Source organism: Phaethon aethereus (assembly GCF_964289735.1).
Source record: "Phaethon aethereus genome assembly, chromosome: 3".
Classification (NCBI taxonomy): domain Eukaryota; kingdom Metazoa; phylum Chordata; class Aves; order Phaethontiformes; family Phaethontidae; genus Phaethon; species Phaethon aethereus.
In genome coordinates, this window is record NC_138576.1 from 6,454,049 (window position 1) to 6,565,227 (window position 111,179).

The 111,179-nt window shown below is 42.0% G+C and overlaps 1 protein-coding gene across 2 annotated transcripts; it reads right to left on the reverse strand.

Annotated features, from left to right (window-relative positions):
* Positions 1-24,746: 24,746 nt before the first annotated feature.
* CLIC5 (chloride intracellular channel 5) lies at positions 24,747-104,020 on the reverse strand (the record flags this gene model as incomplete). 2 transcript variants are annotated; one of them, XM_081998079.1, is made up of 6 exons in its annotated part: positions 24,747-24,914; positions 27,225-27,406; positions 48,293-48,399; positions 49,723-49,848; positions 50,175-50,284; positions 103,535-104,020. In XM_081998079.1, the coding sequence occupies 6 exons, from the start codon at positions 104,018-104,020 to the stop codon at positions 24,747-24,749; spliced, it is 1,179 nt and encodes a 392-aa protein (XP_081854205.1). The 2 variants fall into 2 exon arrangements, with proteins under 2 accessions (XP_081854205.1, XP_081854206.1); XM_081998080.1 differs by lacking the exon at positions 103,535-104,020 and adding an exon at positions 80,612-80,674.
* Positions 104,021-111,179: the final 7,159 nt, after the last annotated feature.

Sequence of the window (111,179 nt, forward strand, 5' to 3'; positions counted from 1 at the left end):
CAGAAAAATTTTCCATTATTAATTCTAAAGTAAAATCTTTGTATTTTGCTCTATTGAATATCATCCTATTTCTACTTTTCTCACTCTCAGGGCATCAGTTCTCCCTGTACAATACCCCAGCCTTTCTCTTTGTGTCATCAGCAAATCTCAACAGCCTTTTGTGCTAAAGTGACTAATATTAACCATATTAAATATGCTCATTCTTAAGAAATGGTTAACGACAAGCATAATTCTTGAAAAAACTGGTCTAGTAACCTCCTTCTAGCCAAATACATAATTTCTTTCATCACATGCTTTGTGTTTTCTATTGAGCTGATTTCTTACACATCTTCCATCTAATTCATATTTGATCACTGATGGGCTACCACATGTATTCTGATATCTTGTGGGCGTTTTGGAGGGCAGAGCAATATATAAATACACTATGACAACAGAGCAATGCCACTTAGTGTAGAACATACTGCTGACCATACCCTTCTCAGTTTATACATGAAAGTCTTTATTGTACTAGTGTCCCAGGCTGGGTTGTCAGCTTCTGCACAAGTTTATAGGTAATGTCTTTAGCAAGAAAAGTACTTTTTAATATTTGTGCCCATGTCTGAACCTAAAAAAAAAAAAAGGTTTTAAAAACCTACCAAAAAAAAAACCCAACAGGCAAAATGGCATTGTCTTTTAATAAAGACTCAGCAGTATAATTTTCAGAACTTGCCAGTGACGCAACCCGTTATTGGTTTGTCCATATTAAAAACTTCCTGGCTTTATTTTTAATTAAAAATAGCTCTGACTGGCAGAAGTGCTGAAGGCTGTAACCTTCTGGTTATCCACAAAACTAGAATAACAAGGGCAACTGGGCAACCTCTCCTCACCCTGCCTCTTCACGCTGTCTCTGTTCTCCCAGAGGGTCTAACTCTTCCCGCTCAGTCTAGGGCTGTTTTGCTGAGTCTGACACCAAAACTGTGGAGCTAGATTTCCTGTAGGGATGCCAGGGACAAAACCAGAGTCAATGAGTAGCCACAAAAAATCCCTTCAAACTTAAGACTCGAAAAATGACTCAGACTGGCTGAGGAAGCCAATTCATACAGATAACTACTCTCTAGCATTCAGGCTTGGGTGAAAGAGGTGGGTGAAAACTCCTGCCCTGTTATTAAAAAAGCAATTTCCCTGAATTGTCCCTGAATTGAATTCTCCATTGCCTTGAGTGATCCTCTGGTGAAAGTGCAGGAGTCAGCTCTGCTGGTGCCAGAACCACAGGCACTAGGCATTTCTAGAGCATTGCGCGTTCTCTCTGAAGGCAACACACCTCCCAAAATTTTTAGTTCCCCAGATTTTTGAGGGGTGTAAACATGGAACCACTGAGAGCAGAGTGGGTGGGGACGGTACACGTCCCTGCTGCGCCTGATCCATCAAGGACCTGAGCCAAATTGTTATGGCATATATGTAGACACTCCATTTAATGGCCAAGAGGCAATTCGCACATTTGCATGTAGCGTGGCTACGTCCTCCTGAGCTGAATGAATGATTCAGGCATGATTTGACTCTTTTCACTGGTGCAAGTGGGCAAGGCAGGTAGAAAGAGCTGGAAAACTAGGGTTCCAAGAATCATGCCAGTGGGAATGTCACCTCCTGTGGTCTGTATCACCTCCACCTTAGCCTCCACCTAACAGCTAGAATCCAATGAACTTTCTGCCTCCTCAGCTCTATCACATCCCTGTGTACGAACTGATGCTGCTGACGTTTGCATGAAGACACCAGACTATGAGTAGAAGGGCATGGTAGTGACTCCCAACAGTGAGGCAGGGTGGGCAGCTGGGAATGATCATGCCTGGACCTATCACTGCCAGTTCCACCAGTGCTATTTGTCGAACTCCTGCCTCCCCGTGCTGACCCTTTTTTCATGTGGTTTGGCTTTCAAGGCAGAACATGTTTATTCAAATCAATTCCCCGGTACAAAGAGCCTGAAAAAAACATACCTTTTAACTCAGCCCTTGCCAATAAAATGTTTCCTTTCTACAAGAAAGCCGTCCTTGAAAGAACTGCTCCCAGCAAAGACGTACCCTGAAGAGAAAGTTCTGCAGATACAACACACAAAGGAAACTGGAAAGCCCTTAAGATTGTATATCAAGAAGGGATTTCTAAAGGACAATTCAAAATCAGGGCTTATCTTATCCAAACCAATCCAAGAAGCATTACCGTACCTGCCAAAGTAAGTGACCACATACGGGAACAGCAGCAGGAGCAGAGGCAGGGGAGATGAGGTAGCATGTGGGATTGGGGCATTTGTTCCCATCAATTCATGGTTCTTGTTTCCCTCAAAACACACAGAGAAAATCAAGATGTACAACCTTCCTTTGGAGAGTCCATGGTGTAAAGGCACTAAGTTCATGAAAAACATTTATTTCATAAAAAACAGGCAAGCCTGCCTGATGTAGTAGGAACTATCAACCTGTGTAGAGTAAGATCTATCAAGTGACAGTGAAAGACTCTGAATGACGTTTTGGGCTTCCTAAGCCACCAAGTCCCCATAAGCTTTTTCTACACCTTTGGACTGGCTGACACCTTTGACATTGTCCACACTTCAGATTTTAAAAATTTTCTAGAAGAACATTAATTTTCCTTTAAATCTTGGGCAAAGAAAAATACCTCTTTTTCAGCTGAATCCATAAGTGACAACACCACACAGGTTATGGAAACAAATTAACTGCTCTGCTGTTCCCACTGTGCACAGTTGTACTAGTTTATTTAAACTTGTTCAGCTTCTGCCGGTAGTCAAATCCTTAACACCAGTGCACAACAGGAGACCAGTGACTTTCGATCTACTTCCATTTACAAGATGTATCTTTAAACACAGTCTAAATTTAAGTAGGTGGTGTTGTCCCATGGATAACTCATTAGTGAAGAAGCTGGAGATATACTCTAGACATTTTGTATTCTAGAACTTGTCTGATTAATGCCTCTCTGTGCCCCAGTTCCCTTGCCCTTAAACGAGCATTAATATATCCTGAAGTACTATTGATACAAGGTAGTAGAGTAAAACTAACCAGTCCTCTTTAATTAGGAAATTCTAAACCAGAAGTGATACACAATATTAGTAAATATGCATGTAAGTAATTTTAGTTCTCAAGAGTAAAGCTATGCAAAATTGTTGACTGGGGCTTGCTTGAAAGGGACTTAAAGAAAACTGTTTTCTTCTTTTTCCTTTGAATTTTTACCATCTTTTTTCAGCCTTTTTTAGTTTTGTAGTAATTTTCCTGATTTTGTTTATTCCTTTTTTTGTGTGTTGAATAATGCCTATGTCTTGGGTTAACTTCTTTTGTTTTGTTTTGCCTTTTCTAGTTTTTTTTTTTTAATTGGTCACTTCTCATAGGAAGTGCTGATCTTTCCCAGGTCCTCATTGTGATAAGAAATGGCTACAAAACTACTGAAAATAGTTTCTTTTTCATAATTGGACTTTTGGAACAGAAAATCCCTTAAAATAAATAGGACGTAACCGCAGAATAGGTTTTTGTATTGTACTAAAATTTGATTTCTTCATGTGGGCTAGTCTGAGGCTGTTGCAATGAATTATATGTTCTCAGCATCCAAAGATTTAGAATGCTCACTGCCAAATGCCAGGACTTACTATTAATAGTAAAGTTTTGACTACTCCCTGCCCCATAAATGACTGTTTCTGATACAGGATGGGCTCATACTTGGCATGAGCCACATGTGCAAGACTGCACATTCATGAAATACATGTGTTCCCTACGAAAACACAGGATTAAGACAGAACAGAGAGGAGAAAGGGGAGATGGGAATACTCATGAGAGGAAAGAGAAAAGGCAATGCACAACAAAATGAACCGGCTGAATGGGGAGTCCCAGGTGAGGAAGGTGTGTAAGCCTGTGGGGGGGATGTCACCAATGTCAGTGGGATATCCATGGCCCAGGCTCAAGTCCCACTGAGACCCGTGGAGACCCCTCCTATTACCTGTTGTGGTGTTGGATTCCCGGTCCCTCTCCTTCTGCCCCAGCCTTGCAGCTCCTGCCTCAGGCCACCTTCGTTGACCCTTTGCTGAGCTACTTCAGCTCATTAAGATGACAAAAGATGTATCCAACAAAAAAAAGTGTAGAAGTGCACCATTTCCTGCTGTTTTACAGAGGTGACTCAGCTCACATAGGGGTTGGGCACGCAGTAGAGCCAGCCCAGTGGAGGGGCAGGACTGCAGGACCTTGGTGCTCAGCTGTCCAATGAATTCCCATGCCAAGACCTTCCAGAAATCTGCCTCAAGTTGTTTATGATGGGTATGTATTTAAATATTTTACTTTGTTTTGAACATAAACACACAGACTACATCTATACTAGTACATTAAACATGAGAGGAACTCTTCACTGGATATCCATGTCCACACTCTTAAATACTCTCCCAAAAGTGGGCAGCTGCATCCAAACTGCTACTGGGAATGTTTCCTGTTCTCTGCTAGCTCCCAGCTCACAAATGGGCCCTGCTGGGATCAGGCCAGAAGCATGCCTGGAAAATTTCAGGCAATTTAACAGCAGAAGCAACCAAGGGGCTGCACCTGAAAATGCTCCTTGGCACTGTTTAATCTATCAGCACAGATGAAGACATGGTGTCTCCAGTAAAAAAAAAAAAAATCAGCAGCAGCTGCAGCAACATAAAGACATGGATCAACTGAAGTAGTCAAACCCACCACTGTTCTCCCAAGACACTGCATTCTCCATTCACATTTTGCTTTCAGAGCCCCTCCTAACAAGATGCTTTGAGTCAACAAGGTATTTACTTACTTATTTATTCTAAATTTTCCAGGGTTGAGTAACCAGTCTTTTATTGATTTCCTTCCTTTCCTGAGAGTTTTGCTCCTTCCCCCCACCTCCTCTTCTCTGTCTCAGATGATGACCCTGTCATATAAACGTTTCACAAACACCCCCAGGATGTGGACCTCAGGTTGTCACTTCACCACAACAGGGCTCAGGACTCATTTTTAATACATATGCAGAAGGTGGGGGAAGGAGAGAGGAGGGAAAATGTACAGAGTAAATTTATTAATTTTTTTGCACAAGAACAAATCCAGATTAATTCCAGTTGTGCTGATGAAAGGGAAATTTGTCTTTGTCCTGCCCAGCAGGGATCTTGTAGGCTTCAGAATATTCCCCTCCTTGGTTGTGGACCAAGAAAACTTTACAGCACACACAGCTTTCTCTTCACAGCCCTCGTCTGGCCCTAGTTTGCAGAGATGTCAATAAGAGCTTTTCTCCTGTCTCCAGTGGGGAATGTCTACGGCTCTTGCTTGGTTTGCTTCCTACTCATCACATTTTGCTGGCAGCTACCTCTACCATTGGAGGGACAAATATGTTCTCAGTTATATATCTCCTAATTGCTGACCTATGGCACTGCAATGAGAAGAGCATCTCTGGGTCTGGAGCAGAGTTTTCCCATTTCAGAGGGGTGATTCAGTGAATGTAACCGCAGATAATTTGGGGGGTTGGTTATAGCAGCTGCTGACTGCCCCATCCATCAATTCAGTGCTAGAAAATAGTAAATAAAGAAACATAGAGAATTGCAAAAAGAACACCAGCAAGCCTGATTTCCAGAGCTCATCTTCACAGGTACTACAGACATGGGATGAATTTGTAGCTCTCTGGGACCCAAAACTTGCTATTCAACCACCTGTTCCCCACAACCACTCCATGTGTGTAACCTACATGGAGGTTTTTACTATAAACTGCGATAACTCCTGGTTTGTACAACTGCAGGCTGTCCTCCTGTGAGAAGCCACACAACTCCTCACGATGTTTCTGAGGCAGTGATGGCACAGACCAGGAAGGGCTGACCCCCCGGGTACCCCCACCAAGCCATGGCTCAGCTGCGGAGGCAGCTGCAGAAAACCAGCTTCAACTCAGGTGGGGTTGGACATGTGAGGTCAGATGTCTGGTCTGAACCAGGACCTTGGTTTCTCTCTGCCTAGAGAGCATGTGGGCATGGTACCGCATTTGAGTGACTGAGCAGATGCTTAAAATGAGGAGAAAACGTTTTGAAAATGTCATCTCCTCCACTGCCTTTGGTGCCCACAACTATGTTTGCACAAATATATCAGGGGTATCAAGAATTTTATAATGATACTCCCTCACCCATGGTTCCAGTTAAAACCACTGTAATAAACAAAACATACAGAGCACATCACTGGCACCAGAGGCTATAATTTTCTCTGAGCAGAAATATTACCCAAAAAAAGGAAAAAAAAGAAAAAAGGCAGGACTTCATCCAATTTAGGAAGAAATCTATGCAGATCTTTCCTTTCATTAAACTTCTCAACTATTATTAAAGGAAAGTCAGTAGCCAAAAATTCTTTGATGATGACATTGGATCATTTGATGATAGAGTGTTTTGGGAAAAGCTGCAGATGCAGATCACTGGTAAAAACCTGGAGTCCCAGGAAGAATAATCTTTCAAATGTCACAATACTTTCCCTTTCGCAGGGGAACACTTTTAACCTTCTTTTTCAAGTGAGCTCTACATTTTCTCTTAAATACTTTGGTTCTGCAGCTACAAGGAAAATAATATACGATGCCTTTTCTTCTGAAGCTGCAGAAGACCTTGATTGATGGCAAAGAAAAAGCAAGTACCAATGCAAGAAATCTTGGTACCGCAGAACATGAAACATGCAATGCTCAAGCATAGTGGGAGCAAAGGTGTTTATTTTCTTATTTTCCTGCTTAAGACAGTCCATAAAATGACAAAGAAAACGTGGGCTACACAGTGAACAACTCATCACTGCATAACTCCCCATTTTTTCAAATTTTATTGTCTCCATATCTTTATGTTTCAGACATCCCTAGTGGTTTATTTTTCACTAGTTTTTGGTGCCCAGCTATGAACAACTTAAAGAACCGACTTTTAAAGGTGTCAATGAATGCTGTTCAGAGGATGGAGCTATCTGAACGTGCTTCTCTTGCTGTGTCACCCCCATCCATTGACCTTATCCCTTATCTTGGCTTTTTTTTTTCATCAATCATTCTCTCTTTAAACTCAGTGGAAATGCTCCCATTCAGTAAAGCAAATGAACATGCCTTCAAGCACATATTAAACTCTATTCCAGATCAACAGACCATATAATCCCCTTGACTTCAACCCTGGACTTAAGGATAAGTATGTGACCATGCATTTTTTGAAGTGGGAGTCAAAGAAATAAAAGATCCCATCCAAGCTGCATCTGGTCAGCTTTGAACAAAAAGAAGCTGGAGGCTGCCTGCACCCACCCCTCTGAGACCGAGGCAGAGATCGTTTATTCCTTCTCCTCATTCATGGTTCATCAGTAGGAAATTGTCTGTCCCCTGTATTATGTGCCGCAGTACACACAAATGAAGATGTTCACCAAGCCCAAGTGTCAGAGGACAGCAAATGAGTAAAGCAACCAGGGGAAACACAAGGTGACAATGACTGTTAGCCAAAAATCATCCATTTTCATGCACTGGAAGGAACAATTTCTTTTGAGCTGCCATCTTACTTAAAAATGTAGTCTCATTTCCAAATATTGACTTCAGATGAGATGTTTAACTTTGGTACCCTGGTTAGTAAATGAAGATTAATTGTTTTGGTGGGGATTTGAGTGTGTGTCCAAATCAGCAATTTTATATGGAAAATTTTGACAAGATTACATTTTCTAATGACAATTTCCTTTTGGCTGAAAAATGTTTTTCATCTGGGACAGACGTTGGTCAGAAGAGCCCCTAACTGAGGAGTCACATGGAGAAGATCTATGAGCTGTGCATTCAAATTTTCCAAAATTCATGATAAAAATGAGCTGTGCCCTGGGATCCCAAGTCACCACTGTAGCAAGAAGTTCCTGGCCGGGTCTCTAGAGGTGACGAGCCACCCTTGCAGCTCTCAGGGTACTCCTGGGAGACATCAGGATTTCACTGGCCTCACTACGGAGTGGGTAAAGGCAGGAGAGGAGCAGATCTGTGATGTCCATTCGTTTGGCTACTATAGTGGTGGCGGCACTGAGGAGATAATGGTTTGTTGGTCAGTATTATTTATCAATTGCATTATTTAGCCCCAATGCTGAGCATGGCGGACCTCAACCCTCCACATGAGACGGGAGGTCAAGAGCTAACATGGAGCATGGCACCAGATGGATGTGGCAAAGAGAAAAAGGAGGAAGAAATGGGAATGAGATTGTCATGGTTATTCAGTGCCTGCTGTCCTATATGGTCCCAGAAATAAGTGAACACAGGGACACCTGGGGACTCAGAGAGGAGCTTTTCAGAGCATGGTCTGGCTATAGTTTTCTGTAGAACTAGCAGATGGCAAAAAGGCCCTAAGGAAACACCATTCCTTCTTGGCCTCTGGCTTTCTCTCCCTAACCCACTGTCTCCAGGTTTCTTTTGCAACTCACCACCCCCCTTTTCCTCTCCCTTTCCATGGAGGAGAAAACCCTCCTGCAAGGCCCTCTCTTTATGCCAGAAACGGGAAGGCACTGATGATCTTGTGCGTCATACATAAATGTGAGGAGATGAGGGCTGAACTATTAACCTGGCCACCTGAATGATGAGTGAACATCTCTGGACAATCCTCTCTCTGCAAATGGAGGCTCCAGTAGAACAACTTTATCCCACTTTAATTACAAATTCATGGGAATAGCACAGTCACTTCAACAACTTATTTTATTATTGACATAGAGTGTCATATATCTTCTTTATTATATTGCTACATTACTATAATAGGATGTCGGGCTGTGTCGAAAAGCTCTTTCAAAGCTTGCTGTGCCAAACTATGCCGGTGTTACCCATTCCCTACTTGTCACCAGCCCTTATGCTTCCTTGCAGTTTTTCTACAGGAAGGGATTAACCAAGAGCTCTGCCATCACCTCCTGACAGAGCCAGGCAGGCTTGGGTACAACCATCCTCACTGCTCATTCAGACTGCTCCAGATAGACACCATCATTGACTTAGGGAGTACTCAGGCAACCCCTTGCCCATGGACAGAGCTGTGGAGGTTGTAGCAAACACAAGGGCCAACGACATTTTTTCAGCAGCTCAGTAGTTTGCTTAGCAAGCTACCTTGCATGGCCTTAGTTACAGCACCCAGGAGCTGTGTAGATAAAACAAGTCTGGTGCACTGGGCAGAAGAAGGAGGATCTCAGCCCTCTGCACTGGCCAAGGTGATTGGTGCCACCAAGGTCCCACTTGGCCACTGGGGCTTGTGGCTACTGGGAGATGCAGTCAATTTAAATCAGGTTGTGTCTCTCCCCGAAAAGCGATTGGTAAATGTGTGGTAAAATGTGGTTTGTTGAATGGCAACCAACAGAACAAAACTCCCCAGACAGCTGCTTTTCCCCAAGAGTTCCCTTTCCAACAGGCAGCTGGAAGTGATAAAGCCATAATTCCCCCTTCCACTTCAGAGAGCATCATGGGGAGGCATGCACAGAAAGCAGCCTCTGTCCTACCTGGTGGGGACAAGAGTCTCATGAAAAGCGGACCTTTGAGTGGAACCGATGCAAGGATGTAGAGAAAACATTTTCCTTCCTTTATTTTTTTTTTTTACCAACAGCAAATATCACATCAACTGAGTCCCTTGGTCCCTCTGCATCTTCCCAGCCCTGGTCCTGCTGGTCATGCCTGTCGGACCCTGGTGCAGAGGAGGAAGCAGAGCCCCGTGTTGCTCCTCCACGCATGGCACAGATGCTCAGCAGCCCGTGGTTTGGCTGCCAGAGGAGCCCCGGAATCAGGCTGGTCTCGTAGGAAACAATGGCATTGTTGCCACTGGAATAAGCATCCTGGTGGCCCATTTGTGTTTATCTGGTATTTCCATTCTCTGCTGATTAACCCAGCCAAGCGAGGTCTTCATGTGGTAATTACAGCACAGCTCATTTGTGTGTGTTTTACAATGGTGTTGATATAATCCCACTAGAGCACCCCAAGCATGTGCAAGGAGTTCCCACCAGAAATCTAAATAACGCCCCAGTGCTGCTGACAGCTTAATAACATGACAAAGTTCAGTCTCGCTGGATGTCAGGGACAGGAATGCGGCTCAGGCTGCTCTGACCTGGAGCTTTCAAAATACCGTACAGTTGAGGCTGAGCGTTTGACAAATAACCTTTTCTTTGCCTGCTCAAATCCATCAGACGTTACCAGGTGCCATGGAGAGGCCACATGCCACTGTTAAAATGTTAAATTGAGTGGCACGGCCATCGAAAGCTCTGGGGAGGGACATTTATCTTTATTATTATTGTTATTAATAATGCAGATATTGCTATGCGTTGCATTCCAAGGTATTTTTGCGGCACTAAATCATCCAAACGCCCATCGACGGCCCTGATAAATCACACAATAAACCGAAATTCAATACAGCTGTCAGCCCAAACCCCAAGCAAAATCTCGGTGAGCTTAATTACAAAGTTCAGGCGGGGACTGAGCCTGTGCGTGAGGGGACGGGCAGCAGCGTGGCACTGCCATTTCAGGCGCTCGGGAGAGGCTGCGTCCGTCCTCTCCTCCCGCTCCTCAGTATCTCAGCGCTGCCGCAAGCAGCGGGGTGCGGACGGCTGCTTATGACAACATTCTCATTGTTTTCCTCTTTCGGCTTTTTCCATGCTGTTTCTTTACTTCTTCCTATTTATTTCAAGCTGTTTCTCTCCGTTTGCACTATTTCTATTTTCCCTTTTGCTCCTCTCTTTTCCTCCCATTCTTTCCCTCTCCTCCATCACTTGCCTTCTATCTCACCATCCTTTTCTTGCTCTTTCCCTCTTCTTCCCCTCCCGATCCCCCCATCAAAGCAAGGAAACCGTAACCCAAAGGAAGAACAAGAATTGAACCTGTGCCAACACAATGGGCCAAGAGGCTACATATGGAACCAGCAAATCACAGAGCCATGAAGGATGTTAGTGATTTAAAGTTATGTATATTGAAGTCGGGATCTTAAAATGAATCCATAATGGTAGAGGTAACTAATGGAGAGACTTAACTGACAGCAAGCAGAGTTTTTTCTTTAACATTGTTATGTTCCCACAAACTCCTCTTTTCCGGTCCCCACCCTTCCCCTGCTCCGCTTTCTGATTAGTTCAACATCCATGTTGACAATGAAAAGCTAAAGCTGCTGCTTTATGAATAAAGATTTAAGCCTATACACCATAAATATATGCGCTACTCTGGCTGGATGCAGAGCAAAGCATCCAACTGGCTCTGACAGCCATGGGGCTCTCCTTGGGGAATTGTGCCCCGTGGCAAGGCGTAGTGAATTCTCCTGGCCGAACAGGCACGGCGGCATGGCTCTCGCTGCCGTGTGATAAATAACCTCCCTAGGACTCAAGCTTCAGCAGAGACGCGGTGCGAAAGCCAGCCAGACCCCTGTGGCGGCTCAAATGGCAACTGCACCGATTTTCTGTGATCATTACAGATACCCAGAATTAAAACGCTGCTTGGAGGGAAGGATGCCAGCACACATGTGTACACACACGTGTATAAATAGATATGTGTGTATATGCGCACATACGCACACACATACAAAACATTATAAAAAGTACACTAAGGCATCGCTATACCTGCAAAGTCAAACACTCTGAACTTAGGAAAGACCAAATACTGGTCATCTGAGCCAAATTTGCTGCTTTTTATGGTGGCACTGAGACCTGAGGTGGAAACAGCTGAGGTACAGGAGCTCTGAGCACTCCCAGCTGCGCTTGAAAGCAGTGGGAACGTAACGCAAATACCCGCCTTTTATTACTTAGTGTATATATGTAAACATACACCATATATCTATATGTATGTTTGTATGTATGTCTAGACTGTGAGAGCCCTCTTGTCTCAGGCCACCTAGCACCCTCCCAAACTAATCTGTTCCCAGCATCATTTGGAAGTTCATTTGTCCAGTGCCTGTTTCTAATAAGCAGTTTGCAAACAGCCATCCAGTTTAGGAGGGTAAAACCAGTATGGACAGGAGCCATTTTGTGCCATTTTGTCCCAGAGACTGGGTGTTTTCCCAGCACATTGAAATTACTGGTACAGCAGTACCCTGAAATTGTTGTGCAGTGCAACGTACTATGAAAAATCATGTCTTAAATAGGTGAAAGCGAGCATCCAAAGTGAAAAGAAAACTCGTATCTGAAGTCCTCAGTCTTGGTTCCCACGCTGTGAAACATCATCCTTTCCCCCTTGGGGATACATGGAGTGATCTCATGAGCGTTTGTGAAGCGGTTACGAGCGACACTGCAGTAGAAAGCACATGATACCACGACTATTTTAAAGAGCTTCCTAACAGCCTGAGTAATAAGGAATAAAGAAGGCCCAGAGCCAAACATTGATGAGAAAACAAGTTGCATCACCCATTTAGGGCGCCGAACGGGGCAGGACCTGCGCAGGTCGTGGTACATGAGCTGATGAAAGCTGGTACCACAACCCGTCTGCAGGAGGAGGTGAATGAGGATTACATGGGTGACCTGAACTCCAGCAGGTTCTTGAAAGTCCTTCCCTTGGCACCGATAATGTTCTTATCTTTTTGTGTTAACACATGTTTACAGAAGGCTGAGGGAAGGAGGACTTCTTGCAAGAAATTCTTTCTGACACTTCTCAATGAATATAATTCCACCCAGCTTTTCCCAAAACCTCTGCCTTTCAGTGCAAGGGAACTAGAAGAACCCCCTGCCATTATTTCTGCCCTAGAAATCAGGAGCATAAGGGTTACTTAAGCACTAAGGAAAACACCCTTTCTTTTTGTTTTTGGCAGTTTAGGCTTTTCAGACTGCTGCACCTTCTTCCCTATGGCATGAAATTCCCCTTCGCATTCCGCAATGCTTATTTAAGGAGAAACTTAAATAGATTAAAGCTCCTAAAGCGTACACACAACACACGAGAGAGAAGGGCTGTGTTCCCCTCTACTTGGTGAACAACAGGGCAGACTGGAGACTGGCCACCAGCTCCCGCCACTGCCACGTTCAGCCCTGGGGTGATGGTGCTGGAGGAGCCAGTTGCAGTCCTGCTGCAGAGTGACTAGACTGCGGGTTTTTCCTTTTTCACCAGGCTTCACCAGAGAAAGGCTAGATACTGTTAGTGGTGGCTGAACATTGGCCAGATTATGGGGCATGTGGGTATAGCCTATATTTATTTTTTTAAGTATATATTTGTTTGATGTTTTGCAAGCATCTGCTTAAGATTTCTGTGCTTATCTAAGGGGAGGAAAGAGCCCATTCTTCCCAAAGCCAATTCAGTGCAAGAAAATGTCATAACACTAGTGGGCCCCTTTGTTTCATCCTTCGCCAGAGGGACTCCATAGTTCCTCTGCTACTTCTTGGAAAGCCAAGAACAGTGGCTGGCAATTAAAGGCATCTGCTGGGCTCATGAAAGGAAAGGCATGCACGAGATATGAAGGATGGATGACACCTGAAATGTCTAAACTCTTGCCTGGCGCAGACTGGACTGATTGCAGCGTGTCTAGCAGGATGTGTAGAGTGTTACAGCAGGTATTGAGATAAAAAATAAAAGCCAAACTAAACCCTCCTTGACAAAGCTTCCCCCCACACCATCCCTGAAGGAAGAGGTGCCAGCAGCTCCGTGGAGCCCACTAAGGACTCTATTTTTCACATGGCAAGCAGGGAGAGACAGCAGTACAAATCCCCGTCAGATAGAGAGATTAGCTGGGTAGAAGCGATCCTTCAGAGACCGAATGACCAAAAAAATGACCAGCAGCATAGAAACACAGCTGTGGAAAGGGGAAAGCTTTGGCTTGTTCAGAGCAGACGCATAAGGAATGATAAAATAAAGGCAGCAAAAATGATAAGTGGTGCAGGTTGTTACTCCATTTTTCATCATTCAGGTCAGCAATCACAATCAGTCATGCACAGAAACCTCTTTTTTTACACAGTGCCTAATGGATCTGATGCACTCACTACCATAAAATATCACCTAGGTCAGCATCTGGAGAGCTTGAGACCAGTGTCAGGTTTGATTGTACAATGAGAGGAGCCAGAGCTATAGGTAACTATTTTTAATGAAATAAACACTAAAAAAAATACCACCAGTGTGGAACAGTATGTTAAACAGGATGTTAACATACTGACCAGTGTGGTCAGTATGTTAAACCCCAAGGGCTGTGGCTCCTGGCACCACCCTTTGAAGCCTTCAGTACTGGCCACTCTCAGAGATGCTCGCCAGGATGGTGCAGTCTCATGCGTGTGGTTCTGGCAACGCAGTGACATGATGGGGCTGTGCAAGGTGTGGGTTTTCTACTAGAAAATGTGTGGCAGTGTTACCAATCAGCCATAGCAGCGCTGGCCATGGTCAACCTTCATGCAGTTGAGTGACGGAACAGCAAAGCTGTAGTTCCATTCACGACTGGTTACAAATTAGGTGAAAAAGGGATCGCATTACCTTACTTATTCATTCTTTGATATGTCCGATGGTGAGTTTTGCAGATGCCCTGGCTTTCCTCCATGCTGCCACAACCAGAGAAAAAGGGAAAGACCACGTCTACTACGAAGGTGCACCTAGGTGCTTGCACATTGAGAGCTCAGACCAAAGCTTCTACAGTTCTGGACAACTGAACAGCTATTTCAGTAATAGTTAAAGCAGAAACATTAGGCTGATACTTACTAGGTTGGGTTTGAAGAATTTGAAACAAATTCTCATTTTTATATCACACATCACATCAAGAAAGTTGTGGTACTAGAGTGATGTGGCCCAAAGGGAAGGGCACAGTCTTTGGTGACCAGAAAAAAAAGTTGACATGTAAACTGGGAGAAATCCTACTTGCTCCTCTCCAGTTGTGGCTATTGGATGATGAAATCTTGTTATTTCAGATGGATGGTGATTCCCTGACATTTGCTGTGAGAGGGACTCTGAGCCTCTGCCTCTAATGCCTCTCTGGAAGTGGTTTGCTTTGGGGAAGCTAAATTCAAAGTTTTGTGCTAGAATAAAATTTACAATACTTCACATTTGTGTATCACAATATCAGAAAGGCCATCCTGGAGCCAAGTCACCCAGCCCTACCTCGTCTGTGTCCAACCTCTCACAGCAGAGGAAATATAAGAAATAAGTCACGTGGAAACCTATTTCTTTCTGGACCCTCTCACAGCTCTGGTATTTAGGGACTTCTTGACCTGGAAATTGCATCCAAACCTTCATGTTTAACGACATTAATGGATCTGTTCTTCAGGAAGTTATCATATCCATATTTGAGCCCCATATTCATTTTGATCTGCGCAGCATGCTCCGGTAAAGAGGTCCAAAGTTTAATTATACACTGTGTAAAAAGGCACTTCTTTCTGTTTGTTTTAAACTTGCTGCTTGATTATTTCATCAGAAACACGTAACCTGTGATATGAGAAATACTGAATAATCATTCCCCGTTTCACTCCATCCATTATTTTATAGACCTGTATTATAACCCCACCAGTTCTCACATCCTGTGAGCTGCGCTTGGACATTGCCTTGGTCCAGGCCAACACGGTACCACCAGCTGCACTAACCATATGGCAACAACATCTGGGGGACAGGGCAGGAGTTATACCCTGGCCATGTTTCTTCTTCAAGCACAGATGTAGCTTACTTGTCCTTGCTGCCTGTCCCTTTATTTCTATTAAATCGATTTTTAGATCCAGTGATGAATAGAGCTGTATTCAAGCTATGAGTGCACTTTTTTCCTGCAGCCAAGGGAATGTTGCCTGTTTAAAAAAACAAATACAAATAAAAAACTAAACAGAAGTTCAGGAATAACCCAATGAGAAAATAAAGCACTTTTATTCAAATTATCAGGTGTTAATCACTCTTGGAATATAAGATTATAAACATCTCCAACTCAGGAAGGTGGGTTTCTTCGTTTAACACATACTCATTTGAAGGATACAAAAGAAATGTTTGCTTATTTATCCAAAAGCTTAAAATGAAACGACGAGCAGATACTGTTTTGCTTTTAAAAAGTAAATTTAACCGTTTCTTCAATAATAAAATATACTACTTATTATACAAAAAGGACATTAATTTTATTCACAGGTGACAGAGTACAGCCGCACAATCATAATACTAAAGGTGAACTGCAATGACATTTTAATCGTATTATTCCTATTATTATAAGCTACAAGGATTAGAGCAGCACACAAAGGCTCTGATCAGGCTCCTGTTGTGTTAGGAGATGCACATACAGAGAAGAAATACATAGTTCCTACCCAAAAAAGTTACAGTCTAATCTAAAATTACCCATTAACAGAGGATGAACCTCAACTGAAAATCACAAGTATGCGAAGGGAATGATCCTGTCTTTCTCTTTTATCTGATGGAGACCCCTAGGCACACGGTTACTTTTCACTGTCAAACACTATAAAATAGTTGTTTACAAAGAAATGATTTTTCTTTGAAGCTTACCAAGTCTGAGTTTAAAGGTTATTTCTGCTTTCTCTTTGAGTTCCTGATTTTGCTTTTACCCAGCAGTTCAGGTGGTGACAATCCCAACAGCCATTAGGTATTTCTGAGATTAATGACATTTCGGTGGAGAAAATCCAGTCCTGAACTTGGGTCTGGGCCAGTACCTAAAAATTTGAGTGTCCTTTCAAATGAGATATTTTTTGCATGTATAATGCCCTGAAGAGGTACCGTGCCTGATCGTCATGTCATTGTTCACATCCCAAATTTTGCTTTTTAATGTCATTGCAATTTTTAAGCAACTGTGGGCCAGCTTAGGGCCATTCAGGTCTCTGCACCGGTTGCTTTCACACCAAAAATGAGAAACTTGTCCATATACCTCTTAGGACTTCCAGACTGGCTCCTGCTATCCTCTCTCAGTGGAAGGACAGTAGCACGTACAGTGGGCTCCCCTTCCTCTCTTTCAACCTCAGACTCCCATCTCAGTAACAAGGATTGTGTCCCAAATGAGACAGGATTTGAAAACGAGTGGGTTTTGAGGGGCAAAAAGCACTTACGTTCACCCTCAAATCGCACTATGCAACTTGGTTTTGATTTTCAGGCTTTAGAACTTAAAACAGTCAGACTACAAAAATAAATATATCGATTGCTAGATCATAAATTTCTAAGCCATACAGAGCAGGACCCATAATTTCAAAAAAAAAAAAAAAAGGAAAAATAGGGGACAGGCACCATCGTAGCTCCAAGGATTTGCAGAGATGAGGACCTGTTCTCCAGAAACCAAACCAAGCAGTTATTGGGAATTGATCCACAGCCTCTGAAAATACAGTTGCAAGCATAAGCAGTCGGTTTTGCACTAGGAAAGAGGGTTGAATTGGGGTTTGGGGTTTTTCACCCCAATTTCTTCTGGTTAATAACGCCCAGAAGTTACTAAACAGTGCGATATACTCCCGGCTTATTTGAAACATAAGGCTTAGACACAAAATGGGGTCGGAAACGAGAAGTGAGGCAGGGTGGCAGCTCAGCACACTTAAGGGAACGTTTTTAAGCCGTTTAACAGGAGTTTATTGCTTCAGCGCAGGAGACTTTGAGCATTCAAGCACGACAGGGCGTGCATTGTTGTGCCGGAATTGCCCGCCTTGGGTGTGTGTGGTGTGCGGCGAGGGGCCAAAGGCTGCGTTTAAATGCACCCGCACGAGAAATGCGATTTAGGCAGAACAAAGCACACTCCTGTTGTGCCTCCCCGTGATTATAAAATAGATCTGTGTCGTTATAAATAGAAAATGACTGGTGACAAAGATGCTGCTTTGACTCACTTCTGAGGCCAAGCTCTTGCGCTGCGGTTGCTGATGTCAGACCAATTTAGCGGCTGCGCTGCAGGCGAACGCGGCTGGTTGAGCCAGTCCACGTCTCATGATGGCTTAATCTCATTTCATAGCAGCGGGGGATTCACTGTGGTCCTTTGCAAGCAACGCTATCCGTTCGCCCAAGGACGATCCTGTATGCCTTCCGAAATGCGCCGTGCCCACCGCAAGACTCAGATTGCTAAACAGCAAATTACCCCGTCCTCCGCAGAGGCTGCCGAACTACCTGGATCCGTGAAGTTGCGATCCTGCTTCTACACAACTCAACGGTGCGGCTTTTGTTTATTCCAGCGGGAACAAAATCAAAGACTCAGCAATAACAGTGCTGTTTCAAGGGTGTAAGTTTTCCTCTTTACGCCACCTTCCATCCCAACACACTTCACAGCATTATTGAATTAAATAATGCATTTAAATAAAGCGAATATATATATCTATATAGTTTCTGTGATGTACAATCAGTAATTAAAAAAAAAAACCCGACAGAGATTGGAACTGAGTCTTAAATCCCTATTGCGATATCTGGAATGTTCTTTTTGTTTAGTCCTAAGTGTGGTCCTTAAAACAAACTGTAATCTTCCTTAAATTATTTAATCAGAATCACACTTCTATTTATATTTTACACCACAGTTTATTCCCAAAGCTGGGGATAACCTCACATTTCCAGAAAGCTCTTAAAAACTTCCTTAATGAAAAAGCAGAAAAATTTGCTCTTTGCAAATTGTATTTACTTGTCACTTACTTCCAAACTAAAGTAGTTAATTTAATGAAGGGGGAAAAAAAGTGAAAAAGAAAAAGATTAATGTGGTGCCCGTAGCCGCTTCCCAAATTCTTCAGAGTTTATAGACCTAGGGAGACAGGGAAAGAGCAACTTCTCAGCAGTGCAGCAGAATAGGCTGTGAAACCCAAGTGATTCTGGGAATTAAAGGATGTTCACTCCTGCTGCAGTTCTACACTGGAAACTGCTTTTAGGGCTCCCAGTAGTACCCATTAGCAATAGCCAAGCTTTTCTGTTTTAATTTAATTTAATTTAATTTCCACCAACAAATTCCACCCCGTGGTGAGAATTGACAGTATCATGTTGAGAACCATTAAAGCATATTTGGATTGTTTTTACTCCATGTATATATAAAAAAAATTAAAAAAAATCCCCCACCCTTCTTAGTTTTCTTTAGACAAGCCACTTCATAATAAGAGTGAGGCAGACGCAGTGGAGGCATCGTTATACTGTGGGGTACCACCATAGGGAGTGTGGTTGGAGATACAGCAGAACATGGCGGTACACTGCCAGTGTGGCCTGGTCCCAGCTCCGCTCTGAACCTCCCCACGATAAACCAGAATGCAGCCTGGCAGCACTGGTGGTGTCCCTCCAGTTACCACTGGGACGGAGCTGGGACCCCGTCCTGCTTGTGTAGGAAGACTCTATATATCACTGCTGCTTCTTTTTCTCCTGGAGTGTTTTCTGTTCTCTCAGGACATCTTTACGCTCGAAACATCGTCGTGCTTATGTAGCCTTGGGGTCTACTGGGAATTCCTATTGGGAATTCCCCCACTGGGAATTCTGCCACCGGATTTCAAAGGAAAGCAAATAATGATGCTCTTCATTAATATAGGCTTTTCTGTCATGACTTTTAGGCCCCTATCCAGGCAAGCAGGCAAGCACATGTTTAACATTAAACACATGAGTAGCCTCTATTCACATGCTGCAAGCTAGAACTGCTCATTAGCGCTGGATCATGGCCCCAGCTGAGCAGCTAACGCACTTCAGCTAGAGAGCCGGGCGGGAGACAAGGTGGCTCTGAAGCCTTTCATCGTGGTTGCACCATCGCTGGCTGAGCAGCTCTGGCGTTCCCCACCCGAGCGCTGCCACTCCAACGCGCCATGGGTTGTCCATTTGGCAGCAGAGGCACGACCTGCTGAGCTGCGACAATGCCGTCATTCAGAGCTGGTTAGCTGATGAGCACAGCTCAAAATACACCACATTCAAGCGCCTCCTCTGGAGTATTTTCAGCTTTTGCATCTCTCCAATAAATGGTGAAAGGGGAACGATTTGGGGCAACAGGGGAATAACGTGATTGCTGCGGTCTCTGGGACGCTGCTGAGTCCCGTAACGCCACGTGGTGAGTGCCTGAGGAGCTACACGGAGCTCTTCAGACCTTTATATGTCACACACTAAAACACGGACTGATCAAGCTTTGAAAACCAGCCTTGGACAGGGTTCCTGTGCTTTCCTAGAGTTGCAGTGTTGCTTGGGACATGGGGCAAGGAAATAAAACAGATTAATTCTTTCTGCTTTCTCTGCACATGAGCTAGAGGGGAAGAGAACAGGACTCCTCTTTGCACTGCCTAGCACCGAGTCAGCGGGCTGTCATAGCTCAGTACCGATACCAACCAGCAAATCCCTCCCAACCAAGCAAATGGGAAATTTTGTGACTCAGAGGGAACATCTGTATGTATCCTGGGGAAATCGCTAGGCATAGCCACCTTACACATGTGGCTTGCTCAGGTCCGTGCTGAAAATCATAGTCCTGAATAAAGAGTCTATCACTCTTGGTTAAAGTATCCCAGATGAAAAGACACATTTTTTAAAAATGTTTTTAATACAGCTTTCTCAAAAAAAAAAATCATTACTTCCTTCAACTTCTCAACAAGTATGAGCCTCACAGCTTTCCTGCCTCCTCTGGAATTGCTAGGTCACTGCAGACATCAAAATTAATGAAGAGATGAAAGATTCAGCAGAACGGCAAAATCTTACTGGAAAAATACTTCTTAATATCAAAAGCGATTCAAGAGTAATGAATATATCTAGCAGAATAATAAAAAAATGCAAATTTCCTAATGCTTAAAAGAATACTTATGAAGGAGGACACAAGACTTTGGGTTGTTTTTTTTTTCTTTAAAACACTAATTCATTTTAAAAAGTGAATGTTTCCATGTGCTTTTGGGGCTTTACATAAGTGGGATTTCCACTGCCTAAATTTTTGCAACACCTTAAACTCAGCTAACCAGCCAAACTCAGTCAATGCAGAAAGGGGACTCTCTTTGCTTCTCACCTTTGCTGCTGGAACTTTGGACTTCATCCCACAAGACAGAGGGGTTACCCTAAAACACGTTTTCCCATTTGCCCATCCACAAGCAAGCCTGCTCCTTAGTACTAAGGAAATGGCAGAATGGGTACAGCTACCTCGGAGTTGACGTTGAGTGGGATGAGAGAGGAGGAAAAGTGTCTGGGGGTTAAAATAAAATAAACATATATTCAAAATAAATTGCTCTGTGCAATTCAGTTGAACTTTATTGTAGGAAACAAAGATGTCTAGTTTCTCTGTGATGTAGTCTCTCATTCCTCCATGGCAGTGGCTTTTCAGCTGAGGCAAACGTAGAATAAGAGCTGGTAACCTGTAGCTCTACAGTCCATGCTCATCCTGATAAAGCAACATCATTATATGATTCTTTCTATTGGAAAAGAATGTTTGTCAGAAGCTCTCTTTTATGTAGTCTTGAAACAGATACTTCCTTAGCCCTACCTGTACAGCAACATGACCTCTTGGCAATTCAAATAGTCTAACAGAAAATAAGAGTAACTAATATACAGGATCCTCTAGCACTCCCATACCACTGCTAATAGAAGAAAAATCAATATTAGCTCCAATATGAATGGAGTGTTGGATTGGCTGAACAGGAAGCTTTGAAATAAATATCTAAGAAATGTTTGGATGAAATGGACATCTTTACAGACATTTGGTCTGCATTTCTGAAATGTAGATGATTAAATCCACATTGTTGGCTTCTTCCCCCTCTGCACTATGTCTTTCTTTACATCTTGCAAAAAATTTATGAACAAAGTTATTGTAAATCTGCAATGTCTGTCTTGTCACTTAGATTCTTTTCAGAAATGTTGCCTTGCCAATGTAGATATACAATCCTGTATGATTAATATTTATTATTTATAATTCTAAATACAATGGAAGGTCACCAAAAATACCCTGCCTAAAGGAGTCTGGAGCCCTTTAAAATCTCACTGGTGATGGATCCTGAGTCTTGAGAAGAGAGCTCAAAATCTTAGCAAAACACTTTTCTATGTAGGATTTCCAGTATTTCCTGCTTCTGACTATGGCTAAAGCTAAAAAGCACAAAGGTGAGCGAAAGTTACAGATCTGAAAACATGAGCTTGAATTTCAAACCCAAACAAAGGTCAGGGACTGCCTGAACCTGTCCGTAATCTTGGATCAGCTTATAATAGAGCTATGTAGGATGCAGAGTGAGACTTGAATTCACACAGAATGGGCACTGTAGCTGGAAAGTGTTTCACTTTCCTCTTATTCTTTCTCACAGATTTTTGGGAGGTATTAGAAAAATGAAGATATTTAAGGATTTTTTTAATTCTTAATTAAAAGGAAGGTAGCTTGGGGATTTTCGGATTTCCTAAAAGAATTTAATAAGAGCATGAAAATCGTCTTGGAAAAAGCTCATTGCACTAACAGCTCATTTTATTTTGTGATGTAAGCCCAACCATTTTTAAATATAATTTTTAAAAAACGGATGCAATTTGAAGTCATTGAGATCCACTGTGTTTTGGCCCTCTTCCAGAAAAACTAAAATAAGATATAGTCAGGATTCAGCAAATTGGTGAAGATTCACAGAGAAGGAAATCAGGTCAGACCCTGAACTGGTTCTCTTACCCTGCCTGAGATCTGCTGCGTGTTTGGACAATCTTCTTTAAGGAGCTAAATACAAAGAGCACAGAGCAAGAATTGGCATCTGCCTCTGTGTCTTCATTCAAAGAGTCACTGCAACTGTGATTAAGCAAAGCCACTAACTGAAGTGCAAACCTGGAAAAAGAAAACTGAGAAAAATGTAGATTCTGTTGATTGGCATGCTCCTAGCTAAATCATACCAAAAGAAAAAAATCCCAGCGACCATTAATCAGACAGAAGACTTTTCACTAGAAACGAATTTGCAGAGCATTGCTAATAACACTTTTCTAAACAGACAGAGCCATCTTGACCAGTGTGCGGAGTGAAAACAAAACCAGAAAGACAGACGGAAAGGACTGAGTCAATTAAAATAAATAAATAAATAATTGCCATAATTAAAAAGAAAAAAATCACAAATAATTCCAATCTCATGAAGAAATGTTTTTAACAAGCCACATGTGCTTGCGCAGACACTTCTAATCTCATTAGATTTTTCTGGCTGCTATTAGTGTTCTCTGAGCCAGCTGATTTCTCAGCAATATTTTAAAGAGTGCGAGCCTTTGCCCTCCAGTCTAGCCGTTGTTAAAATAGCCTATTCTAGGGGAAGACTTGGGATTTCATGGATTTTCTTCCAAGGTTTTGGAAAGTTCAGAACAAATTGACCATTGCATGTAAAACAATAGTCAACCACAAACTATCTTCACAGTCAATGAGCAACATTCTGCTCCCAGCTGGGTGAGTATGAAAAGTGGAATTATCCCACCAAAGCAACAGGATGGCTTCAGATTGTCATCAGCATCGCACGGCAGAGGCTGGATTTTGACGCTGTCTCCAGTCCTCCAGCCCTCTGGCTGCAAACAAACCTGCTGACCCTCGGTCACAGCTCACCAGCTTGGGGTTCCCCTCAGATCAGCGCAGCTCTAACAGCTCTGATCAGAAGGGGAGCCAGGTTACAGCTCAGCTTTATTTCAGCTTTGGAAACAACAATCAATCCCCACAAACTAAAAATCGAGTGCCATGTGCACTGTTGTACATATCAGGGCACATGAGTTTCATGCAAAAGAGCTGTCATTCTGAGTTTGCTAAATTCACATGCAAATAATCACCAGTGTAAAGCAGATTGTGTCGGGAAGATGCTACAGATTGAATAAAATAATCAGTTTTAGAAAACAATCTTAATTCAGAATCATGTAACCTGGATTGGTAAACCCTAGAGGACTGGGACTAAGGCATCATGCATGGGTTTCTGCTAGCATACTTGCTGAATTTCTGGCTGGAAATGTGCCTCTCTCTGTTTTAGCCTGCCCTCTTTGAGGCTCTCACAGCAAACTTCTCCTGGGATGAGATGAGGAGGGCTTGAAAGTGACCCATCTGGAGCCCAACATGAAGAAAGCGCTTCCTCTGCCTGGAATTCCTGTGCAGCGACAGCTTTCTTCTGCCTATCCAGGTTTCCCAAGATAGCAATTATAAAGGAACTGGCAACTATACAGTCAAGATGACAATATCCTACATGGTTTGGTTAGCTGTGCCAATTCCCTCTATTTGCTGGAGACGATGCGCTGCCCCCATTACTGCTGTGTCTGTGTGTCTCTACCAACGAGCTGACCCACTGGGCGTTTTGGCATGAGCCCCACTCTTCCAAGGGCTGTCTGCTCGATTGCGTATTCACTCTCTTTCACTTTAAACATTCAGGTCCAACAGCATCATGCAAATTTTATGCAAAGTAGCATCTGCAAGTCTGACATATTCACTCAAGCTTCCCCCTCTTGCGCCAAGTTAAAAATAAATACCCTGTGAACTCTTGGGCCTGCTAAGACAGAATATGCATTCAGACAGGTTTTTTAACTATAGCTGCTAAAAGCATTTCTCCTTTAGGGTCAAACTCCTTTTTTCCTCCTCTGTCTCTCTCTTATTTTGCTCCTGCCTCAAGGATCTCAATAACACTGGGAGAAAAAGCATCCTTGAAATAACCTGCAGAAGAACCAGTTCTATGTGTTCCTAACTCTCTTACTTGAAATTTCAGCTGATAACCTATTTTTAAAACTCCAGAGAATTCAGGTGGTGATATACCCCCAGCATGAAACAAGAAACTAGTAAGGTGGACCTATTTCCAATACTGATTGTGAATAATACTAGTTGAACTAGATCTTAGATTCAAATTTCAAAGGGCCTCCCACACTAGAGCTGCCTTCTTTCTTCTCCAGGGAGAAGCAGATTTGTCCCTGACCAATACACTTGAACAGATCAAAGTCATAGGGATGCCCACCAGATAGCATAATGATAAAGTATATCTTAAGGCAACAAGGAGAAGAGTCTGTAAAAGGAGATATTGAGCCACCGCTGAGGTCAGTTAGGACTTGCTGAGCCGCTTGGCCACGTCTGCGTAGGCTTGCTCGATTTCTTTATCTGCCGCACAGGTGTTGGTGAATTCATCTCTGGCATACGCGTTCTTCAGGTACCGCCACAGCCCCGTCATCTCTGTTGGGAACTCAAAGTTGCGGTATTTCTTTGCAACAATCTAAACCAAAGATAAAAGAGGGGAAAAAAGCATTCTGCTGCTGATATATCTCCAGATGTCTTTTTGGAGAGCATCTTGCTCTTTCTTGTCACATAATTAATAGCAAAGGAGAGAAACACTTGGAGAATCAGGATCGTATAATATACAAGCCTGAAAAGTGACCGTTGGTCGTCCCCTGTCTTGCAAGTATGCTACTTGGCCTAAGGACACTCTAATGCAATGGTCTGGCAACTATCGCCAAATTAAGACTTTTATAACACCTGGAGCTCATTAATTTTACCATAGTGGTCTTTAGTGTTTATTACTGGTCTTATGTACATCACTTCTTAAAGCTCAAATGGCAAATAAGAAAGAGTTGATTAGCTGAATTATAAAAAGGAAGCTAGATTGAAGGGAAAGTCATTCGTAACAATTACTATATAACATACTTTAATATTAATTATTATATTTTGTTTAACGTATTTATTTATTATATTAATGTTTAAAATTATATATATTTAACATATATTTTATATATACTATGTTACTATTTATAATATAAGTAATATATTTTGCCTGGCCAATGATGTCAGAGGATGTAACCACCTACAGCTGTTGAAAGGCTGTATCTGTGTTCATGCAAAGGAAAAATTCAGGGTGGTACCATGATTGAGAAACCAAGCTGATTTGGCAGACATTAGAAACAGGACTATTAGGATAAACTGGGGGAGAAAATGGTTATTTCAAGACTTGTTAGCCTAGGAAATTGTCTATCAAGGGAAATTTTCGATTTCTAAAAACACTTAGGCCTTTATTCAGGAAAATAGTTAAGTGCATACTTAATTTTAAGCACCTGTATAGTCCCATTGAAGTCAATGGGACTAATCTGTGTTTAAAGCTAGTTGGTTGGTTAAGTAGCTTGCTGGATTGGAATATTTCAGTTTTCGTGTAAGAATATACCATATAGAATAATCCTGTGGTGACAGAATGAACTAGCTGATAGGAAAGGATGGATTAGCTGATTTAATGAGTGCTTCCAATCTCTAATTTTTCTGACAGTATAAAATTGTTCCTGGGCATAAATTACATACATATGTGCCACAGAGTTCCCCTTTATTTTTTAAAGCACATGGTAGAGCTGTTTTCCATCTCAGATTTCTTAGGACAGTCATGTTCTCAGAAATGACTGTGATTTGTTTTTATTACCAGGATCCACTTGGTATATGCAAGTCCAAATTCTGTCCTATATTGCATTTAAATAAGCATTCTTGTCTTCAGTGATGCTTCACACACGTATGGGGAAGATAAAACCTGCGGGGCAACTTAATTCAAGATTTTCACAATTTCCAGCACACATCTTCTATCATATGAAAAAGTCTTCATAATTTACCCTTTTCTTCCATCCATAAAATGCTTTTCAGGCAATATCCTATGGCTATGCTTTCAGAGAAAGATTTTAATTCTCTTTTGACATCTTTCATTTCATCCCAAGGAGACAGGAACCAGTAAGGGGCCACACATTCATTTTGCATTGTCTGACTCTAACGTCAACAATGAAGATGAGCTAAAGAAAGAGTTAAACTTGTGGGGATATTATCACATTTCTTACCTGGTGACTTATGCACTTTTTTTTTTTCTATTTTTTTCTAATTTTTGCATGTGTGCAGTCAGCTTCCAGGCTCAGTTTATGTTTTGGTTCATGGAGCCAAATTAGACGCATGACTTGGCCTTAATTCTAGCTTTCTTGCTTGCCAAGGTCTGCCAGGTATTTGCTTTGTTCTAAAGAAACATGTAATATGATAGATTAAATAAATGCAACATTTAGAATTCAAGATGATGTACACCATTTGCACTATACCAGTGATCACTGTACATCTTAAATCCTGGACCTTGGCAGTGACTTTGATTTGTTAACTTCCCTGTGTGAAATACCAGCTGGAACAAATAATCCTGAAAAAGATGGACTGCTGCTCTTAAGTTACAAATGAGTGGGAACTGACTAAAGTTTTGACATCTCTCTTAAGAATAATGGAAACTAATTAATATGAAATAAGCTGTTACTTGCAGCAGGGTAAAAATAAAGAGAAAGGATACCTTAATATTGTCTTTGCCACTAATTAGCGATGAGACAGTTTCCCCATGTACTAAATACAGAGTTGCTTAAGTTAACCTATAGGAAATACTGAGGAGCAAAAGTGTATTTCAAACTCTGCTCTTCTAGGACTTAAGATGTCTCTGCTGAAATACACGTTGGCTTTAGCTCACGGCTGTCGGAGCAGGGCACATCATTCTCAGATAAGGCTGCTTTGACCATCGCATGACATCTTTTACCTTCACAACGTGGAGTTTGGGCAGAAGGTTGCAGTCAGCAAGAGTCAAGTCATCTCCATCCAGAAACTTGCGTTTAGACACTTTCTCCTTTTCAGTGCTGTCTGCGTCAATCTCCTCTGGCAGAGGGGTTCTCAGATAGTCATCCAGTTTCTTCAGAGCCTTCACCAAGCCTTTTTCAAGGGCTTTGCCAAAAGCAATAAATAAGTGATTAGGGCAGAGTAAGAATTATTTAGAAACACTTGTTGTCAATGGCTATGGTAATATCTAGGAAAAAAAGCCAAAAACCATTTCTTTGTTGCTAATTTGTGCTCCAACGCCTGCACAATCGGATGACAAAGTAGCCCAGCAAGGTCTACCTGAGGGTAAAGCTCATCCTGCAATGGGAAAGGGGACGCAGGAAACTGTTGTGCCATGTCTTCTCCTGACTAGCACAAAAAAAAAAAAAAGTGAAAGGGGTCATCAAAGGAAAGAACAGCTTATCAGTATATATACCAATAAAACACCTACACTCTATGATATTATTCTGGTCTGTTGAGGCCATCCTCAAATTGGAGATCCGTATGCCATTACCTTATTTTTCCAAGCAGGCAGGTAGGACTGTAATGAAGGGGAATTTTCTAGCATTACTTCAACCCTGAAAAGTTATAGTTTTACTACTTTTAAACCCTTTCCAGAGTAATTAAAGGCAATAGCAATAATTCCAGAGATGTTAACCCGAGCTTTATGGAGGTGGAAGATACACTACAACTGAAATGAAAGTAATATAACAATATTTAAATACAACACCACACAAAAGAGGTGAGACATTCAGACACTGTTAAGATACCTCTCACTTCAACTTAGACGCAAATTCTCTTTTTGATGTGTTTCAAATTGAGTATCACAAAGGAGAAGAGACTTTGGACCTCTTACTTCAATTACAAAAGACCATGTCCCACACTGTAGCTGGCTCCAACAAATTCCAGGCTTAAAATGCCACTTAGACATAATATACAGCAGAGTGCAAATTTTTACTTAAAAATATCAACCCGGGCACAGAATTTGTGTTCTTACGTGTTACCAGCAGGATAATAGAAAAACTTGATCACAATAATGGACTTAAAGAAAGCTGAATGACTGTACGCAGGTTTGCATTTTATTTAAACTGTAAACACTCTGGGGCAAGAAGGGTCTTTTCCATCTCTGAAGGGTGACAAGCACGATGGGGTCCTGGCCCCTGACAAGTGCCCCAAAGTGCTAAAGCAATATAAATAAGAAACAGCAAGAATTTACAATGTGAAAAAATAACAACATGACTCATGGGCTTAGGGCCAGAATTTCAGCTGGTGAAAATTACCTGTAGTGATTTATACCTGCTGCAGATCTGGCCTGGAGTCAGCATTTAAGGCCTAATCCTGTAAAATCTTATATCTCTGAGTAACTTACTGCCATTTAACTCAGGGGAGACTACTCAATGCATCAAGTTACTCAGAGGGTGTAGCACTACGAGGCCTACGGAGATAAATTTACTTATGGAGCACAACACAAGCTTCAAAAGGCTGCAGCGATTGCCCTGCGTAGAGCCGCTTGCTGGCACAGGTAGCTCCGCCGGCTCTGCTGCCAGCTGCCCCGTGCTTTTGGCAGGGAGAGAAAGGCGGCGCGTACAGGGCCGTTGAGAGAGCAGGAGCTGAACACCACGCAACATGATTGTTCTGCTGCCCTAACATCTATTAAATCTTGTGCCAGTGGTGGAAGTCAGATTCAACTGCCTGATGTCTCGCTCCCACTGAAGCCTCCTGGCCAAGCGCCAGGGAACCGTACCAGCTCCTTTGTGGCTGACTCTTAGACACAGTGGCAAATCCCGGCTTAATTGATTGACTGGAGAAATGACTGCGATCCAACTGAAAACACCCCAACAAACATAGCAGGGAGGGAAAGAATTTTATTTCTGAAAGCAGAACATCTAAAGCGACTGAAGTGCTGCCATCCATAAAACAAAAGTGTTGCCATCCCTTATTTAATCAATTCAAATTGAATTTTGACACTGACATTCTGCTGTCAGATGCTGGCAGTGGTGTCTTTAATCGTCTGCAGCTGTGCTCCGCCGCACAACTTCTGCTGAAGGGTAATAACTGCATAGCATGTAATATACCCCCATGTGGCAACACTCAAAAGATTTAGCAATCCCTTTTTGGTTTGACCCATAACACCTGTTGAATAGACAGTTCTCCTTCTCTTGGTCAGCCTCAGACTATGTCCTCTTACAATGAATTCATTTAGAGACAATGGAATCGAATTACTGTGATATAATTCAATTTTGCACATTCAGATTTTAGAGAACTGGCTTAATGCTGAGCATTTTCCAGTATCCTCTTCACCCTGTAGGATCATTGGTTCTCTGAGTCATCTCCGTGGTGTTTCCAGCATCAGCACGACGTCGGACGCTTCGCGCTAGCCCATGGGGTCAGTTAGGTGTGCGTTCGAAGACGGGAGCAGCAGGTGAGGTGTGTTTATGTAAGTTTTCTGGAACTGATTAGGGTTGGGGTTTTTTTTTTGCTCTCATTGATATATCAAAGTGCGTCATGGCTGTCTCAAAGACAATGCCTGGAGTGAAGCCTATTTGTGACAGTGGGAAAAACATCTATCTGAATTCATACTTGGCGCTTGCATACGGCAGCTTTAGGCCAGAAATAAGCGTATGTTCGGGGTTCAACACATCTGTGACCTAATTCACAGGCTCTGCTGGAACCCACAGGACCCTGCGATCTCCCAGTGAAATCACCACAAGGTCAGGGCCATCTTATATCCTGAAAGTCAAGAACTGGACCACTACTTGTGACTCCAATGACCCCATCTAATTAATCAATACTCTTCTGATCCTAGTAAATCTCTCAGAACAGTCATGAAAAGAGAAGGGTAGTGAACAAGGGAGAACTGCCTTTCTTCCAACTGAACAGTGACAGAATTTTGAAAAGCTAAGAGAATTAAGATCCTAAAACTGCCATTTCAAATGGAGTTTAGGTGCACAGGGTCAGATTTTTAAAGCCTGACAATGTTTTTCAAGTCATTTTTTTAAATCCATAAGCAGATATCTATGTTGCAAATCCTTATTTCTAGGTGCCCTGACACATTCAGTTTTACCTGTATGATTTGAAATCCTAGGTTCCTTGAGAAGGTGCTCAAGGAAATCTCCACTCAAAGTAGGAGGATGTGTAAAAGAATCCCAAAAATACTGAAGCAAGAGGATTCCAAGCCCCACATCTCAGAGAGAGCCAAGTGTCTAATGCTGGCATGGGTGGGAGAACCTACCTTAGGTTTGAATTCAACAGTGACTCCTAGAACACAGAGGTATTGAAAGCAGGTCAGTTTTTTCTTTCTTACAAAAAAATGTGGGGGAAGTGCTATGATTTTACCAGTGGTATAGGGAGAGCATTTTCCTGGAAACTGGAAGACTGAGTTTCAAATGCCTTTTCAATGTGATGTCAGCTCAGATCTTCCAGATGAGACCCCACCAGTGGAGTATCAGGTAATTTGTACAGCTCACCTGTTGAACTGTTTCACTTTCCATAAATCAACATTCAGTGGATTATGACTGAAGGCTGACACTACAGGTAAAAGTCAGAAAAACTCTCTCTCTCATTTTCTCTCTTATCTGGTTGATATTTAAGCATTATGTGAAAGGTGAAAAAATGTGAACAGAGACCAAGAAATAACCACCTCAGAATGCCCTACAGCTCTGAACTTTTGGGGCTCTTGTGGACAAAAGAGCTGTCTGGGTTCATATTACTGAGCAAACCCAGAAGAAGAAAGATTTAATTCTAAACCTCCCATACTGTGGCTATTTTATGAAAATCTGGATGACTCTATACATTGTCTCCACTGAGAACATAGCAGACAACGAGCACTCATCAGAGCAGGGGTCTTGTGAATACCAGTCACAGCTCTAGACTGAATGAAGACATTTTAAAAGATGTGACTAACTAAAGAGTGACTAATTCCCCATTTGTGAAAATATGATCCACAATGAATTTCAAAAGTGGCCAAGCAGCTAATTCCCTTGGCAACTTAGCCTCTTGGAAACATCATTAAATAACTAAATAGGTTTGCTGATAACAGCTGAGGCTCCATTGCAAGTCAGTTGGTGGGATTAATCTTCCCTGAAGTGAGTAAATAAAATGAATATGTTTGAATTAATCACCCTGAGCTTCCTCCGTAGTCAGTGGAGTCTTCTCTTCTGCACTTGGTTTAGGTGACCCCTAAATCAGCTGTGTGGAGAACTTTTCCTGAAGTGTCTAATCTTAGCCATGTATTTTCTTGGTAAAGTCAGGGTGGAGGATTGAATATTACAAAACTAAGTGGAACAGTCTTTGCTGGGTAAAAAACTGGGTGGCTGGATGGGCCCAAAGAGTTGTGGTGAATGGAGTTAAATCCAGTAGCAGACAGTCACAGGTGGTGTTCCCCTGCGCTCAGTACTGGGGCCGGTCTTGTTTACTATCTTTATCAATGATCTGGACGAAGGAATCAAGTGCACCCTTGGTAAATTTACAGACAACAGCAAGCTGGGTGGGAGTGTTGATCTGCTTGAGAGCTGGAAGGCTCTACAGAAGGATCTCAACAGGCTGGATCAATCAGCCAAGGCCAACTGTATGAGGTTCAACAAGGCTAAGTATCAGGTCCTGCACTTGGGTCACAACAACCCCATGCAACGCTACAAGCCTGGGGAGGAGAGGCTAGAGAGTTGCCCGGACGGAAAAAGACCTGGGGGTGCTGGTTGACAACAGGCAGGACATGAGCCAGCAGTGTGCCCAGGTGGCCAAGAAGGCCAACAGCACCCTGACCTGTATCAGACACAGTGTGACCAGCAGGACTAGGGCAGTGATCGTGCCCCTGGACCCTGGACACAGCACTGATGAGGCTGCACCTTGAATCCTGTGTTCAGTGTTGGGCCCCTCACTACAAGAAGGATGTTAAGGTGCTGGAGCGTGTCCAGAGAAGGGCAACGAAGCTGGTGAAGGGTCTGGAGCACAAGTCTGATGAGAAGCAGCTGAGGGAACTGGGGTTGTTCAGCCTGGAGGAGTCTGACGGAAGACCTTATCACTCTACAGCTACCTGAAAGGAGGTTGTAGCGAGGTGGGTGTTGGTCTCTTCTCACAAGTAACAAGCGACAAAACAAGAGGAAATGGCCTCAAGTTGCGCCAGGGGAGGTTTAGATTGTTTATTATGAAAAATTTCTTAACTAAAAGGGCTGTCAAGCATTGGAGCAGGCTGTCCAGGGAAGCAGTTGAGTCACCATCCCTGCAGGTTTTTAAAAGACTTATAGATGTGGTGCTTAGGCATATGTTTCAGCGGTGGACTTGGCAGTGTTAGGTTAACAGTTGGACTCAATGATCTTGAAGGTCTTTTCCAAGCTAAATGATTCTATGATTCTGTTCTACACCTGAAAATGTGGCTCTGTGCTGCTTTTGAAATTTCTACCTCCAATTTCTTCCCCGCTCTGCAGAGTTGAAGTATGGACTTAGAGATACCAAATGTGACCAGCTCTGTGAGAAGAGCCCTGTCATCAGGTTACCCTTGTAACAGCTGCAATGTCTGAACTCATAGAAACCATCTTTCTGGACAGTGAAATCAAAAAGCATAAAGGAACCAGCATTATATTTCCTCCACAGTGATGTATTTAATGTAACTTTGAATTCCAGGAAGTTCTTCCTGTGTATATACAAAATCTATGGTGGAACCATCTCTCACCCTGCACTACTCTGTTCTGGGCTACTTATGCAGCTAAAGACAATTTACAGTCCTGCTGTGTCATCCCACCAATAGTAAACAATTTTATTAATAAAAAAAATTGACGCGATCTTTGTGATTTTCCTTCTCCCTTCAAAACCATGCTTTTATACAACTTTACTTAAGAATCCTGAGTTAGTAGCCAGAAAAATAGCACTTTCCAACCTCAAAGCAACCACAGAACACTTAATGAATGTATTACCATCTGTCAAATGCACAGGGTGAGGTTCAGTTTAGCTGATGATACCTAATTCACAATGACATTCTGTTTTCAGCAAAAGGTTACTTGATGTTGAACAATGAGATTAACAAATCCTGACACGCACAGAAATACAAATAATGTAACAAAAGTTAATAATTGGCAAAATTGTGCTCTTGGTTACACTGACATAAAAGAGGAGTAACTCCGCATTGTCAACAAGCTATTCCGTATTTACTCCAGTTCAACCAAGAACAGACTTTGGCTCTGTTATTCAACATTTCAAGCAAAAACTTCCTTAAACTATTAGCCTGTGCAACTAGGACAAAGAGAAATCCTTGTGTCTTGAAGTACTCATACCACAACTAAACAAAACATTGGAAAATTTAATGCATGGAGCAATCCTGCAAGTCAAGGGGAGGGCCAAATGACAAAGATTCGTTACTAGGTACTCAGGGTGAAATTCTGGCCTTATTGAACCCCATGGAAGTTTTGCTGTTGACTTCAGTAGGATTAGGATTTCTCCAGCAGCTTTTAAAGCCAAAAGGGACTATTATAATCAGTTAATCTGACCTCCTAAATAATACCAGCCATAAAACTTCCATCGTCATCGGTCATTTCCATCTCTATTTTCTGTGGGTCAAATAAGGCTGAAGCAAAATGGAAAGTAACTAGAAAGTAGTAAAAGAAAAACGGTTTGGAAAAAGTAAAACTGATTCAGACTGCCCACACCCACAGCCTTTGCAGAGGTCAGACAAGGACTCTTCTTCCCTTCCTTGAACTCCAAATATTTCCTTCCTTGTTTAATGCTGGGACAAGGAGAAATAGCAAAGCAGACAAAGCACATAAAAGCCAATCTCTGTGGCCTGAAGGAGCCACTGGAAGGCAAATCATTCCATCCTAAAATAGTAGGCTAGGAAAAGTGGAATTAACACCAGAGGAGCCTCTCTTTCTCTCTCTTTTGAGGATAGGCAGACTGGCTACCTAAATTTAAAATAGCTAAAATTAGGTGAGATGACTCCTATTTCATGTGTCTGAGTAGAACCATTTGCAGGATGAGGATTTTACTTGATAGTTATTATGGGAAGAGATGCAAAGCATAGCAGGCACAATAAGGGCAATAAGAATAATTGATTCTTTGGCCAAATTGAACATAAAAAACTATCTGATTTACATTAAAAGAGAGCAAAACTAGTTCAATTTTTTAAACAAACTTAAAGCAAAATAACATAAGATTTCCAAACAAACAGGAAAACAAAAAGAAAGCTGTGTTTTGGGATGGCTGGTTAAGTAAATCGTGCCTAGACATTCGATCATTTTCACATCACTTTTAAAATGTTGGTAATCTTCAAAATTAACATGTCATTTCCAAATTAAAAAGATAATAACCTTTTGTTTCAAAAAGTTTAAAAGAAAATAGTTTAACTTTTCAAAAGGAGTCTTTATTCACCCAGTTCAACTCACATTTGCCAGTAATTCAGGTTACTCACACTACCCATGGCATTTTTTGTCAAATAAACATTTTGTCACAAAATATTTTCTCCAAGCCAAAGTAAAATATATGTGGCCCTTCTCATAAGTGAATACGACTGAAAGCACAGGATTCAAAGGAACAAGGATTCAAAGTCATCAGATCCCAGCAACATAATGGTTCTTGTAGCCATCATCTGAAGCCACCTGAGACTGACCTCATCAGGACTGCAAGTTTCTTAATTATCAAGCCCAAACAAGTTCAACAAACAATGATCCATGTACAAAAATGAACAACGATTCCTGCTGCTACCCTGGATCACTGATTGATGCTTTTCCTTTTTACTGCTTTCTTCCACTGCCCTCCAGTAAGATTTATCCTGTAACACACGCAAATGAACTTGGTGAAATATGCAATGAGGGAAAAGGGGAACAGTACATAAATATTCACAGTCTCACACAAACAATCTGAGATTTATTTTTCCTTTAAAAAAACAAACCGCCTTTCCTGATCACTTCCAGATTCACAGAGCTTGATATTATATGAGACCCAATACTGTTTTCTGGTAGGAGAGGGAAACCAGCTAAGAAACAGCAATTTAAGGTAAGAAAATAATATCATTCTACTGGTCTGACAGTCTGATTAAAGACCAAGGATTCATATTTTCACTCTCTTTTTTCTCTATCCGGCTCATTTTTTTCAGGCAGGATCAACAGAGTATTGTAACTATAATCTGTATAGATTAATCCTTCACACATGGAGGAGCTGTGACCGCAATATGTGCGCCACTGTATTACATACTGAACAGTTTATCTTCCTCCCTACGATTTCAATATAACCCTTGAGATTTGAGTGCTGCCTTGATTCCTTCTGTTTAGCCATTTAAGAGTCAGGTGTCTTGTCTAAGCTGGTTATGTAGGTTCCCTCTCAGCTCACAGGTACCAAGCCTCTCCAGAGGGCAACTCCTTCCAACTGCCTGAGACACCTGGTTTAAACTTGGTGTGACTCACTCCACACATGCCCTTCTCGCTGCGTGAATTGCAGACGAAGCCTAAAGGACGAGCTCAGACTAGACACCTAACTTTCAGGGAGGTGAAGTTAGGCGAGATGAATCCTACCCTCTGAATATAATTTCACAGTTCATCTACGTGATGTAAGATAATACTTCCCATTTTTTTAAAGTTACTTAAATATTAGGGCTTACTCCCAAAAGAGCAAGTACATTGCCAATTTGAGCATTGCAACATCCTTTCAAGGCATGTTTCTGCCTTGTAAAATCCCCAGCTCTGAGCAGCATCTATACTGAAAGGCAAATGAGTGGGCAGTCGCTAGGAGAGCCATTGGAAATGCAGAGGAGAAGGATGGAGGTTGTATGCTCCCATGCATCCACGTCATTTAGATGCCTAACTCTGGGCTAAAGGGAGTTTCTGGAGTGAGTCACCTCTCCTATTAAAGATGTTCCACTCTAGATAAATAATTCAATATTCACTGGAACAGACACTTAAGCGTATCCCCACAATAAAGGTAAATGCACGTACAACTGAGCTGAAAAGCTGAGATCTGTTTCCACTTAATTAATGAATCAACAAATACCTAGTTGTGTACACAGAAGAGAAATAGATTAGTGTCTCTTATTCTTCTGCTCCACTTTTCTGGTTAGGGTTTTCTCTTAGGGCACAGGAGTTCATATTCATCCTCCAGATCAGTCAGAGTTGGGATTTGAAAAGGGATCTTTTACTCCTGGTCAGTGTTCAGGTGAGCACGCAACCAGGAGTAGGACACGTCGCACAGACACAGGTGCATACATGCAACCAGCCATGCAACTTTGGTCATACGCTGCCTTTCAGACACGGTCCGGACCAGGCACAAACAGGTACATATTTTCCATATATGTTAGCGCATATGTTCTGTGTATGTCCAGTGAGAGAAACGGGGCTGCTAAACCTCAGAAGCACTTCAGCCAGGACTCAGAGGAACTTGGGGCTGAAATACCGCAGTTAAATACCCAAAGCAACCTTAGGAACCTGGACTCATAAAAAATCTATTGATTTATTTAGGGATAAGATTCACCTTGTCTAACCTTAGCCGTCTAAGTGTTAGGGAATTAGTCCAACCTAGTTGTCTAAGCCTCCTTTCTAGATAGTGATGAAAGACAGGCTTTTCTAGAGGATCTTCACCCAGTTTTAGATCCATAATTTAAGATAAATCAAACTGCCCTTTAGAAATGGATTTATGTCCTTCTCCATTGATCACAAAAGAAGCCAGGATTATTGGATGACTAATGTGTAACTTTTAGAAAAACAAACTTAGGTGAGATGATCCCTCCATTACCACCTCTCTTCCCTTTCCCACCCCACCTACAAACTCTTGAGACCCCACCTGCAGTGCTGTGTCCAGTCCTAGAGCTCTCAGCACAGAAGAGACATGGACCTGTTGGAGTGGGGCCAGAGGAGGCCACCAAAATGATCCGAGGGATGGAACAACTCTGCTGTGACGACAGGCTGAGAGAGTTGGGGTTGTTCAGCCTGGAGAAGAGAAGGCTCCGGGGAGACCTTATTGCAGCCTTCCAGTACTTGGGGACAAACTTTTTACCAGGGCCTGTTGAGATAGCACAAGGGGTAGATGTTTTAAACTAAAAGAGGGTAAATTTAGACTAGATAGAAGGAAGAAATTTTTCCCAATGAGGGTGGTGAAACCCTGGCTCAGGTTGCCCAGAGAGGTGGTAGATGCCCCATCCCTGGCAACATTCCAGGTCAGGTTGGACGGGGCTCTGAGCAACCTGATCTACTTGAAGATGTCCCTGCTCATTGCAGGGGGGTTGGATACGATGACCTTGAAAGGTCCAGCCCAAACTATTCTATGGTTCTATGATGTGGATTGATCGAAGCTTCACTCCCAAAGGCTTGGGATATTTTGACAGACCTGTCTCAAAATCTCCACAGAAGGTATGTTGATTCCCCAGTACCCTTTCCTAAGCCAGAGCACAATGATCCAAGGGCTAAGATGTTACCTGGATTCAGGAGACCTGAGTCTCTTCTTCCCTAGCTTTTCTACATCACCTTATATAAACAATTTTAATTCTCTGCCTTTCAACTTCCCATATGCAAAATAAGGACAATAGCACTCTTCAGCCACAAACTTTAGATTGGTAAAAGCAGTAATGTACCAGGCCATGGAAATATGTTTCAGGTTGAGGGGGATAAACTGTAAATACAACAAAAAGAAGAGGCATCATCCTATTTTTGTGATACCATCTGTCCTACTCCCAAATTAAACCTAGTGAAACAGGTTAATTGATAATGTCTTTAAAAAGAAAATCAAACACCTATTTTACAAGCACCTAGAAAGTTTGTTTTAACTTGTTTCTAGTTTTAGACTAAAAACTCAGGTGTCTTCCTTCCCTTATTAGGTTTTACTGTGAAGGCAAGAAATAAATGTAATACTTGTAACGTTATCATGAAGAATGCAATTGCAGCACCTTCAAATGCCATTTTTTAAGAAGAAAACACAGATGTTCGAAAGACACCAAAAGAAGGTTTCATTTTTGAAGTCTCTTGGGAGTCCAAGAGACCCTGAGGGCAGGAAGCAAGTGAATGTAAAACTACTGGCCTACAAGTGCTCCAGGAAGAACAGTACCTAACTTGCATTTCACAAATCATTGTAACTCTGTAGTAGCATGTAAGTGACAAGCATCACTTTTAGAGCACGTCCCCGGGGGCCTAATCCTGACCTCTGCAATGCTAGTCTTGTGCAGGTGTCCCTAAACCAACTGCAGACAAGCAGCAGCTGATTTGCATCAGAAACCTGAAAAAAAAAGAAGAAAAATCATCAAGCCCTGCAGATTATAAAACCACATATTTATCATATCAGATTATCACTCCAGTATCCTGATTTTTAGAATGCTATATGTTTAATTGGAGTGTAAAGCTTTGTTTTACTAGCAAAGAGCAAATAAGATGATTCCAGGACTAACAAAGAAAAACTAACGATATGTTTCTGCATTAAAATAAGAGTAGAGTTAGCTTCTAGTAGAGTGCAACTGGGCTTTAGCGACAGTGCTGTGGGGACCCCTTGTGTTCTAATGTTTAAACAAAAAAGATTTTTCCTCTGCAGGCTGTTGGCGCTTCCATCTTTAATATCAATTTCTTTCAGTCTCAGGCATCTAGAGGAATAAAGTCTGCTTTTGTTTACACCAGGATAATCCCCATTGCACTCCACCGAATTTCAACTACGTTATTTAACTTCAGCAGCAATGGAGTGAAGACACCTGAGAGAGAAACAGCAATGCCTAGCTAGCAGCACCTGAGGATGAAATTTTAAAGCTTAATGAGTTCCCAAATCCCTCAGTTCACTTAGAAAATCTGTCTCAATTTGTTTTATTTTAGTGTTTCCAGTATTTTCTGTCCTTTGTGTTCAAAAATTGTTACTGAGATACAAAAAAACATGAGATGATAAGATTTGCAGATGACTCACATCTTAATTCTTTTCCATTGTTTCTCTGCTTTTGAAAATTTTGTTTCAAGCCCCATGAAATGACTTAGGGATCATTGTGATTATGCCTCCACTTAACGTCTCTGAAAGGAGCAGAAGCAAAAAGAGTTATAATTATGTCTGGATGTATGAAAAATCTTCAAGTACTAGTGGGGAGGTCATATTCCTTCTGTTGCAACAGCCCTGTTGCAACAAGTATTGAGAACATTTTTCCCAGTTCTGGTGTCCCCAGTTAAAAAAGGCTTTGAAAACTCAAGCAAGAGGTCAAAGGAGAACAGTAATACGGTGCTCAAGGACTGGAAACAAGCCTCAAAATACCAGGTTTGAAGAGTCTGTTTGTTCAGCTTATCGGAGAGAAGGCTGAGAGGCCAACATGCACAGATGCTCACCCACAGACAAAATATCTAGGAAGTGTGAGGGAGCTCTTCAGCCTTGCTAACAAAGCCATGAGAAGGCCTAATGGTTGGAAATTCAGTTTCCACATTGCCAAAGCAATGGACTATTTACGGAACAAACAAGGAGGGAGGAGAGGTAAACTTCTCGAGGTGTTTATAAAGAGACTAAGAAAAGGCAGGCTTTAATCCAGTTCTGGCAGAAATGGGAGAAACTGGGCTGGAGGAGGATAGTGGCGCATGGGCAGGTCATGGCACTTTAAAGTCGCTAATATCATCTTTCAGGTCTTGGAACAAGAACTGAGGTAGGTTGCCTGCACCACCCTCAATGTCACAAAGAATTTGCTACTCAGCATTAAGACAATGACTGTAATTAAATCTCATGCTTCAAAACTTAAAATGCTTGGAAAGATCACAGTATCTTTTCTCTCAATATGCAATTAATCAGATGTATTATGGGGCTTATCCATGGCCATCTGGTCATTCTCTTCTAGAAATGGGAACAGTTGGACCAATGCCTTGGAGTGGTGCAGAAAGTCTTGCTGACTAGATGCCTTCCTCACATGTTTCAGAGTAATCCTGACTCCAGGCTAAGGTCCAGGAAATATTTGTTTTTCAGCTTTGACTGTCTGGATCACCATGATTCACTTTCCTCTGCAGTGCAGAACAGTGACCAGCTATTGCCATCAGCTGGGCATCTATCATCCAGTAAATGCCTCCCACTGCCCCTTAGAGGGGCACTGTGCATTGAAGACTCTTCAGTTTCTCCTATGCTCTGATGCAAAGTGACTTACATTCTAAAGGATGAAATGAGAAGTCATTTGTAGGAGATTGTAGTAAATAAACCAAAGTTCCTTCTGGCCTCAAACTCCATGAAATTCTGATATTTTTTTCTGCAATCAGATGAATATTTAGAAAATAATTATGTCTCCAATGCCCATTTAGTCACTTTATTCCCAGCATTGTTTTCAAGATAAAGGTCAACTATTTAACATCTGATCTAATAAAGAAAATTAGCAACACTGATTTTCAGTTACCTCTCATTCTTCTCCTCCCTGTTGTTTTATGAAGAACATTTGCATGCATAAAACACAAAATATGTTTTGGGGAAAAACAGATTCTGGGCCAATCCTTCTTCCTTTGAAGTCACCAACAGTTTTGCAAACTCATGTCCAGGAGCCAGTCACTGGGTTTTCTATCATGTGATAGCTTGCTCTACAATTGCTAAATATAAGCCTGTGAACAATCCTCTTGGGATAATAAGACCAGTTGGATGCTTAAATCTGAACATTTGCTCGTATAAGATTCGGACATTTTACTGAGTAAAGCCATAACTTCATCTAAGCCCTCGCTGTGGGGAACATACTTAAGATGTATCAAGTGTATCGCAACAAGGGGAGTTACCCACCAGTGCGAAACCATAGAGCAATGAAGTTAAAACTCAATTCTAAATAATAATGTAATTTAGGCCTCCCATTCTAGCAGCGAGGCGCTTAATTCCTCCCAGGACTGCTGCCACCAGCTTGCTCTAATCCACTTCCAGCTGCGCTACTGCTCCTGTGTGCGAGCATGGGAGTTCAGCTGGGAAACAGAACAAAGCATCCCAGTAAAGCCAGCAGCACTTGGAGGAATATGCAAACACACAGGGGAAATAATTCCCTCTTAAAGAAGAGCGTCTGCCAACTACTGTTCCCATTGCAAGTATTTTAGTCTAGGCCTGGCTAATTCAGCAAAGACTTGAGAACGTGCCTTAATTTGAGCATATCGTTAACCTCATTGACTTCAGTAAACGTTGTCAACGGCTTTTCAGGGTTTTGCATATCTGAGTCTTGAATTTATATAGGTATACATATTCTTTAATTTCTTCTCTCCCTCCCTATGGTACGCTATGGAGTCAAAGATACTTCAGCACAGATGTGTCAGAAAACTATGTCTGCTAGTACATTAATTGCAAATATTTAGTGTTTCCAGAATGGCTGCGTCTAAGACTACTAATCAGGCATACCAAGTCCATGCCTTGGAGGGCTTGCAGTCTGATCGCATCTGGACTTGCACAGAATCTTAGTTTTAGTTTTGTATTGTTTTCAAATAGTATTTTTCATATTTCCACCGGGAAATCTTCATGCCTTAATTAGCAAGTTCTTAGAAGAAGAAAAAAAAAATAGGAAAGTTTAGAAATATTCCCTGGTAAGGTACACGTTTCTGAGATTAAGATGATGTTTTGTTATCGTTTTAGAAAACTGAAAACCTCTTCCTTCCAATGACATAAAAATCTCCGTTCTTAGTTTTGGCAGGTCAAAAGATATTGGTCCTTAAAGCTGTCACTGGTACCAGACAAATTATTGATGGCTCTGGGCCTCCAGCCAGCATGATTTTGAGGAGAACTTTCAAAAAGTTATTTCTCAAGCAAACTTACTTTGCAAACTGCTTTTTCTGAGCATTTAAGAATCAGCCTTTTATTACTGGGCAGAAAGCAGATACAAGCAATTGGGGATGGATGATAAATGCAACTTGCCCACTACTTAACAAGTTAGCACACAGCTACCACCACTGTTTTAGTGGTCTTTATATGTGTGTTTTTATAAAGAGACAGAGTGGAGAACAGTTTTATTAACATATCATGAGTGAGTTATTATGGGTCATCCCAAACGAATGGCAATAAAAGCTTTATATCGCACTCACCAACATGTATTTGGTACTTTATGTGCCACAAATGTTGCAGAAAAGCTATTTTACATATGTTTTAAAGACTGGGTATTTTTTATATTAGGGCTGGTTTTGTAAAGCTGCCAGGCACTTCAGCTACCGCGAGCCCAACAGTACTCAGCTCAGAGGGAGCCATAAAAACTTGTTTAAAATGTTCTGAAGCAGCTTTTTTTGTGCTTCAAAATGCCACAGTTAAAGATCTGTCATCCTGATACGTCCCATAGCTAAAAAGCCCATCATAAAGCAAGTCCTTTTCTCTGAAATTATTTTAAAAGCTATTATTTCTAGTCCTTCTTGGTTGCATGACAGAGAAAACTTAATATTGTCACAGCATAGGACAAATTGTGGCTTGTGCTGGGCCTTGGACAGGTGTGGGGTTGTAGCAGAAAAGGGAAATTCTGCAACTAAAAAGGAAGAAGGAAAGATTTTAACAGCAAGTTGATACACAGACATATGCACACACACACACATATATATAAAAAAAAAAAAATCTGTGGAAAAAACAGGAAGCTTTTATGTTGGTCCTGAATTAGAGCCTGTTGCAAGATCTCCACCACAGGAAACTCCCCATCGATACAAGGGCATTGAAATGGCTTCTTAAACCTGCTCTGTTAAAGTCAAGAGGAGCTCACCCACAGCATCAAGAAGCTCCTACCCAGGCTACATACATCAGTTCAGGTGCCACGAAGGGTCTGCACCACAGAGCTGTTATTACTGTAAATATTCTACGTAGGGTTTTGGAGTGAACTGATTTTTTTTGCTTATTTTTGTGCTGATTTTCTGCTTCCTCCTTAAGAAGGCGTGATGGCTTCTACAAAGGATCAGAGCACGCCGTCCAGCCTGTGCACGTACCTACACTATGGCTCTGACTCTCTCCTCAGCAGGAGCAACCCCACAGCGTAAAACTGATGTAGGCCAGTTTTAATGCCAGCCCTATACGTGCGTGTGAATGTTTACTGTATACATACATACACAGCACACGAAGAGAGACATTTCCCACCTCACGCACTTAACCACAGAGTATGATGTAGCTACTGAAAGAGGTGAATGGCATTTAATCACATGTAGGTTAATGATTTAAATGCGCTTTTATTTTTGGCTTCTTGATGTAAATCCAAACCAGACAAGCAGAATCCTCTGGTCAGACGGCTGGAAATTCCTCTGCATGAAATCATGTTGGTGGTCTCCCGGCTCAGCGCCTTCTGAAGAGCCGTACAGTGAAATATCCTTCCGTACCACTAATGAATGCGCCCACCCACACTGGAGCTGGTGCCCCCTAAGAACTCAATTCAAGAACAACTTTTTAAACTTATAAATGAAATCAAAGGGCTCATTCTATAAGCCAAAGAACTTACAATTTTAGGCGGGATGCTTAATGGTATGAATGGCATATAGGTTGCCCCCTTGGTTTGCAGTATACAGTCTTGCAAGAAAAAATAACAAGCAGGATACCGAATATGTACACAGCATTCCAATTAATTACATTTCATCTTCCTCCAATGAATACATAAATTGTTGCTACCTTGGTAACTGAGTTTGAGTGACTTGCTCAGCATCAACCAAAGGAACCCAACTAAACTCACAAGACCTTGGTTTACTTTCCTGTGCTCAGACAAGACCTCCTTCTAGCTATTAAACAATCACTAAGCAACCAAAAGGTCTCAAACTGGCCATGAAAACTTGAGCAAGGGAATACAGGAAATAATTTTTAAGACTACTGCCACTGAACTCTCCCGAGACTCCTGTTCTTGTACGAAGGAGCACTTGTCATTTCAAGTACAAGCACTGAAGCCCGGTGGCAATGGCCGGAGGACTGGATTAACCCGGTTGTGCTACCGAAGCGAGACGCGGATCTAATCCCGCGATGAGAAGCTGACTGCTTCAGAGAGGCCCGTTATAAAATTATCAAGTGACACAGGGGGTGGAAGGAATCAAGCTCGTTGTAATTGAACTGACTTGAAATAATAAATGCACACACTTTCTTTAAACACAGCTTGCCACATCCTGAGAATCTGGAATCAATTCCTTCCCTTTCAAGAAGCTTAAAAGTGGTGGGACTTTGATATGGCATGAGCATGTTTGCTTCTGGGCTTACAGCCCTCGCCAGCCCGTTCCAAACCTTTCAACGTTTTTATATTATAAGACAGAAAAGTTAGGAAAACAAAGATGGAAAAAAAGAATCAGAAATTCAGGGAACTATTAAATCAGAGCAGCCTAGCTGCCAAATACCTTTGGTAAGTAAATGAATCGTGATCAATAACATATTGCCATACAGACTTACAGAAGAAGGTTATCACCTGCTTCTGTGCCAGGCATAACGGCGTGTGGCTAATGAAGTACTGCATGAATCCAGAAAAAAAAATACTATTTTTCTCTGTAATGTTAAAGCATTTTACTTCAAAGTAATTTTAACTCATCCAGAAAAAACATGATTTTTGCCATGAAAACTTTGTCAAAATCGATAGGTTACTATGAAACACTTCTCTTTTGTCGGTGTTGCATTTGTGAGAGGAAACTGTCTTGATAGAAGGAAACCTATTTTGTTAAGGGGATGTTTCAGCCCTGATTGTAAAGCTGCTTTATATGTTCACATATTTGCCAGCAGAGGGTATCACAATCTTAGAAACAAACAGATATATGGATCCTTATGTCCATTTACATGGAAGAATTCAGACACACACTAAACCAAGAAATGACAAATCTTATTTTCTGCAGTAACTTTTCCGCTATAAGAAAAAAAAAAAAAAAAGAAGCTTCTTAAAGGCTACAGGCTCTGTTATCAGTGCCATCTCACCACCTTTCCCAGGGTAGGAAATATTGCAGCAACACAGCCAAGCGATGGCATTACTTGAAGTCTGAAATTGTTGTATGTCCCTGGCTGTAAACCCTCCTGGGAGGAACACCAGCTTGGGCTTATCTTTGGCGTGCATTAGGTTCTCATTATTTCTCACATCCAGTATCCTCATACTGCCTAAATCTCATTAATTATCCTAACCACGCCACTTTTCCACAAAGATCTAACAGCCGCAGGCTGTAGTGAGAGCTCATGTTACGCAGACCGCACGGTTTCTGCTAAACCTGTATGTTATGAAGAATGATCATATATCATCACACCTAACCCACACTTCTCGCAGCTAGAGATAGGCTGATGCTACAAATTCCTAGCCTGATATCCCGTGCATTAGTGAATTCACCTCCCTGACTCCCAAGTTAAGAGAACATAATTTAAAAAACCTGATGTTTAGTGCTTTAGCTTACTTGGTATTTAGCACTCCCCTATTCCCAACTAAAATAAACTAAAATTATTTTTTATATAATGGTCTGGGTTCTCCATTTTATTTTTTATTTATTTGTGTATTTTGGTCATGTGCATCTGATGTCCCAGTCATTGGTGTGGCTTTCCAGATTAACCCAAGCACTTGAGTCTGCTGGAGCTAGGAGCCAATACAGAGGATGCCTGTGAGACATGTACTGCATTTATCTGAGAGCTGGGCTGTATAGGTATTGTTAAAGATAACCACAAGCATCAATCTCTCTTCTTTTTGGATCTTACCTGCTTATATGGAGACAGGGAAAGCGACATTCTCCTAAATAATTACATTTTATATTTATAAATTTTTTTTTATTGTTACAGAACTATATGCAACTACTTCTTCTGTTACATAGGAAAGATAATGCATCAGAATCTGCTGCAAAATGATATGTATCATATCACGGCTAAAGCCCCAGATCCCTTTTTGATTGGTCCTGCAATTTTTAAAAATATCAGTCGAAAAGAAATAGCTTCATTAGGAAATACGTATACAGGGGTGCTGTCCTTTCCTTTTTGCACATGGTCTTTTCACTGCTCAAGAAATCCAACACAAGTACCTTTTAATTAACTCATTATCTGCCATCCAAATCAGCCTTCAGAATAACTGCTGTAGGTTCAGATGAACTGGGTAGGAAAGTGGGTAAAATGTCCCTGGGATAAGGGAAAACCCATTCTTGCTTAGCCCTTGAAAACCGAAAGTCAATTACTCCGCTGCAATTGAGGTCTACTTCCCACATGGCATACGTCTGCACTGGTAGTCCCAAGGACTCTGAGGTCCTCAGGTACTTTATTCCGTTGATAGAAAGAACATGTAGGTACTACCTATACTCCGCTCATCCCTGCTCTATTCTCCTTGCACTGCAGCACTCCAGCTGTAAAAAATCAAGCTAAAAGCTTTTCTCTACTTCAAAGAGGAAAGTTGAGGATCAGTGTGTTCAGAGATTGCAACGTGTCTGGATATCAAAGGAGCACGAACCAGCTAACAAAATGGAGTGAGGACATTTGCAGGGAACAAAGATTGCTGCTCTGTTGCAGCTTAACACCTATTTTCTCTATAACTTTGGTGTGCTCAATTGCCATTGGGAAGCCTTTTCCTTTTATTTTCAGGAGTACCTAAGCCAAGAGTTTGTTAGGCAGAACGAGGGAAAGCTCCCATTAATCACACTGCACCCAGTAAAAAGGGGAGACCTGATCACGAGCACTTTGCGGGCTTAGATTCTTTATCTTTCAGTAGCGCATACCCGACCTTGAATTCCAGCTCTGGTTATGGCCAGACACCTCTAGGACAGCCATTTACTACCGGCTGGAGCTGCCAGCCCTGGTGAGTCCAGGGACCTGCGTATTGCAGAGTCACTGGGAAGGGATGCTTTGGGTTTATGCATGTGGACAGACACCCATGGCTGTTTTAGAATGCAAGGGGCAGCACAGCTGAATTTAAGATTTACAGTTGTGGAGCAGACCATAAAAATTCCTTGTAAATGGCCAAGATATTTTAGTTTCACTGTAACATCTATTTAGTCTAGCTCATAATTTATCTTCCTTTTACAGCTTCCTACAGAGGTTGGCTGAGCACCCCATTAGCATTAGGCAAAAAAATAACTTTTTAGCATCCCTGAGAAGTGAAGCACTATAATTATTTCCTTCTGTTAACAACGCAAAAATATTAGGGAGCAGATTGTTATCTGACATAAATCATCATTTACCCATTTTCATCTCATGGGTCAGCCCCAGGCAATGAAATATAATCAGACAGATGAAATCTGTGGCAGAGCTGGAACCTGAAAAAGTCTAGTCTTCTCGGAATTACATGATATGAGCGTGTGGTGTTTAACATGCCTTAGGTCTCTGTCGTGTGAAACTAGTAATATAAGGTAAGATAAGATGTACATCAGTGAGTGACTGCAAATATTCTACTAGATCATCTCAAGGGATGTGGCAATGTAAAACCATTAGCTTTCATGGTGCAAGAGGAGCTTAGATTAGCTGAAGTCTTGACTCTCTGAGGGGAAAGGAATGCGGAGAAGAAAAACAATTTCATTAAGGAGACAGTGTAGGATGCATGTAAATATGCATGGCATCCAGCTTCTGCAGGGAGGGCATTTCTTTTGACACACAAACATGTGAGGGAAAGTCTAGGGCTTACAGAGTGCAATTACATTTCTTAAAGCCACGTCTTTAATTACTTTATGTTTAATGTCTTGATTAGTTTATATGAGCAAATTAGCTATAACAGCATAACATAATCATGAGATAAGTGGGCCAAGAGTCTGATGGCCACATCTAACAAATTATGAAGTGTCAGGGCATGGGTTGCTCTCACTCAGGCATTCAGTGCTAAATTTTTAGTAGTAGCACAGTTTTGGGTCCAGTCAACACACACTCTTCTAAGCAGTGCCTGGGCAGAGTAGAGGAAGTAGCACGGGCCAGCAGTCACTTCCAGGAAGCAGTATGGGATCCTGTACTGGAATCTGAGGAAGCCGGGCTGTATGGACAGGAGCCATGTCATGGTAAAGGGGCTACTAAGCACTCTGTGGCCTGTTTTTTTTACTAGTACAAATGTAGTTAATTCATTTGTGCCAATTGAGTCCACTGAACCAACCATCTCAAGTGGATCGGAAGCGGTACCTGATCTCATATGAACAGACTTTACAATAAAATGATAGGAGAATGGTAACATTATTCCACTTCTAAACACATAAACTCTCTGGCACATTTGGTAATGATCCTACTCACCAGCATTATCCTGCTGCTTGGTATTTTTGATGTATGCAGAAAATTTGGAGAAGATATCTATTCCAGCAGTGTTTGATTCCCGGTGCTTAGCGGCCAACTTGGGGTACCTGAAAAGGGAGAAGCAGGGGGAGGGTAACATCTTGTGTGATGATTGCATATACAATTTACAAGAAGAAAGAAAAAACCCGTCTGTACGAGGAACTGCAATTAACGCTGTCATTTACCTCAAAACAACAGCTTGGCAAGTTACTCTTAATAATACCTATGTCTGTCAAAGCAGGCGTTTGGATAGTTACACAAGTAAGCCTTCATGACCAAGGTAATTTCACTGGTGCTTTATGTAACCACGATCCAAGATACAGTGGCCTTAAATCAGACGGAAGCGTGAATTTCCAGAAAGATGCAGAGGGGTTTGGCAGACAGCTCTCTCTACTATGAATGGCAATTGTGTCTAATTTTCTACGCTCAAAATGTACTCCAGAATGTAACAGCAAGGCATGTTAGTATTACCCAGGTGAAGGAACATGCGGTTTTCGGTCTCTGAATTGTTTTTTATAGACATCTGGTGCAAAGGAATATATCGATTTGAAAGACCAACACAAACTAATGACTCCTACTGATTTCAGGGGTCTTGGACCAGAGTACAGAAAATTTAAATATCTGATCTTTCGCCTCAGGACTGGCCTATAGCTGCTGATTCACTTGGAGGTAAAACACTCCGTAAGGAACGAAGCCAGTATTCATTGATTCATAGATTTTAAGGTCCAAATCACAAGCCAACAATTTTTTTCCCATTATCCTTAAGTCCAAAACATTTGAATAACTGAGGCATATCTGGTGAATCTAAACCTTTCCTTGGTAGCTTGTTCCAATGGTTAATCATTCCTACTGAAAAAAATCTGTGCCTTATTTCTAATCTGAATTAGTTTGTTTATAACTTACAGCCATGGGCTCTTGTCATTTCTTGACTAGAATAATGAGTACTTTTCTGCCTACAGAGCCTCTCGTACTCTGTAATTAGTTCCCCTTCCAACCTTTCTAATATATCATACAGGTCAGAAATCTCCAGTTTTTTGCTGTAAAATGCTTTTCTGGCATAGATATTTTGTGTGGCAATTCTCAGCATCTATTCCAAGTTATTTTTAGCGTTGTAAAATGTGGACACCAGACCCCTACAAAAATGTTCTAGTATTGGTCTCCTTAATTCTGCATACAAGGGCATCCTTAAATGTGTACAGAGAAAACATTCTGCAGTTATTAGTCATGCAAGTAACCTTCACACATGGAAGTCATCTCACTGAAGCCAGCAAGTTTCGTAAATAAATATGTAAGTAAAGATTGTAGGAGGGAGTGCTTTTTAGGAACTCCTCTTAGGACATCTTTCATTCCTAGGAAATGGAATATTGATTGAAAAAATCCCAAGTTCTTACTTTGGAGGTGCAAGAGTCTCTTCCAAGAATTCCTCAATCTTGTTAACATCTGTCTTGACTTCTCCATTGAAAGTCAAGAAAGGTGGGTGGGTCCCAGGAGCCAGATTGTGTAGGTCAGCTGGCTTTCTGCAGAGAAAAAGTCATGAAATCACTAATATTTATGGTCAGGTAGTTGCACAGATATTTATAGTTCCTACAAAATCAGTTGTTTGCCCTTCTTTTTTTCTGTAGCTTGTGGTTAGAAGACTTTGAAACTACCCCAAGCACCCTGTTTAATATAAAAACATTCCACAAGTGAAAAAAAAAAACAACCAAAGCTGAATCCCAACTATTTTGTTGTGCGCCACAGACTCCCTAGGCCAGACACAAATCTGATTGAACTCAGTGGGGCCTTACTATAGGGCAAACACTGGATCATATAACTATTTTCAATTAAACTGAACAATTTTTACCTTTTCAGGTCAACAGTGGTGACATTGAACACAACTCCTTTGAGCCACAAGATCATGAAGAGACGCTGGGAGAATGGGCAGTTCCCAATGCTTTCTCCATCTATACCAGCCTAAGGGATGGAAAGAGAGGAAAAATAGATTTCAGACTTGTTAGTCACTTACCTCCCTCGAGATGGAAAATTGGATGTTGAAAGAAAAAGAATGCATTTAAAAATAACTGACAGTGCCTGTAATTTAATATACTTTATCATCAACACAAGAATGGAGATAGTCCAGGATTCAGCCTTCGTGAGGAGCTTGAGAAGGCAACCTGGTGCCTCTCCTGAGGGCAGCTCCGGGTGAAGGAGATGTGCCCCTTGCTGATGGCAAGCAACATCCAGGAGACTGTATATTCTTTCAATTACTCTCATCCTTACATGACTGCCTGCTTCATGGACGTGATAGAAAACTCAGGACAGGTTTTCAGCTCTATTTAAGTTGTGGACTGCAGCTTGTATCAGCTCAAGATCTGCTTCACTGTTTTACTACCCAAAATGTGGACTTTCAGATCTAGATTTAAACCCAAGCGCTCTGGACATTCACTCATTCTTATCCACATGCAGTAAAGCAACAGCCCCAGACACAAACAACTAGATCCAGACAGAAATCTCCATCCAAATCCTTCTAAGGTTCAAGGCAGATTTCAGCCAACGCATTCAGTCTGTTCCTACCTCTAGTACCTAATGAGTTGCCTACAAACCACTACAAAACAATTAAAAAACTGCTAGTGTTAGCATTGAGGAAACAGTCTATTTTTTCCTCTAAAAATTTATGGTCCTTAGCCATGCAAATTCTGACTTTGAGCCATGGAGGGATACAAATAACACTAGCTGAACTGAGCCAAAGCTGCGTCCAAGGACAACATCCTTCTACAATAATTATGCTTGTGGCCAAAGCTTTCAGGACGATAATGGTTTTGATAGATTTCCATTTTAATTTGTGGTACCATTGTGTTTAAAAGATTCTTATAATCCTGGTGAAGCAACCAACCTTCCGTTGTTGACCCACATGGGTTGCATAACTGTATTTTATGCACACAGTGTGTGTCCGAAAACGGCTGATGAAAGAGCTAAGCAAATACATGCCCTTTTCCTTTGGAGAAAATATTATAGTACTCTGTTTGCTCTCATTAATTTTATCTTCTTAATATTCAAGCTGTGAGGTAGCATTTCTCTGTCTTGAAGAAGGAATCACTTCTAACTATTGCAGTTCTATGAAACATTCACAGCGCAACTAGAAACATTTTGACCAGTTGCTACACATTCAGGCCTTGCATGTGAAATGTTTAGCTGAAAGATGTTCTGGTAGGCGTCATGAATCTTTCTCAAGTCTTGAACGCAGCTTTTGATGACTCTGGGTTTAAAAACAAATTCCAGATTTCCCACCCACCAAAATATGGAGAGAGTATGGATTCAAGGCTTGGAGGCAACCCATCATAAAGTTTAGGGCTATGTAAAGAGTTTTTCTCTGGGTTCGGATTAAGTTTCAAACACTCAGACTATAGAGGTATTTAGATATGGGCGTACAGTTTGGCTGCACTTTTACCTGAAATTATAGATCTGCAATATGCCTGGCACATGGCATACGCAAGAACCAGCAAACCAGGTGGGTCAAAGAGAGGGATGGCATGAGGATGAGCAAGAGAAGATGCATTTTCCCATCTGCCTGAGGTGTGAATAGCCTGCTTTTGCAAAATTTTATTAATTAGATAATTAGCTCTGTTCTGCAAATTTCATGGCAAAACAATGACAATGTTGCCATGGGAATACCAGGCTCCACCATATTGCATGCAATAATTACTACAAAGTCTAATTTGTTGTTTTGGCTTTGGCTTGATAAACCAAGAACTTTTAACTTCCTACCCTTCCTGAAAAGAGGCAAATGCTATTGGAGAAAATAGTGATACAACACCAAATTTCCCTTTGGCTTTTTCACCATCTCAATCATAATTATATCCTTCATAACTGGGTTGGGTAACTGAGTCTACAAACAATGTATTACAAACAACGTATTACAAACCTAAAATTTGAAGAAAAACAGATCAATGGCTGAATTGAAGGGCAAAAGAGCACAGACAGAAAGGCTGATTCTCATCTTACCTTCTCTGGATTTACTTTGGCTTATACCTCCACTGCGTCTGATTCACTCTTCACCTGACTCCCCTCAAAGTGAGTGTAAAACCCTGGTTTGCCAACACCTACAAATACCTTGCAAGCAAAGAGGTCTTGTCTCACAATAACATGCAAAGCTCCAGCCCTCCTGCAGGTCTCTACCCTGCATGGAGGCAATCTCCTGCCTGTCCTCATCACCCACTTCTTGTGCTGCAAATGACAATTTCACCTTTTTTGGGAAAGAGACTGAGGAAAACCGTTTCCCCGCTCTCTCCAATTACATATTCTCATACAAAGGTTAAGGGTTACCCAGATCTGCATCTTTTTATACGTTCTCTGTCCTGTAAGGCAATGGTGAAAAAACCTCTCAAAACCAGAGAGGATTATTGGGGGAACAAAGTAGATGAATGATAATGAAGACACAGAAACGATGGGTCATGTGAGGTTAAGGGATGCAGAAGTCACTGGGGATGGAAGAAAGAAGCAGAGTCTGAAAGAAATAAGATTCACTTAGACACCAAAAATAAAATTAATTGTGGAGGTCAAACGAGGCCTCCGACAGCCCCAAATGGCCAAAATATCTTCCCAACACTTCCAAAAGGGTGGGAAACATTAATTGCTAGAGACACACTGGGAATAGACAGAGGAAATTCCAGAAACGAAAGATAAACTAAAGAAAAAGTACGGTATGATCTCTGTTCAAAGCTCCTGGATCTGGAAGCCAGGCTCATGATTTGGGTGGAGTCTGACTCATGGGTTTTGATCTCATGTGACTGGCATAACTGAAAACGCTACCACAAATCACAAGGCAAACTGGTGACAGAGGAGGGAACAGAATCAAAATCTCCCCAGCAACACAATTTCTCCATTAAATTCAGCTCTTTTTCTGCAGAAATTATAGGCAAGGCTCTGTCGGTTTTGTGAATCCTTTCTCATTGCTTCTAACAGCAGTCAGTAATTCAATGTTCAGCACTCAGAAAGAGCAAAACCTTAGTAGGTAATAACTTCAAAGGTTTATCAGAGTGTCTTAAGATCCCTTGTGAAGTCTATTAACTACCAGGAGGAGATGAGGATAGAACAGAGCTCTTCCCAGGCTTAGTCACTCTTAGCTTCAAAGGAAAACAGCTTGCTTAAAGCACCCCAGTAGTGCCTAAATACAAGTCTATTATGTATCTGTCCAAGGTTAAGGGCTCAAAAATGCAGGAATTAAATAATACCTTCATCAGGATCAAGAACTCAAACAGTTGACGGAAAGAAAAGAACAAATAATTGACAAACTGGAGAAACACCATTTATCCCTGCTGTTATTCATAAATGAGCACAAAAGCTTTCTGACGTAGCTTCCCTGAAGCACAGCAAAAGTGATCAACCACTTACGAAAAGGAGCAAGTTGGTGATATATGCGCTCTCCCTGCCAGTAACACCAGATATTTCTGATTTAATGATCGCAACTAGGATAGACTTGAGGCTTTGTGGGCACTAGGATAAAGGAAACAGAGTTTTTAAAGTGAGCTATAACACCCAAAGCTATGAAAGGATTTCAGAGCCACCTTCTCCCTGCAGATGGGCAGTCTCTCCTGTTCCCTATGGAGAAGGACTTCACCTGAAAAGACAAATTCCCAGAGTGACTGTGGAGGAATGAAACGGACTTGAGGATTTGCTGGGTGAGATTCTTTGGCCAATGTTCATCCCACTGAAGTTTAACTGAGGGTCTCGTGTGCGGGCAAGGCCAAGATGCACATCCAAAAGATCAATCTGGCCACCTTTCACTTCAACTGAATCCAATGAGTGTCTGAATGTAGGTGGGATGAATGTGGGCCCCGGTAATAGAAAAGCCTGGAATCTGTGGGGGCCTAATTCCTAGAGAATTATTTTGCTCCGTCTTGGAAACATCACTTTCTGTTCCCACTGCTTCACACAAACTTACCCTTACTAGTTTAGCTACTAAAAGAAGGTGCTTTTCTACTTAATCTCCAGCTGTTTAGGTACTTCACAGCAACTGATGCAAGGTCCTGCCCTGGAACTCAGTATAATCACATCAGGAAAACCCCACTGTCGTACCAGCTGCTTGCCTTTATCTGAGCAATGGCAAGAATGAACAAGATGTTCTCCTTTATTATTTATAAGGCACTCCTCCTCAAATACTTCAGCTATTTTTAACGAATTAATTAAACTTTAAAGATATTTGTTTGCACAAGTGAGGAATGTATTGACACATTACCAAGGAACAAAATTAAGAGGGTTTCGGGGAAGAGGAAAAAAAAAAAATCACAGTGATTTTATGAGCTTGTGCCAAATATTTTTGTAAAGTAGTGGTAGTAGTGAGACCCTCCAACCACTGCACAGCACAGCTGAACATCATGAACAGGGAGCTCTTCTCAAGTTCAAGCTACTACTTCTCTATAAATTAAATAACTGGAATAAACTTCCTCACTTGTTCCAAAAATACTCCAACTAGTACATGCACAGTGACTGCAATGCACACAGAAAACTCTATGTTATTTTAAATAACGTTAAGGGAGGGAAAAAAGCAAATTTCATTTCCAGTTATTCCTAAAATAGAGCAGCTTTAAAGAAATATACCAGCTTTAAAGAAATATGCCATCATTAATAATGACTAGCTTAAAAATGGCAGCGCTGGAAAGAGTTGCACATCAGAAAGCACTGTGTTTTTTCCAGGAAAACACACTTGGTTTTATCTATTCTCCTTCTCTTTTCATTTTTCATTGCATTGAGCCCATTCTGCACAATGCCCCAATGCTCTCTTGTACTCTGTGGTAAAGTAGGCAGGTATTTCTGATGACACAAAAACACATTTCTTTTTCCAATGGATCTTAACAAGTTAGCAAAAGCAGGTAGGCTAATTCACCTCAGTGTTTCCCAGTAAGGATTAAGGAGGGATTTGATTTCATCAGCCCTACAATCAAAATCTAGACTCACGTTACACACGGTTACACCCTCTGTGTTTTAAAATTGGGAAAGCGCCTGCCTTTTGACACTTACTCTTCTTACGCTTAGGACCCAAAGGGGAGGTGAAAATCCTATTCGAAATGCAGAGTAGGCCAGGAAATATCCTATTTATTGTGCCATTAAAAAAATAAATCTGTCTTAGTAATTATACCACACACACAATAGCACAAATCTCCATTGTAGGGAAAAATCATTGGCTGCAACATGAGATCAGACATGCCAAGGTATTGCTTTAGTAAGGATCATTTTTTTTCCAGTTTCTCATCTCTCTTCTTTCACAACTTCTCGTCCAAATACAAAAGCCAGCAAGCTGTTTGGAGTGCCACCAACGGAGAAGCAAGCTAAGAAGTATATATTCATAGAGCAGCACTGGTAGGTCTCAAGTAAGAAGTAAATCTTGTAGCGCAACTCCTGTGGATCTCAGGACGCTCTTGTTGACTGTGGCTCTGGTTCAGGAAAGCATTTAAGCATGTGCTGAAATACATGCCAATTCAGAGGAAGTATATGCTTGACTTTAAGCATGTTCGTAAGTCCTGATGATTTCAATGGGACTTAAGCACATACTTAAGTACTTTCCTGAAAGGGGGCCTATAACAACAATAATAAATTTGCTCTGCAGCATTTTAACTTTGGACTTTTTCAGAGATTTCATTTTGCTAGGAGAAACTCTTAGCAAAGGCCTTCCAAGGGAGGGCAAGATAGAGCAGAAATATATTCCTAAGCACACACACACGGAAATGGACCATGTGCATACATGTCAAATAAAAATAGAGCATTTGCTAGAAAGACTGTCAGGGTAGTAACAAAACCAAAAGGAAGTGGTGAAATTCTTTATCCAGCTCCCCAAGAGCCAGCCAAAATGTTGTCCAAGTCTGGCATACATACAGACATATATTATAGATGCACATAAGCTTAACTTGGTCTGCACTGCCAGCCAATTTGAAGGGAGCTGGCTTGTTATGCTCAGTTCAAACTTGCTGAGCAGCACGTCAGTAGAGTTGAGGATCTCCAAGGAGCTGCTGTTGCACTTCTCAGACCTCTGCAGTTTTCATAGAAACATACAATAGTTTGGGTTGGAAGGGAACTTTTAAGGCCATCTAATCCAACCCCCCTGCAGTGAGCAGGGACATCTTCAACTAGATCAGGTTGCTCAGAGCCCCGTCCAGCCTGACCTGGGATGTTTCCAGGGATGGGGCATCTACCACCTCTCTGGGCAACCTGGGCCAGGGTTTCACCACCCTCATGGTGAAAAATTTCTTCCTTATATCTAGTCTAGATCTGCCCTCTTTTTGTTTAAAACTATTACCCCTTGTCCTATTGCAGCAGGCCCTGCTAAAAAGTCTGTCCCCACCTTTCTTATAAGCCCCCTTTAAGCCCTGGCAGCTGCACTAAGGTCTCCCCGGAGCCTTCTCTGCCCCAGGCTGAACACCCCCAACAGTGTTGGGAGAGATGTATTGGTATGCTTGAGACATTCAGGATTTTCAGGAGATGTAATTGCAGGTTGGAGACCCCGTGGGCATCAGTAGTTAAGACATGACAAATACTTTCTTTAGGTTTGGTAAATTGTTATTTTTCCAACCTTTATATTAACATGAATGGCAGCGTTGGCAAGAAGAGATGAGTCATATCTGTCAGCTTCTTCCTAGGAATCCTTTCATTGGATGTTCATTCATCCTTTCATAGGATGCTTGGGGTGTTCACAGTTAAAGATCTGTTGACTCAAGCTGGTCCATGCCCCTGGTGCAGAGCAGATTCATCTGCCACATCAGCTGAGGTCCTGGTGGCAGAATAGCTATGTATACGCACAGTGGTCAGCCTGTATAAGTAAGTCTCAGTTTTCCTCAAGGGCTTTATTAGAGCCACAGGTCAATGCATATGTTCTGTATGAAAGATGTTTTGCCTTGAAATAAATTTTGAGATCCCTGAGAAATCCAGTCATGTATAGTCTGGATTTAGAAACCTACAGACTGCTCACAGGTAGATAGACTCAGCATGTTAAAATGATTCACACTATTACATCACCTCTTCTGCCTTCTTTAAAGAAGTCAAAGGTCCATGACTTGACGAATATCAACAGACTGGTCCAACAACCTGGACCAAAAAATTATTTTGTTCTCATTGATATTTGTAGATCCCTTACTTATCATTGCACGTGTTCAACTTAATGAGAAATTGATAGTAAATAATCAAAGGAAATAGGAACTATAATGAAGCTTCCTACACCAAAATACATTCAGCAATTTCAGAATTGAGTATGGGAGCAAAATATTTTTTTTCTAGGAGACCATGTTCCAGCATGTTTTGCTCTGAGGAGTTTCTGCATACTAAATATGACTTTCACATGGTGATGTATAAGGGAAAAACCCCAGAAGAGTGAGAGTCATTAAGTAACAGCAGCAGTATCATAAAGACAAACCACATATAGCACATTTATAAGGATTCTTTTAATGTCAGCAAAATACTGGCTAAAGGATAGGTGGTAAATGCAGGCTGATATTTTCAAAGTGGCTAGCAGTTCTAGATCCTGTGAAAAAATTTGAAGGCAGCTGACTTCTCACAAATATCAACCCTCTACACTTGGAAAATCAGGCTATGAGCCACCCAGAAGGAATAGCTGTTTTGAAAAGTCTTAAGAATTTTCTAGATCTGCTTTGGGACTATCCCTGACTGTGAGATTCTTGAGCAACTAGGCAAAAAATTAATATGACAATTGAAAAAAAATCTCCCTTGGAAGAATATTCTTTTGAGGAGCACACTTGGAATTTGACAAATACCTGGTAGAGATGTGCCATAGCTTTGGCCGTATCACCTGGGAAATATGCCTGGAGTCCTGGTCTTTGGCTACCCACCACAGTCCAGCCAGAAGACGGGCAGGGTGCTGGGACCACGCGCAGCCGTAAGAGCCTGGGGTCCCAACGCGCAGCTCGGCCAGGACTCGCAGGACTCCTGGCTGCCCGGCAGCCCACCCACCAGCTAGAATTTCCTTTCAAAATTACTGAGACTATTTCAGTTTCCCTCCATGCAGAAAAGCCACAGCTGCTGTTCAATAACATTGTGGATGTCTTAAAATGTGTTTTTTAGACTTAGAGCAATTTAAAGTAAAATTTTGAAATTCTTCAAAACCCAAAATTGCCATTCTCATCACAGCTCTCGTTAGCAGATTATGCACAAAGATTGTGTGCTTCTGGACACAGTAGACTGGAAATGCATATGTTTCTTTCTTGGCTTTATGGACAAATAACAATCATCCCTTACACATTTTCCTGAGCCTGTTCCAACCCAGTAAAGCAATTGTGCTCCCATCAATTACCACTTATCATGGCATAGGATCCTGTGTACACACGTTAGTCACTGGACGTAACCACAGAGAACAGCTTTTAAGAGCTTTGCTTTTGGGGGACCCATCAATAATATGTTGTGAGTGAGACACCATAAGAACAAGAAAAGAGCTCAATAAATTACATAGAGATATATAAGCTTAACATATAGAAAGATACTGGAACAAATTATTAAACATTAAGCTCACAAGCACATGTAGAGATGTAAAGTCGATGATAGGAAAAGACCATAAGGACTTATCAGGAGCAAATGACATTAAATCAATCAAATTTTGTTCTCTGACAGGGTACCCAGCACAGTGGATAGGAAGGAAGCAGCAGATATCTAGAATCTAATTTCTGTAAGGTTTCAGAAATAAGCTCTAGACCGTATTTTCATAAGCAAAGTAGACAAATAGGATCTGTATGAAATCTCTGCCACGTGCTTGTATGAGTGGTTGAAAAAATACTTACAGAGTAGCAATAATCAAGTTTTCTCTTAGTGTGGTAACACATAACAAATAAATAGAGGTACCATAAAGGTCTACTACAAGATGAGTCATATCTAATGTTTCCATTAGCAAAATGGAGGAAGGAACAGACAGAACCCTACAAAATTTCCTGACAGCAACAAGCTCGAAGAGGTTATTGGTATTTCCCAGGAGAGGAGTAGACTCCAAAGTGAAGCTAAGAAGTTGGAACAAAGTGGCTGAAATCACTTAAATGAAATTTAGGAAAGTGAACCTCAAGGTATAAGATGTAAGAAGAACAAAATCTAATGTACAAATGCAGGATGGGGAATAACTGGTGAGGTTGTGAGGATGAAGCGAAGGAGGTTTTACGTAAGTCACAAACAATATGAATCATCAGCATATGCATCTACAAGCAACAGCAACAAGCTAATGCGATGTATATGCTATGTTCTACCACTACATAACAGTCCTTAAGCATGTAGAAGACTGTTTTACGAAGAGGATGATGATCCATTGTTGTTCATGCCCACAGAGGGTAGGATTAAGTATTTTGCTTAATTTGCAACAATAAAGCTTTAGGCAAAAAAAAATCCAGTGTAATTACAGGAATAATGAAACACAAAGCAGGCTTTCTAAGGAGGTTGTGTAATCTGCATTAGTGGAGGCTTTGAAGAAATCAAAAGAAAACAAAAGTTGGTAAAACTGGTCTTGATTTATTTCATCCTGCTGCATAGCAGAGAGGCTGTATAGGTTGTTTTAAAATCCTCTCTAAGAGTATATATTAGTGCCTCTGACAACAAAGCTGTTCTTGCTGTCAGTGCTAGATGCTTGGTGGCACAGACTTCTGCTTTCCTCTGACCTGCGCAGGATGAAGTCTGGCTCTGGTGAAGTCAATGGGAATTTTGCCCGTGACTTTGATGGGACCAGAATTCCACTCATAGGTTTAATGGCCAGAAGGGACAATTATAATAATCTTTCCTGACCTTTTGCATAATACAAACCATAGATTTCACTCAGTCTGTAGCCAACATCTTGCGGTTGAATCGGAACATATGTTTTGAAAGGTTTCTCAGGATAGACATATGCTAGACATAGAGTGGTAGTAAATTCCCCTCTAGTGGTGTTTCTTTGCATTGCAGGGTGAAGTTCTCACTCCCATGGAAATCGACCACAAACATCCCGTTTGTAGGATTTTGCTAAAGGTAACTAATTTACCCCATCACTTAGATACACTTAATTGCAGTATTTGCAGCTTTTCTATAAGTTGCATTGCTGTATGTGAGTTCAACTGGTGGAAGGAACCTTAGTCACAGGATCTGGAGAGTCAGGTGACAGCAGTACTCAGAAAATCTTCAAAAATTTTAGTAAAAGTCAATAGAGATGCTCAAGCATGAGCTACTGTTTGGTTATCTCGGCTATATCGGTGTATCTCATAGGAAGAGGTAAGGATGTTGAACAAGAAAGCCACAAATCCTTTTTTAAGACAAATAAACTTGTCCCGCAACATGTTCGTGCTGGATGGCTGTTCATGCTCTGCACATACAGAATATGCAGTTCCTACAGTTCGGAAGCCTATGCCTATAGAGTCATATTCTGGTTTTGGCCTTTTGGTGACACAGCTATTAATGGACTATACTCTAATACACTTGATCTAATTCCGTAACAGCCAATATTCATACAAAATATTCCCACTAATGACAAATATTCCACCGACAGTTACAGCGGAGTCATATTTTGGATTCACTGTTTTCTTTCTAATAAGGGATTAAAACCACAAGTGGTTTTATGGGTTCTGAAGAAAGAATCTGGGATTTAATCTGGTTTAGCTATTCACAAAGCACCAATTATAATTGTTTCAAATATTGATGATTCCATATCCTGAGAGCTGATTAAATATGTAAAAAATTCATTCCCCCAGGAAAGCTGCAGAAAATAACATGGGAGATAGATCATTGTCAAAAGGTGTCACAGGCAATGCAAATTATAGTCAAATTATTCCTGTTTCTAGTAGAGATCAGGTGCAAATACAGGAGTCGTTTCTCCAAAGCAAGCTCTATGCAGCGCTCCAGTTCCCATTACAGCACCAGAAGCCTGCATGCAGTTTTTCTTGTAAGAACTAAATCTGTGCACATCTGGAATTTGGATGTCTGTTAAAAATCTCTGAGCCAGGGAGAGCAATCTGGCCCTACAGTATATTCTGCAAATGTTGATGAATTGCAGCCAAATTTCCATGCCTCTAAGCAGCGCATCAGACTAACAAATAATAACAGCAGCCAGGTGCTGAAAGTTAATGCTGAACCTGAAATCAGATCCGGGGCTGAATTATTTATTGAAATTCCATGACTTTATTTGCAGTATTAGAAGAGAGAGTCACTTGCGGGCACTGCAAATAAAGGTCTGAATGGGGGGGGCTGCTGCTGATAAGGGCATTTACCACCACATCAGCTGACCCCAGCGCAGGCCATAATCTGCCCTCGGTGGCCTCATTTTGTATCTTATTTAACGTCAAACAAGTACCGTCCATTGGCGACGGATTGATTTAAGATGAAGGAGCAATCAGTAATTCCTGGGAGCTATCCCGCCGCGGCCAGGACGTGGTCTTTCTCGCTCCTTCTGCGTCGCCAACGCGAACGGCGCTGCAGAGGGTGCGAGAGAAGCTTCATCCCCGGATGCGGTGAACGTTTACGACCTTCACGGAAAGCAGATCGAGTTGCACTGCAAAGGAGCAGCACATCGCAGGCTCAGACTTTCGCATCTCAGTGTGATTTCCCAATGCAACCCACAATAACTTCAGTAAACTAATTGCTTACCAATACAACATCACCACCAGCATTTGGGCTGCCGCGAGAACACACATGCAATCTGTACAAATTTTCTGGTTCCCAGCTACGCGCAGGGAGATCATTACAGAGTTTAGTGTTTAGTGGATATTTTTTCACCTGCGATGTTTTCTTACTTGCCAAAACTGATGTATTTGTTCATCTGATCGTTTACACTGACATACGGTCAAATTTAGCTATTAAAGGGGGTGTTATACTACAAGGTAGTCTTTGCTGATGGCCATCTACAAAGGAGGGGAATGTGACTCTCCCTGAATATTTCATTAAAGAAACAGAGAGCAAGTTCTGAGTTTGTAAATGTAAATACCTGTGACACAAACAGGAGCCTAAGATGTACAGGCAAACAGCAAGGGAACATTCCTTGTGACTCATCTAAAAGCAAAACAATTTGCGTTTTCAATATCAAACACTCAAGAAAAAAAACAGTGATGTTTTCCAAAAGCTACTGAGAAATTTCGAGTAAGTGTGTATAATAGTAGAAATACAATTTACAAGTATTTTATGGACATGTGAAACTGAAGTATGATAAATGCAAATACTAAAAGCTTGTTGGATCAGTGAGCAGTTAGGAACACATTTCTTGTTTACTCCCCTTCTCAGTGCAGGATCATTTCTTAAATCTCTGTGTCCACACTGTTTGGATCAGTTTGAAATGCTCCAGTGACGCTGCTTCACAAACTTCTCATAAGAAACTTTTTTGACAATTTTCTCAAAACACGTTTTGACTTGATGCTTAGACTGAATTTCTTCCAATTTCATTTTATCCTGTTGTCCTGCATAAAAAAAACTTAATTAAGTTTAATTCAATGCTATTTATTAAAATAATTCTTGCTTTGCTTCCCTTCATACAAAATCTTAATTATGCCATTGCGATTTCCCTAGCACCTCTCCAACTCTTACTGTCCTCTTACTTTTGGGATCCTTGACCATGCTGTCTATTGCCAATATCATCTTTATTTTTTCATTCTCATCACTCCTGAGTCGCTCTCTCACCCAGGCCCCTCATGCTCCAAGTGGACCATTCTCCAAAAAGACCAGTAGTGATCCCAGCTGGGTCTTGCAGCAAAATCTTTCTCCAGTCCATCCTTCCCTATCGTGCCTGTCTCAGAAGCAATCGGTAACCTCCTCCTCCCTAAATGCCTTTTGCTTTCTTACCTCCACAAAAAATTACTTTCTTGATTTTTTTCATTTTATGAAATTTCAGCCACATACTCCATTCACTGGCTTCACCAACCAAGATAGTGACAGCCACGCCAAAATCTGCCCTCACCTCCTGCCCCTTCCCATGCCTCTCCACTCCATTTCTCTGACATTGTCACCCAGTTGCCTTCTTCAAATCAAACAAATCCTGTTTAACATGGTGGAAATGGAGCATGACACAGGGCCCATGCCCTCTAAGTCCCCTCACCCATTTATCATTAAGCTCATAACCCAGTGTCACCTTCTCCTCCTCTGAAGACAGTCTCCGACCATACTCTGTAAGTCAGGTCTCTATTCTGTTTTCCTCTGGTTCCTCATTTTCATGATCCTTCCCTGATCTGCAACATCTCATAAATATTGTTTGGCACTCTTAGAAAGAAGTTCTTTCTCACAGTTTCTTCCTTTCTCAAGCTTAACAAACTAGGCACAAAATCTCATCTGCACCTTCTTCCTATTGTCAGCTCTGCAGGAAAACATTCACTGAAATTTGTCACTACAGTTTAACCTGAACACTCAGGCTCGGGCTGCTAGAGCTGGGTATTTAAAGCAGTGCAAGAGGAACATTGTACTTCCTGTGATTTGCTTGTGCTTCGGACCTAGACTTCACTCTAGATGGATTAGACAGAGATTTCATGCTATCAAAATACAATCTTTCTAGTCTACTATACTGCTTTTATATATTTTACATTTAGAGTTTTCTATTTTGAATTTTATATAAAATATTACATTATAATATGTGATTTTAACATATTTGTTAACATGTTTAACATGCTAACATATATTAACCCGTTTAACATTCTTGTCGGTGACGCGGACAGTGGGATTGAGTGCGCTTTCAGCATGTTCGCCAAGACCACCAAGCTGTCTGGTGTGGTCAACACACTGAAGGGACAGGGTGCTATCTGGAGGGACCTTGACAGGCTTGAGAACTGGGCCTGTGCAAACCTCATGAAGTTCAACCAGGCCAAGTGCAAGGTCCTGCACATGGGTCAGGGCAATCCCAAGCACAAATACAGGCTGGGCAGAGAATGGATTGGAGAGCAGCCCCATGGAGAAGGACTTGGGGGTCCTGGTGGCGGAAAAGCTGGACAGGAGCTGGCAATATGCGCTCACAGCCCAGAAGCCAACCATGGGCTGCCCCCAAAGCCACGTGGCCAGCAGGGCGAGGGAGGGGATTCTGCCCCTCTGCCCCACTTTGGGGAGAACCCCCGGCAGTGCTGCGTCCAGCTCTGGAGCCCTCGGCACAGGAGAGACATGGACCTGCTGGAGCGGGGCCAGAGGAGGCCCCAGCAACGCTCCGAGGGCTGGAACAGCTCTGCTGGGAGGACAGGCTAGGAGAGCTGGGGGGGCTCAGCCTGGGGCAGAGAAGGCTCCGGGGAGACCTTAGTGCAGCTGCCAGGGCTGAGAGGGGGCCTACAAGAAAGCTGGTGAGGGACCTTTTACAGGGGCATGTAGTGATAAGACAAGGGGTAATGGCTTTACACTGGCAGAGTGTAAATTTATATTAGATATAAAGAAGAAACTCTTCCCTATGAGGGTGGTGAGGCACTGGAACAGGTTGCCCAGAGAAGCTGTCGATGCTCCATCCCTGGAAGTGTTCAAGGCCAGGTTGAGTGGGGCTTTGAGCAACCTGATCTAGTGGAAGGTGTCCCTGCCCATGGCAGGGGGGTTGGAACTCCACGATCTTTAAGGTTCCTTCCAACACAAAATATTCTGTGATTCTATGATTCTATAATTATATTAATTTTATATTTATATTTATTATATATTTTATATTATGTCTTATTGTGTTATTTATTTTTTATTTACAGTTTGTTGTGCAATCTGTTAACAGGCATGGTTAATCTGTTTCTCAGCATGATTAATCAATTATAATTCACACCTTACCACCTTCTGGTGCTGTAATCCAAGACAGGTAATTGGGCCTAACCATCATATTCAGAAGGGCTGAATCTCACCCTGCTTCATTTAAGAAGTTTCTCTGGTAGCTTTTTGTTTTATCCTGTGCTCCTGCTTGAGGAGGCAGCAGTTTCCATTTTGCAGGCTGTTGGAGAGCCGTTAGCCTGAACAACTGCAATCTGCAGAATGCCATTTGAACTCCATATGCCCAGCACTGCTGTCAAAAGCTTATGGGAACATCCGGGTTAATGAGGTAACTGAGAAACTAGCATCTGGCAAGAGAATTTATGAACATTTTATATACATTTGTGTACACCTAGGCCCAACTCAAGTACCTCAACAAGCTCTGAAGAATTAGCAGTTTTTTCATGTTTACACAGAATCACAGAATCTTTAAGGTTGGAAAAGACCTTTAAGATCATCAAGTCCAACCATCAACTCAACACCACCATGCCCACTAAACCAGGTCCTGAAGTGCCACATCCACACTTTTTTTGAATACTTACAGTGATGGTGACTCCACCACCTCCCTGGGCAGCCTGTTCCAATGCTTGACCACTCAGTAAAGAAATTTTTCCTAATATCTAGTCTAAACCTCCCCTGGAGCAACTTGAGGCCATTTCCTCTTGTTTTGTTGCTTGTTACTTGTGAGAAGAGACCAACACCCACCTCACCACAACCCCCTTTCAGGTAGTTGCAGAGAGCGATAAGGTCTCCCCTCAGCCTCCTCTTCTCCAGACTGAACAACCCCAGTTCCCTCAGCTGCTCCCCATAAGGCTTGTGCTCCAGACCCCTCACCAGCTTCGTTGCCCTTCTCTGGACACACTCCAGCACCTCAACATCCTTCTTGTAGTGAGGGGCCCAACACTGAACACAGGATTCAAGGTACGGCCTCATAGTGCCGAGTCCAAGGGCAAGATCACTGCCCTACTCCTGCTGGCCACACTAGTGCTGATACAGGCCAGGACGCTGTTGGCCTTCTTGGCCACCTGGGCACACTGCCGGCTCATGTTCAGCCGGCTGTCAACCAGCACCCCCAGGTCCCTTTCCGCTGGGCTGCTCTCCAGCCACTCCTCCCCAAGCCTGGAGCGTTGCATAGGGTTGTTGTGACCCAAGTGCAGGACCCGGCACTTGGCCTTGTTAAACCTCATACAGTTGACCTCAGCCCATCAATCCAGCCTGTCCAGATCCCTCTGCAGAGCCCTCCTGCCCTCCAGCAGATCAACACTCCCACCCAGCTTGGTGTTGTCCGCAAAATTCTCTCAATTACGTCTTACAATTCTCTCTGAACCTGAGGGATTTTTTTATTATTGTGAAGTGCCAAGTGCACAGGTGGTTCTTGAAAAATAACAAATATAGAAAAAAACATGAATTCACACTTCCAAAGAATAGACAAACATCAGTCAATGAAAAAGTGCTCTGACTGACAGCAGGGCACATCATGATTACTACTAACTGCACTCACTCTCAAAGGTCCTGGATATGGCTTTAAATAAATTGAAATATCTTTAAATAAATGTAAACAAATAATATATTTAAATAAAATTTTAAATAAAATATTTAAAAACTATTCACAAAAAAAACAACAAAAAACCCCATAAAATCCTTGCTGCCCAGAGTGGAAGAGTTGCCTGGGGGCTAATTATAAAAAACCTTCTGGCTGTGGGAGCTGCAGCAAGGTTACTGCCACATGTGCAGATGAGGCTGGGAGCTGTGGCCAAGGTCAGGCAAGAGAGGCTTTTCCTTCCCCTGGAGAAGAAAAACGCTGTTTCAAGCTTTATCTCTTTGTCAGGGGAATGGGACAGTCCTTCCTCCAAATTCCCCTCCTGGTCACATCCTTCCCAGGCTCTCCAAGGTTGGAGAGACTGCGTAGCTGTCTACAATCAGCACTTTTTAAAAATTATCTTTATTATTATTCCTGTAGAATCATCTCTTTTGAGATGAACATCAAACCATCAGGCCTTCAGGCAGAGGTCCTGCTCCTGCTCAGCCCGGTAAGAGGATGGCATCCCCCCATAGATGCATATCAAAGGGTGCTGGTTTCAGTGTACCGGGATGGGCAGGTAGACACTTCCTGATCTGAAACAAGTCTTCCTGCACGCATGTTCAGCTGCCTTTTTTACAGGGAGAATAATGAGAAGTATGACTTACAGGGTGTCTAGAGAAACATGTACTTGGAGATGAACTAAACCCCAAAAGATTACATTCATGCACTCCATGGAGGTCCTCGTGGCTCCATCTTGGAGCAGGGTGAGGGCTTAATGCAGCGGAAACAACAGATCATTTTTGAACCACATGCAAGACCCAGATCTAGAACTGGATCTGGAGCTTAATCGGGGGGACTTAGGTTTACTGACTTTAAAAAGAAAACCAAAAATCTGAAGTTAGAGCACCTCGATACAAGAAAGGGCATCTCAGTAATTCAAGGCAAAAATACCATTCCTTGCCAAATTGCGTGTGAGTCACCAGTCAGAGAAGAAAGGAAAATAAGAATTATACAAATGCTAATGGAAGTCTGGAAAAAAGGCTTAATAAAAAAGGGGTTTTGAGCACTGGATCTTCTTGGCATCTCCTGAACATTTAAAAGAACTGGGCACAGAAAAACAACTACAGCTGCCATTCTGATAGGTCTTATAACCTGCAAGAATATTCCACTATTCTACTCCTTTTCACCCAGGATCAGCTTTTTGAAAAATACTGTAAATAAAATAAATGAAACAGGTCTCCAGTTGCACTCTGAATCAGCTGCAATGGCTCATCACAAAACACAGGGCAGTGAAAGAACATAATTTCCTCCCATGATATGCATTCGTATCTGTTTGAAGCTGCCCATTCAGCAGCTAAAAGCAAAAGGAAAGCAGTAACACAACGTGCCTGTTGACCCACACAAATTGAATCACGATCTAGAAAAACACCGGCAACAATAGCGATGATCCATCGGGGCCAGTTTCTCTGAGTTCCACCTCTTTCGGACAATACACAGGTACAGACCAGCACTCAAAACAATAATAGCTAAATGGGGCTGGAGGCAGGGTTCAGGGTGTTTATCTGGGTGTTGAAATGTTACAGGCAGGACAAGCGTGGCAACCGACATAGAGAAGCACTTGCCCAACCTGAGAATTAACTTAGTATTTTGTGAGGAGTTAAAACGACAAAGCTTCAGTAGCTTTTACAGACACTTGTCTATGTAAAGAGGAAAGAAGGAACGCAATTTTAGCTGGACGTGCTCCTGGGCAGCACAGAGATGAAAATTAATTTTGGTGCAAATGTTTCATAGGAAATGAAATCAAGGCAGAGGGATGTGGCATGACTTAGGCTATGACTCCATGACAGACAAGAAAGGGAATTCAACTTTTGTATCTCCCAATTTAGAATCATAGAATCATAGAATCATAGAACAGTTTTGGTTAGAAGGAATCTCTTAAGGTCAAAGTCCAACAGTGAGCTGGGACATCTGCAGCTGGATGAGGTTGCTCAGAGCCCCATCCAACGTGACCTGGGATGTTTCCAGGGATGGGGCATCTACCACCTCTCTGGGCAACTTGGGACAGGGTCTCACCACCCTCACAGGGAAGAGTTTCTTCTATCTAGTCTGAATCTGTCCTCTTTTAGTTTAAAACCGTTACCCCTTGTCCTGTCACTACAGGCCCTGCTAAAAAGTCTGTCCCCATCTTTCCTCTAAGCCCCCTTTCAGCCCTGGCAGCTGCACTAAGGTCTCCCCGGAGCCTTCTCTGCTCCAGGCTGAGCCCCCCCAGCTCTCCCAGCCTGTCCTCCCAGCAGAGCTGTTCCAGCCCTCGGAGCGTTGCTGGGGCCTCCTCTGGCCCCGCTCCAGCAGGTCCATGTCTCTCCTGTGCCGAGGGCTCCGGAGCTGGACGCAGCACTGCAGGGGGGTCTCCCCAGAGCGGGGCAGAGGGGCAGAATCCCCCCCCTCGCCCTGCTGGCCACGCGGCTTTGGGTGCAGCCCAGGACATGGGTGGCTTCTGGGCAGCAAGTGCATGTTGCTGGCTCATATTCAGCTTTTCCGCCACCAGGACCCCCAAGTCCTTCTCAGCAGGTCTCCCTTCATCCCACAGCCTGTATTGATACCAAGGGTTGCCCCGACCCATGTGCAGGACCTTGCACTTGGCCTTGTTGAACCTCGCGATCTCTTTCTTAGCAGCAGAAGATAGAAAATGTTATATCTGCTTTGGCATCTTCATGGTTAACAGAAAGGGAAATTAAAGCCATACCTAAATCAAGCAAACTTGCACGGTGTAAACTCCATTCCCAGTATCATGAACAGGCATTAACACAGGAAATATTGGTGAAGAGAGAACTGAGTCACATTTTTTTCTTAGTCCAGAGGAAATCAACAAATACAAGAGAAACAAGAAAAATAGTCAAGAAATGGCTTTTTACAGCCCAACTTACATAAGGAGGAAAAAAAAATACTATTCCCATAAATAATCTTTGCAAGTTTTAAATGTGTGAAATTCAAGTTTTATAGAATTTAAAGTAAATGAAAATCAGCTTCAGCCTTCAATATTAGGCTTTGAACGTTCTTACTACATTTTGCATCAAGCGCATACAGGTGAATGCTATGGGCATCTGTCATCTGCTCTGAACACAAACTTAGTGACTATCAAGAATGAAGATTTAGAAGAGCAAACTATCACTATCTGAGCAACTTCATCCTCAATATAATATCATTTAAGCAGAATTAGCTATCGCACAAATAGGTATGACTCCTACTATCCTACAGGTGCATAAATAAGTTGTTATAACACAACTCTCTGAAGTACATTTCTATTAGTCCTTTATCGGAGTTTTATGCAGAGTTGACAGAAATACATATAAAGGAGCTATTTCAACTTCTTTTGGCAATCAGGTACGTGGAAAAATAATTGGAGAAGCACTCGAGCTCCAGATATACACCACCTCTTAGGCAGAAGTTGAGCCAAAGTACCCTGGGGACCAACATAGCCATGATGGGGATTAGGACACTGGTATAATTTCAAGAGTCTGAATGCCTGTGAGAACAAGCAGAAAAAACAGAGTTGAAAAAGAAGGTGCTACAGAAGATACAAGACCCTGAGAAGGAAAAAGGAAAGAGTGGATAGGGTTCCAGCAGCAAGGAATTTGGGCTCAAGTGTGGCAGGAGGCAGCTCAAACTGAGCTCCCCACCGCACCACTACCTGGCTGGGCACAGTGCGGTGCTAACACAGCTGCTCACACTCTGTGCTAGAGCTAGCTCATGTCCAGACACTTAATAAAGCACCCAACAGCTTATACCTGAGAGCAGATAAATGTCCAATTTCCTCTGGTTTGTTTTCTTTTATGTCCAGGAAATAGAGATTTTCCATATACTTTGTCAGGAGACAGTTCTATATTGGAGACCAGATCCCATCATGTATTTCTCTTCCCTTTTAAGCGGTGTTCAGGATGTCGTGGTGGGGATAAGAGTGAAGAATGTTCCCTGCTCCCACAGTGTGCCCACATCTGGTGGAGAAGGACTAGTATCAGCATTTTATCAAGGTGAGGATAGCCTGAATAACTTGCCTGAGGTCACTGAAGGAGGCAGAAGAGCAAAAAAGTAAATAAAGCCTCCCAAGAACTTGGGTGGTAACCCAGCAATATTACTGAGCTTATGTTGCAGAATTTGCATGGCAGGACCTCTTCATAGTTTGATTAAAGCTGCACAAAAAAATAAATAATCAGGGTTTCCACTCGGCGGGAGCTGTGGCTGTTGCTCTGTATTAAGATAAAGTGCTGAAACACTGAATGAAAAGTCAAAAATATGTTGATTTGGATTTTGAAAACACTTGGGACCATTTTAATACAGCAAAACTTTGCCATGATGCATTACAGAACTGTATCTCAGGTACTTCGCGTCCCAGTCTCTTTTCTGAGCACATCTTCTCTTACAACACTGTAGCCACACAATTTTTGTGGTGCACCAGGGCCGCTGAATCAAAGAGGAACCTGTGTTATATCATGGATGAGCCACTTCAGCCAGCAAACACCACCATTACAAAAGGATACATATAGAAGGGTAAAACCATAAACACTCTAAAAGATAAGTTATGAAATTATTATTGAAAGGGACAGAATAATACTCATTTACAAAGAATCAATTAACACAGTCAGAGAAAACATCCGATGGACCTGTTCTACATTTATGTGTGAACTTTGCAATCAGGTTGTGTAGCAAACAGCAATGACGTGCTGTAAATGTAGTCCGTTACAGAAAGTCCTACTCTTAGGTATTATTAGGTAAAACTACTGGCTTTGGATTTTCAAAACACAACGGAATATATTTTGAAATACTTTTGTTCCACTGTAATAATTTCCAACTCTTAAGTCTAATATAAAAAATCATCCCAAGAATCCATGATGCTGATTAAACTCATCAGACCTACAAAAATAAAAGATGTTTTTAACTCATAGCTCCTGACGTACATCTATATCTCACTGTTATCGCATCTAGTTTTACTGCATGTCAGCAAACCAGAAGAAGTGCAAACAAATGGGGAGAGCAAGGGGCAAGGAAGGAAGGGGAATAAGAATCTGTTTTCGACTTTGTCAGCATTAAACTTTACTGTGTCAAACCAACCACTTGACGCTATTTTCAAAGTACCTACTATAGCAGTTTAGGAACCTGCTCTGATTTCCTAGATCCAGTAAGATTTATAGATTTGAATACAGTATGAATCCAGCACAAAACCAAACCTTTCCTTATTCCAGCTGATTCTTCCTATGACTTTGAGTCAGCCTTTGCTAAAAAAAAAAAAGTAAAATTGAAACCTTCTTTTATTCATCTATAAAACTAACACACAAACTCACAGCCCTTTAACATCTGTCTGACTCTATTAAAAAAGAGTAAAGTGAAAAATCTTCTACCAGAGCTCTTAGCTGCAAAATGGAAATACTGGCATCTGTGTTACCTCTTTCCAGCATTGCTGGGATTATTTTGCTGGTATTTGCCAGATTTTTAAGAATTAGGTGTCATACAAGCACTAACTAATATTGTTGCTGTAATAGTCTATACGTTATCCTAAAGAATCCTTACACAGTCTTCCATCAAAATGTATTTGACATAGCCAGGGGAACTGATACTAACATTTAACTTTGGAGCAGAGGCAGACGTACTTCCTACTGGCTCTCTTGGAAAGGATCCCTGTATATTTTTGGGATGCTATGTCAAACGATCTCTGTGACATTTGCTGTTCTGGAATAGCCGCAGCAGAGCCATGTATTGCCGATAAAAGTTTCCTGGGGACATTTACTGGAGCTTCACTGTCATCGCTGAATCATGACACAACAACCTGCAAGCCTGACGAGACGTGTGCTGCCAGAGATGGAAAAAGAGCTCTCCGCAGCTAAACATAAAATAGCCACCAGTACCCCGAGCGTACTGGTGGTTATTGCTAAGTACAAGCAAGAATAATTATGAGTATCATCAGTTCTTCGTGGTAGAATTAAAACACCGTATTTACCTGATTTGATTATGTGACTCAGAAAAGCTGGAATAAAGGAAGGAGTTAGTAGGTGGAGTTTAAACAAGATCTCAAATACATCTAAGCTGGCCTAACTCTGCTGCCACTGAACTCAGCAGCACAAACCTGACTGGCTCTTACGGCCATGGGAAATGACCCACCCTGAACGTTTCTGAAGTCTTATCCATTCAAATTATGGATCCAATTTATAAAGGCATTTAAAGAAATAAAGTTATGTATATTCAACAAAACATTTGAATACGTTTCATTTTAATCAGACGTTTTAGTCACAGTTAACATATATACTGATGCCATCAAGTTCAACATAAAGCAAGTAATCACAGCCATTTATATGAAGAAAAAAAACAAACCATGGCAGATAAGGATGTCATTCACCTTCAGCCATAAACTAATGATTAGACCATGAACTTAGGCAGGAGACATAGATGAAAATCCCTCCTTAACTTGAGATCCAGTTTCCCAATCAATCCTAAAAGCTGTCCAGACTAGGTTCAAGGTGGCAGGGATAGTGATTATATCCCTGCCAAGTCCTTTTATAAATTAGGCCTGCTTAAACTATTCACTGCCCACCTCTGATATTCCCACCAATGAGGCACTCGTCTTCATGCAAAACAAAATGTGTAAATGCTCAGAGAGAAAACAGACAGGCAGACATAGAGACACTGGGTTCTATAACTCAGACTGAAGCTTCTTAAAGTATTGGTTTCCTTCATCACATGGAAAACCAAGAAACTTTTAATTTTAGAACAGTTGCTAGGCAGCTGTTTGTAAATTTATTCAATTATTTTCTTTTACCAATATAAGATTAAAGCAAAATTAGAACTTGCCGAGATGGATGTTTTTCCCTCAACTATTCTTTTTATTATTTTTTTGAAAATGCTTTATAAAAAGACCAGAGAAATATCTATCGGTCCAGGCAGCATTTCCCTGATTTAACTGGGTCTGTAGTGGGTTACTATTAAGTTTCTTGTTTAAACAGTGTGAAATTTATGAGTCCTGACTCTGCTCTTGTGCCCATTTTATATACATATAAACTCTATGGGCTTCAATGGAGTGACTGCTAATTTGAAAAGAACTAAGCAAGACAGGAACCGATCCAGAATTACAGTGAAACACCTGAGTCCCCCTGCATGGAACTTATGAAACACGTTTATAGATATTTAAACAAACCTTGTCAAGATATTTTCCTCCATATATACTGTATATGCTGGTGTCCAGACTACCAGTAAATCTTCAAAGTTTGATAAATTAATACTGATGCACAAGGCCAGTATACTAGAACAGGAGACATACTTAGGCTGCTGATCATGCACTGCCACACCAAAATAAGTTTGGAAGACACATGAACTTCAGCATCATCCCTGTGCCTGTGAAGATCGTGGAGCAGATCCTCCTAGAAGCTATGCTAAAGCACGTGGAGGACAGGGAGGTGATTCAAGACAGTCAGCACGGCTTCACCAAGGGCAAGTCCTGCCTGACCAACCTAGTGGCCTTCTGTGATGGAGTGACTGCATCAGTGGACAAGGGAAGAGCTATGGACGTCGTCTATCTGGACTTCTGTAAGGCCTTTGACATGGTCCCCCACAACATCCTTCTCTCCAAATTGGAGAGATATGGATTTGATGGGTGGACTGTTGGATGGACAAGAAATTGGTTGGATGGTCACATCCGGAGCGTAGTGGTCAATGGATCAATGTCCAGATGGAGGTAGGTGACGAGTGGTGTCCCTCAGGGGTCTGTATTGGGACCAGTACTCTTTCATATCTTCATCGATGACGTAGACAGTGGGATCGAGTGCACCCTCAGCAAGTTTATAGATGACACCAAGCTGAGTGGTGCAGTTGACATGCCTGAGGGCCAGGATGCCATCCAGAGGGAGCTGGATAAGCTCAAGGAAAGGGCCCATGTGAGCCTCATGATGTTCAACAAGGCCAAGTGCAAGGTCCTGCACATGGGCCGGGGCAATCCCTGCTATCAACACACGCTGCTGGATGAAGGAATGGAGAGCAGCCCTGCTGAGAAGGACTTGGGCGTCCTGGTGGCGGAAAAGATGGACAGGAGACAGCAATGTGTGCTTGCAACCCAGGTGGCCAGCCACATCCTGGGCTGCCCCCAAAGCCGCGTGGCCAGCAGGGTGAGGGAGGGGATTCTGCCCCTCTGCCCCGCTCTGGGGAGACCCCCCTGCAGTGCTGCGTCCAGCTCTGGAGCCCTCGGCACAGGAGAGACATGGACCTGCTGGAGCGGGGCCAGAGGAGGCCCCAGCAATGCTCCGAGGGCTGGAACAGCTCTGCTGGGAGGACAGGCTGGGAGAGCTGGGGGGGTTCGGCCTGGGGCAGAGAAGGCTCCGGGGATACCTTATTGCAGCCGGCCAGGGCTTCAAGGAGGCTTAGAGGAAAGATGGGGACAGATTTTTGGCAGGGCCTGTTGCGACAGGAGAAGGGGTTATGGTTCTAAACTAAATGAGGGTAGTTTTTTACTAGATGTAAAGAAATTTTTCACACTGAGGGTGGTGAAACCCTGGCCCAGGCTGCCCAGAGAGGTGGTAGATGCTCCATCCCTGGAAACATACCAGGTCAGGTTGGACCGGGCTCTGAGCAGCCTTCTCTAGTTGAAGATGTCCCTGCTCATTGCAGGAGGGTTGGAATAAATGACCTTTAAGGGTGCCTTCCAACCCAAATTATTCTATGATTCTATGATTCTATGAACCATGCTGCCCATCATCTGTTCAACATCTCCAAATGGATGAAAAATGCAAAATCCATAATACAGACAAGATCCAGTGTAACAGGTGAGAAGTCTATGTTTGCTTTGTTGGGTGTCTAAGTCTCTCTTGAAATGTGAAAAGCTTCGCCAAACTCATGACCAAGGATCCAAACAAATTATATTGTAAGTCCTGGACCACCAGACAGGTTTAACCAGATGTTTCAGTATCATTACTCTTCCTTGTGCTTTTCTCTTTTTATTATTTCCTCTTTATCTAGAAAGTTTTGCTGAACATAGGAATGATTTTGTGTGGAAGCCAAAGCTGAGTTCCCGATACCCAGGAAAATACCCACACTTCTCAAGAAACAGAAATTAACTTTCTACCTTCCAGATCTGATTGTGATTTCTACTCATCATCAAAATACTCCTTGAGGGCAGTCTACGAATCAAATAAATTACAGGGCCTATATTGTTATAATGGGTTAAAAGGTTCCTGTCAAGTCCTCTCTCCCAGTTTATAAAGTTTTTATTGGCTTTGTTAACTGCGCAATTCTGAAACTGAAATCAGTTTTCTTATCAGAGTGACTCCCCTAAAACCACAAAAGTCTTAATAGCAGGGAACGATTGTTTGTACCAGGAGTAACATTTTTATTTATATTTTCCTTTAAGGCATTGCTGCACATTGCAGCAGTTCACCAAAATCCAAACCAGGGTTCGTCTGAAACCACCCTTCAGCTGAGATAACTTTATTAAAAAAAAATCCAGAAAATGCACAGAAAGAAATCCTAGAGTGCATAAAAATCTTGCACCTCCCTGGGATAATTTCTGGGATAATTCTGTCCAAAGGAGATGAGAAGGGCAGCTACACCCTCCCAAGAGCAGTGACTCCTGAGCTTCTGCTGGAGCACACTAGGTCAGCAGGATGACTTCTTTGCCCTGGACAGCCAGGCTCTCCGACGACCGATTCATTCAGGGATAGTAAGTTTGGTGCCAAATCTTGCCCTTGCTTTTGAACACACTCCTAACAGACACCCAAATCTCTCTGAAATTAAACTGTTGGAGACGACAAAGGGCTCACAGGTACTTTGCACATCTGTTTGCTGCTCTAGGAGACTGTGAACCTACCAGGACTAACCTCTTCTCTTTGTGATAATCCTCTAACAAGAAATGACCGTAAGGGGCCATACAAATACTTCAGTGCTGTTAGTCCTTGAACCCCACCTTGGCTGGTACCGTATCCCTGAGACATTGCAAGTACAGCATCACTGTGCCTGGTCACGCACAACGCTCGGCTCCTGACGCGAGGAGCAGGCTGAGAACGCTGGGTGCGTTTTATGCCTTTATGCCTTCAGCTGGCAGACAGGAACATGTGCAATGTCTGAAAGCAGGACAACCGGTGAGTGTGGAAGCCCAAGGCCTTTGGGAGGTCTCTCTTGCTTCTTACATTTGCCAGTACCTTCACGTTTTCTCTAGATGGGTGTTTGGTGTGACTGCGGTTGAACATTTTGTGAAGTAAAGCCTTACACCTTTTAAGCAAAAGCTCTTGCGCACCTGAGCTGATGAACATATCCAGAATGTTACTTACTCAATACCACAACAATGACTCCTTGCAGAAACAACTGTGCCAGCTCACTACTCATTCTCCTAGTACCATGATGATACTAACATCTTTTGATGATCAGAAGTACGGATGAACATGTATCTTGTTATAGAGTGTTTCTAAAGCAGGAAGATTTTTTAAATGAAATGTACTTTGGACCATTCCTGTGGTTTGTTTGCTTTCTAGACTGCACTCATCCTGACCAATGCAAGTAGACATTGTTGTAGACCATCTCTCAACTGGTCTTTCTAAGGTTCCTGCTCTCCCGGTTGTTGAATGGAAAAAGGAAATAGAACAATTGTGTAACACCTTTCTTTTTTTAACCTGAGACAGAAACTGCTTTTATTGGAGACTCTATGGCTGGTGAAAACAATAGCCAGTTGTACTCTCAAGTCTTATTTGTACCATGCTTTGTTTTCCATGTTTACAATTTATTTCCCTTCAAATTAACTTTCTAGATATTAGGCACCACTCTAATTCTGAAATGCAAGGAATGTACATCCAGACACCTGTTTCCACTGCAAACAAAAAGAAATCATAACAGTTCTGCGATCCTCTCGTACGTATTTTAACAGTCTGTACGTAAAAAGAGCACCATTGCAGTTTAGTCATCACGTTCAAGTGTAGAGGTGCAAGACTGCCAGAGAAAGCTAAATATACCTTCCATCAGGGTGTCGTTTATACAGAAGCACTTTGCTTCTCCAGCAGACAAAGAATTAAAATTAACCTGAGTTACAGCAAGCTGGGTTAAGCGCAGAGCAGGCGCTACCTCCCGATGCTCCCTTCCCCAAAGCTGCTGCCGCCAGCGCCTCGCGCTACCGCACATCAAGCCCTTTTCTCCGGCAGCCTCTTCCAATGCCTCTCCAAACAAGCCTGGAGAGGGAATTGCTGCTGGAGAGTTTGTGTGTTCACAAAAGGCCTGCTTACACAGGCTGCAGGTCTGATTAAGGCGGCACCATCTCCCCGACGGACCTCACCGCTCCTCGGCTCTGCCCCTTCCCACCACCAGTCTGCCACAGACTGGGGGTTACTCGCAGATAAGCACCTCCCAAGAACAAACACTCGTTCACAAAAAAACCACCTCGCAGATGCAGGTTAGGGCACCGTTAGAAGAAGAGTGAAGTCGACGGGGATGATCACAAAGAGGCGCGATAACCGCGTAGCCTGCCTCGGCCAGAGCAGCCCGCCGGGTGCTGCTGGTGCCCAGCCCGGCTGTGCGGCGCCGGAGAAGTCGCCCCGCATGAGGTTACAGCCCGGCTCTTTCGCTCGCAGTCATCTCCAGGCTGGTCTTTCTAAGGCTCCTGCTCTCCCGGTTGTTAAATAGAAGAAGGAAATAGAGCAATTGTGTAAGACCTTTCTTTTTTTAACCTGAGACAGAAACTGCTTTTATTGGAGACTCTATGGCTGGTGAAAAACAGCCCTTTCTTGTTTATTTGTGCTTGTGGAAGATACAGTTTTCTCCAGGCCATGTCTACTGCCCTACATTTTTCTCACTGATCTCTGCGTTGTCTGGCCGCGTGTTCATTCAAGGATGCAGAGCAGAACTTTTTTCCTCAAGTGAAACATTAGCGCCACAAAAATCAAATGGTGAACTGCTCATTGACCCCAACGACGCCCATTATTGGAACTTTCCTCAAGCATAGTCCCGTATATTTAGACTTGCCACTTGTCCCAGCACCTCGTACTCATCCAGAAGTTGCCACCTTTCCATTCTTCTTTCCAGTCTTAAAACGGAGCAAGTGCCTTGCCCTTTGCAGACTCTCTCCTGGATCAACCTTCCTGTTTATCACCCCTTACTAATATGCTATTCTTTTAAATTTCAGGCTCCAGCAAAGTTTTCACCTGTTTGTACTTCTCTTATATGCTCCTATTTTTCAACTTTTAGCTCCTCTCCTTTTTGATGTTCTTCTCTTATTTAGTTTTCAACTTCTGAGTTGTATAATCCAATACTCTGGTTCCGTGCTTTATTATACAACTTTTTAGACTTTTAATTACATTAATGGCACCTTTCCAAAACATCAAGAACTGCAATTTTTCAGCCTAAATGGAAAATCTCCAGGAAGATACCAATTAATTCTTTTGCTCTGGCTCTGCAAATTATGAGTTTTATGTGAGAGTCTCTATGCAATTCTGTAATATGCATTATGCAGGAAGTCGTATTACTAAAAATGTTCTTTCTGGAGTTATAAATCTTCAGGTGATGGCATGGTTCAATTGAATGCAGTGCAAATTTTTTCCAGTAACTTATGGATCCAGAACTTCACACAATGAATCTCAGCAATGACCTTCACTTTAACAGCTGATGCAGTCAAAGAACCATCTATCACAAACATCCGTATCAGCCTCAATAAAATAGTGTGGGCACTAAAACATATCAGTAGTTAAAGGTTTGCATTCCAGAATACATCTGCGAGGACAGAGCACCAAAAAATCCCACTAACCGATTTTTTAGCCCACAAACATCTCCATTAAACTCATTTTGGTAGAAACAACTCGTAGAGGAAACATATCAGGATGTATGGACCCATGCAAGTCCCTTTTAGTACATTAAGCTCTACTGGGCAATTATGAACCAGGAATTCTTGTAAAATCAGTTTGCTGGGGAAAAAGACCTCGGTGCTGGCTCGGTCAGAAGGGCTGCACCTGAACTGACTGGTTTTGAAAGACACCTGAAGAGGCCATGTATACACATCGCGGATGTGGCTGACATTTCAGCTGGCAGCCCAAAATACCCATCAGGGAGTACGAAGCGACTATACACCCTCAACTTGACAGAAGGGAGGGACTGGAATTTGCTTTCCCAATCATGCAGTAATCTGTTTGCAAAGGGCCTGATATAACTCCCGCATATTAATAATAATCCTATAGATTTACAGGGGTGGTTTAGGCTCACAGAGACCGAACACCTGCATTTTATATGGCCATAGGGGATTTCAGCTTCGATGTACACAGAGGCTTTGAAACATGCTCTGAACATCAAAAAATCTGTGCTCTTCACTGGGACAGAGTTTGCTACAGCATGAAGTATTAGCACAGTTTATGAACATGTTTGTTAGCAAGAAGTTTGCTATTAATGAGGTTATATGTGTAAGGGCTTTGAACTGTGCCACTGATTTTAATGGTAAGATTTCCATAGCCAAAGACAGACAAACAGATGTACTCACTTTGAAACATTTTGAAATCCCACCATATAACAGGTGTACTGTTTTTTCTACATTTTCTTTAAATCAGTTTCCGTACTCAGTTATGCTTGTATAAAATCAGAATGAGCTTCAGGCTGAGGAAACCGAGAATAAAAACTGATTTAGTTTTCATTGTTTTAGAAAAAAAAATGCAGGAAATAATCGGAAGACTGACAGCTTATCTCAATCCTTTTTGTTTTATAATCCGTTAGCATTTCAGACCTGACAGCCTCTGCCCAGGTACTAAATCATGGTACCCCATAACTCTTCATGCTCTCTTCCCAAAAATGGAGAAGGAAGTCAGGATTCTTAGTGAAAAACCTGGCAGTCTAAAGTTAGGACACAGCACATTGCAGGCAGCAGGCTAAGAATAACAGGACAAACTCAGGAGGAGAGAAATAACAATCAAACACAGGAACTCTGACTCTCCCTCCGCAACATCACCTAATCCTAATGTCACGAAGAAGAAAGCAGCGTGAAGGTGTGTGCAAGAGATAACAGGCTGTCAAAGCACCGCTTCCGCTCGGCGCCAGAAAATTAAAGTTTGATTATTCAGTAGAAGCTGATCCGAGAGTCACACCAGTGTCCGGTTCACAGTGGAACTTACCTTCACAAAGAGCTCAATTTCAGGGTCCTTTCCTTCCCCGTTTGCAGGAACAGAGTCTGTCATTTTTCACCCCCAAGGCTACCGGCTGATCTCCTGCTATTAAGTGGCAAAAGGAGGTTTCAGCTGCACAGCGGGTAGGTTTCCCTTCCGAGCAGCTCTCGCAGAGCTCTTAAAACATCATTTGTAACGCTAAAGCTCAAAACCAGTGGAGAAAACGAGTTTGCAGCTTAATAAATAAATAATAATAATTAAACCCGAGGCAGGCAGCAGAGAAGCAGTCCCTGTTACGGCTGTGTAGCTCTTCAGAGCAACAAGTGCTGCTGCGCTCTGGTACAGTATCCTCATCTGTCAGAGCTGCGGTTCTGCCTGCCCAAAATAGCCCAGAGCATAAAAAAAAAAGAGGGTGGGGTTAACTCACAGGGGAGGAGACAAGCTCTTGGTACCTACGGCAGGATCAGTCTCGGAGCAAATAGTTCTGCTCTTCCCCGTTTTCAGCATTTCTGCTGTTCCCTCCCTCACCCTGCGGCTGGGAGCACCAGTGACGGGAGGGGGAAGGTCTGCAGCAGGCTGGTTTCATTGCTTTAAACAGCAGTGGTGTTTTTTCCTTCTTTTCTGAAGGGTGTTTGACCTGCTTCTAGCTGTTCTAAATCCTCATATTGTTATTGCTAGGAATGGTACGGAAAAAAGGGCCCAATTTCTTCACCCTGTGCCTTGACTGTTGCATTGGCGCAAGGAGTGTGCAGAAAAGCAGAGTTCTGCCTCGGTGCAAACCCCTGTGCGTGGTACAAAGTGGTACAGAAGCCAAAACTGAATACTCTTAGGCGAGAAAAGCAGCCATGGTGCCACCACTCCTGGTAGAGTTCAGGAGCCAAGGCACAGGGATGGGGTTACGCAGGAGAACGAAGAGCTACAGGGCCCTGGGAAAATAAAATATTTGGGTCCCATAACTATTTCTCAGTGCGTCCCTCAGGGTGCTGGTTGTAGCAGGGGAACAGGAGAGTGATGATATGCTGGGTGGGGTATGGAAGAAACTCTTTCAAGGGCCTCAGCCTGCTGTTGACACACTGTCGTCTTCTATACTCCCTTCCTTCGCTCCACATTCCTGGCGTGACTCAGAGGTCACCACACAGCAACCCGAAGCGAGAGGTGGCAGAAAGGTCTGACACAGCTGAAAAACGTCCAAAAAACACGTAGCTGTGGCCCTTCGGGACATGTTTAGTGGGCATGATGGTGTTGGGTTGACGGTTGGACTTGACGATCTTAAAGGTCTTTTCCAACCTTATCGATTCTGTGACGCTGTAAAAGACGCGGAGGAAGGGAGCGCTGGCATAGGAGGGGAGAGCAGGCAAAGGCACGGGGGTCCACTGGGACCTCCTCCTCACCGCCGTCACGCCTGGAGGGACTGGCTGCCGTGGTGCCCTCCTGCCCCTGGAAAGCCCCTTCCTCCACCTCTGCCCCCCCTGCCCTCGGCCCCTGTTTCGGGGCCGCCGGCAGCTCGCGCTGCCAGGCACGAGCATGTCACCTTCCCCTTCTGGCAGACAGAGGCCTTTGGGTACGGTTCTGACATGGTCACACACTCGCCTTTCCCCAAAGTGCTCTTAGCTGTGTGATCCTGACGATCTTTAATCCCCTCCCGTGACCTCCAGGCTTTTGGGGCAGGTCCAGAGCAGTAGCAGCCAACACCTCCATGGCTCTTGGGTTAAGCTCTACGGGCGTTTCCCACGACAGCTGCTTCGCGTGCACTCCACGAGGCACTGAAATGGTTAACAAGTACATCCCATTGTGCTGTTGCAACTGCAATTACAACGTAATCAACACTATAATTACTCTGAAAGCGTGCTTATGGTTTTTAGATCTAATTAGCACTCATTCAAATAACTGGAAGGTTAACTAAAAGAGAATTAAGTGTTATTACTCCTTTGATTTCAAATTTTTACATGTAATTTTTGGACTAGGTACATTAATTACCAAACCTTTATAGTATAATTATTCTCAGGCCTACAGGCAAACTTCCAAGGGCATGGGCTAAAATGTACTTACGTGTAGCAAAAAGAATCATTGCGTTGTAATTATATATGAGTTATAAATGTCTGCCAAAAGCATAAGTGTAGTCACCATATCTCTAAAATGCATCCCTAAATGATATATTATCAACTACATGTTTATAAGCTTTTGTTTTTGCTGAAAAATTGTTTTGTTTGAGCACCTCATGCGATGACATAATTTCCCTTTAATGAGGGCTCCTGGAAACAACGGGAAGTGGGTCATCTTGCTGAGGTTACCTGTAGCTCCAACCTCATTGAAAACGCTGTTTTGATATAGGCAAGCGCTTTGAACAATTTATATCACAGGAGTCTATGCATCAGCTCTGGAAGAGCAAATACGGCCAGCTATGAGAACAGTAAGGAGGTAACACTGCTAATGCAAAACCAAAATGTTTAAATAAAATCAGCATTCAAGATATTGGTACTCGTAAGATGTGATGCCTGTGACCTATTTAGATGTCTATTTTAGAAAGAAAAAATGTGCCTTAGAAGTGCCTACTTTTTTCCACTGCTAATAAAGGGAGCCCAGGGTAACAAGCGCAGATAAAGACATTATAATGGTCAGACAAATCATGCTGTAATTATTAAGTATTAGAAACCTGTGGCTTTAGTGCCTGATTTCTATGCACGTGTCATCTCCCACTCGAGAAGCTGTGCATGCCTTGCACTTCTGAAAGTTAAACTCTAGATGTGGCAATTTCGGTAGAGACTCAACGTGTCAAAACATTTAAATCCTTCCTTCCCAATTACCGTCTGGGTTTACTGGTGTGTTATAATTAGTCTGCAAGACAAAGATTATTGTGCTGAGGCTCAGCAAAGCAGAAGGGAACTGTGCAATATGGAGAAACGGAGCTAAGATGCCCTGAAGCCATTTCCATCCTGACCCAGATATAAACTACAGCAGGAGTGGACCAGGCTCCACCTGGTTCAAGATGCTTCTGGGGAGCAGTGCCCCTGGAAGGTCCCTTCCTCCTCTGCTTTCACCCATGAGGCAGCACCTTGCACTCATCTCCTGCTCCAGGACTTGATATGGGGTGCTCAGAGGCTACAGAAGCTGTAGTGTGAATACCACACATCTGGTATTCCAGCTGTGCTTTCAGGTATCCACAGAGAGAATAACCCAGCCCACCTCAAAAAATTCTGTTTTTCTCCCTGTGGAACCCCTAGAGGAGACCAAGCAAAACAGAGTCCTTGTTCCTATAAATGCTGTGTTTTTTAAAGTAAGTTCTGAAAGCTTGAGTTAAGATAAACATTGTAGGAGGCAGTGAGTAGGATGAAATATATATATATATGTACTACTTCAGGAATCTATTCATGCATTTACTGCTCTGCTGTCATATAAAACTGACTTATCACTTACATCTGGGTGGAACCTTTTTGACTATAATGGTTATTATTGTCTACACAGCTCTGTTTTGTGTTATGAAATCAGCTCTTTCTTTAGCCAAATTAAGGCTAAGATGCTGATAAATAATTAGTACACTCTCATTTTACTGCAAAGAATGAGTCGCCTGGTTTGGCCTATCATTTTCTCACCAGTCAGAAGTAGCAGAGGCTTTGAGTTACGTACAAGAACATTAGACACTGAATTATGAACTCTTCATAAGCCAAGTCATTAGAGTTCGAGGTTTATGAGCTATATAAATTAATATGAGCACGTCATCCCATTAATAAAAGAAGAGGACAGCTTCAGAAAAGGCACCGCCACATCTCCACATAAGACCTCTATTGTAGGTGAACTCTGACGTACTATCAGCTTTCACTGGCCTGATCCAAGCTTCACTTCCAGCAAAGATTTGTCCCGAGGGGGTGAATCAGGGGCCAAGCACCTAGAGTGTAATTCTATCGTGGAGTTCTCCAGCAGACCGTTTAGTCACCAAGAAGAATCAGGACAGCGAGCACATCCACCCCTGGGCTCACTTGGTGCTGCCACCAAGCTCGTCCTGCGAGACCAGGGCATTACAAGTTTTATACGACACCCGTAACATTTTTCATGTCATGAATAAACTTCCATTATGAACAAAGAAGTAAAATCTTGGTGCAGCTGCAGTTAATGACATTTAGGGCTATAATTTTACATGGGAATTATTTAACTGCTCAGTTGCTTAAAGAAACCCAACTAAGCAGCAGCCAGCTGCTAAATTCACATTGTCTGAATGGGTTATGAAAATACATCTTCTGGGGACAGTTCTGAATTACTGGTAATTTGCAACTGCATTTATTGCATGCTAGTAGCTTCAACATGCTATTTATTTAACAAGAAAACAAATGCAAGGGATCAATCCAATCATTTTAATTTCCTTTTGAATTACAACGTGTCATTATCTAGTTGTTGTCTGATCTTCAGTAAAATCAAAAAGGATTTGTCTCAGGTATTTGGGGTCAGACTGCATGTTCCCCTCCCCAGATGTACAAGACATGCAAGGATGTACAAAGATCTTCTCATTAGCCTCATGCCAAGGTTGGGTGAGCAGATATTTCCCCTCAACTCCAGAGATGTGCAGTGCCTCAAAACCTGTTGGTCTGATGTAACGAGAAGGAACCGTGATTTCATGCCTTCTTATAAATTGTCCCAAAAAGGGCATGGAACAACAGACATAAGTGATACAACAGGCATACAGCCTGAATGTCCCAAGAAATGGGATGGGATAGGATGGGATGGCAAAACCTATACCAGAAAACTTTGCAATCCATTAACTGTCCAATTTGAGATAGCCCACTCTATATCCCACACAGAAATAGTGTGGCCAGCAGGAGTAGGGAAGTGATTGTGCCCCTGTACTCGGCACTGGTGAGGCCGCACCTTGAATCCTGTGTTCAGTTTTGGGGCCTTCACTACAAGAAGGACATTGAGGTGCTGGAGCGTGTCCAGAGAAGGGCAACGAAGCTGGTGAGGGGTCTGGAGCACAAGTCTGATGAGGAGCGGCTGAGGGAACTGGGGCTGTTCAGTCTGCAGAAGAGGAAGCTGACGGGAGACCTTATCATTCTCTACAACTACCTGAAAGGGCGTTGTGGTGAGGTGGGTCTTGGTCTCTTCTCCAAAGTAACTAGTGATTGGATGAGACGAAATGGCCTCAAGTTGCTCCAGGGGAGGTTTAGATTGGATATTAGGAAAAACTTCTTTACTGAGAGAGTGGTCAAGCATTGGAACAGGCTGCCCAGGGAGGTGGTGGAGTCACCATCTCTGGAAGTGTTCAAAAAACATGTGGATGTGGCACTTCGGGACCTGGTTTAGTGGGCATGGTGATGTTGAGTTGATGGTTGGACTTGATGATCTTAACGGTCTTTTCCAACCTTAATGATTCTGTGACTCTGTGATCCATCCCCCTGACATTATGAATCCGTCATAGCCATGAGCTACAGCAGCTCTCCTTTACCTTATGAAAATGCATTATGTGAGCTCTAAAGGCCTCTGGATGAAACTCAGCTGTTTAACAGAATGGTAGATCACTAGAATCAGTTCAGACAGGAATTTTGCAAAGTAAGTTCTTGTCCAAAAGCATGACATTATTTTTTTATAGAATTATGTTTTCACATGGATGCAGATTCAAACCTTGCTGTAACATTAATAAGCATTAACAACTTCAAGAGAAAAACCCATTGCTGTTCAGTGTGAAGAGGGATTTCATTATGGATAATTATCCCGGCACTTGCGTTGAGACAGTCACAGCTAACTATACATAGGCAAGTGGTACTTAAAAGGTACAAAATCATCTCCTAATGTTGCATTCAGTGGGGAGGCTTCTGGAAGGCAGCGGTGTATTCCTTTATTTATTTTACTATCATTCCAAAACTGTCATTTCAATTAAAAACAAAAGATGTTTCCAAACAGGACTGAGACTGCTCTGGAAAGTGGCAGTGGAGGGGACTGCAATGGAGAACATTACAGATTGTCCCAACTGTGGGCTGTATGGATAAAGTAGCTGATGAAAGGAGGAATGTAGATACCCTCAGCCCTTGCATTTCAAAATAAACCTTCCATACTGATAGGTGTTATGAAGAAAAACAACACCAGGTAAGTGTGATGTACCTGTTGGTTTTGACTCGCTGCTGTCACAGAACTAAAATTACATGATTTTACTTACAAGTCTCCAACAGAGTAATACATATCCCTGTCTTAATTTACAAATGTTCTTCATGCATGCCCCTATTTAGATTATTTCTGTTCATTCCTTGGTATGCTTCTTGTCATAAATTAAGTCTAAATTAATTAGGATTTGAGGCATGTACATGCAAACTAGGATTAAATCCCCCCAAGCAAAAGACCAGAACACAACACACTACTCCAATCCCAATTTATGAATTATTATTTACAGGAAGTGTTCAAAATCTGCCCATGGCAGTGGGGTTGGAACTAGATGACCTTTAAGGTCCCTGCCAACCCAAACCATTCCATCATCCTGTGAAAACGGCATGTACATCACATGTGATCTCAGGCGAGGTTTCAATTCCCCCCAATAAATGAGGTCCAATGAATGCACAATTGCTGCTGATTTTGTTGGATGCATTTGTGTTTCACTCTGTTTAGCAAACAATTTGGCTGAAAGCAGAAATTACTTTCTATATTCTGCTGAATGTTATTTCTAAAAGATGAAGCCTTCAACAACTCAGTTTGAAATTACTCATGACTCAGACTACTTCCCATGGGTTCAAATGTTGGCATCGGTGACATTCAGCTGTGCCAGATGAAGCCATAAAGTACCTGCACAGCAGGTTACGTGCACAAATCTGCACAGCAGATTACAGCGTCCTCTGTGGTGTACGTACTATTTGGCTTAAGAGAAGGGTTTCTGGCTTTTGGATCCCTGATAAACCCACGCTTGTTCTGCGTGAAATAGCAGAGATCAACATCTTTACATGTCTCTTTACAGCAGCAAAGTTCAACCTCTGCATACATTATGGTCCACCTCACCAACAGCAGTGCTGTGCGCCTGGGCTAATGCAGCTGGCTGACCTTGAGCCTTACAGTGAACTGTAGAACTCTTCCATTCTCCTTAGAAAGTTACCCTCTTCATTTTTCATTTCACCTTTTGATACTTCTGTAATAGAGTTTCCACAAAATTTGCCAGTGAACAAGCTCACTTTCCTTAGTGCATCATCTCAAGCTGTCATTAAATGAATGGTGGTGGGGTTTCTTCGTTCTTTCTTCAACATAAGGGTTCAATGTCTTGGAGCACCTAATGTTGACTTGATTATGTCTCATTTTAGTTTTTCTTTTCTTGAGGACCCTTTGCACTGCAGAGTTAATGCAGACAACCAGAATGAACTGGAGCAACGTGGTTAGTTAAGCACAGATGTGAACCCCTCTGCTGCAACTACACTTTCAAGTTAGCAGATTTTCCCTGGTGGCCACGATGAACAGGTTTTTAGGACTTCAGAGACCATGCCCCACATTCTTAAGTGAAGCATGGTGGTGGCAATTCTCAAAGAAGAGCTTAGCTTAAGACTGAAAGTAAATCTTAGCGTGATATTCAGCTCTGAGAACAGTGTGAATAGCAATGGGGTCTCATTTAAGTCTGTCAGAATTGGGAATACTGGGTAGCCTAACTAGAAAGTAGTCTAACTAGAATGATGAAGGGTTTTTTCCTTTTAAAAGGAAGATTTCCTGCAAAAATTTCATCTTTTCCTGAAGTCACAAAATTTTCACAGTGCATGTGGCAGGTATAACTCTTATAAAGAATGTGTGGGACCTTGGTCACTGGCTGCAATACCTGGAAGCAACGTGGAACACCGAAATGTCAAAGCACAGGGTGTCTTTGCAGTCTCACTGCTCTGACCTTGGTGACAGCTATGATACAATTAGGTAGAAAATGGACTATGTTTTCCTGGGAGACCTACAATCAGTTAGACAAATGATATCTCATTAGCCCTTTACTCATTATTAACAATTTCTACCTATTCCTAGCCAAGCAGCAAGTGAGAGTTGATGCCAGGCTAAGTCATAAATACATATATAAAGGTATCTCACGATGTTGAGAGAAAGCCTAAATCCCCCTGTGCAGGTTGGCACCAATAAGAGACCCTCAGGAGATCTCTTGGCTACATGTTAATACAGAAAATTGACTTTCAGAGAGGAAAGGTGAAGATTTCAGAAGGGTGAGGTTAAGCGTGCTGTAAGGACAGACTGCTCTCAGCTCTGTATCTCAACTAGGTTGAAGCCACTGTGTGGGAGTTTCCACCACCACTGCTCATGCTGGGTCTCCTGGCCAGAAAAAGAAGACTTTAGTCTACAGAACTACCAAACCAACATCCTCTGCAATGATCTCATTTGCCATGAGAGATCTCTCAGTTAAAACAATAAATTAAAAGGTAGTTGAATGTTCTTATGAAAGGAAAATAGCTAGGCAGTTACAAGCGACCTTTTCAGAAAACTGTATATATCAAATCAAAACAGAAGGCAAGTTAGCCAGGTCAATCCTGCAGGATATTATAAACCTTGTGGTATTTTATTATCAACCAGAAAAAAAATTAAAATATTATAACTAAACTGAAAGGAAATCCAGCCATACAAATTGCATAGTGCAAAGCTTCACAAAATCAAAGAGGAAGACTCCGAGCATTAATACATGAGGGAATAGTTCATTCTTGACAGGGCTGATACTGCCACCTATTTTTAAGACTTCCTAATGCTTTCCCTGATTACACCCTGCTTTTAATTCCATGTAACTTTTGCCAGACTTTAAAAGAGCTCTTCAACACAGGTGTCTGCCTGCCTTACTCATCCAAAGCGCTTCAGACACCCAAGGATTTATCTTGCAATGCAATCAGCCACTGAAGTCACCGTTCCCCCAAAGTCTACAGCTTAGAGCAGAAGACAGGAAGAGCTTGAAAGGGAAAAGGAATGCACAGAAGTGACCTGCTTTCCCCAGGATCAACAGCAAGGCTGAGAATAGACTCCTGAACTCCTCCATGCCAGCTTAGTCAAACCATTGTCAAACAAACACACGTTTGTTTTTCCAAGCGTTCAGAATTCCATCGTCGCAGAGTACGCTCCCTACACAGGTGATGGTGTGAGTGTATGTACAACTACGACGTTCTTGTACATAAAAATACAGACATTCTGCAGGCAGACTTCCAAAGACATTCCGCCGGCCCGCCCATCACGCTCTGCTTGGCAAACCTGCTTGAGAAAATCCGGCCTCCAGTTGCTGTCTTTTTTTTTTTTTCCTTTTTCTTTCTTTAAAGCAGAACTTGGTTACTTCCCCGTGAGTCACACAGTCCAGTACGTGTCTTTATTTGACAGGTTAACTGTTAAGTGGAATTAAGCAGCAGAACGCTCTTTGGTCACATCTTTGCAGGAGAGCACGGTCCCCTCCCGCGCTGGCGGCCGTGCCGGCGATGCCAGGGCAGCCGTGCTGCGTTTTTATACCGGGGCTATTTTTAGCTGCTCTCGGCCGCGGTGCGCGGGGCCAATCGGCGCCCGATGCCTGCGAGAAACTTGCTCCCGTCCGAACTTTGTTCTCCGCAGTCTCCCAGGGAGGAGCCAAATGACTCTGGATTTGCTGCTCTCGACTTCTGCTCTTCGTTATGCTCATTAACACACGGCAAGGCGCCAGCACACCGAAGCACACCGGCAGTTACGACCACGACGAAGTTACCGATTCGACAGATAAGCACCCTGCCTGTATTTGCTGGAAATAAGTACTTTTGAAGTGCCTCATAAAGTCTAATAAAGTATGCGATCCTGCAGCGTGCGTATACACGTATATTAAAAAAATACAAATATAAAACAATCTGTGTGGTTTTTACAGCCGTGTTCTTTTTTATGTCACCTTGTAACTATGCACTATGTAGCTCTAAACTACTTACTGCTGATTATTTACAAACCCCTGCGGTCGCCAAAGAGAGGGAAGGCAGACTGGTGCCTCTCCAAAAGAGGCCACATGGTATATAATTAATTTTTTATACTGCACATTTGTCCAGTATATTTGTTCAGTATCTTTTCACAGAAATATGACCGTGTAGTAACTTTAGGCTTTGAGAAGTTGATGGTGGGATTCAACTGCTCAGATGTAGATGAGCATCATCTTAGACGCCCTGGGGTACGCTGCCCAGCCTCCAGCAGTTGCTTTTCACAGGATCAGACCCCTTACGTGGTACAGCAGCTGAATCACTGCCCCAGCTGAGAAAGCTGCTCTTCTCAGATGGTACCTGGTCAGATCTATCAGGTGACCAGAGCTCCCCGTTAGCTGATATTTACAACTCAGTGACTGACCTCCCAAGAAATTTAGACTGGACAAATTCCTTAAGGCAACCTGTACTGGGTCCCGGGGTGTTTAATTCAAATACGTTGTCTCTGAGGTTTATGAACTGCCATTTCTAGCCAGAGGGAGAATTACTCCTCCATATTCAGCCTCTATTCCACCATGGCAACAAAAGAGAAGAGCAAGCAGCTGAGACCAATGTTCAAGAAATTTTCTGTCGGAGAGACAACCATTAAAACAAGACTTCAAAAATTTTCCACAGGTGAATCCCCAAATCCAAACAACCTTCAAGCTGCATGTGCAGAGTATGCATCAGACTATCTTGAGTAATATCCCGTCTGCACCGAATCAGTGCAATACTCTTATTAATTTCGGTACAGCTTACGTTTTCAGCCCGAGCATGCTACTGTTTAGAAATATCCCTGAAATCTCACCGAGGTCCACGAGCAGACAGCATATTAACCATGATCCACATTGAATCACTTGATTAAAAATGCTTGCCCTATAGCCCTTTATCATATTCATCTGAACTGACAAGTTTAATTTCTTTAGTCCCCAGAATGACAATCAACGAGACTGAAACATTAGATAATGAAATTAAAATATAGCAATTGGTTTCATACCTTACATCTAAACTTCTCCGTGATTCCTCTATATGATTTTAAATCAGCTAACCTCTCTATCTTCATAAAGCAAAAGACGGCATTTTAATGTTGTCTGTTGAACTTCCTCTTACTTAAACACTACGATTCTTCTCTAAAGGTTCATCAGCTTTTAAAAAAGTCCTGCTTTCTATTCTTCCTTTTCCCAAAGCACTGCACTATTTAAGTAGAAACATAATTTTATTCATTTAAAATGATTGAGAAAAATGTGAATTAAAGTTCTTATATGCTAAAACGTTAGGCATGTGGTTTATATTTTTTATGGATAAGCATCAGAGCATTCAGCACGCTGCAGCACAGAGCTCTTGGATAACTTTGTTTTAAAACAACTGGGATAGGAGTGCAGTCTTCATTCTTAAGATTAACCTTCCTGATGGCCTGTGAAAAAGCCATTGATATGTACAAGAAAGGTTACCTTCCACACCTGAATCACAGTGTGATATTAAAAAAAACTCCCACAAACAGAACTCCAAGGTCAACAAAAGGTGAAAAAAAACCCCACCAAGGTCAAAAAAACCCTCAGGTCAACAAGTCTTACTCTATGAAATTCAGGATTCCTGAATTATTTTCTCCAATACTTACCTGGAAAGTTCCTACCTAACAGACACTAAAATTAGGAAGAATTTCTAATGATATAAAGGAAAAAAAAAACAACCTCTAGAGGTTTAAATTATTTCTCCTGGTATTCCTGTTTAATGAGGACTTGCCAGTATTATTTAGACACCTCACTGCCCAGTCACATGCCACTTCTGGCTAACAGAGACTCTCTTGCAAGGAGGGGCCACCAAAGTATCAGGGTTACAGATAAGGATGCACATATTTATAGAGCAAGTATAAATGTGGGACAAGTATAAAACACTTCTGCCGGCCAGGTTTTTAATCAATCAAATACATTTTAAAATAAATCCAAAAATGGTACAAATACATGTGAGCAGAGGTCAGAAGAGAGATTAAATGCCTATATATTGAGATGCAAAGCTTCTGCTACTTCCATTTGCTTCTCAGCCAGTCCTCAAGCTACGGGATATAGTGTTGAGATTCAGGATGCTAAGATTCCCCAAAAAGCTGTAACACAGAAAAGTGAACAACCCCATCTAAACGGCAGTTAAGGATCCAGAGAGAAGCCCTTCGAAGCTGTTGAATTGAAGACTCAGGACCTGTGAGCGCTCTCAACGCCAATGGGACAGTGGGAATTATGGTCTGCTGGTGCTCTGCAGGCAGAGTAGGGAACCTTACAACCATGTGAGAAAAACATTATTGTTGCTGAAAGGGAAATAGGTGTCAGGATAAGTGAAAAACTCTGAAAGGCACCAAGAAATTAATAAAGCTTTTTCTGACTGTCTCTAATGTCTTTACCTCAGGACATTTCAGCTCAAATAGAATGATGTGTTCGCTTAAACAATCATAGGTATCCTAAACCAGGAGGTTATTAAAAGAATCTTTTTTGCTGCTTGCTTAGTCTAGCTATAATAGTAGATGCAACCTGAGACAGAATGCAGGTGTGAAAAAAAAGGCACCTTTGTGGAAAGAAGATATGTGCAGAAGGGGATTACAATGATGCCTAGAAGAAATGGAGACAAAAAGGATTGGCTGGTTTAGCCCAAAAACATCCGAGGATGTCTAAGCCTAAACTGATTTTAAAAAGCACTAAATGAAAGAATGAATGCTAAGGGACCATGCTGGCACAAGAACAAGGAGGTATTAGCTGCACATGAATAAAAGTCATTTGGAAATCAGAGTAAGGCGTCAAACCATCAGAGCAGTGACGCTCTGAAACAGGTTTCCAAAATGAATAATAATGGTCACTTAGTTTATAGATCGACCTTGATCAGTTTATGAATTATGTATTACACCACGAGGCTGTCTGTGACAGAAAAGGACTCTATTTCATGTCCCAAAAGGTCACGTCCAGTCCCATAAAATTTTTTTCAGATTACCAGGAACGAAAAAAAAATCATTTTGGTGAGTGTGCAAATATTTCTACCTTTCTGGTTTTTATAAACATACAAGAAGGAAAATACTGTTTTTCTCTCAGAAGATGTGTTCTTGAGTTTTACTTCATTAACACTTGTAGACCGCTTTGAGGTGACTGCATGGAGGCTGCAACAGAAAATCAATTAACTGGTGAATCAAAATCTTGGTTTCAAACACCGCTTGCCTGTACTGACACCAGGCCTGTGCACTAACCCATTCACTTCTCATCTATTCCTAATTCTATCGTTATAACTTCATGAAGGTCACTGACATCTTACAACATTGTCAGAGATGTACCACAAGCAAAAAGTCAACCATAATTGTACCATTAATTGATATGAAAAGGATCATCTAGAGGTCTAAATATAAAAATCACACCTGCAGATAACAAACCAATGACTCATTTTAGAGTGACATGCCGCCTCCTTTTTTTTCCCCCCCGCAGAGGGTAGTTTCATACAGGTTCGTAATATTCACCATAAAACAGTTGTAAGTATTTAAAAGATTGCCACTGATAGAGCAAAACATTCAGGTGTTCCTTTTCAGCCGCTGAAAATATTTCTAATGGACCAGTAAACACAGTTGCAGAACAGTGGGAAATTTCCTTCCAGTTGAGGGTCCTATGACCCAAAGAAAGCAAGCAGATTTTCTTTTCACAATTAAAATCTTAAACTCTGAACCGGTACCTAGGGATTCAAACCTGGTAAATTCAGTTTACTTTTCTCTTCTACTATGGTGTATAAAAAAACCAAGTAACTACAAAATAAACATAGTTGAAATAAACATATATGGGGGTTGCTGTTCAGAAAAGGATAAAGAATAAAGTTAAAGAACTGAAGTTAAAGAACTGAAGTTAATGAATGTGCTTGTTCTCAGTCTTGGAAAGATGTATGAGATGATTTTATCTGATTAAGATAGATTGTCCAGTGAACAGCCGAACTGTCCAACATTGCAATGATTGTTCACTGAGTGCGAGCACTGAAAGAAAAAGGAAAATTAAATAGCCTGGGGAAAAAAAAAACAAAACAGTCTGGAGGTTGTTTCCAGATACCCATTATCAGAATTAGCTTCTAGTCTAATCTAGTAATCCAGGCTTTGAATTTAGACTGTCACTGGTGGTGTTCAGTTTATTGAGCTACAGGTGACCATGCCGCTGTATGCAGTGGAAATTTATGGCTTGATTCAGTTGCCTAGGCCTAGATATCCAGCAGCATTTGAGAGGCCCCAGGATAGCTGAGGAAATCTGCAAACATATGAAAAAGGAGTCTATGGGAGACCCATGGACTTCTGCAGAGGCAGCTGGAGGCCAGGAGGGAAACCTTACGGCACCTAAAACAGCACCGGATGCCTCTGGCTGGAAAACAGAATCAGGCCCCTACTTGATTCAACAAATGGAGACTACAGAACAACCACCCTCACCCTACAGCTGATGACCACATGAATTAACATCCCACTGTGCTATTTCAGGGAGCTTTTTTGCTGCAAAAGGAGCCTAGATATCCTGCAGAAATGTAGTTAATAACTGTGCTGGTTTTGACTGGGATAGAGTTACTTTCCTTCACAGTAGCTGGTATGGGGCTGTGTTTTGGATTTGTGTCAAAAACAGCGTCGATGATACAGGGATGTTTTTGTTACTGCTGAGCAGGGCTTACATGGAGTCAAGGCCTTTTCTGCTTCTCACCCCACCCCACCAGCGACGAGGCTGGGGGTGCCCAAGAAGTTGGGAGGGACACAGCTGGGACAGCTGAGCCCAGCTGCCCAAAGGGATATTCCATACCATATGGTGTCATGCTCAGCATGTAAAGCTGAGGGAAGGAGGAAGGGGGGGACATTTGGAGTCATGGTGTTTGTCTTGCCAAGTAACCGTTACGCGTGACGCAGCCCTGCTTCCCTGGAGATGGCTGAACCCCTGCCTGCTCATGGGGAGCGGGGAATGAATTCCCCGGTTTGCTCTGCTTGCGTGCGCGGCTTTTGCTTTACCTGTTAAACTGTCTTAATCTCAATCCGCGAGTTTTCTCACTTTTACTCTTCTGACTCTCTCCCCCGTCCCACAAGGCATGAGTGAGCGAGGGGCTGTTGGTGCTGAGCTGCCAGCTGGGGTTAAACCACGACAATAACTTAGTTTACAGACCCACCTTAAGTCAGTTAAGCCAAATCCAAACCTTGATATTTAAAGAAAACCAAGAGCAGAGCAGAAAAGCAGCTTTCTTCTTGCAGATTCCAAAATAATTTACATATATTGTTACCAGTGGCTTTGCTGGGACTATCTATTACTTTGTGTTTGTAAAAAATCAGTCTCAGTAGAGCTGCTCTTTATGTACTTCTGCAATAAACAATTAAATATAAGACAAATCCCTCTATATTGGACAGAAACCATTTAACAGCTGACAGTACTGCTACATAGACAGGTTGTCAGGGACAGCAAAAAAGTAATCAATCCACAAATCCAAACATTTTCCTCTCCTAAAATGTAACAAAAAGAACTGAGATGTTTTAAAAGAAAACAACAAACCAGGTTGGTGTAACAGTCTTATTTTCAGAACATCAAAGAGCGAGTCACGAAAAGAAAATTATAAGAAACAAGAAACAAGTAAATAAATCCCGTCTTAATTTTCTCTCAGTATGACCCACATATTTACGTTGCATTGGCTGTTGCTGCAATCACTGCGCAGAAACCATTTCCTAGACAATACGGGTCCGTATTTTGAAGCTGTTGCTACGCTACTGCGCTGTACCCAGCCACAGTCGCTGCTGGAGCCAAAAGCTGAAGGTGGCACAGGAGCTTCAGCTGAAAATTGATTCACGGACCTTTCCGGGGGCAGAAAAGGTGCGTGAGCAAGGCACAGACTCAGCAGAGGTCAGAAATAAGACCTTTTACCCTTTGTATCCAAAAGATTAAGCGAACTGCTATGCCCTGCTGCAAAAGCACACGTTCTGTTCATGGCTGATAGTCGGGAAACGGGCTGTTATCTGTAACAGAACGGCCGTTCGTTAATCTTTTCACAGACGCACACAGAGTAATTCAGATAAACATAAATCAAGCTGTGAAGAGACCCACAACATAGTTTTCCTCCTCAGAAATAAGGATTACATAGCTACTAGGTTTACATGTTAAGGCTTAAGAGATTACCAGTCTCCTGTCCTAGCAGGTAGCCATAAAGCCATGTTGTGTCCGCAGAGTATGGTAGCCAAGATGCTACAGGTGTATCTCTACTTTCTGAGTTAGTAGAGCAAAAGCCCTGTCACCAACAGTACCCTTCGCACCGGATTTATATCATCAGAGCAATTCTCCGACTCCAAAACCATACTGTTTCCACCAACGGGTGATCGGGGTCTGGTCACATCACTAAGAGAAACCTAATGCTCTTGAAGTCAAATGGCAGATGCAAGCTGTATATACATTTTAATCCTAAACATTAAAGGATACACGAATATGTTTAAAATACAGCAGCTAAAGTGTCCTGACTAGAGAGCTGGACAGATGATGAGCACCTCAAATCCTGTGTTCAGTGTTGGGCCCCTCACTACAAGAAGGACGTTGAGGTGCTGGAGCGTGTCCAGAGAAGGGCAACGAAGCTGGTGAAGGGTCTGGAGCACAAGTCTGATGAGGAGCGGCTAAGGGAACTGGGGTTGTTCAGTCTGGAGAAGAGGAGGCTGAGGGGAGACCTTATCGCTCTCTACAACTACCTGAAAGGGGGTTGTGCTGAGGTGGGTGTTGGTCTCTTCTCCCAAGTAACTAGCGATAGGACAGCAGGAAATGGCCTCAAGTTGCGCCAGGGGAGGTTTAGATTGGATATTAGGAAAAATTTCTTCACCAAGAGGGTGGTCAAGCACTGGAACAGGCTGCCCAGGGAGGTGGTGGAGTCACCATCACTGGAAGTGTTCAAAAAACGTGTGGATGTGGCACTTTCGGGACATGGTTTAGTGGGCATGGTGGCATTGGGTTAATGGTTGGACTTGATGATCTTGAAGGTCCTTTCCAACCTAGTGATTCTGTGATTCTGTGACAAGCAGAAACAACCTCAGGTTGTTCCAGGGGAAGTTTTGACTGGATATTAGGAAAAATTTCTACACCAAAAGGGTTGTCAAGCATTGGAACAGGCTGCCCAGGGAAGTAGTTGAGTCACCATCCCTGGAAGTGTTTAAAAGACGTGTAGATGTGGTGCTTCAGGACATGGCTTAGTGGTGGACTTGGCAGTGCTAGGTTAACGGTTGAACTCCATGATCTTAAAGGTATTTTCCAACCTAAATGATTCTATGATTCTATGAATTAGAGGCACTTGCTGTAGTAATTTTTATTGGCACTGCTAGATACAGTGCCTGTACCTGAAAAACAGAGTTTAAGAAATATACAGATTAATTGGAGAGAGCCTAGAAGACATTTAAAAAAAAATAAAACAAAAAACCCCAAACCCACAACACACTAAACCACTCAAAGTTCAGAAATAAAGACGCAAGCTTGAAGGCAGGTTGAAGGAATTGAATTTGTTTAGTCTAGGAAAGCAAAGACTGAAGGAAATTTGATATCTGTCTTCTAATACATAATGGACCTCTCTATTAAAAGGAAAAATAGCATAATTCAGAGCAAGAGAATTTTAATAAAGGAAAATATTTGTCTCAGGAAAATAATTGTTGACAGAGACTAACTGGTGTAAGTGCTGAATCTGCATCACTGAGCATTTTCAAAGAAGCACCTGTTAGGGATAGTCTAGATAAGACGAGAGCAGGAGGACACACCTTATCACTTGATAATCCAGACCTGTATTTCTACACTTAACTGTACTTGTAAACTATTTTAAGTAGGACTATGTCAGCGAAAAAAAACATTAATTTTATTTAAATATCAAAAAAGGTATCACTTTTGGATATTGGCTCCCCATGAGTCATTTCTTGCCATGCACATGTTAACTTCAGCATGTTGCATCTTGGTCTGTAAATCTGCCGTAACTGGAGAACTCTGAAAACAGTTCTTAGATCTTTTCCTCACTCAAGTTGCTCAGTTAACACTATTTAAAAGGTGAGTTATGAATCATTCAACCTTTTTCTAAGCTTATTCATAAGACCAAAACAATATTTGCTTACTTCCATTAGATTTATTATTTAAAATATTTTTAAAAGCAAAAATGTCATAAAAAGCCAAATTACTATAATTTTATGCACATATAGAGAGTGACACCTGCCCCCTGGCTTCAGCCAGAACCCCTTTTACTATGTGCAAACCTCGGTGGAGAAGATACGGTTTAACACCAGCCTTATGTACTGTATTGCAGTCAATTAAAAGACTACCCGACTTGCATTGCTAAAAGGTATTTGGACACCCAGTTATGCTTGCAAATGTTTACCGTCCCAGAACTGCAAGTACAGTTGTTTTACTCTGTAGACTATAAGTGTAGGAAGAAATAAGTGGTTGAAAATTTGAAAAACTGATATTCTCCTTAATGTCGATATCCATCCTTTTATTTGAAAACCCCTGCAGGACTCCCTGCTGAAAGCTACAGATGTTCATCTACACTGGGTACTCTTATTTTTCATCTGCTTCTACAAAACGATCAGTTCTGCTCCGCAAAGCACCAGAATAACCACTCAGTTACGACTGGGCATCCACATAGTTATGTTATGGTTTGGTTCTGCTCTTTTCAAATAATACATACTATAAATTAGCTGTGTCCTATAACTTCATGTTCTAAAGCATTAATACACATTTTTAAATAAAACTTTCTCAACAGATACCAACATGCTCCATAAAATAACAGAAAAGCCAACTCAATGGGAAGCAGCATGATTTTTGCAGTGATTTTGTAACTCAACTTCATGAGTCAGTAGGGAGCTAGCACAGGGCTGTGCCACCAAGTTAGAGCCCTTGGACCTCCCTGCCTTGGAAACAAGGGAGTGGGAAGCATCTTGCAGGAAAAACGGAAGTGACCTTTCTTTCCCAGCTACTCTCTTAAAGAAATTTTACTAAAGGATGCAATAAATGTACAGAGAAGTTAAAAGCAGTATCTTTCTTAAAACAACATTCTTAAATATAAGCACTGGGATCCAGTGAAAGGAAAGGAGGCAATGGGCACAAATTGAAATAGACAAAATTCCATTTAAACTTAGGAAAACTCATTTTTACCATGACGGTAGGACACTGGAATGGTTGCACAGAGAAATGGTGGATTCTTCATCTTTGGAAGTATCCAAACCTGACCAGACATGGTCCTGCGCAACCCGCTGTAGGTGATGCTGCTCTGAGTAAAGGGTTGGACTAGATGATCTCCAGAGGTGCCTTCCAGCATCCATAACTCTGTTACCCCAATGCAGTGATCCAACATGTATGTTCACGATGCTAAACCACTGTATTAAATTTGTGTTGTTTGCATAACACAAAGTGTTTATGATCAGGGTAAAGAATTACCTTCCTTCTTTTGGGAACTGTGCTCCTGTGGCACAAATGTGTACAGAGAGGGTACAATCTGTAGCCAGTCTCAGGCCGTCAATAAACCAGAAAGGCAATAATTTTCTTCTTAAAAGAAAATAAAACTATTCTTTAAATAACAACTCAAGCTTCAGGAAAACTGAAAGTTAACATTTTCAAAGAAACTCAACCGTCAGAACAAACACACTGCTAAACAGGGAAGTGCAGCACACCAGTGAAAAGGTTGGACCTCTGAGCAACAGCTACAATTAGGTCAAGCTGTCCTGTGCGCTCAGTAACATAGCCTGCATGTCGGTCATATTTCTGTTCAAATTTCAAAGGCTTTTGTTTGAAGAAATTACAATGTTTATTGAAAGGTCATTAAGGTGGCTGTGACAAGCCTGGACATGCTGGATTCACACAGACATCTCCATGTTGGTATTTGTTATATTCTGCTATTAAAGGTACAGAGAATGAAATTTCCTTGATGAAAGCCAAAATTTTTTACCTTATGGCACATCCTCAAATAGTCCACTGATGAGGACGTAGTTACCAAGTACCAAGATTCAGTGAAAGATGAGTTAATACAATTTAAACATTTTCTTGGTACCTAATAACGCAGAACGGACTACAGAAATTATTATTCAGGCTGACTGAAACTACAGTCCTAATGCAACAGAACTTACAATATTCTGATGAAGTTAAATTTTTATTCTAGGCAATGCACTGCAACTAAAGTGGCTAGACTGTAAGTTAGCTACCATTCAATCTTCTCATTTTCTCTGGTTTTCAGTCAGCAGCAACCTCTGAACACTCACGTTTCCAGCCACTCAGAGAGATTTATCAGTGCTACAAATAAAGGAAGGAGTAAATAGTGGCAGAATTGTCATTACCACTATTGTCCCACACCAAAAGGTCTTGCTGTCACTGTTAATGTCTGCAGAAAAGAGCAAATCCAGAAGATTAACCCAATTTCAGAGCAACACTGGCCTCAGGTGGACTAGAGATCATACCAGGAAGGAACCGTCTATGAATAATGGCCATTGACACAACTGAAAGATTTGGCTCCTAGGTGCAAGAAGTGATAGTGCTCAGGTATTTCACAATTCTTGTTATATATTACTTCGTGACCTTCCATTTTATAGGCTGACTTTTGCTATCTAGATAACTAAAGATAGTGAAGCTGGCTCTGCACTCCATGGAGTTAGTGCTTTATTACCTCGATACCAGAAAGAAAGAAAAGCAAAAATCCAAAAATGAAATGTCATCAATTTCTCGAGAAATAAAACGCTGTCGTAGGCGTTCAGTTCAGCACAGAAGTATCCAGTGCCCTGCCCATTGGGCCTCCAGCTCCTGCTGGAGAAGGATCACAGTATGGGTCACCTGAAAACCTCACATTGCATCTTCCAGCCAGGTACATCAAGGACATCTCAAACGGCACTAAGCACTTACGTTTAGGCAAGTGAACAGAGTCCAAAGTTTGTGCGTCTCTCTAGACTAGCTGATAAGCCCCTTTATGGGATACTCAAGCTACGCTGCACAACAAAAGCATGGAAAAGGACTTCCTCAACACTTCTCCATGATAGTTGTTTTCAAAATGCCCCTCTTCTCACTTTTCAGAAATTAACCCCATCATCTCTGCTTGAATGGGAGCATCTGCACACATTTTCTTTTTTCATGCACAGAGAGGACACTATTATCTTTGAACAAGAGGAACGTGAAAGAATAAGGAACATAGAGAGATGATTTTAGAGTCAAAATACAACACTCATGTTGCTAACACCATGAAGATGCTAACAAACAAAATATACTCAATTGCTGCAACTTTTAAAACATGTGTGCAAGACTACAAACAGAGATATGAACTAGAACCAACGCCACAGATCTTACTTTGCCCGTATAATCAACGTATTTTTAGCAACGACCATGATCCAGTCACAGAAGTAGGACAGCTGCTGCTTCAAAGAGTCATATAGTGCCAGTGCTATGAAGATAACGAAAAGACCAAGAGCCCTCACACATGGCTCTCACAGCCCACTTCTACAGATATCAGTAGCAAAAACCTCTTGTGGCAGTACGCATGGACCCAGAACGATTCCCAACCCAGCAACTAGTAGACACTCCCTCTCCTGAAGGATACACAGCTTTTTACAAGAGTAGTTCTATTGAAATTCAAGAGAAATGGCTGAAGTTTTATGGTTTGTCTTATGCAGAATAAGACTAAGTAACCTGATAGCCATTTCCGGTTTGTTTGTGTTTTTTTTTTAATTTACCAATAATTTAAATTATCTCCCTTTATGCAAAAATTAGAAAAGCAATCGCAAAGGATTGTCACATAGAGAAGGGAGACATGAGGGGGGAATACCATCAACTCTTCATCTACAGGAAGACATGACACAAAGGAAAATATTTAAATCATAACTTTCTTAATGCATTCAAAAGAACCTCAAGATTCTCTTGATACTTTATAGAAGTGCTCTCCTTTATCCTACCAGTAAATGTAGGATAATTTTTTAACTAACTCTGTTTTCCAAGAAATCCAAGATTTATAACAGAAACCAAACGAAGTATTAGGAGAGTCCACTAAGCCATTTGATCTCCCCTAGCTTATACAAGATAACCAGCATCTCACACCAATGCAAAGGTTATAGTGTGTTCTTGCTTAAATAAACTAAATTATCCAAATACAGACATTGCTGAAAACATTTCTCACTGTGTGGTAACAAAATCTCTTATCCTGCTTTCAAAGCACCTGTGGAAATGAGGAACAGATTCTGATAACCTTATTTATGCTAGAAAAGTGACAAACTTCACAACACTTCTGATGAAATAACAGAGTATTAAACTCATGGTGTACGGTCCTATTCAAGGGAAACAAGAACTTGAAAATTTATCTTTTATGTAGTTAAAAAGGAGGAACTGTCAGATCTGTGTTTCTGCCTAATAAATATTGGGAATGGTCGAATACAAGTGCTTTTATGAAGGGAAGTATAATGTTTATTTAGGAACACAGGTGTTTATGGTTTAGAAATTTAAGTAATACTTTACAAGGCTAGAAAAAGTGTGAAAGTCCCCTCAGTAATTTATACCTAACTTGAAAAATACATGTTAAAAATGTCAGAGAAATACATTAATTAACTAATCACAGAAATACATTAAACTAAATATTGAAAGAAATAAAAGACAGACCTGTTTCAGGGGTGAGCATTTGTGGAAATTTTATTGCCATTATTAAACTACATATTTATTTTTCTTCATTAATAACTATCACTTTTGAGCTATTAGCTACTAGATAGATAGCGAAGCGCAGGGATAGCTGAACTAGCTTAACTAAACCAGTTCAAGTAGTAGGAGTCTAGGTGTAATAGCAGGGAGATTTCACAGAATAAATGAGTTGCAGCAACAATCAGAATACTTTCACCATTCTCATACTTCCACTCAAAGTGAAGAAATCTCCACACAACATCCTTCTGTGCCTTGAGATGTAGGAGGTGAGCGAATGGCTTGGCCCCCTGCAGCACACAGGCAGCAGAGCTGGGAACAAAGCGGCGGGTAGCTGTATTTTACTCATTTGGACGGCACATGGATTGATTTGGGGTTTAAAACTAGTGTATTCTTAGAAGCCTCCAAGCTCTTACCTTTACAAACATGAAAATCTCATAGTCTTCCTGAAAGTTGTCCGTTTCTCCAAAGTTATTGTTAAGGGGGAACTTGAGGGAAGTTGAAGGGTTGGAAGAAGTGCTTTGGCTCTGATGCAACTGGAACTCCGGAGGAAAATGCATGTTGCTCTTAAACATGCCCTCTATGTGTTTATCTTCCAGAGCTGGGCTCATCAGATCCATCTCCTGGTATGGGTGGTCTTCTTCAGCACCATGGTGAGATGAAGAACCACCCTCCCCATCAGCCCCATGCTGCGAGGCCACAGAATTACTACAGCTGTCTTCTGAGTTCTCTTGACTACTATCCATGCTCTCTGGGATAGCAGTGATGGAAGGAGGAGATGCTGGATCTTCATGAACATGATCAAAAAGCTTATTCCTTTTGTCTTCCTCAGAGTCTGGAATCTCATAGATATTGGCGGTGTTAACATTTTGATAAACATTGGTAAAGACCTGATCTTCCATGGCTGCTGGCTGGTGAGTTTTGCCTGCCATCTGGTACCTTAAAAGATTACAATTAAAGTGAGATGTTGACAGACAAACGCTCTTTAGGAGGAAGCAGAGTTTGTGGTATGCTTTCTGAATGCTCGGCTACACATGGCAGATCTCCAACAATCATTTACTGAGAGCTTTAAATCAACAGCTACACTTCCACTGAAGTAAAAGATAGGGCTGTCTCACTTTTAACCCCTTTATGGGACTGACTGCTGGTAACTATATCTTAGGAGCTGTAATCACTCTTTGTTCTTCCAGATATAGCCTGGCCAAGTATAGTGAAAAACAGCTGAAGCACCTATCCGTACTAGAAAGCTATGGTAAAAAATATGTGTTCTTTCACAGGAAGTCAAAAATAGTTTTACTGGAAATCTTATGTACATTTTGTGTAAAGAAGTAGAAATGCAGACTTCACCCATTTACTCATGTTTTCAACACACTAAAGCTTGGCTTCAAGGAAAAGCAAGGCAAAACTGCCTCAACAATACAAGCGATCTGCAACGTTTCAATAGTTACTCACAACATCAGCAACAAATGATGATCATTTATAAAAAACTACACATAAAAAAATTTATAAAGTGGTATATCCACGCAAAAAAGGCATCAGACTTGACCTCTTTCCAGTTTTGCCACTGGTTCACTTTAGGACCTTGAACCAGTCACTTCACATTTAGCGACTTCATCCTCTCATCTATAAACTAGGGCCAAAACTGTAAAAAGCCTTGTGAGCTGCCTTGGAACTTAGAAAAAGAAAGCACTGAATAAGCGTTAACTATTATTCTGTATCCTTAACATATCAATTACTTATAATCACATTTAGGTTTTATGTTTCCATGTCATAAGACATAGACCCAGGTTTCCAAAGTTGGGTTAATGCCACTTGACGTTAGCAACCTAGTTAGCCACCTTGTCTATACAGTTCCTTTTCTCTAAAAAATGGAGACACACACAAAAATACACAGAATCTAAAGCAGATTAATACTTCTAGCTTTAGCATAAAATGAACTGCCCTCTGAAAGACAGATACACATTCCAGAGCGTCTGAAATCAATGGATCTGAAACTCATTAAAGATCCAAATCTGAATTTATCAAAGTTATGAGAACTTTAGACCTTATTGACTAAAGACTTCTTATCTATATGGTTACTGCATCTCTGCTGTGTAGATTATTACGGGAATTCTTAGAATCTAATTATATTTAATCTTTTGGGTTTGAGCCAAAAGGAAAAGTGTTTTCCTCCTGACCCATTCTTGTACCATCCTAAGAGGTAACTGCCACAGCCAGGTTGGATTTCTGAAAGAAACTCAGAAGAGAGGTTAGAGAGAAAGACTGTCATTCCAGACATCTCCAAACAGAAAGGCCAGGGGAACACATGCTATTTCACATGGTAGAGTAGCAGGTACTGCCTGCCTGAGATTTGTGATTGTAGTCTACTGTCATTATTCTTATATTGAACATTTTAGACTACTAATAAAGTTAAATATCAAAAGCAAGCCAATACTTCAGCTTATTAAACTTAGATTCACCTTCTAAGGTTCCTAGGTAACCCCAAAAGTGCCAAAGTCATAGTCACAACCAGGTTTAATCACTGTAACAGTGAGGAAAAACACTACAGCAGAATTTCAACTCCCAACACGGAACCAGCAATACAAAGACGCAAGTAAGTATCAGCGCTCATGAGTGCATTTCTGGCCTGACGCATCAGGACTCAACGACTTCAAGGATATATAACCCATATCAAGGCCGAATTTCAGCTATTACTACCCACAAATTGCTGCCTGGCACAAGCGGTCCATCAGCCAACAGAACAAAGTACATCTCTTTACATTTTCTGTATGTAACTCAGCCACAGTTCTTCACACAGAAATCCTAAGTTAAGCGATTCTGAAACATGTGCCGTGTCATCTGTATTGCAAACTTCCAGCATTCAGGACCAGTTACTAGGATAATAAGACCAATTTAAAATCATGACCTTAAATTACTAAAGCTCAAGAAACCCAGGATGAGCTAACTAGAGGTCATCAATGAGCTAACTAGAAACTTTTGTAACTTTAACTTTTTTTAATGAATATTTTTTGCTTTTAAGAAAACACTTGCATTTCTTCACATTTTGTAGAAATACAAATGTATTTCTATCTGCATCTGTTCAACTTGCTCTGAGCATGGCCTTGATGAGCAACTCCCACTGATCTTCAACCCCTTCTTACAAAAGGTGCTTGCAGGATTAAATATGCTGGGATCATAAAAATTCCCTCCTTACTCACTCTGCTGGCAAATAACTTGAGGAAGAAAAGAAAACACGGACACATTCATGATACAAAACAAAGAGCAAAGTCCAGCTGCATAGTATTAAATCAAATGACTCTTTTTTTTTTTCTTTCAAGACAACGACATTAGCAGGATGCAGCAGCACCTGCTGGAGAGTATAAAATATCACAGGTAAAATAAGGAATAAGAGTGTAATGTACGAGTATTATTTAAATCTAAATAAATACAGTTGATATGGATTTCCTTAGTCAGAAATAGGAGTTACCCGAGTTCTCCTCTCCTCTGCCCCGCTCCAAGAGCAAAGAAAAGTACCGTTCAGCTCCAAGACCCAGACTGCACTCTTGTGACAGAGATAAAGCCCCAGAGCACACTTGAGAATTTATCCAGGTGAAATTCAGGTGCATTTCAAATCACTTCATATGAACCCACCACTGGTTTACAACCCTTACGTTTCATCTTCAGGGAAGAGAGAAATAATTTTAGTGCCACAGTTCAAAAGTTACATGATTAACAGTGAGAGCAGGAACAGAGCAGAGCAACTGTGTGCAGTGTGCCCATGCATCCACTGAAATGGGACTTTTCTCCTGCAGAGAAGTGAGAGGGAAGTGCTTGTACGAGGTAGGAGAGCAGAAAAAGGTCTGGGTACCACTTTGTGCTCCATTTTCCATTGGAAAACAAAGCCCTCCGAGTAACAGTCCCAGCCCCACAGCCACAAGAACAGAAGATTGCAAAAAAAGAGAGAACCGATTTCATCCATTCCCTGAACTCCTCTGCTCCCAAATCTAGAAGATGCTGAATTAATGTGGTAGTTAGCAACAGCAACTACTTTACACTATTAGTTCTGTGATTCAGGCTGTGTCACCCCTGCAGGTACCATCCGTACCCACGGGAGCCATCTGATAACACTGGTTACTTGCTTTGCAGAAATACAAATAATGGCGTAAACCATAAGCAGAAAAACCCCTAGAAGGACAAACAACATGAGCAACAGCAGTCCTTATTTTCAAGGTTTATTTTTTACTTCATGGTTGAATATCCTTTTTTACGCTAACCGTATTCTTTTTAAAGCAAGACATACCAGAATTAACATGACCATAACACCAGTTAGTATGCATAAGACACAAGTTACAGTCAACCAGTAAGATCGCTTAGGTCCCACTTTTAAAAATTTTGTTTATACTAAGTTTAGCTGTTGTTCAGCATTTAGATGAAGCTAATCACTGATTCCTTCTACAGTCCAATGGTCAGAGATGGGCATCTCAGAGTATGGGATAAAGAGATGGAAAGAATTATATCAGGAGGAAAAGAAGTAGGTGATGATGAAGTGAAGAAGTAAGTGAAAGATATGGTCAATTTGTTTAGGTTATGAAGAAAGATTTACAGGCTCTTTGCTTAGAGTGCGCAAGTATCTTCATGGAAAACAAATACAACTGAAGGACTCTTTTAATTAAAGCACTAAAATAAGAGCAATAACCAACTGGAAATGACCTCCTGAGAAATTCCAAAAGAAACAGGTTAATATTTTTATATCTCTCTCTCTCTCTCTCCCCACCTCTGCTCCGCTCTGGTGAGAGCCCCCCACAGTGCTGCGTCCAGCTCTGGAGCCCTCAGCACAGGAGAGACATGGACCTGTTGGAGCGGGGCCAGAGGAGGCCGCCAAAATTATCCAAGGGCTGGAACAGCTCTGCTGTGAGGACAGGCTGGGAGAGCTGGGGGAGTTGAGCCTGGAGCAGAGAAGGCTCCGGGGAGACCTTAGTGCCGCTGCCAGGGTTTAAAGGGGGCTTACAAGAAAGAGGGGGACAGACTGTTTAGCAGGGCCTGTTGCGATAGGACAAGGGGTGATGGTTTTAAACTAAAAGAGGGGAGATTCAGTCTGGATAGAAGGAAGAAATTTTTCTCAGTGAGGATGGTGAAGCACTAGCCCAGGTTGCCCAGAGAGGTAGTAGATGCCCCATCCCTGGAAACATTCAAGGTCAGGTTGGACGGGGCTCTGAGCAACCTGATCTAGTTGAAGATGTCCCTGCTCTCTGCCAGGGGTTGGACTAGATAGCCTTTAAAAGTCCCTTCCAACCCAAACTATTCTAGGATTCTATGAAACCTGTGCTGTGGGCTCTGGGAGAAAGACTGTTTATGGTTTACAGATATAAGTGAGTTGCAAAAAAAAAAATCACACCACTTTATTTTCACTCCTGACTGCACTAAATACCTGGATGAAATCAACAGCAAACAAACTTTCTTGCATCATTTCCAGATTCAGCTTTTACTTACACAGTTAGCAACGCCTCATCTCTTGGCATCTCATACATAGTAATGCTTTATTCACTGTTGATCTTGCACTAAACATGAGGAAAAGAGCTTCATCCCACATTCAGATCTTTCAGGAAGTCTCCATGTGAGGCACTTCTCTATTTTGGCTCTGCTCTCTACAAGAACGAGAGCCACAAGTTCCTCTACCCAGTTATTCCTACAGCCATTAACACTCAGAGACCTGCACAATGGGAACAGACTGTGAAAAACAGCATTCTTCAGAGGTCTGAGCATCTGCAGCTCCCTCCAGTTTTTCAAAATGGGAATGATTTGGTGAGAAGAAGGAGCAAGACTGTTCAGTATGGTCCTGTTCTGCTCCAGCCTTTGGATGGTCACCTTTGGATACCTGAGAAGATCGTCGGAACCACGCTGCTATAAACTGCTGCCTTATGAAGGACGAGAAGCTGCATTGGTATGCTGAAAAATTTCTTATTGTATGTATAACATACGGAGCTAGTTCATCTTCTGAAACACACACTTCAGCTCAGTTTCCTATTAACTGTTGACAGGCACAGCTATGGCCGTTTCGTGTTGTGTGGTGCTTGGAATTCAGTCCTGAATCTGAAGGCAGCTGAGCTGTGGAGCTTCAGTTTGCCTCACATATGAAGTAAATGTGGGGTTGTGGCGAGGTGGGTGTTGGTCTCTTCTCCAAAGTAACTAGAGATAGGACAAGAGGAAATGGCCTCAAGTTGTTTCAGGAGAGGTTTAGACTAGATATGAGGAAAAATTTCTTTACTGAGAGAGTGGTCAGGCATTGGAACAGGCTGCCCAGGGAGGTGGTGGAGTCGCCATCACTGGAAGTGTTCAAAAAACGTGTAAATATGGCACTTCAGACACGGTTTAGTGGGCTTGGTGGTGCTGGGTTGATGGTTGGACTTGATGATCTTAAAGGTCTTTTCCAACCTTAGTGATTCTGTGATTCTGTGTGACTCTGTATTCCATTTAAGAGGTAGTAAGGAAAACAAAACACACAGAAAAACCATTTCAGAAGATAGTGGTTTGGTAGAAGACTTCGATCATCATGCCATTTCACACAGGAATCAGCACATGCTCAAAGCAGGCCTCCAGAAATCCATCTGTTGCTCAGCTAACTCTGACCTGGATTCTGCAGCCTTAAGGGGCTGGTTCGGGAATTCAGGACCTCACTGATTCGGTAATTCGGTAACGGTGATTCACCTTCACCCAGATTTTGCTTTGCTACTGACTGTATAAAAGGCATATTTAAAGCCAGTGCATCAGTAAATTTGACTCTGTGTAAGACAGACACTGGGAACTAGACAAACAATAGAAAATTACTTTGCACAGGACACTCAACTCTCATGTTATCAACGGGTTTTAGTTGTTAAAAATACCAGGAGTAGTCACTGTCACCAGACATTTGAAAACCTGCTTTACCTGCTGCAGTGCCTGAACAATTAATCCTGATCTGGATGTTTCAAAGCCGTTTATTGTGGTCTTCCAGTTCCTTTTATAAAAACTTGGTTTGGTTTGCTCTCCAACTGCATGGCTGGAAACTCCATGAGAGCCTAAGAAATACTGACTTTTTATTCACCCAACTGCTCCAAGGAAAACTTTTTTGTTTGCTCTTAAAATCTGGCATCATTTCAACATCCTTGCTTCCCTCTGAAACTAAACACCCTTAGAAAGCCCAGCAACCCAGCTTCAAGCTTGTTTGGAGGCCCCACACTACTCTGCATCACATTGTCATGCAGCCTTAGGGATATCATTCCATAAACGGTTTGAGAAACAGCATGGTTAAGAGCTCCATTTTGTTTACAGTCTCCATATACAACCTATTCTTCAGATTAAATGGGCTTAAAGTCTAATACAGTTTAACAGCTGTTACTCACCTAGCCCTTTGCTGGTTTTATGAAATGTTTTCCTATTTTTCTTCATCTCAGCTAGATAAAGGTGCATCAAAACACAGTAAATGACTGATTAAAAAAACCTACTCAATAAAAGTGATCACAGAGATCTCTATCACATGGATAAAGTTGAGGAAAACAATGGAAAAATATAGAAAAATGTTTCTCTTTCCATTTTCAGTTATTTTAACTCTCGTAATGAAAATGCCCTGCTTTTTCTTAAGAACATGCTTAAGACAAGTATCGGAACTATTCACGTGCAACATCTAGTTTTCATCTGAATAAATAAGGAGTTGCCTCCCCTCCACAACACTGCCAATGGGAGGGTATAGTTTCCCATCTAGAAATTGTGTTTTACTAAACCTAGACAAACACCGAGAATATTTTGAGGTTGCCTGCCGTTCACTTCCACTCATTCACTGAATTCCATTGGCACAAACAAATGGGTGCAGTGGTTCTCAAGCTGCAAATGCTCAATTCTACTACATCAGTAAATCTGTACAGCTTCTGGCAGGACTTAGTATGGTCTAGTGCTTAGAACTGCGGTCTGTACAGACAAACGTGAGGTGAAAGACAATACAGAGAGAGATTAAGGTGAGGAAAGGAAAATGTCTTGGTAGTTCCCAGTTTGACTTCTCTTAATGTAAGTACACATGTAACTCACCCTTTTCTCGTAGGCATACTCTGT